The sequence below is a fragment of the Setaria viridis genome, chromosome 9 (assembly GCF_005286985.2).
Source record: "Setaria viridis chromosome 9, Setaria_viridis_v4.0, whole genome shotgun sequence".
Classification (NCBI taxonomy): Eukaryota; Viridiplantae; Streptophyta; class Magnoliopsida; order Poales; family Poaceae; genus Setaria; species Setaria viridis.
In genome coordinates, this window is record NC_048271.2 from 50,120,734 (window position 1) to 50,246,853 (window position 126,120).

The window sequence follows — 126,120 nt, forward strand, 5'->3', positions numbered from 1 at the left end:
TCTATTAAGCCTAATTAATCCATCATTAGCACATGTTTACTGTAGCATCACATTGTCAAATTATGGACTAATTAGGCTTAATAGATTCATCTCGCAAATTAGCCTCCATATGTACAATTGGTTTTATAATTAGTCTATATTTAATACTCCTAATTAGTATCTAAATATTCGATGTGACAGGAATTTTAGGAGCTCTAAAGACCAAACACCCCCTTAATTCAGTTTTGTGGACTAGAAGGATAAAGTTTTTAGTCCAAGGTATTAAAGTACCAGTGGACTAAAGTTTAGTCGGAACGGCCTTAATCGCAAGAAATCTTCGGGTCAATGCTTGCACGTACGGGCAACGAAGAAAAACGGTGCCATCTCTGTGCTATAAACAATAACAAACCCTCGTCTTCCTTTTCAATTCGTTGCGCCGGCACACTCGAGTGTTTGTGGAGGAAATGGGGAGCAGCGAGGCGCGGCGGCGGTGGACGCTGGCGCTGGTGACCGCGGCGGCGCTGCTGGAGCGCGCGGACGAGGCGCTGCTGCCGGCGGTGTACCGGGAGGTGGGCGCGGCGCTGGGGGCGTCGCCCACCGCGCTCGGCTCCCTCACGCTGTGCCGCGCGGTCGTGCAGGCCCTGTGCTACCCGCTCGCGACGTGCGCCGCGGCGCGCCACGACCGCGCGCGCGTCGTCGCCGCCGGTGCGTTCCTCTGGGCCGTGGCCACGCTGCTCGTCGGCGCCTCGGGCACATTTCTCCAGGTGACCAGTCACCGCCGCGTGTTGTTTCGCGCGTCCCCTCCACCGGCTGACAAGCGGGCCTCCCAAACAGTTTTTTCCGTTGGGTTTTTCAGTTCCTGTTAGAGCGCGCGTTAATTACCTGAATGAAGGGTGTAAGCCTGTAATTAGAGGAGCTCTGTTGCAGATGGCGTTGGCCAGGGGCTTCAACGGCGTCGGGCTGGCGCTGGTGGTGCCGGCGATCTACTCCCTGGTGGCCGACTACAGCGACGACGCCACGCGTGGCTTGGCGTTCGGGTGGGTGGTGATGGCGCAAAGCATGGGCCACGCCGCGGGGAACTCCCTCGGCGTGCTGCTCGCGGCCACGAGCTTCGTCGGCGTCCCAGGCTGGCGGCTGGCGTTCTACGTCCTCGCGCTCGTCAGCGCCTCGCTCGCCGCCCTGACATGGCTCCTCGGCGCCGACCCCCGCCCAAGCACCGGGAAGGCGACGGCCGCGGCCGCGCTGGCCCAGCTCGTCCGGGAAGCCAGGGACGTGGTGCGGGTGCCGACGTTCCAGATCATCGTGGCGCAGGGCGTGGCCGGGACCATCCCGTGGTCGGCGCTCAGTTTCGCCGCCATGTGGCTGGAGCTCGTGGGGTTCACGCACTGGCAGACCACGCTGATCACCAACCTCAACAGCCTCGCCAACGCGCTCGGCGCGCTGTTCGCAGGGTTCGTCGGGGACCCGCTGGCGCTGCGGTTCCCCAACACGGGGAGGATCGCGCTGGCACAGGTGTGCACCGCGTCCACCGTCCCGCTCTCCGCCGTCCTGCTGCTCGGGCTCCCCGACGACCCAACGGCCGGGGCTGCGTACGCCGCCGCATTCTTCATCTTGGGCTTCGCCATGTCCTGGTGCCCCGTCGCCACCAACAAGTAAGCTAATAGCCAGCGGTAATGTTGATCCATCTGGCACCTCGATCGCTCACCCCGCCGTCTCTTTGCAGCCCAATCTTCGCGGAGATCGTGCCAGAGAAGGCGAGGACGACGGTGTACGCGATGGACAGGTGCTTCGAGTCGGTGTTCGCCTCGTTCGCGCCGCCGCTCGTGGGCATCCTGGCGGAGCGCGTGTTCGGGTACCAGCCGGGGGCGTCCGGCACGAGCGTGGACGTCGACAGGGAGAACGCCGCCGCGCTGGGCAAGGCTGTGTTCGCGGAGATCGCGGTGCCAATCACCGTGTGCTGCCTCACCTACTCCGCGCTGTACTGGACTTACCCCGCGGACAGGCAGCGGGCGCAGATGGCCGCTCTGCAGGCGGCAGCGGAGGACCAGGACTGCGACTGCGAAGCAAGTGTAGTTGCCAACGCTACTACTGCAGCAGATGGCTTGAATCAGGCGCTACTAACCGGGAACAGAGAAGCAAATTCTGCAGAGTAATGCATGCCTCCATGTAGAACCACTTCAGCTTTCAGGGAATATCTTCTTTTTTGAAAGACAGCTTTCAGGGAATATCTTCATGGGGCACGCACAGTTTCAAATGTTGTATATACATATAGGGGAGGTATTTTACTCCAGAACATCGTATGTGTACAATTGTAAAGATATAAAAAAGTACTCCCTCCATCCCAAATTACTATTCGTTTTGGCTTTCCTAGGTATATAACTTTTGTTACGTATCTAGACATATTATGTATGTAGGTGTATAGCAAAAGCTATGTATGTAGAAAAACAACAAATAGTAATTTGGGACGGAGGTATTATATTAACTACAGCAGTGTTTAAAGTCAACGTAACTGGTTGAGGTTTGGTATCTGAGCATCTGTTCAACGATGAAACATGGCTGGGACATGTATTGGTACTTGCCGATCGAGTAGTACACCATACTGGCAAAGGGCTGGACAAGAGAATGAAACAACCCTAAAATAACATTTCTGTTCTGGAGACTGAGAGTAAACTTAACATGAAACAATTATTTTGGAATAGCTTTGTTCTAGAATCTGATAAGTCATGGACTCAACCATCCATCCATTATTGCAAGTCTTAAAAAGGTGCTAAACAAAACAAAAGAATAGCAAAACATATAAAATGAGTTCGTGACGCAAAAACTAAGCAGAAAGCCTATTTGAACTCCACCCATGGCTTACGAAGATCTCCATAACCGTTGTCTACAAAATATGATACGGCCAATTTCATCATTGTCCAGCTTCCTTTCTTCTACAATAATGTTCAAAAATGAATCCGACAAGCAGCCTTGTATTTAAGAATATATCCTCTTTCTTAAAAAATAATATCATTTCTGCTTAGTCAAATAGCCCGACAAACTGCACTTACTCCCATCTAAATTTGGATCCACATATTTGAAATGAGCTAGGTAACAGGGATTGCACAATTTGAAGTTCTTTAAACTGAACAAGTTTCAATAAAGCAAGATTCACATGTTGTCGATCACACATAAATTACTTCCTTTAGGGTAGTCCCAACCCTTCTAGTAGGATAGTTTCCCTAGTATTATAAGGTCGCTACATAAGTAATTTGGTGACATGGTAGGAGAATTAATGAGGAAAGAGAATGAAACGACCAATCCAAGCTTTTTCTTCAGTTCGTGTCCCTGCGAGATACAAAGCAAGCATCACCTGCTGCTCTGTTTCGGTCCACCAAAGCGATAGCAGATGAGCTATACCGCCAGCGGTGCCTCTCCGTTTCCCACTCGGATGCAAATCAAGCTGCAGCTGCGCCGGAGAGAGAGGACGGGATGGGAGAGAAGATGACGGGAGAGAGAGGGGAAAGGAACGCCATCATTTATTAAGGTCCCACTCGAAGAAACACAACCATGCGTTGTGGACTGTAGTTTCTAAATAGGATTTCTTGCTGACGTGTTTGCTATAGAAACTAGTGTATAGTTTCTGGGTTGGGACTGCCCTTGTAAACCATCTACATAGATGAAGGCATCCATGAAACCAACAAACTTGTTTCCACTGCCCAGTGATCAACCCTGCACAATGCAAACAATTTGTTAGGAAGCATCGGTTCCAGTTGCTGTAAAACCTAAAGCAAATGTCGTCTGGTTTTCTTGCAACGGGAAAGGAAGGAGAGTTAATGCAAAACCTCGAAGTGGTTAGAACAGCTTATAGCGTGCAGCACGATGGAGAAAGAAAAGGAATCAGTCGCCAAAAATCAGCAAAGATTTCTTTATATCGTTTTGTTGACGCTCAAAAGTGACAGGTCTGGGTAGATCTGGTCAGACCTGTTTAGATCGGTCTCCCAACCAGTCAGACCAGTTTGGTAGTGCAAATTGGATTTCATCATGGCGTAGCTCTCGCCGAGACGATCGAAATGCATATATGGAACGTCCGATTTGGACTTCAGATGAGAGAGTTATGCCCTCGAGAAGATCAGTACCCCATGCAGACAGGTCAGACCGGCTGACCCCACCGGTCAGACCGGTTGGATCAAAGTGCTCCAAATAAAGATTGGACTCCACTGTTGCGTATATCTCGTTGATCAAATCAAGATTCATATATAAAACGTCCGATTTGGAGTTCGAATGAGGGAGATACGATCTTCGCAAAATCTGCACCCGGGCAGACTGGTCAGACCGGTTGCCCAGGCCGGTCTGACCGGTCTGGCTCTGTGTAATCTGAGTAGGAGTTGTGATTTAGCACGAGTTGTATTAGGGCTTCGACTCCTGCGTGGGGAAGACCTTCCCTCTTATAAATATAAAGGGATTCGGTCGGTTAAGGACATCCAACCCAATCGACAAAAACCAATCAACTATTTTGTATCTTTTCCTTTATTCTTTTGCCCTAACTTTTCCAATCTACTACTTGTTGTTCTTCCTTTGTCTCGACGACGTTTGAAGGCGCTCTAGGTGGCATGCCGATCCTAGAGCAACCCTGCGTGCGCCTGCCCCGACAGGATCCTTCCCGAGCGAGCGTTCGAAGGTCTACCGTCGACCTGCTCAACAACCGGTCAGACCGGTCCCTATAGCCGGTCAGACCGGCCTGCGCTGAGGTGCTGCAGCGAGCCTCTCCGCACGCCGCACAGTCGTGTGCGTTCGTGTGTTGGCCCAAAAAAGCGTCAACACGTTTATTTTTCTGAGATCTCCAGCTACCATTATCTCCATCACCTGCAGAGGAAACAATATCCATCATCGTTTTTTTATAGGTCCATTACGATCGGTACCATTAATCTTGGAGTCTACCTGAATCCTCATGCTCCTTATTTCCATTGCATTTCTTTTCCCTTACAACATGATATCTTTTCAATTGCTCCATTCTAACTATTTCTATTAAGCTCCAATATATATCCTTATATCAGCACACGTCGCTGCAAGTCCATCAACATCTCTAGTGATGCCTTCCTCCAGGAACACAGGCTAACATAAGATAATGCCTCTTCAGCCTTCACCATGAGGTGTAGACAGATATAGAAAGGCAGATAAAGAAAAGAAAATACAACTTACTACTAATAGCTGTAAGATTGACCTCATGGCGTAAAAGCTCAAGTAAGCTTCGTGCTCGTGCCCCAGAGAATAAAATGTGAAAGTAATTAACCTGAATCCATATATATACCGCATGCAAACATCAGCTCAGAGAGGTCAGAAGAAGTGAATAACCAAGAACACATGTATCTTAGCATCTGACTAGCACAGCCCCAGCTCTCAAGCTAGAGCACTGGGCGTCTGTTCTCAAGCAACGGACATTGGCAGTGGATTCGGCAAGGTTACTGTAACTATCCAATGGCAGACTGGCAGTCAAACTTTGAAGCTAGGTGTTGCTATCGGACATGATTAATAATGTGAGCGTGCGCAACAAATACAGTTAACCGCTTCTTTTTTTTTAATTTTGTCCGGGACACTTTACTAGCTATTGACTCGTGCCATCCCATCACCCTCTGACAGTGGGCCTCTCTTGCAGATGGCTATCGCGAGGGGCTTCAACGGCGTCGGGCTGGCGATCGCGGTGCCGGCGACGGCGATATACTCCCTAGTAGCCGACTACAGCGACGACGCCACGCGCGGCTCCGCGTTCGGGTGGGTGCAGGGCGCAAACCGTAGGCTACATCGCTGGGAGCTCCTTCAATTCGGCCCGCTGCTCGCGCGCACGAGCTTCCTTGGCGTCCCTGGCTGGCGGCTCGCGTTCTGCGCTGTCGCGCTCGTCAGCGTTGCCGTCGGCGCCTTTGTGTGGCTGTTCGCCGCCGACCCCCACCCCGGCGTTCTGAAGGCCACGGCCACGCTTGCCGACCTCGTCCGGGAAGCCAAGGACGTACGTGGTGAGGGTGCCGACGTTTCAACTCATCGTGGCGCAGGGCGTGGACGCCGTTCAACTTCTTCGCCAAGTGGCTGGAGCTCGTCAGATTCACGCACTTGCAGAAAAGCATGGTAAAGAAAAGCATCGATAATGAAAACACTGAATCTATATATTGGTCCACATCTGTGGGTGAGTACCGGACAAGTTGCTTAGCTTGCAATTAGCATGAACTTTGCACGACTCGTATTGGACCTGCCTGTCGAATCTGCAAGAGCTCCTCTTTATAAAGAAAACGCACAACTCCAAACTGGTTCTTACCATGAGTTGTGCAACCGCATCCAGACCAGTCATCCACTATATATATGGGACCATCTTTGAACATGATCCCTGCTGGCTTTCGATGTCGTCGCTTGCACAAACAGAATCCCAAACTTTCTTTCACTCCTTGAAGATTTTAGTCATGGTCCTCAAGAAGACCCTATTCGTAGAACAAATTTTTATATCTGCAGAAGTATTACAAAGCTGCATAATTTTGTCCATAGACGATGCTAATATAATTTAAAGCAAACATATTTGCCAACCGATTATTTTCTCTCACACAATTCATCGATATCACCCGAGCTCAGAGCAACTTGTATGGAAACATAATATCATTAGCTCATTTGCAGCATAATCTTGAATTCGTAATATTTTTTTCCTACGAAGATAATATATAAATGAGGTAACTAGGCCGAGAGGATCTTTAGATAGCGCTAGGTCAAGACCCCTCCGCGTGGGCTCCACTTACCGTATCTTCTTCCTTCCCCATCCCCCTCTCATTCTAGCACGCCATCCTCCCGATCCGCTGCACCTGCGCCGCCTCTGCTCGATCCGCCGCACCCACTCCGCCTCTGCCCGATCCGCCCCCACGGCCGACTTCCACCTTGCCACGTCACCTCTGACGCCGGCGAGGACCGTCATCCCCTACCCTTCCCCTTTCCCTCCCCTCTCCCTTCTCCCATGCTTTACCCTCTCTCGGATGAGCTCCCTCGCCTCCACCTGCATCTTCCGACTCGGACGGTGCCACCGTCATTGGATCTGCCACCCTGGCGTCCGCTCCCACCCTAGTCCAACGTCAAATCCACCACCCCAACATCCACTCCCCCCTCCCGCTAGCACCGCCTAACCGCCATCCTCCACCACCACGTTCGGCGGGTGGTGCCACCGCCGCCTCACCGTCCCACCAACAACCCAGCACCACCGTCAGTTTGGCAACCTCCCCCGGCCATCCTTTTAGATCTTGTAGGCGAAAATCCCCTCCCCAATCCCAAACCTCAAAATCCTATCCCATCCCCAAATCCTAACTTAAATTGGAACTCGCCAGAGTTGAATTCGTCACCAGAGAAGAAGAAGAGGTCGCCGGAGAAGAGGAGGAGGTCGCCGGAGTTTGGTGAGTCGATTTTGTTATTTTCTTGAATCGATTTGTTACTTCCCATTATTTTTTTTCTTTTCTGGCATTTTTTTCCTCCCGACCATTTCCTCTCCTTCAAAATTGGGAGGAGATCTAGAGTCCTCTTATTTTAGATTTTCTGATATCTAAAAAGACTAAGGATCGCAATCATTAACTAGCTTTGTAGTCGGTGCGGTTTTTTAATCATCCTGTTCCCAGTTACCATTCAGGGAAAAGAAACCAACAGTTAACAAAGGGGTGAAATGGTACTTTTAGTTCGCTTAGTACCATTTCACCCCCTTTGAAACCTGCCACAAGCTGGAAAGGGGGACTCACAGTATGGTATATAGACACTGCACTTCAACACTTGAAGCATCAAGCATGATCCCTACTATACATACACTACTAAAAGAGACTTAACTAGCATGGGTTCGGTACCACAGGTTATACTACTTAGTAATCACAAAATCTCATGTGCATGTGTGGTTATATGGTAAGAAAAGATCTCATGGGAGGCCATGCAGCAGGCAAGCAAAACTATAGCATTGACATATTACTCAAGACCTCTGACGGCAATTATATAGATAGCAAATCAACCAAGCAAAAGCGATGTTGGCAATGCCTTTGGCTTAATGTGCCATGTGAGCCTGTTTAGATGCTATGGTGCCTCCCAATCCATGCCGGCTTTCCGTCGAGTGGATATTGGGAGATGGCAGACAGCAGGTTAGCGGAGGAGACGAGGAAAGGCAGCGCTTCCTTTCCCATGGCCGCTGAGGTTGGGGCAATCAACATGCACGAAACAAATGGCTGCTGCGGCATCAGTGGCGAGTGCTTGTGCTTCCTTGCTCGTTCCTGCTGCTACTAGTGTGCGGCTTTTGCTTAGGATTTCAGCCAGCGCGTTTGACGAGGGGCGGGAGAGCTCAACGGAGTGAAGTAGCGAACGCAAACTTCTTTAGATGATTCGGCAGTGCTCCTGCCTTATGTTAAAAAAGAAGCAGCAGTGAACACAAAGACGCTAGTATTACGTAAAAGAGCTTTATTATATATGCAGAATATGTATATAATTCTAGTATGTCTCAACCTAACGCAACTGGGAGAGTACGGTACCTGACTATAGTTCAACCATGAAACACGGACGGGAATAAAATATTTATGCTAAGTACACATGATTGGCTTAAATCTGCTGCGCTGAATTACGATGGTCAGAAACAATCGATATTTACAAGAAAAGCTAGGCGAAGGAGCTATTTTAACAAGGGACCGAATAATTTGAAGTACTTTAAACTGAACAAACTTCTATAAAGCAAGATTCCACATGCTGTCACATAAATTATTCCCTTTATAAACCAATTACAGAGGAAAAAGATGAAATGAAAAATACGAGCAACCATTCATCAAACCCCTAAATTTGTTTCCAGTGCTCACTGATCAACCCTGCATCAAGACAAACATCTGTTTCAGATTTTGTACAACTCAAGGCCAAGCATATTTCGTGTTCATGCATCATGTAAAAAAAAAGAACAGGGGAAGCACAGTCATTGTGAAATCTCCCAGAAGGTGGCTCACAATAGGAAAGGGTAAAGGAATAACTACTAAAAAAGTCACCAAGAATGATAAACAGGATCTATGCAAACACTACAGTTAGAACAATGATGATACCATTAAGCAAACACAGTAAATATTTGCAAACACTACAGTTAAAACTTAAAACAAATAAGTGAAGCCTTTGGTAGCTTAACCAAGTTCATTCTAGTCAAAAAGAAACAGTAACATGAATAATGACAAAGTTGATGCCACTAGAAACTACCACTGCTAGGATGAATTAATAAGAATATTTATAGAAGGAATATATATCTTCTACAAAGATTCGGAAAGTGTGCTCACCTACTTACAAATTCAAGAAAGTTTCACATCTGTCCACTAAATCCGAAAATGTCGGGGTTCACTATATCTCTGCTGCTTCCAATGCTGTGGCTCAAGTTGTTAGTTGGAGACTCAACCTCATCCACTGCAAAGCGGCTTGGAATGCAATTACCTTTCCCGACAAACCCATGATTCCTCCCTCGTCCTTGATCAGGCAACTTCCCAAGGGCCACATTGGAACTCTGGAAGTTAGATGAACTGGAGCCAGGGTGGCCTTGCCCAAGGGTATTGCCATAACTATCAATATCCTGTGAAGGAGACCAGCTGCCGGTACCATCATTTGGACTCTGTAATAAACCATACTGTGGATTTTTGATCTGAGAAGAGAGCAAGCCAGAGTCCACACTGGTGCCGCCACCGATATAGCCATAACTACGACTCAGCGAGTCAGTGCTCTCAGTCTTTAGAACATCTGGTGTTCTTGAGCTAACTCCCATAGCATTCTGATTAACCATATACCGATTATTCCCACTTTGAAAATTACTAATTGCTGGTGAAGGCATTGCATTTGAGCTGCGGTTCATGAGACCAGGAAGATTTGCTCCATGGGTACTAATCAAAGGCTGACTTGTTGATGCTTGATTAACCATGTCAATCCCACCCAGCAGACTGTTTGACGGTGAAGATGATGCAAGAAGAGGTTCATGTTTCATGGATGGAGGAATGGATGCAAGAAAACTTGGCGATTGAGAAGCTATAACCAAGGGATTTTGATTAGGTGAGATACCCTCACTAGCTGGGAATGCATTTAATGATTGAGAGGGCATAACTATGCCAGAAGGTTTGACATCAATATTGTGAAGGGTTCCAGGCAGCAACGTGTCTGGCTGTTGTTGCAATTCATGCAGTAGCAAATTACTATTTTGAGGATTGCTCACATTTCCCAATGCACTAGGTGAATCTGCCATACCAAGTTTGTTATTGGGCCAGGCTGCAAAAGATGGCAATCCTCCAACTGCTGGGCTGCTTTGAGAGAATGCCCCATATGCATTGCTCTGAGACTTGTATATGGGTTGACCAAATGCTATTTCTCTCTCTCCATGGGGCTTGTTTCCTTTGATTGCAGCAAGTCGTAAAGATGACTGGTCCCTTCCAGGCAACGCCAAACTGCTTGTAGGTCGACCTAAGAGTTCATCCTGCAAAGCAGCCAGAGCCTGAGGAGGGATCTGACCAGAAGCAGCCAAAGCCTGGAATTCCAGTCCTCCTAGTGGGGCAACTTTAGCACTAGAAGCAGGTGCAACAAATGGATGAGGTATTCCAGCATGATGCTGAGCTATTCTCTTCAGATAGAGTCTGAATTTCTGCACAAAGAAAAAAAATGAATTTCATCACCATTGGTGCCATTTATACCATGTTTCAAGCTATGAAAAAGAATGAGGTTCATGGATTTTTGGTTGGACTTGAAGCTGAACAGATGAGCAATACAAATTGGTAAACTTCATGGAATTTCATAGGGTACTCCAAAATGCAAAATGGAAGGAGGATACATCCCTCATTTAAGAACAGTTTCAGAGCAATGTCTGCAGCTAAGCACTTATGGAAATACTGCAAAAGTTGTTTATTTTGTGATGATCTGTTGCTGAGGAGAGTTTGACGCTCATTTAAGAACAGTTTCAGATCAACATGTTTTCACAATATTCTCAGCCAAAAAACGTAGAGTTTGAGTCTTCGATGCACAATTGCATTCTACAACGAAAGAATGGAGAAGCGCTATAACAACAAAAAAGCATAAGTCACTCAAATCTGAGTTCACTCAAGCAGGAAGCCCTCTATTTATTATATCACTAACAAAGCCAGATTAAATTTTGGTTGAGCACTGAGGTGTAAAATGTATGGGTGCAGAAGTGGCAACATCATGCAAAGATAAGGTACTCAAAAAGGTAATGCGATCAAAAGGCCAGAATCAAAACCTGCAAATGGCTGGCAACATTTTCCCTAGTTAAGCCAGGGACATTCATCAACTCCAAAATTTTCTTTGGAACAGCTTCTGCAGAAAATATAAAATAAATGTAAGCATGATGGTGCATAGATGACTAAGCTCCAAGGGTCAAGTTTTTAACAGTAATCAACAGCACTCAAAACCAATCAAGAAGGCACATAACTGGCAATGCAAATTTACAGCAATTCACTGTCTCAAAAAACTACAAAAGCAAGTAGCAAGGCTTACTGTCTATCCCAAGGTGATTGACTGCATTCACAAATTGTTGATGAAGCTCAACTGACCAAACAACTCTTGGTTTCTTTGATGTAGAAGAAGGATCGCCATTTTCCATGTCAGCTTCATCCTCTTCTTTCTCTCTTTTCTTTTTCTGGGATTTCCAACTACCATCGCCTCCATCATTTGCAGAGGAAGCGTATTCATTATCATTATTGGTTGCTCTGTTACGATCGGTATCATCAAGGCTACCTGAATGCTCATGATCCTTGTTTTCATTAAATTTTTTCCTAACAACATGTTGCCAGATGTTTTTCAACTCCTCCATTCTGACTGGTTTTATTAAATAGTCACATGCTCCATGTTTTATTCCCTTCATCACAATATCCGTTCTTGAATCAGCAGACATCACTGCAAGTTTCATCAAGTATCAGTAATCATTCAAAGAACACATGTTAACATACTGAACAAAAAGAACGGAAGAAAAAACAAAAATATACTTACTAATAACTGGAAGGTCCATCTCAAGGCCTACATGTTCAAGTAACCTGAATCCATCCATATCTGGCATGTGTACATCACTTATTATAACATCAAAACCACGCCTATTCTCTCGCAACATAGTTAGGGCTCTTGTAGCCTGAGGACATGTCGTCACTGCAAAACAAAAGAAAAGGTCGACAATGCTTAAACTTTAAAGAACGTATACAAGGAAATTCAACAACGCAAATCAAGTAAAATTTGAGACTGACGCATCCTTATTATGCAAGAACAAGCTAGCATAGAAAGATTCTTTGCCTACAAAATACAAAGTTCCTGAAAATGTGGATCTAAAAGAAAACAAATAAAACCCACAAACATGCAGCATTGTGTCATGGAGCAACAAGAAGGGAACAAATTACATTCAAACCCACAATAGCAACAACAAATATGGGATAATTCACCTACTACTGCATATCTGTATTGCATCATAATGAAATAGAAACATATCATAGCCAGATGCTTATTGCAGCGAAGTCATGCGTATCCAGTTGACAAAATCATGTTCATTCATGGGCAGTGATGCAACAACGTTGGGTAAGAAAAGCATGCCCAGTAATTTCTCATGCTTTGAATTCGATCAATATTCAGGGCCTTCTATCTAGCAAATGGAAACAAACTTGTATATTTGCACTTCATTCTATCTTCTACCAAACTAGTGTTAGCATTGAACAAGCCTAGGGCATAAGGATATCCGTCCACAAAATCTAAAATACAGCATGTAGAGGTAGGAAATGAAAAAAAAATATAGGGAGAGAGGATACAATAGCACCAATGCCCCGCAAAACAAATATAATAACCTAGTTCTCCCCTCACTTGACTTCCCCATGCACACATGTGGGTAAGTGTCCAGAAAAGAATGGCAAGAAACAAACATTTCAAGGAATTGTGCACTTCACTTATATTGATATGCCCAGACTAAATGCAACATGGCATCCAAGGAGTATTTGCATTTAAACATATGCCTAACATAAGATTATCAGGGCATAAGAGGGCACGACAGGTGCATCAACAATCCAACACGAATAAAGACTGGTAGAATCCTAATATAGCTGGGTCAAATCCTCGAAATCCAATCTTAATACTTCAAATGCATAAGCACTCCGAGTTACTGGCAGGCAGCAACAGTACAACGCATTCGCTCAGATCTCTAGCCACCAATCCATATTTGAACACGTGCCATCAAACCACGTCCAGATACAAACACGTCAAAATTTACTTCAGGAACCGTTAGAAATCTCCCTATTTTTAGATTGATAGCAGACAACTCAAAATTCCACAGAATTTACGGCAGGGGCGTATCAATCGCATAAAGCAGCGCCGTCTCGAACTCCAAACAGATAAATCGTATCGAAGCACGAAACAGAAGCAAACGTATATTGTTCCAAACCGATTCGAAGCAATCAATCATCTCGCGCACAATACACAACGAAGCACGCCAAAGGAACCGAGCCGAGGCGAGAAGGAGAGGGGGTCGGGGAGTTAGCTCACCGTCGTATCGGCACTCGAGGAGCATCCTCTTGAGCACGACGAGGCACGTCGGGTCGTCGTCCACCACCAGCACCTTCATCCCCACGGGGAAGTCCGCTCCCCGAGCCTCCGCCGCCGCAGCCATCCCCTACGCCGGGAAAACCAGCACCCCGCCTCGCCTCTCCCTCCCGCCCGAATCACGCCTCCATCGCCGCCGCAGATCCGGCGCCTCGCCGCTCACCAGGCAGCGCCCCTCGAGACCAGCCGCTGCGCTGCGCCGCCCGCCTCGGGAGCCGCCACGGATTCAGGGACGGACAGAGGCCGCGGGCAGGGGGGGGAGGGAGGAGAAAGGGAGCGGCGAGGCAGGGAGGGAGGAAGAGGTGGGGGAAGGAAGAGCAGGAGACTAAATCGCTAAAGCGTGATTAGTAAAGCAAGTAAAATCACGCTATTGGCCGGGGGGCAGGCAGCGATTAGGAGTTACTGCTAATGACGACGCCGCGGCGGGTGCTTGCTGGCTTGCTGCTGCGCTGCGGGCTGCAGCTGCGCGACCTCCCTGCCTCTCTCTCCTCCCTGTCTCTGCTTTCCACTTGCGGCGGCCGGGCCGCGGCGCCCTTTTCTCTCTCTCGAGATGGCTGCGTGCGCGCTTAGCTGGCCGCTACCGGGTGCTTCCTTTTAAAAACGGCTCGCATTGATTTTGTCTTGATTTCCTTCCAATTTTCTGGAGGCCCCCATACATGGGACTTGAGCTTTTTCCATCTTTTTGCGACCATCTACTGATCAGGACTCTGCTGGATTTGCCTGAACTGACAGCAAGCAGGTGAGGAATACAACTGCTGTACTGCATGGTTGGACCGTGGCTTGAACTTTCCTTTTATGCTTGCGAGCTTAGGGGAAGTCCTTTATTGCCCATTTTTAGGATGTGGTCTATTCATGTGGCGTGTGGAATTTGAAATTTGCGACTGAGGGTTTTAGCGGTCGCAAAATATATGTAAGGTGCTCGTAAATGAGTCCGTTGGTTTAAATATATGGAAAATCTACATCGAGAGGCCTCACGATTTAGCATTATCATGAGAGCCTCAATTTAGTACTATCGGACGAATTTGTTGCCTAAAAATAAAGAAGTAATAGAAAAATAATGAAAGATGGACATCGGATTCGGGTGCTCGGATGTTGCTCCGATGATGGCCAGCGCTCCGACGATGTTAGGGTTTAGAGTTTGGGGTACCTATATATTCCTATGCCTGGAGGGAGCTCTGGGCAGGCAACCGGGTGGTCGAGGCAGACGACAGATGGTGCGGCGACGTGGAGATGGTGCCGCCGGTTGGCGCGGCGAAGGACAACCGGTGGACGGTGTCAGGCTTGGGGCATCATGACACCCAGCTAGCTGGGTTGGCGCGGCGATAGTCGGCGATTGCGAATCTGGAAGCCGCCGGAGATGGAGTAGGTGGGCAGGGTAGGGGCACTCGTTGAAGACGAGAACCGAGCACTCGTCGGAGATGAATATGGTGACGAGGACGGTAGAGGAGGGAGATGGGAGGAGGAGAGGAGGGTGGTCCTCGCCGGCATAGGAGGTGACTCCGACGAGGTGTGGAAATCAGCCATGGGGGCGGATCGGCTAGGCAAAAGCACCGTGTGCGGTAGATCAAGAAGACATGGGATTATAAAGCGAGGGGGGAGGGGAAAGAAGAAGATAAGGCAAGTGGGGCTCACACGGGGATATTTCTAGATGGAATTTTTTTATCGATACATGGATACGGTCATACAGAGGGGTCTCGACCGAACGCTATCTCAAGATTCTCCTTCCTAGTTACCTCCTTAAATATATGGTGCTGAAGATGTATGAAAAAAAAGCAAAAGGGCATGTAGCCTAGTGGTTAGAGCACTTGAGTAGCACCCAACAGGCCCGGTTTGACTCCCTGTTGGAGCGAATTCAATGGGTTTGAAATAAACAAATTATAAAAAAATAGGTAGATAACCACATGTGATCTTTTATTTTACAATAGCATTTTAAGTATTTTCAACATTGTTGACAAAAAAAATATATTTTCAACACTGTTTGCGAGCTGAACCCGCTAACCGTTGATGGCTTGGTGCACACAGCAGCACTTATGGCATTGACATTTGGTCCATGGATGCCGGTTTTTCTCTTTTCATTGGTTTCTTGCCGCATTACATCTATTTTTAGTCAAAAAATCTAAATGTTCACCTTTATTTTTTCTTAAGGCCATCCCGTCCTATTGACGACGTAAGGAAAGCGGCTTAACTATCGATGCTAAACATTCTATTCCCCTCCAATTAGACAGACAAATGAAGTTGCTGACTCGAGGACTTGACGTTGATGGATACCTATTTTTCCCTTTCGCTAGTCAAGTACTAGTCTATATCATGACTTCCCACTCTAACGTCAGTTATCCTTAAGATTGGTGCACGTAAATTTCGAAAGCAAATATTATAAGTATTTGACAACCAGCTCAAGTGGGCAAACTTGTAATTATACTCGATTATTTGGGAGCAATTTTGAAATAAAAATATATGCAACCTGACGCGACCATTTGCCCTAAATCATCTCTAATATCTAGGAAATAAGAATTATTAACACTAGTATAGTCTTTTTTGCTGCAAGTGGTGTCCACTTGCCACGTGTTGTAGCTTGTAAACATGTGCATGGTACCCTCTAGGTTCTACGAGCATACAGAGTAAAAAAAATAATTCTCCAAATGGACAAATCTTGCTAGATCTTGGAGGAGAAAATAGCTGACAGCAAATATACATTCGAAGTGAGTATTCATGCCCAGAAGTTCTATGACTATTTCCTTTTAGGTGGCAAAGAATTTGGCATTCCCATCAGCTCTACTACATTGTTGCCGTCAAAAGCTCTCTCAACATTTCGTCCATACGTTGCCACGATGAGACCTCGAGAAGATCATCACCAACTTACTCCATTAGAGTTCAACATGACCAACAGAAAATTAAAGAGCTCCCAACATCTGGGCACAAGCCGCGGCCACAAGATGGGTCACACGACGCCCCACCACGGAGAGGCTGCGCGCGGACCAGCGCTCGCTGACTGCGCGTGTATGCGGCCATGATTGGTCAAGGTTTACTTGCGGTTGGGGATCCGGATCTTCTGAGGTGACGGGCGTGATGCGGTGCATGTGATGGGACTGGATTGCTCGGTCGGGGCAATTCTGAAGCGGACGAGAGGCCCAGATGTGTCATGTGTGTAGTACTAGGCTGGCACTTGGCGAGGGACACCGGACACGGCATGATGAGCGAATCACGTGGAGTTCTCCTGGCACTTGGCGAGCTACTTGGCCGCTTGATTACTCGAGCGTGATCTACTTGTTACCAAAAATATTGCGAATGCTTTAAAAAACATCGCAATTTGAGATATAAATTATGTATACCATGTCAGGCATGGTCTACTTGCCACCAAAAGTAATGTGCAAGCTTAAACAAACATTGCAATTTGAAGATATCATAGGTGTCAGGTTCGTATATGATATATTCATACGCCATTTGCCACCTGAATCGGTACTGCTAGCACATCTCTCAGTAAGAAAAAATTGGCACGTACACTGATGCGAAAGTGCGAAACCCTCTCATGCCATCCTAGTCCCAATCAAAAACTTCAAGGCGCATCCGGCAGCCGAAGCAATCTTTCTAGGTAGGGGCGCTGCTCCGCTCACGGTTTGAGGCGCAGCAAATTGGCTGCTGCCAACGCGAAAGAGGCGCAGCCACCACCACGACGGAGCATCGGAAACCGCCGACGGATTTTGACTGCCACCACATGCGTCACGCGTCCCGCCACTCCACTGTGTGTGTTCTCTCCGCCATCGGCCCACCCTAAGACCCTAGCTAGCTAGGGACTTACGTAGCCGTAGAAACTGGAAAGAAGGAATCGCTTCTCTGGAACCAAATCTCCTCCATTGGTTGTAACGTAACAAGCCCTTCGCCTGACGAGCAATCAGCGACACAGATCACTCGCATCCGTGTCCCGTCATGGTACTCTGATGGAGTTATAACGTGGCGAGCAACAGTTCGTGATGCGTGCCAGGAAAATGCCCGGTCAGGTCAGGCAACGGAAACAGCATCATAGTACCACACACAAAGTTGGCCTAGTGCAAAGTTATTCGTGTCAGCAAGATACCTACGACCACGAGGTGTGTGTATTGGGTGCTTGAATTGATCGCGATTTCTTTTGTCCAATCAAGCATGGTTCGATTCGAAACACACATGCACTGACGCATGGCAGCAGCACAACAAGAAGCGGCCAAGCCCGAACACCAACAGGGTCAGGTGACTCCGTAATCTTTTGAGCCGAGAGGACCAGGTGACTGTGCCTGACCGGTAGCGGCGGTAGTGAGAAAAAGAATACGAGGATAAGATCTGGATCCTAGTATGGCATTGGCAGCCTCCACGGGATGGGAAGCCGTGGCGATGCGCGCGTACGAGATGCTGGGGAATCTCGGGGCTCCGCTTTCCCGATTTCTTTTTCCGCGCCCCCCGAGAAAAGGATGGATAGCCCGGATGTGTTTTCCGATGGCCACGAGTAGTTAATCCTGACGCCGAATCTTTTGTGCGTGCCACTCACGGCCGCACAAGTGGTTCCGGTGGTGACGCGCCGCAACTGGTTGCCGCCGTACTTGTTTATACAAGAGGGAGGAGCAGATAGATCACCGGCGTTCATTTTTACCGTGCTGCAGGCTGCTACTCCACGTCCGTCGTTTCCAAGCGTTCGTTTGACGTCGCTGTCCGGCTAAAAGTGAATTATCGGTTGATCAGACACGTGTGATGCGTGGCGTGCAGTAGCCCGCCCAGCACGCGGCTGATCTGATCGCTGTTGCTGTCGTAAGACGAGAGTAACCGCTGGGTCACGGTGGCCGTCGGGTTGTGCTCGGAAACGATGGGGTAACCGCCAGCGCGAGCCGCGGCTTCCAACTGGCATGTCGCCACAGGGCGTAGGGCCGGACCATGAGTCCCCGAGATGGGTGTCACGGCCCAGGACCACCATCTCTGACCGAACAAACAAACCCGGTGACTCCACTCCAGCTGCATCCAATCGAGAGGCAACAGCTGCAGGAGCGCGTTTCGTCAGGCTTTTCACACCCTCCTTTTACCAAGACCCCGCTAGCCTGCTACACGCCCGGAGGCCGGAGCCGAGAAGCGAGGCACCAGTTGGCCGCCCCGCCGGCTGCGGGGACGGGGAAAGACGCGTCCGACTTGGGTGCCACCGCGCCGCGAGCGGCCGGGGGCGGGCGACGGCTTCCAGGGGCCGCGGGGCGCCTTGCACTTTCGGTCGCCTTTTTCCCCACCAGCCGCCACCGCATCGCCTGCCGGCTACGCATGGTGGGCGAATTTCCCACGCGCGCGACCACACGCCGCTTTCAAGGCCCAGTCGACCACGCCCCGCGTCGCGGTGCCACCTCGACTCAGCCCTGTTCGTGGTTATCCACAGGGAGGGAAAAAGGGGCGACCACGACGTGGCGACTGGGGAGGCGCCGGCGACCCCGAACCACAGCCCACAGCCCACTGGCTGGGTTGGATGGCAGCTTTCTGCTCTGTTAACCGGATCAAAGGGGATCTGCTAGCTGGAGCGTCCAAACCCCAGCTATGTTCAGCTATTCAAAACCATACACGACCGCATAATTTGTCGGCAAAGCCAAACTTATATGATAAAGAAATGACCTTGTATGCTACAATGTCTTGTCAGTTTGTACACAGCTCGGCAAAATGTTTTTTTTTCTGAAAGGCAAGCGCCAGACAGTTGGGCTGACACATCCTCTGAATCTGAAGGAAATGTTCCTTATAGAATACTAGAGCGATGAAATGAGGGCCATCAGGTGCTAACCCTGAAATGTAGCTTTCTAACCACTACCAACAACATACGATGAATAGGAGCCGTACATTTCAGCATTGTCTAGCAACCTCTTCTTGGTCCACAGTGATCCTTCCACACAGATGCCTCAGAAAATCAGTGTGCAGCGCATGACCAGCCTATGTCACAGAAAAGGGAAAGTTCAGTTCAGGATACAAAAAACAAGGCAACAAGGTAGAAGGAAAAAAATCAGGAAAACAGTTTATAATTAGTTCCTCTTAGACATAGAATCTTCTTGCACAAAGAGGGTGCACAGAGAATATGCTATGGTTTCAGATAAACCCTACTATCTCAGAACCACATGTTGCTTGAAAGCAAGACGTTGCGATGCGCCAACGAAAAAAATATGGTGGTTATAGTTTAAGGTCACATCAGAATAATGAGTGTCAAAGCAACTTGCAAGGCTTTAGTTGAACCGGCCTATCACAGTAACGGTACTCTTTGTTATTGATGTCCCCTTTGGATAACAGTAATTTTCCCCTAACTTTGACTAGGCCTCTGATCTATTATCGATCTGACGTGTCTGACATTTTCACTGTCATGAACTGCATAACCTCTTTACCTACCACTACAAATGGTATCGAAAATTAACTTTGTAAAGCGAGTAGTTAAGCAAAGCTAGAAAAGGCTGAGATGGTACACAAAATTAAACATCCTAAACATGGGACACATACTTACAAAAGTTAATAAACTTGACATAATCACATCAAGAACAATTTATGTGAGAGTTCAACTAACATAGGCTAACATCCACCGTATCATTAAGATATGGTAAAAGTTCAAGTTTTTTTAATTAAGATCAGATTGTCAACAAGATAAGTGACCAGGGTGAAGAAACAATCCAGCACACTTGCCGGTATCGTGTGTTTTTGCCAGGAAATTCCGGTTCAAATTGCTCCAGATGGTCGATCTGCAAAGCCTAGCTCCACAACCTGAACACACTTCCTTTGATGACTGGTGGGCAAGGATAAACTCCGAAGTTCCTGGAGAGATTCAGAAAGGGCTTGATTCACTAGTGATTCTAGGGGCTTGGTCGATTTGGAAGCATAGGAATCACTGTCTTTGATGGCATTCTTCCAAACTTAGCTGGTATGCTGCTGCTCGCTAAGGAGGAAATACATCTTTGGGGTTTGGCCAAGGCCCGAGGTCTTTCATACCTTGCAGCCATTGCGACAGGCGGTTTAGATGTTTCTGCTCATGGTCGATGCACAATTAAGTCAAAGATGTGGCTGTGTATTGCAAGGGTTCTTTCCCCGTTTTTCTTCTTAATATAATGATACGCAGCTCTCCTGCATGTTCGAGGAAAAAAACAAACAAAAAGATGGACAAAAGAGCAATTTCAGCAGTGATGACTGCTGAATTTATACAATCCAGAATCCAAATAATGAAACAAAGCTGCAGAATACAAGAGGCTTCATGTGAGCACGCAAACTAGTATACGGAGCAGCATGAGCCTGGAACTTGTAAGGTGGCTAATGGCTAGTCTATTAGAAGAAGAGAAATCTATGCCTTATAAGGCAGCTGCTAATCTGTTATGGAAGTATACAACACACAACATAGCTAGTGGAATTTAAAGAACATACCTTATAGGCAATTATATGAGCGATTGGGAAACCCTGGTTACCATTCTGTGCAAGAAGCGAGAAGTCACCTATAAGATCCAATATCTTGTGGCGGCAAGGCTCGTCCTCAAACCGCACTGGTGGATTTAGCCATCCACCAGACATGCTATCAATTGCCAAAAACAAAGCAGTACACAGTTACTTGATATGACCAAAAACAGAAAATAATGAATTTGAATCATGCAACAACTTCATTCCTAGCCATAGATCACAACATCATCAATGGGCGGAGTTTTGAAAGAAGGGGGAAGAGAAACTAACAGTCACAACAGTCCTAATAGTTGAAATGTATTGCCCATCAACTGTGGATTGTCAACCACTGGCTGTGATATGAATTCTGGCTTTTGTAACAGAAGTACGTATTCACATTTAACTAGTCAATACAAAAGATGAGATTCACTGTGAGGCTACCGGGGGAAGTATGGATAAGAAAGCTCCTACAAAAATAAACTTTGTTCGAAGCTCAGTCTACAAGTAACAAGTCCATACTAAACCAGCCAATACAAAAGATAAATACTGATTAAGCCCCTAAATTCTCTAAGAGCCACAAAAAATCTCAAAGAACCAAAGGAATCATCTGAGTTGTAACTCATTAAGTCATTTAACATAAGATATTTAAGAAATGAAGCAGAAAAAGGTTAATGTTATAATTTAGATGTCAAAATAAGACCAAATAGTGCCACCCTGTATTGGCAACACATGCAGTATAATATAAACTTTTTATGAACCTATGTCAACAAGGAGTCCACCAATATGTAGTTCTGCACAAAGTTAAATAGACAAGTAACATTTTCCAGAATATTTATCTTCACCTGCAAACCATAGCATTTTCTAGAGATCCTCCTTTGATGAGCCCAGTGCCACGCATTTTTTCGATCTGTAAAACTCAAAAATGCAGCAAGCAGAAAGGAGTCACTACATTAAATGTGAGATGTGAGGAAAGAGATTGTAAAAACATGTCCATCAATAAAGAACCCCATAAGAAGCTCTCTTGAAGGAGAAAAGGTAAAGCCAAGGCCATAAGGCCAACAAATTCACGACAAAGATATTCTGCGACATTCCAAGAAAAAGGAAAACCACACAGAACTAAAAGCCAGCAAACTTGTGAGGACGACATAAGTAACTCTAGAAGATGAAAATGAAAATAAAACTGTGTATGATATCTCATGAGATCATGACAAAGTACATTAGAATTAAACCATGTGCTAGAAAAGTAACTTAGTCATACAGTACTAAAAGAGATCTTATCAAGTAATTTATACATGTAAATGCAGATCCAATATAGGTTACTAGCATATAATGGACAGAAGTGATGAAAGCATATACTAGATGTATGAGTAATGAGTAAACCTCTTCGAATATACAGAAAGTTCTTGCAGGAGCAATCTTGCTTGAGTATATATTAGCATCCAGGAATGTCGAAAACCATTGACACCCAATCGCTGGCACCTGCGATTCGATACACACTTTGCTCAAGTTACAAACATGTTTGAAATATTTCACCATTTTTGTAGTCCAAAAGTAGTTAAAAGATAGGAAATATGTTGCACCTGCCTGAACCAATGCACAAATATTTTACTAGCAAAAATGTGAGAATACTTGCACTTCTTCCTTCTTCCATGAAGAACATTTGATGACCATCAGATAACAGGTAATAACAATAACTAGAACAAAGCTAAAGCCTCAACGACTCAAAACAGAAATGTTTAACCCTAATGCTCATGTCCTGGTACACATTATTTGTATGAGCAACTAGAGTCTGGCATGTGACAGCTGACAGCTTGGCTTCTGCCACATAACATGTGCAAAATATGAGATCTTTAACCAAATCATGTCATACGTGGACATGAAACAGGATAAGCCTCAAAAAGGTCAAATTTGTGTAACACTGATCCGTCTTCAAGTTCATAGAGACCGAAGACCCCAGCCCTTTGTGCTATTCGATATAATGGTATACTGTTATTGATAATTTTATAACCAATGCATCGTTCATTCATAAGACACGACCCAGTTGCACATCCAGAATGAACTAGTTTTTCATGATTATGCAAGAGATGAACATACCTTTGGGAAATCAATTCCGTAGGTGATGTGGATTTGCGAGCTAGGGAATGCAGCTACAAAGCAATCATCTCTCTGCAAGTAAACAGGCTCATGGATTTGGGGGGCCAGTTTCTCCAACTTCTGCCCACCGGTATCCTCGGCCGCACACAGACCTGCGCTTCGTATTGCCTCTACCCACTCTTGTGCTGATCCATCAAGCAAGGGAATCTGTCATTGTTTAACCAGTTTCACATTAATCGAAAAGACATGGTGCTGCAACGATCTTAGTTTTGTAGGAATCAAACATCGACAATTCACACCTACGCAACTAAAGTACAAGTAACGAATTGGCAGTTGGGAGCTAAAACAAGGTGGCAAATTAGCAAACGTCCACGCATGACGCACCTCGTCGCCGCCGATGACCTCCACGCGGCAATTGTCGACGCCGAGAGCCTCCATCGCCGAGAGAAGGTGCTCCACAGTGCGGATGCGCGGGCCGCAGCCTTCGCCCCGCTGAAGCGTCGTGCAGAGCTGCGACCGTGGCTCGGCGTTTCCCACCTCCGCCGCCACCCTTGCCTCCTCCTTACCCTTCACCTGGAAATACCTACCCTCTCCGGCGTACGTCGGGAGCAGCGTGGCGGTGACGCGCGCGCCCGAGTGGAGCCCCACGCCAGACCTGCTCACGGCCGCCGCCAGCGTTTGCTGCGGCCGACCCGTCTGGAAGAAGAGGGTTAGTCTCTGTAGATTTCAGATAAAGATTTTCAAGCACTAGCGCGTCGCTGACTTTACTCACCGGCTTCCAGGAGAAGACTGCGTGGGATACGGACTTGAGGGCTCGGGTGGCGGCGGTGGACATGGCGACGGCGAGGCTGCGAGCAGCAGAGGAGGCAGGCACATTTTGCAGAAAACGCCCTAAAACGGAGCATGATCACAACAACTTACATAAAACCCCCTTAACATGAACGCAATTAGTTTTAGCGAACTAACCATTTACATATGTAAATTCCCTGAAATCAGATCGTGAAACTGATTGAGGTCCAAACATTTGTACACAACAATCGAATCAAAATTATTGCAGCTCGGTGGTAGCGCTGGCAGCGGCCAGGCTATCCGCGCCCGCGTTCAATTCCCAGTCTGGGCGAACAGCAGGTGTCACATAGGGACCAAGCCAAAGGCCTTGTTTAGTTGGTCAATTTGAGAGATGCAAAATTACCGTGCCAGTACTGTAGCACACTGTAGCGTTTCGTTTGTATTTGTGAATTATTGTCCAAATATTGACTAATTAGACTCAAAAGATTCGTCTCGCAAAGTACAACAAAACTGTGCAATTAGTTTTTAATTTCGTTTACATTTAGTACTCCATGCATCTACCGCAAGTTTGATGTGATGGGAAATCTTCTTTTTGCACAGTGTAACTAAACATGACCAAAGACTTTGTGGCGCGTCCCGAGACAGCCCGGGCAGCCCGCTCGCGTTCGAGCGCGCGGTCAGCGCGGATGTTCACCCGTGTTCTTACACGACACGACACGACGGGCCAGTGCTCCTGGCAGCTTTCTAAAAAAACCCAAACAGTAAGGGGAAAACCAAACAAACGGAACAAAAAAAGGACCTAAAATTCAGCATTTCTCACACTACAACGATCGTCTTCCCAGCTACTGAAATACAGTATACCTTGATATCAATAAACACAAGGAGCTACAGAGCTTACAACCCTGAAAGAATATTCTACTATCAAACTGTACAATCTCATGGTACATACTAATTTTCAATTTCCTATATGAAAACCGACATGTATTCAACAGATAGATCTTTGTTGCTGTAAAGCCAAACTGAGTTTTCCAGCTGTTTTCCCACTTCAGGTAAAACCAGAGGAGGAGCATCTGCCCACGGGATTAGCAAGTAATCAACACCGAGCTCAGAAACAACTTTACACAGCAGCTCCATAATTCACGTTGACTCGAAATCAAATAAAAGAAGGCTGCACATGGATAAACTCTGAGTGATGGTCAGCGCAGCCTTGGGTTCTTTCAGATATAAAGTGTAAGACAGAAACAATAGAGATCAAGCACAGGTGAATCTGGAGGCCTTTGGCTCTTTCTCTTCTTGATACAACAACTGATGCAGGACCCATACTTTACAATGCTGAGGATACAATTGAAAAATGGCTAATAAGGTGAGAGTAATTTCTCCTCAAGCTCACGGAAACCACGGTAGACATTCTCCGTTTGGTTCTGTGGAAGGTTTAATCGCCTCACTTCAGTCATATACCTGAAATTGCAATACAGCGCAAGAGAATGGTCAAATATATCTGTGAAGTTGGTTCACACAACAAAAGAAGTAAAATAGTGAAATAGTGTGAATGGACTTTTTTAAGAGTCTAGGGTAAATTTATGACATTTAAACAACTGATACAAATACACTTGTATGAAACAATGCAGTTGAAAGAGATGTAAATGTAAAATGCGATTCATACATAAACTTACCTGTTCGCCAAACTAATTATTTTATCTCGAGCACCTTGATTTGCAGTTCCTGTTTGATTCAGTGAAAATGTTCCATCAAAAAAGAATGAAGCCCCAGCACTTGTGGTGCCTAGTCTATGTGCAATGACAGACATCCCCCACTCACGAAGGATCGCAAGAACTGATCTCAAAAGGCGCAACTTTATATTAAGTGAAGGCATGATTGCCCCATTTGATAACAGCTGATCATACACAGCAAGCACTGGTTCAGGAAGACCTTTACAGGCACCAAGAAGAGCTCTTGCAACATCATCATCGCCAACTAATTCTTCTCCTGAACTTAATCTATCCTGTAGATAAGAGCAGGATATAATATGAGTTGGTGGAATGCCCTCAAAGTTCGACTCGAGCATGCAGGTATATACAGAACACAAAATACACATTACCAATGCAGCCTTCTCAAGATGAAGGGATATTATATCCAAAGGCAAACAAGCTCCATCTGCAGGATCAAGTTTCGAGCCAACTCTTTTCACCACAGAACATGCTTCTGCAACACCCCCTCTTGTAAGTGCCTGGTCAAGGAGTCTGGCCCAAATTTCTCGAACAATTTTGCTATCAGCATCTCCAGAGTAATTAGCGAAGCTCAGCATTTCCAGGCAAACCTAACAAGAAGACGTTACTAGTCATTTTCGCGAGAAATCATTTCCTAATAACCAATATGCGTGCAAGAATTATTTTGTAAAAGGTGCTCCTAGTACCATTAGACAAGAGATGGCCTAATTTTTTTTTAAAAAAAAACTCGACCTGCGGTAAGAGCCCTTGGGCATTTTTTAAGTGAAGACTGAAGACCTTCTCATGCAGGTCAAGAAAACCCCCGAACCCCTGCCCCACCCTTACACAGCAGCACCGTAGCCAATCTAAAATTAGGTTCAGAAGATCGAGAAAATCTGCTCAAAATTCATATCCTGACCCCAGTTATGAGTTTGAAATACAGCACAACAAATTGATTTGGTGGAACCTGCTTACTGTGTAGAGGTTCAAGCAAAGAGGGTTTGACGTATCCAACACGAGCAGTGCTCAATTAAGGAAATCCTTTTGAAAGTAAGTTCACTGATGGAAAGAAAGAATAATTTCAGCCAGTCACCAGAGTGAACCTTTCTATTCACTTTTCTGTTGTCCTTTAGTGTTCTGCTTGGCTCCAAGGCGGCTAGCTTTATTCAGTACAAATGCTGTTCTTTCAAGTTTCATCTAACTCTTATGTCTATTATTTCAAAATGTTGCATGTCCACAAACTTAGTTATTTTGCAGAGCAATAAGGTCCTATGGATGAGCTTATTACATAGTTTGGGAACATGCAAATCATTGAGATGTAATAAAGAAGATTAAATTCACAAAAACAAAACCATACCTCCCAGAGATTAAACGGAACAGCATAGTCATTATATAGTTGAGTGATACTCTTGAGACCCAATGAAAGCTCTTTTGCCTTATCTTTGGCAGCTTTAGCAGCCTCTGCATCAGCAAGAATGTTGTCACGAGGGAACGGATCATTTGGTGATTCAGAATTGCTCAGAATATTTTCAACCCGTGCTGCCATGAGCTCCAGTTCTTGTTTGATTTGCATTTGGAAGCGAAGCACTGCAAGTTTGCCTTCAAGCAAATCCACTGTGCTACTATCAATAGGATTTCTGGATGAATCAGCAGCGATGCCTGCGCTTTTGGCCTGAAGCACTGCATTTCTGAGATATTCGTACCTGTATTCCAGTATTCCAGTAGGTGTTATACTGTTATTACATATAAATGATGGAACATAAAAAGGTAAAGAAAATAATGAGAGACCTCTTGTCAAGAGTAGGTGCTTCTTCAGAATTGGAGCATTGTCTCTCTGCCAATATTAACAACATCCTGGCAGCAGCAATATGCTCCCCCTTAAGAACATAGTACCTTGCTAGGAGCTCAAGATACTTTGTTTGGCTAGTCGAGATAGGTGCACCTAAATCTTGCAACTTAGCAGCTCCTGATGTAAGTGAAGAAACTGCCCGAACCTTATACAGTGAAAATTAGGTAGTCAGGAACAACATGCTGGTCTTACACGACCTGGTTAAAAGACTTAAATGATGCATGGACAATAATGGCTTGGAAGGATCCAGTGACATGAAAGGCATTTATGTGATCACATCACCAGTATCTAAGGAAGTTCTCTGCAGCTATTCATGGCAATGATGAGTATTAAATACCAGTATATGGTAGTAAAAAACGGATCTGCCTAGTATTTGATGGGCATGCTAAACCTAAGCAAATCCAGAACCTCTTTTATTTATATTAAACAGGACACGTGAAAACATACTATTACTTTTGTTTCTGTATTATCAAGATGCATGGGCCTTGGATCCTGTCTGAGAAATAAGCATCTGAAGGGAAGGGATGGAGGGCGGTATAGAACATAACACAAGAAATGAAGGTAACCTTCAACAAACATACACCATGATCAATGGCAGGTGCTCAGGACTCCCCTGGGACAACAGAATTCAATGGCAATATAGTTGCCCCCGAATGATTTACTTGTATATCAATGGACAAACCCCAGAATAGGATAATTATCACCAACACACCAGAAAAAGTTTCCAGTTTGATAAAAGTACTAATCATGTATCAGTAGTTCCAAATTTTAGTAGGAAAACAAGGATTAGGGCAAACCTCTTCTTGATGCTTACGACCAGCACTCTGCAGAAAAGAAACCAAATCAGAACCACCATACTCCAAAAGCTCATTTTCTAGACCGAGCTCGATCAGTGTCCTGTATAGATGCTCATGGAAAACTGTGTCCGGCCATTGGACGCTAAGTTGGATGATCTGTTTGATATACTTGCTTCGAGAAGCTGGATCAACAGCAGTTGCTAAACCAGATGACTTATCTGCACCTTGCCCAACACCCTTGAGGGTGCGTAGAGCATTCATAACTATTTCATAGCACTGTTCACGCTGCAACGTTATCATATCATGATGCCTTGGATCAATTTGACCATTGATAACATCAGCATTGGAGTCAAGTGCTTGAGCTTTCTGCAGAGGCAACCGGACTACAGCCTCATAAAATCTGAACCCCCACACAACAAAAGAATATATAATCAGCTAGCAGATATGAAAAGAAGCTATCAAGGTTGATATATTTTAGGCTGAAAAATACCAGCGCAAGTGACTAACCTTAGGTTCTCAAATCTCTTGCAGATGGCACTCAAATCAGCAGAGTCTGGTATCTTAGTTAAGAGGTTGAAAGCATCTCTAGCAAGAATATCTCTTTCATCAGGGTTATTAGTCATAGATGCTCTCTCAAGACATTCCACTGCCAAGTAATATTTGTAGTCTGACTCGTTGAAGTAACTAGGGCAACCCTCCCTCAATTTAGTACTGATTTCCTCAACAGTTCCTCTGCCCTCTGGGCCAATATAGTACTGCAAAAATCATATAAAATTACAGACCTAAATTGTAACAGTTGAGAAATTTGAATGTGAATGCTGCACATGAGATTCCCCATTTCCATATAAGCAGAGTAAAGAAAGGGAGGTTGACAGTATTACCTCCATGAGTGCAGAAATAAGCCGCATCGCAAGCTGGTCGCCGTCCTCTGAACATACCAATTGATGAAACGTTAATTGAACTAATTTCTTGCGTAAATCATTGCCCAGTGTCTGAGCCAAGCGGACAACATTATGATGGCAAATAAGTTGAAGCAGAAAGAGTGCTTCACCAGATCTCCTAAGCAACCGCCTAAGACATTCCATTGCCCTCACCTGTTGATCCAATTGATGCATGTCAGAAAAAAAAGAATTAAACTGTGCTCTTATTCTGCTGAGTAATTTCTAAGTGTTACCTACCTCCATAGCCGCTAGTTCTGCTGATGTATAAACCAGCCTTGGCTTTTTACTTGATGCAGATTGATCGGTGGGGTTCATATCTCGAATTTGGGAGTTGTACGGACTCCTTCCATTGCCACGCCCCCCAGAACCCATAATAGGCCCTGTTTTGTAGAGTATCGAACCAGAATCGCCCAGGCCAGCAACATAACCATACAGGCCTCTTCTCTTGTTTCTTCTAGATCTTAAAAATGTTTCCAGTGAACGAATCTTACTCTCAAGAATTTTCAAGGCCCCAGCTGACAGCCTGCAAACAACTATGCCATCCTCGTGTTCATTAGCACCAGCAGGTCCTCGAATCACCATAATAGGAAGCTCCCATATGGGATAGAGTAGTCTTGAAGAGCACAAACAGAGCCCTTCATATGCACCGGAAAACAAAGGTTCTGCTTCTTGAACAACTTGACCCATACTAAAGCCTCCAGCCTGAGTTCGTGTATTAGATAAAGCAGTGGTGCCATCAATTTGAGGCATCCCAACAAGTCCAGGGTCCTCAAATGCCTCAGCAGCTTTCTCAGAAACAGCATTGCTTATCAGACTATCTTCAGCATAAAGTAGCTTCGCGGCTAGCATTAAGCACATTGCTGCAGCTTCTCCAGCGCCAAAGCGATTAAAGAATTCTTCAATTTGCGATCTCAAGGTGTTCCCATCAAACAATTTTCTTAGAATATCAACAGGCCTGTTAAAAATTACCTCCATCAAACCCATTGTATTGAATACAACAACCCTCCTCCGAGGTAAGATATGCTGGGTAGGAAGATCTCCTTTCGCCCACAGTTTTATAGATGCTTTCTCAGAAGGTTTTCTGAAACTTGTGAAGCATTCCACATCAGCATATAAAGACTGCACCGTGAAAGCAGCATCTGGAAGTGGGAGAACATCAGAGGCACAAAGCATTCGACCCTCAACAGGCAAAGCAGAGACTGTTTCTCGTAGAGCTCGGGAGCTTCTAGAAGCTGTTCCAAACGTACTCGGAAGGGATAACTGCGCAGCTGAATCTTTCTGCACAGCCAGAAGAGATGACATGGCTGTAGCAGATGAATCTGACATTATAAGAGCACCAGCAGAATAGAACGCAGACTCAACTTTTAAAGCTAGATCCTCAGGATGAGCTCTGCCAGCCGCAGAAACAGCACCAAATGTAAGCCCACCACCAACCCCCAGGGGTGGGGACGGCCTAGTAGCAACAATTTTTAAACAGGTTGGCCTCTGCAAACTACTGCTCAATCCAACTGAAGAACCACTTCCACCTGACGTGGTAAGAAATAATCTCTTCCCATCTGACAAAACAGCAACAGCATGAAGCCATTTCGATTCCATAGACGATAGAGGTGAGATGCAGACAATTGATGGTTTTGGTGATCGTGCAGATCTTTGTGCGTTAGACCTTCGACCACCATAAGGTGCATCCCGTGGATCAACAATGTTCTTTTCTTCTGTAACTTTTGTCAAAGGGCCATCGCCATTAGCTCCTAAATCAAATAACTGCAATTTCATGCCTTCGGTGCGAGCATAGATAGTGTTCCTCTCGTCATCGATGACCATATCAACAATAGGATCAACAGTTGAGAATTTGAATGCATTTGGCAGGACCCACCTGAAAATCATGATGGCTGAATAACAGGTGGCCTCTAATAAGCAAATAAAGCATCACATTTCTGGTCTTACAGCAGTAGATACCTGGAAAGAAGGCTGCCAATACCAGTAGTAAGACAAACTTTACGGCAGCGTTTACGCCAGCCTGAGCCAGTTGTATACTGCAATTCATATATATGCCCATCACGTCCAGCTAGGAAAATTTGGCCCTTATCCGTACATGTGATGCATGTCACAGTGACACCATCAGTGGCAATCATGTACTCAGGTAAAGGTTGTAATGAAAGCTCAGCATACGGATCTGTTCCATCAGCACTAGCAGAACAGCAAACTCCAACAAGTACCAGCTGGCACAGCAGATGTAGGTGAAAGTACATTAGCTTGGACAAAAATAAAAAAGAAATGGCAACTTGATTTTCTATGATGTATCTCAATTCAGTAAGATTTTCAGCGATGCATATGAGCAATGTGAGCATCAAAGACATGATACTCCACTAAATAAACTTGCTTCATGCCTTGATTATATTCATCAAGCATTTACTAACTGTCCTTACAAAAGTAGCAGCTATCTGATATTATACTACATGGTCTAAAAATTTTCAAGACATGGCCATTCAATATGGTCCGACTCATAAGCAGTACATATAAAAGTGTCACCATTGCAAATACTCCCTCCATTCCAAATTATAGCTCACACCAACTTTGTCCTAAGTCAAATTTGTCTACCTTTGACCAAATTTATAGGAAAAGGCACAAGCAAAAAATATGCACTAGAAAAGCCAAAACGACCTGTAATGTGGGACGGATGGGGTATTTTTCTAAAAACTTGGTCAAAGTTAAGAGTAGTTTGACTTAGGACAAAGCTAAAGTGAACTATAATTTGGAACGGAGGGAGTATTTCTATTGACCAAAAGTTGTGTTTGGTATTTCATACTGCTATCCTGACTATTAGATTCCTCATAAATTTTGGATACAAAACCTTCAACAGGATTTAGTAAAAAAATTGATGGTTGACCCATTATTTTGAGAAACAGATCTTCTGCTCATATTTTGTTGCTTCATTTTACATAGTTTACAATATTTAACAAGATCCAGTGATGATCTCAATACATTGAAAGAATAGCAAAACCATTAGGCACATGTTTGAGGACACAATAGTTCAAAGTGTGTGCTTGCATTAGTGAAGATGGACTCGATTCCCTTGGCTCGTTGCCCACCAAAGGCTAGGCCAGGCAAGGCCAGGAAAGCAAACATAAAGGTATCCAACAATCCACTACTCCAAGGAATGTTGAAGAGTCATACACTACAAAAGTTCAACAGTACACATGGCTCAAGGGTACTGAGAAGAATATTTTTATAATTATCCAGAACCTATTCTCAAATGTTGTTGCTTCATTTTGTGTTTTAATTTAGAGATTGAATTTTGCAGGCAGAAAAAAAAATGAAAGAAAAGCAGATATTTCACAATAAAAATGTATCGATTTGATTAGCTATTATGTATCACTTGCAACAGCATGAATTTATGAAGTGACATTCAAGGTCAGCATGTTTGTTGCAATTCAAAAGAAAACATAAATCATCCTTACCTCAACAGGAGTTGCTAAAACTAAAAGGTATTGAATGGCTTCAACGAAAATCCCAGGCTTTGCCCTAGCAAGGCCAACAGCACAAATTGCTTGCTCATCCACATTATAATCTTGACACTGCCCATCCCTGGGAACAAAACCATAAAACAGTTATAAGCAACAAGCATGCCATGCCCACATTGAGGAAAACGTATCATTTAGACAACTTATGACCAATGAGAAAGTGGCATCACTTACACAATGCTAAGCTGTTTATTTAATAAAACTAAATACATGAGATCAACTTTAGACTATTAGATAGTACCAATACGACAAAGTGTGCTATACATGTTAAAAGAGGTGCCACTTCATGATGATGATGATGATGATGATAGATGGAAGGCTTGATAGAGATAGCTGGATGATTAGGCCACCCCTGCTCCAATGGGCCACAGAATATTCTCACTTTACAATTAGACAAGTGATTTTAACAATGGCCAAAAGTTCAGAACTAACATCTCATAGACCACACAATCATTTAATTCAAAACAGATATGAAAATGGACCATGGAAGGTTTTGATAGAGGACTCCTCTAAAAGAACAATCTTACAAAGCAACACTACTCTATATCAATGGCAAGTTGACAATGAGATAAATTTGAGATACCAAGTAAACGTCATGTTAAATGGTATTCCATTTTAACTGTTTAAGACTAATCACACATGTACAAAGAAAAAATAAAACAAATTTTAGTGGTTTACCATTTGTCAAAACGCCAGATGAAAAATGAATTATCAACCGTTGCCCAGGCCCGGTGTATGTCAGAAAAGATCCCACAAAGGGCTGTTCCTTCACCGGCTGCAGCATTGTATCTTTCAATCAACATAGGAGGGAGCTGACGAGTTTCAGCAATTTCCACCAAAGGAGGCCACTGTAGAAGAGACAAAATGTTTTAAAGGGCATTTATATTTGTGGAACAACTTCATATTTAACTTTGCGGACATAACTTAAAATGAACACAGATGGTAGAAAAGAATAGGTCCTGCAATGCATTTCTTAGACCATGCAAGAAGATCATGTCCAATGTCATAAAACTTCTGAATTATAGAATCCAGCATTTGAGGCAAAAACATCCAACATGTACCGATGTATGTAGATTCTTCATGTTTCATCCTAACACCATACGAGTTAAAACTTAAAACATGAACGATTTTGTAAATCCAACAAACAAAACAATGCAAAGGAAAATCACATAAATGACCATCTACTTTTAAAGTATGAACAGTGACCACTATCCCATTTTCTCAACCAACCAAACCAGGCAAAATGACTACCACCTACTAATTCAATTCCCAATACTTGAGAATTTGTCCCTTGAGTGAATGATGTCACCTATCAAAAAAAGCTCAAGCTAAAACTATTCTTATGTTTAATGTTACAGTGCTTTCTTTTCAATAAAGTTGTAAAGAGCCAACAATCTTAGTTCAACCTTAACTTGGGCTCAACATCATTACTCATCCCATATAAGCCAGTGTTGAGCTTACCAGTTAAAATTAGGCCAGGGCGGTTTTCAGTATTTCAAAACTGCCACCACTCGGTGTATGCTAATTTCCACTTTTTTGCCCCAATTTACAAGTTTCACCATAACCTAAAAGACTACAAAATATTTCACCAATTCTAATGTTAGCTTCAGGATTCACATCCTCCTATGGAATCACCTACGTGTCACTCCTATTGTCAATAACTCCCATTGTTACACATGATACCTTTTATCCTGAACTCTCACCTAATGTTTCCTAAAATTTGCCCCAAATCTATTTATACTTTAACACACATCAGCCAAACTTTCCGATACAAATAATATAAACCTACTGCGCCTACTGTAGAAAGAAAAAAATCTTCACCAGAATTTATGTGGTTCGAAATAAACAGGTCAAATCCCTGCTCGTCGTGTTTTCTGAACCTTCATTTTTCGATTCCTCGCTACCCCATTGCACTGGAACAGAAAAATGACGCGAATCCCCCCAGAACAATTGCTGTAACCCTCGAATACAGCGGAAACGTTCGCCCAGAACGGACGCTGACACAGATCAACGGCTCAAGCGTGTGCAGCAACCAGAACACACGCAGTGGACGGCAAGTCGGGCGGGGCTTACCTCCTTGGGGTGCGAGGAGTAGGGGTGGGACGAGTAGCGCGATGCCTCGAGGGCCTCTTCTAGGTCGGGCTGTGCGGCGGCGTCGCGGCCGATCCGCTCCGAGACGTGAAGCCCCGCTGAGGCCACGTCGGGGCCGATGGCCTCGTCCTCCCCCCATGCCATGGTCGGAGCGCCGCGGCACAACGCGGAGGTGCGGGGGGATGGGAGAGCGGTGAAAAACCCTAGCGTGTGTTTGGTTATGGGTTCGGCCCACATTGTCCCGTTGGTTGAAAAAGGATGTGGGTTGGGTCCAACCCAGATGGGAATATTCCCATGAGATCCGGGTCCGCTGCATTCCTCCAAAACAGAGGAACCACGCCTGTTGGGATACGAGGTAGGCTACGCTAGCGCAAATCAAAATTTCTACCGCGTATAACCAGGAAGAACTGCCGTATAAGGATCACGGGATTACCACTCGACGCACTACTGGTGCGGAAGATGTAGATATGCGTCGGTGCAGTGAAGACGATCACGTAGTCGTACGTAGTCGAACAACGTAGTCGATCACGTCCAGCGGCTCCTCAGCAGCTCGTCCACGTGCACAGCAAGATCGCCTCCGGTGCCGCGGCTCGTCGTCGGCTCGTCGTGGCTCGTCGGAGTGCTGCAGGCGCAACACCTCCAAGGTATCCACACGTGCGGGGAGGAAGCGTCGCAAGCCGGATTGCTAGATCCGCGAGTTGCAACAGGCGAGGGCGTGGGAGGCGCGGCAAGTGTGTTCAGCCAAAAGGTGTAAACCCTAGGGCGCCCCCACCCCTCTATTTATAGAGGTTCTTGATGGGCCTCTGGATCCGAGGCCCATTAGCACTCCTAAACCTAATCCAACTCGGATCAGATCCGAATTGGGCTTCCAGCCCCTTAAGTGTGTGACCCTATGGGTTCGGATACGTATAGACATGGCCCGAGTACTCCTACTCGGCCCAATAGTCGGTAGCGGCCTCTAGCAAGACGTGCCAACTCCTATACGCATACGAAGATCATATCAGACGAACCATCACAACATAATATACATGCTATTCCCTTTGCCTCACGATATTTGGTCTAGCTTCAAGCTGACCGCTCTTTCTCGATCCTGTGATTCGGAATCCCTTTGTAGGTTAACTCTTAACCGTACGTAGCATGGCCATGCATTTTCGGATCCGATCACTCGAGGGGCCCAGAGATATCACTCTCAATCAGAGAGGGGCAAATCCCATCTTGATTGACCATGTCTCATAGCATGCTTCTTGACAAACCCGAAAGCTACCTTTATAACTACCCTGTTACGGCGTAGCGTTTGATAGCCCCTAAGTAGGTCGATCCACATCTAGAATACATGCGACAATCTCAGGTCTAAGGACAAAGCGTATATGTTGTTTAAAGAGAGAACTACTTCTTGTGTTGGGTCAGTCCTAACACATGTCTCCACATGTGTCCACATTATTAGTTCAACATCTCCATGTCCATGACTTGTGAAACATAGTCATCAACTAATACATGTGCTAGTCTAATATTCATGTGTGTCCTCACATGAACTCCGACTAGGGACAACTTTAGAATAACCATACAAGTAAAGAGTTTCACATACAATTCACATAATTGCAAATCAATTCAAGTAGCCTTTAATGGATATTCAATGAACACAATATACAAATCATGGATACAAATGGAATATCATCATCTCTATGATTGCCTCTAGGGCATACCTCCAACAGTCTCCCACTTGCACTAGAGTCAATCTAGAAGGTACCTAATACCCATAGCTCTTACATGCGCATCATGCTTAGCCTGCGGGAGTGGTTTTGTCAACGGATCAGAAATGTTCAGATCCGTGTGTATTTTGCATATCTTGATCTCACCCCGGTTAATGAAGTCTCGAATGAGATGAAATCGCCGCATTACGTGTTTGTTCTTCTGGTGGTTCCTTGGCTCCTTTGCTTGCGCAATTGCCCCATTGTTATCACAGTAGAGATTCAATGGGCTGGACGCATTCGGGAACACACCAAGCTCAATGATGAAATTCCTAATCCAAACACCTTCCTTCGCGGCTTCCGAAGCCGCGATGTACTCGGCTTCCGTCGTAGAATCGGCCACCGTCTCCTGCTTGGAACTCTTCCAACTAACAGCACCACCATTCAGTGTGAACACAAATCCTGATTGTGACTTTGAATCATCTCTGTCGGTTTGGAAACTAGCATCGGTGTAACCTGTTACAACGAGCTCCTCCTGACCTCCATAGACGAGGAACATATCTTTAGTCCTTCTCAAGTATTTAAGAATGTTTTTCACCGCTGTCCAGTGACTCTCACCTGGATCAGATTGGTGTCTGCTTGTCATACTTAGCGCATATGAAACATCTGGGCGAGTACTTATCATTGCATACATGATAGATCCAATAGCCGAGGCATATGGTACTCTACTCATGCGATCCCGCTCATCAGCAGTCGAAGGACACTGAGTCTTGCTGAGATGTATGCCATGTGACATAGGCAAGAACCCTTTCTTTGCCTCTTCCATGCTGAACCGCTTCAACACTTTGTCAATATAAGTATCTTGGCTCAAACCTATAAGCCTTCTCGATCTATCTCTATAGATCTTAATGCCCAGAATATATGCCGCTTCCCCTAAGTCCTTCATCGAAAAACTATTTTTCAGTGAAGTCTTTACGGACTCAAGCATAGGAATGTTATTTCCAATCAGTAATATGTCATCCACATATAAGATTAGAAATACTACAGAGCTCCCACTAACCTTCTTGTAAACACAAGACTCTTCTTCGTTCTTGGTGAAGTCAAACCCTTTGACCACTTCATCAAAACGAATGTTCCAACTCCTAGATGCTTGCTTCAATCCATAAATGGATCTCTGGAGCTTGCATACCTTTCCAGCATTTTTCGGATCGACAAAACCCTCGGGCTGTATCATATACACGTCCTCAGCTAGGTTTCCATTCAGGAAAGCTGTCTTGACATCCATCTGCCATATCTCATAATCGAAATATGCAGCTATAGCTAGAATAATCCGAATGGACTTAAGCATCACTACGGGCGAGAAGGTCTCGTCGTAGTCAACTCCTTGAACTTGTCAAAAACCTTTTGCGACAAGTCGTGCTTTATAGATGTGAACATTTCCATCCATGTCCTTTTTCTTCTTATAGATCCACTTGCACTCTATGGCTTTAACACCATCAGGCGGGTCAACCAAGTTCCAAACTTGATTGTCTCCCATGGACTCTATTTCGGATTGCATGGCACTCTGCCATTTTTCGGAGTCTGGGTCCATCATTGCTTCTGCATATGTCGCAGGCTCATCATTGTCCAACAATAATATTTCTCGCATTTCGCGGAGCCTTGCCGACCTTCGTGGTTGTGGCGGTGCTTCTCTTGCCATGGGTATCTCAACTTGTTCTGCTACGTTAGCATCACTCATTGATTCTTGCCCGATTGGCTCATCTTGAACTTCTTCAAGATGCACTGTCTTTCCACTCTTTCCTCCTTTGAGAAACTCTTTCTCTAGGAAAACCCCGTTCCGAGCGACAAACACTTTGCCTTCTGATCGGTTGTAGAAATAATATCCCAAAGTTTCCTTTGGATATCCCACGAAAATGCACTTATCCGACTTGGGTGTGATCTTGTCCGACTGAAGTCGCTTGACAAACACTTCACATCCCCAAATCTTTAGAAAAGACAAACTGGGAACCTTTCCAGTCCATATCTCATATGGTGTCTTAACTACGGATTTAGATGGTACCCTATTTAGTGTGAAAGCTGCTGTTTCTAGAGCGTATCCCCAAAATGACAACGGTAGGTCCGACTGGCTCATCATTGATCGAACCATGTCTAACAAAGTTCGATTACGTCGCTCGGACACACCGTTTCTCTGAGGTGTTCCAGGCGGCGTAAGTTGTGGAACAATTCCGCAACTCTTTAGATGATTGCTAAACTCGTGGCTCAAATACTCGCCTCCACGATCAGATCGTAAGGCCTTAATTTTCTTGCCACGCTGATTTTCAACTTCATTCTGAAATTCCTTGAACTTTTCAAAGGTTTCAGACTTGTGCCTCATCAAGTAGACATAGCCATATCTACTAAAATCATCAGTGAAAGTTATGAAGTATTGGAATCCTCCTCTAGCCGTCGTGCTCATTGGTCCGCATACATCACTATGTACGAGTTCCAACAAGTCTACTGCTCTCTCAGGAAATCCTGTGAAAGGCGTCTTGGTCATCTTGCCTAGCAAGCAAGCCTCACATGTCTCGTATGATTCAAAATCAAACGAAGTTAGAAGTCCATCAGAATGGAGCTTCTTCATGCGCTTTTCACTTATATGACCCAAATGACAATGCCACAAGTAGGTAGGACTCAAATCATTAGGCCGAGGCCTTTTAGCACTTACATTACAGACAGGTGAACCATCAAGATTTAAAACAAACAATCCATTCACAATGGGTGCAAAAGCCATAAACATATTATTCTTAGAGATCACACAACCATTGTTTTCACTCGCAAATGAATAACCATCCTTCATCAAGCATGAAGGAGACAAAATGTTTCGACTTAAACTAGGAACAAAATAACAATTATTCAACTCCATAATAAATCCTGACGGGAGGTGGAGTTGCATCGTCCCGACGGTCAAAGCAGCAACTCTTGCATTATTGCCCACGCGGAAATCAACTTCTCCTCTTTCCACGTTTCTACTTCTTATCATTCCCTGCATCGAATTGCAAATATGAGCAACCGATCCGGTATCAAATACCCAAGAATTAATAACTGTATCAGCGAGAAATATGTTGTCTATAACATTAACAACAAGCGTACCTGAGGTAGAAGTACTCTTACTTCCGCCGTTCTTCAACGAAGCTAGGTACTGCTTGCAGTTTCTCTTCCAGTGACCAAGTTCATGACAGTAAAAGCACTCTTTATCTGGAGCAGGTCCAGGTCCAGCTTTAACCTTGGGCGGTGGGTTTGGCTTGGACGTTCCAGCCTTGCCCTTCTTCTTCCAAGAATTGCCCTTCTTTTTAAAGCTGGGCTTGTTCTGTATCGCCATCACATGGCTGGTACTAGCGCTTTTCTTGATGTCAGCCTCTGCTGTCTTGAGCATACCACACAGCTCATTCAATCCCTTCTCCGTCCCATGCATATGGTAGTTCGAGATGAAGTTCCCATAGCTAGGCGGAAGAGAGGAAAGAATGAAATCAGTGGCCAACTCTTGGCCCAGTGGGAAACCTAGCTTCTCCAACCGTTGAGTGTAACCAACCATCTTGATCACGTGTGGTCCTACTGCTGCGCCTTCTGCTAGCTTGCTCTCAACAAAGGCCTTAGACACATTGAACCTTTCAGTCCTGGCCTGTGTTTGGAACATGTCTCTAAGCGCCACGATCATATCGTGCGCCTCATGGTTTGTTTCGAACTGCATTTGCAGCTCGGGTTCCATGCAAGCAAGCATAAGGCAGCTTACTTCAAGGTTAGCATCACATGCTTTCTTGTAAGCATTCTTAGCAGCAGCGGGTGCATCCTCAGCAGGTTCTTCTGGTAGTGGGTTGTCTAGAACATCTTCCTTTTTCTCAGCCCTGAGAACAATTCTCAGGTTGCGGATCCAATCCGAGTAGTTTGTTCCATTCAACTTGTCCTTCTCAAGGACCGAACGCAAAGCAAACGATGTGGTGGTGTTGCTAGGTGCCATTTAATCTACAACAAAAGTAATGCAAAATACACTAAGACAAACGTATCCATGATAGAGCAAATTACATTAAACTATTTTAACAGAATCTACTCCCACTAAAATCAATATCCCTCTATTGAAACTTAGTGATTCAGGATCCACAACTAACAAGTCTACTAGTGAGCTTTAGCATCACCGCTAGCAAACGAGGTAGATCGGTAAGCAACTTTTGCTAATCATATCACATATGACTCCTGTTGTTGGGTGACATCTCTATGTCTCGGCGCCCAACCTTTATGCCCCAAGGTCCTTAACCGTTAAGATGACCTCGTTAAGCAAACCAACCCTTATGCGTGTAAGTGTCCGACACAAACCCATCTAGTCAAGGAAAACTAGTGGCACCCTAATTTCATAGACCCACCACTAATTGTACAAGACATGGGACGGTGCAAGTTTTAGTTGGGAGGGCATACTAACTTAAAATTTGCGAGGGATCGTTCTACTTCTAACATCACAGCATGCAGAAAGTAAAATATAAACAGAATAGCATTCACACAGCTTGTGACACAGTATGGCCCGTTTTCATATGGTGATCTCCATCTCCATAGAACCTGTTCACCATGGTGATCTCCATCTCCATGTTCCATGTGCGCCATCCTCCTGGTGATGAGTCCTCCAAGAACTAGAGCATGCTATTACGCCTAATAGCTAGTAAAGAATCTAGTAATGAAGATTACATAGTTGCTTGGATCATCACAGATTGGTACGCAGACCATTAAATACAATAAAGTGACAACACATATGGCTCCTGCCGTGTTGCCGTACGCGCGACACGCAGGTCACGAATTAGTTACACACATGCATCACATACACAAGGGGGCCATACTGATCACAAGATACATCCTGCAAAAGAGAGTTAGGCGTCCTAACGTTCCAAACTTCGGAGGCCCGAAACTCCATCTTCCAAGCCGAATTTGGCAAATCTAATTTCGCCGAAAACGGCAAAGCGTTGAAATTCACGTGTAACTTTTTCTGTAGATCAATTTTCGTATAGAAATCGCCCCGATCCGAGATCAGACCGAAAAGTTACGGCTGATTTACCGAAGCATGCGCATACGGCAAAATCCCGACCCCGGCAGTAGATCCCATCTACCATTGCACATCTAATGCGCCTGGCGTATGACCCTGGATCTCGATTCGACCAATCATATTGATCTTCCCTCACTGCAACTGGATTTACGTGTATCACTTAACTCCGATGGCGGAAACCGACCGGTAGGAGTATGTCGTTACACTACCATTGCAGCAAGGGCACGAAACCAGGACATAGATCAAACAGAAAACTCGCATATCTCCATATGCACACATCCCGAATCCAAAACTAAGCAGCTAAGGCTCTTGATACCACTGTTGGGATACGAGGTAGGCTACGCTAGCGCAAATCAAAATTTCTACCGCGTATAACCAGGAAGAACTGCCGTATAAGGATCACGGGATTACCACTCGACGCACTACTGGTGCGGAAGATGTAGATATGCGTCGGTGCAGTGAAGACGATCACGTAGTCGTACGTAGTCGAACAACGTAGTCGATCACGTCCAGCGGCTCCTCAGCAGCTCGTCCACGTGCACAGCAAGATCGCCTCCGGTGCCGCGGCTCGTCGTCGGCTCGTCGTGGCTCGTCGGAGTGCTGCAGGCGCAACACCTCCAAGGTATCCACACGTGCGGGGAGGAAGCGTCGCAAGCCGGATTGCTAGATCCGCGAGTTGCAACAGGCGAGGGCGTGGGAGGCGCGGCAAGTGTGTTCAGCCAAAAGGTGTAAACCCTAGGGCGCCCCCACCCCTCTATTTATAGAGGTTCTTGATGGGCCTCTGGATCCGAGGCCCATTAGCACTCCTAAACCTAATCCAACTCGGATCAGATCCGAATTGGGCTTCCAGCCCCTTAAGTGTGTGACCCTATGGGTTCGGATACGTATAGACATGGCCCGAGTACTCCTACTCGGCCCAATAGTCGGTAGCGGCCTCTAGCAAGACGTGCCAACTCCTATACGCATACGAAGATCATATCAGACGAACCATCACAACATAATATACATGCTATTCCCTTTGCCTCACGATATTTGGTCTAGCTTCAAGCTGACCGCTCTTTCTCGATCCTGTGATTCGGAATCCCTTTGTAGGTTAACTCTTAACCGTACGTAGCATGGCCATGCATTTTCGGATCCGATCACTCGAGGGGCCCAGAGATATCACTCTCAATCAGAGAGGGGCAAATCCCATCTTGATTGACCATGTCTCATAGCATGCTTCTTGACAAACCCGAAAGCTACCTTTATAACTACCCTGTTACGGCGTAGCGTTTGATAGCCCCTAAGTAGGTCGATCCACATCTAGAATACATGCGACAATCTCAGGTCTAAGGACAAAGCGTATATGTTGTTTAAAGAGAGAACTACTTCTTGTGTTGGGTCAGTCCTAACACATGTCTCCACATGTGTCCACATTATTAGTTCAACATCTCCATGTCCATGACTTGTGAAACATAGTCATCAACTAATACATGTGCTAGTCTAATATTCATGTGTGTCCTCACATGAACTCCGACTAGGGACAACTTTAGAATAACCATACAAGTAAAGAGTTTCACATACAATTCACATAATTGCAAATCAATTCAAGTAGCCTTTAATGGATATTCAATGAACACAATATACAAATCATGGATACAAATGGAATATCATCATCTCTATGATTGCCTCTAGGGCATACCTCCAACAACGCCGACCCAGATGGACGCCGTGCTTCTCCGTCTCCGTGCTTGCCCGCACACCGGCGCGCTCGCCGCCTCCCTCGGTCGACAGGCTTCGGGACGCGCACCCGGGGCTCGCCGTCGAGGAGGCAGGCGGCATGAAGGAGGCGGCACTGGGCGTGGAGGAAGCGGGGGCCGGCGCGGGGCGGGGATGGGGCGACGCTGGGCGGGGAGGAAGCGGCGCCGCGCGGGGAGGCGTCGCCGGGCAGGGAGAAGGCGGGGGCCGGTGCGGGGCGTGGAGGAGGCGGCCAGCACTGGGGCGGGGAAGAGGGAGCGGGCAACGCCCAGTGGAGGGAGGGAGCGGGCGGCCCTGCGGAGGCGGCGGTCGGCGCCGGGCGACGAGGAGGCGGCCGGGAGGAAGGGAGTGGGCGGTGCCCGGCGGAGGGAGGGAGCGGGCGGCGGAGCGAGTAGAGGAGCAGAGGAGGCAACCGGGAGGGAGCGAGCAGAGGTGGAGGATGAAGAAGATGGCGTGGGAAAAAAGAAAAAGAAAAGAAGAGGATGACATGTGGGCCCCGCAGCTAATAGGTGGGCTCCACAACTAACGGTGTTAAAAGGACATCCATCCCAACCCTCTCAATCTCTCCAACCAAACAAAAGACTGGGTCCAACTCATCCCTCTCCATCCCTCTCATCCAAACACGAGCTGGGTTCACTCCAACCCACAGAAGGGGGTTGGCTCCGACCCAACCCACGTCGTCCCAAAACCAAACGCATCCCTAGAGCGCGAGGGAAGGGGACGGCGGGGATGGGATGTTTGGGCTTTTGAGGTTTTCGTGGGCGCCTAGGCGGGTTCCGGATTTTGCCACGGCGCTTCGAGGAAATTTTCCTTTTCAGTGAGAGAAAAGCACAGTGGACCCGTAAGAAGTCCGTTTATGTCAGTTGAATGAAATTTAAAACTTGCGTTACTGTGAAAAAAATGAAATAGGATCACATGATAAGTTTAGGTCTAAATTATTCTAATTCATGTTCAAATCTTTATTGTTATCTCTTAGTTGGAACATAGTATATAAATTTTGTTTACTATAGAAAAATGGTTCATGTGACAATTAAAATTGTAACCATCCGATTGAATTATCCATAATTCTAAATATAACATCAATCATATTGCTTCGGCAAATAGGTAACTAATAGCTTGTCATAAACATTATATGCTTAAAAATATTGTAGTAGCTTATATCTACTCATTGAAATTGTTTCACGTTGGATGGTTTTAGAAATTATATTGGAAGTACTTGACAGATCTAATCTAGTTAATACAAGCATAAAAAATTTAACACATCAGATAGTTTGTTTGGGTAAAACTTTGAGATGTTACTTCACTGCACTGCCATTTCTTAATATGTTATATAAGACTCAACCATATCGCATAAACTCTCTTAGAACATAAACAAGTGATATTTGAATGTCGACGCAGTCTCTGTAATACAATTCCAGCTATAACTTTTCACAACAAGTGACTTTACAGTAACTTCTAATATCCAGGTTGAACGCAAAAAATAATATGGCAATAAAGTTTGGAATGACTGAATTATAACAACCCCAGAGTTCGCATATTTACTATGTGAGCTTTCCGCAACTCATGTTGACTTGCATTAGGCTTCAAAAAATCTTTCCCAATTCAAGAGTTACGTAGCTAGGTAAGGATCCAAGAAAAGATTTATAAAAATCCAATGCATTTATGGCTGTAATAGAAGTTTTTGCTAACATCGTCACATTTCATATAACGTATTAAAATGCTTGTTTGACTAGATATGTTCATACCATGTTTTTATCATGGTCTTTGAGCTTTTGCTATTAGCCTGAACGTAGCCACAAAAGAAATGATTATGTACAATATATGTCAAAGTTGACTTAATATAACACTTTCACGAGTCATAACATCTATATGGTAATGATAATATGTACCACAAGCGATATGTAAGACCAACTCAAGGGCTATCTAAAATTCCAAAATGAAAACAAAATACTTTCCTTGGTATAACTCTTAATAGGAGTGTATACCTAGCTACCAAATACTCCTCTCTTGAATATCCATGCAGATCCAAGATATATTATAATATTTTGGAAATTCCTTTCCAAGACAAAAACTATACATATTGTACTCTAGGTGGTATACTTACAAGACTCACATGGCTACATGCTATGTGAAAAAAGGCACCTTGAGATGAATTTGTTCTTTTCCTTAATATCAAGTCATCTAGCTTCTTTTAGGTTAGTCTACCTTTATGTAAAAACATTATATTAATTCGAAGAGTAAAATGGACGTGCGGTTCTATAAAGTTTCATTTTGGTCCGAGAAGCTATAGTAAGGATCCACAAACTAGTTAAAATGTATCATCTAGTCCAAAACATCGAATTTTTTAATATTCTTAGACCTGCTAATACGTGATCTTCACATTGACATACCATGCCATTAATTGTAGAGGTATTTTGAAAACTTTAGACGTAGACGACACATTTTAACAAAGAACAAATATGTATTTTCAAAATTCAAGAACTTAGATGCCACTACACGACAAATTTAAGTACTTTCTATTCTATTCTAATTTAAACGTAAAGAGATTGTAGTGTTTCCGCATCCCAATCTTCACTTCCCGACGTGGCACTAGGAAGGACTCTTACGCCACTCTTCCAAGTTGCAACCAACAGCGCTATCACGAACGGACTTGACCAAAAAGACCGACGAGAACATGAACAGCCTCCCCCTTTCCGTGGAAAAAGAGAGAACCGGGGCACACGACCGGAAAACCTCCCATGGATACACCTTGTCCACGCACCGTGCTCTCGTGTCCTCCCATTTCTCCGGCATCCGCCGTATGGTCCACAGGGACCTAGCTCATGCATCAGCGCTGCTATATCCAATTGCAGCAGGAAGACAGGCAGTCCACCACGCGGAACACGCCTGGACCGAGCCTCCTACACCACAGCCCAGGTCACGAAGCCCGGCCCCACTTGCCAGGCTGGCCTCCTCCCTGGACCCGCACCCACGGGAAACGAGCGCCGTTAATGGCCACCGCAACGGTAAACGTTACCCCTGGGAAGGAGAAGGAAAATAGCAGCCGCGCCCGGATCCCCTCCCCCCTCGCCTCCAGATCACACCACCGTCGCCTCCGCCTCCAAATCCATTCCTAGGCTCGTCCTGTTGCTGCGAGCGAGCTCGTGTTGGGCTCCGGCTCTAGGGTTTCCCCTCCCCTCTCCCGGTGCTCATCGCCGTGGAGCTTGACCTGTCGGCTTAGGGTTGGGTCGCGGCCGCGGGGGCCGTGGGGTGGGGGTCGCGGCCGATGCGGCGATCGCCGGCGATCGGGAGGCAGTAGCGGCGGCGGGGGAGGGGGATCTCCCGGGCGGATTCTTCGGCGATGGCCGCAGACGCGCTCTCCATCATCCCAGGCGCCGTGCTGCGGAACCTCTCCGACAAGCTCTACGAGAAGCGGAAGAACGCCGCGCTCGAGGTGAGGGGTTTCGATTCCTCGAGGGGCTTTGGTCTTCGAGCAATCGCCAGGGATTTGAGGTGGAATTTTTGTCGCTGTGGGGTCTTTTACAGATTGAGGGGATCGTGAAGCAGCTCGCAACGGCTGGGGAGCATGAGAAGATATCAGCGGTCATCTCGCTGCTCACCAACGATTTCACCTACTCGCCGCAGGCGAACCATCGGAAGGTTTGCATAGACCGCTGTGGTTCATGCTTCCGGTATTGACGGGGTCAGATTTGTTGAGTTCTCTGTCGCTTTGATGTTAGCAGGGTGGGTTGATTGGCCTTGCAGCAGTTACCGTCGGACTCACCAGTGAGGCAGCTCAGCACCTCGAGGTTTGCTAGTTCAAACGTTTAACTCTTATTTAGTTTATTGATATTCAAGTTTTATGCAATGTCATCCTATATGCGGCAAAATCAGTATATGTAAAGGAAATTGTACTATTGTAGCTTAAAACCTGCATGCCTGTTTTTTTATGAGCTTTCACATAATCTGTAAATGGCAAATTGGCAACTACGGGGCTGAATTGCCAACGGTAGCATCGACTTCTCTTATTAGCTTCCCCATCAGATCATGCATTGCTCAATTTGTGGTACACCATGCTGAACGGTGTTTACCAGTCAATAACACCAAATGGAGTCTAAATAGTAGATGAAGCAGAGAGTCCTAGTACTCTCAAGTAGTTTAGCTTTCATTTTACATCTATTGAGTTGGGGCTCAGGTATGAATTGTATATGGTCCATTCCATTAGTGCTGAAGGAAATTATGCTTGCTGATTCACATGAAAATAGTTAACTTCTGTGTGTTGTAAGATGGCCTCCCACTTTGAGCTACTTCCTTTCTGGCATTCTCTTCAACAGATTGCATTTGATGATTGGAAATATTAGTTCTGTATGGTGTTCTTCATACTGTAAACTCGTAGGATTTTATGGAGGCATGTTACTGCCATCTGTTGAAATTGATATGGTGGTTCGGGAGGAGAGATTAATGAGAGATATTGCAGGGTTGTACATTATTTTCTCATGGATGTGGTTAGATCCTGGGCATGGAGACAAAATTGTTAGATGGTATTGTGTGCGCATGTTAAAATTATATGATTCACAATTTAATACAAAGCTGCTGTTTCATGTACCATAAACTGCTATTGTGCCGCTTACATTTGTACCCTGCAGAGAAGCACCATTAACATGAATCATGTTTAATGTCTACATTAAGCTGGCTGTGTTATTATTATGTTTTATCAATTTGACCATACAATAAGCTCTGTCGCTTCGCGCTTCCAGCAAATCGTGCCTCCTGTGCTTAGTTCTTTCCTGGACCAAGATAGCAGAGTGCGCTACTATGCTTGTGAAGCACTATACAACATAGCAAAGGTAAGCATTTAGTTCAGTGATGAAACACGAATAGTATGCTTGCTTTACACTAAATGAATTTCTATCTGTAGGTTGTAAGAGGGGATTTCATCATCTACTTCAACAAGATTTTCGATTCGTTATGCAAGCTTTCTGCAGATTCCGATGCTAATGTGCAGAGTGCAGCTCATCTTCTTGACAGGCTTGTTAAGGTATAATCGTCTGGACTGTACTCATATATCTTAGAACTAGATACCTTGTTCTCTTCTTAATTGCCCCTGATAAGATAATTATTTATCAACCAGGATATTGTTACTGAGAGTGATCAGTTCAGGTATGCTGCGTATGATTTACCTTTTCCATATTAGTGATATGCTTATCTTAATGCTAGTGTTGGTTTCTGATTTCCCCTTATCTTGCTTTTGCTCTTTAGCATAGAAGAATTCATACCACTCTTGAGAGAGCGCATGAATGTGTTGAACCCTTATGTGAGACAATTTTTGGTGGGGTGGATAACAGTGTTAGACAGTGTTCCTGATATTGACATGCTTGGTTTCCTTCCTGATTTTCTCGATGGTAATCCCTCCTTTTTCTCAAGTGCATTACTTATGTTGGCTGTTCAGCAACCTTTCTATCGTTACCCCTGCAGGTTTATTCAATATGCTAAGTGATTCCAGTCATGAGATAAGGCAGCAAGCCGATGCAGCACTTTCAGAGTTTCTGCAGGAGATAAAGAACTCACCAGTAAGGCTGCTCTCCAGAAACTTGCTCTGTATCAGTATCAGTCTTTTCAGCAGCATAGACATAAAAGACATTTTGTCGATGCATATTGCTCCAATTATCCTTTTTGTCTTTGTATAAGGTTGTCCACATGTTCTATGCTTCCAATGCTGATTATTCTACCTTAAATGAAAAGAATGTAGATTATGGTCGTATGGCTGAAATACTTGTTCGGAGGGCAGGCTCTACTGATGAATTCACTCGTTTGACGTCTATCACATGGGTAATTTTGTCTTTTATGTTTTTACTGTGATCTTAGATTGCATGGAGGCTATTTGAATACTTGTAGGAATGTTTGTCTTATCGTTTATCCTTTAAAGTGCAGATCAACGAGTTTGTGAAGCTTGGTGGGGAACAACTCGTTCCTTACTATGCAGATATATTGGGCGCTATCTTACCTTGCATATCTGACGAGGAGGAGAAAATCCGAGTGGTACTTCCTAGTATTATGCTTTTGATTCATACAATTACTGCAGATGTAAACTGTGTGGTGTGTGCCTGTTCAGGGATAGCATTATTATTATTATTTATTTAATGACTTCTTTGTTTGCTAGGTTGCACGTGAAACAAATGAGGAACTTCGTGGTATAAAAGCTGATCCAACTGAGGGATTTGATATTGGAGCAATTCTTTCAATTGCAAAAAGGTTCTATACTCAATCCCTTGGATATGAAATTAAGATTAACTGTCAGGCACCTTTGGTGTGGTAATTTGAGTTGTTTATGCCCTACCTGTGCAAGTAATTTTAGAATTATAAGGATATGACATTTGTGATATGGCACTGACCTTTTCTCCCCTCCTTTCCAGAGAATTGAATAGTGAACATGAGGCCACTCGAATTGAAGCATTACATTGGTTCTCCACTCTGCTGGTTCGATATCGTGTTGAGGTACTGAAAGACTATGGTGCCTTTTGGACTACAATTCCAATAGATACCAACAAGTTATGACCTGCATGTTTTCAAGCTTTTACACTGTCCTGGTTTTAATTTATCAACTTTGAATTGGACACTTGAGAGTTGCAATTCATTTTGATTAAGAAAACAGCAAGAGCCCTATGATTTATTTACATATTTTCTGGAACAGTTTTTGGCGTACCTGAATGATATTTTCGATCCACTTCTAAATGCACTTTCTGATCCTTCAGATGCGGTGAGTTTCTTTTGAAAATCCTTCCAAACTGCCATGTTTGCTTTGAGTATTAGAAACTACAACACATTGTACGCTGTGGTTAGCTGATATTATATTGTTCTATCCATTTGGAGGGCACAAGCTGCTATGGTGTGGCCTGGCACTGTAGCACCACCAACATATTAGTTTGCTAATTTGATTAGATGATAAGTTAGTTAGGAGATAAGTGTTAAGCTAATCCAAATATGATTTGGTTTGGCTAGATAAGATCTATTAGGCGATTTATTACTTACATTAGAAGGGGCCTATGGGCTATGACTATGAAGGCAGCCATGAGTACTAGAGTTGAGGTGCAAGAAATAAATAAACAAAGCCCCCAGGTTTGCCTGGAGGGCATTTTCACCTTCACCCTTGTCCTGCAGGGCAGGCTCTGAGTAGCTTGTATCTACTCAACTGCTCCTCCTGAACTGAGAGGATGAGCATGCTGCTGCCAGTTATCTAAACATATCACTAGCCAAATTTATAATCCCTGATTTGAATATTATTCCAACTGTTGTGCTGTTAGCTAGATCCACTATGTTGCTCAAGGCTGAAAACCTGATGTTCTTTGACGAACCTCGGATTGCATAGCGGGAATCTAAGGTAGCTATGAAACCACGACCAGACTACTTTCTGGTGCAGAATAGCTGTATGGATTTAGCCACCACTAAAACATTTTGCAGCGTAGCTTTGAGCATTGCGATTGTTTATGATAGCATTTTTACTTGTGCAGGTCGTCCTATTAGTATTGGAAGTTCATGCACGTATAGCTGAAGAGCCTCACCACTTCCATCATCTTGTATCCTACCTAATCCGCACCTTCCACAACAATCATGTTCTGCTGGAGAAGTATGTAAAATTTAAAATTTCGATATCTAAAGCTGACTCTGCTTTTTTAATCATATCTATTGGTTAGGATGCTTTATTCAATATTTGATGAACATATTAGAAAATAATAGTTTGTGGTACTTCTACAGGCGTGGTGCTTTGATAGTCCGTCGACTCTGTGTTCTTCTGGGTGCTGAAAAAGTATATCGAGAGTTCTCCGCTATTCTTGAGAGTGAAATTGACCTTGATTTTGCATCCGTCATGGTTCAGGTTTGTGCTACTTGTACAATATTCTTGTACTGCCAAAATGTGATTGTGAGATTTGTGAATTATTTTAAACTGCCGGCAGGCTTTGAATTTGATTTTGCTCACATCAACTGAACTTGGTGAGCTCCGCTCTCTTCTTAAGAGGTCATTAGTGGATTCCTGTGGCAAGGACTTGTTTCAGTCTTTGTATGCATCGTGGCGCCACTCTCCAATGGCTACAATTAGCTTGTGCTTACTTGCTCAGGTAATGATTGATTTGCAAATTTTGTTGCTTACTAGGACTCTACTGATATTTGGATGTGCCTTCTGAATGTGCGCAGGCATACAGTCATGCGAGCTGTGTTATTCAGTCTCTGGGAGAAGAAGACATAAATGTGAAATTTTTGGTTCAATTAGATAAATTGATCCGTCTCCTAGAGACTCCAGTATTTGCTTACTTGCGTTTACAGGTACTTGTTCTGACGACACCTTCCTGCAAGTTTCTGTTTCTGTTTCTCATGCACCTTTGAATTCTGAAATCATGGGCTTTCTACATGACTTTTTATTTGGTTTCTAGTTCTACATGATCCATGACATGATAGTTCTGAATCGAATTTTGTATCCTAATGTTCATCCGTACATTTACTGTATGCTTGCTGTCCTTTTGGTACAAGGTTCTCTCACAATATTTGCCATCAGAAATGCCTTCACATTCAGTGTAGTTGCTGTAAAACTGACATGTTGGGCTTTATGTGGTGCAACATGTGATGGAAACTGTGATGACATGTATGCTGTGCAATTTCTTTTTGTTTATCTCTTAGTACAAGAATTTAGCTGTTACACTGTTCTTACTAATCATTTTGGCATGGCATATACTTTATAAAAAAATGCAGCTTCTTGAACCTGGAAAACACACCTGGCTTCTGAAAACTCTTTATGGTCTCATGATGCTGTTGCCTCAGGTATGTTCAAGTTCAATATCTCTTTGTTGCGGGTTCCTGCAGCCTTTCTTTGGTTAATGTTTAATGAATGTTTGGGTGACATGAACTAGACAAAAAGCTCATGCTGCATGCCTTGTAACAATTTAGCTTCTTGCACAGTTTCTAGAACTGTTTTGATCCAGTTCATAAACAAAGCACCAAATAGTTGTAGTGATCTTACATTAATATATGTATCTCATGAATGGACTTCACCTTTTGAAGGTAGTATTTTTATTTTGGTTGGAATAATCAATTAGTCTTGGCTATTCCATCCTTCTCCCTCCAACAATATCTATTGTTCCAAAATAATGATTAGTTTCCTAGTATAAGGGTGGTTTGATACTTTGTGAGTGTTAAGAGAGCCCTCTATAAGGAGGTGTATTGTAATCGTACATTGAAACTGTGATATAGAAAATTGTATTTCCATGGCCCTGATCTCCACCTTTCTATGCTTCTACACTTTGTACTAAAATATCTCCTTTTTGTTAAACTGAATTGAACTGGAGTTCATTGTTCCTCCTGTGAGGTCTAACTTCTGTAACCAGATTCTGTTGGAGATTTTACACAACCTGTATGCGCCCTCTTGAACATTTACTACAGGGAAGCTGGCGCTCCTTAAAATATAATAACTTGGGCTCCATATCTTTATGCAGCAAAGTGCGGCCTTCAAGATCTTGAGGACTCGACTGAAGACTGTGCCATTCAGTGAAAATCTCAAGCGCACATCTTCAGCAAATCCGTACTCTCAGATTCTGCAAGTGACAGAAGATGGCAATCGAAACCAAGACACACAGAACTATAGTGCAATCAATTTCCCATCCCTTCTCCAGCAATTTGAGAACATGCAGCAGCAGCACCGGAACCATTTGAAGGGTCAGCTGCAATCTCGCAAATCTGCTTCAGCTGCAACATTATCGCAGGTCTTTTTCCTTTTGCTCATTTTTTATTCTGCTATATTTGGTCGAGTAGGTATTGTTGCTACAGAAGAAACAGTTGTGCCCTATTAATAGAGTGATTGTTGGTCAAAATCCTTGTAAAAGCCTTAACGAAACAAAATAGGCCTTGTAATTTCAAATTGAGGGAGTAGTGTTTTTTCGGGGGTTTTCCCTGACGAGGCTCTTATTGTTACTGTTGGAAGTTCTGGCTAAGCCTGCTTTTCAGCTGGAAAACAGATTGCTGGCTGAAAATTTCTAGAGATAGTAACTGTCACCACCAAATACGTCAATTTGTCCTTTGGTAGCAGACCATAGACTTGCACTTTCGCTATTAGTTTTCTTTAACAACATGACTGGAACTTGGTTAAACAATTTTTTTGGTATAAAGATGCTTATTGCCTAAACATAATATTGGTATCTAACCTTCATGAATTACATACAGGAGATCCAAAGATACGAAGAAGCACACTCCTCTTCGCTATCAGAGATTAGCAGGCCTCCTTCAAGAACATCCAAAGGCGTTTCATGATGCATTTGGTTGCTCACGGTGTATGATATATTTGCAGGACGCATCATCACAAATCTGTTGGGGCTTTGGTTAGTCTCCTTGATTTTTTCAAAGGAGGTTGCATAGGGTACATAGAGTGTAATCTTTTTGTTTCGTTCCTAGATTTTGTCATGGAATGGCAATTATTTGTTGGAGAAAGCTCGTTCCCGCGCTCTAGTCATTCTTATTTTTTCTAGCCGTTTCACTGCTCATCTGGTTTCTGTAATTTTTCAATTGAAGGCCAAATGAGCAAACTAGTATTTGGAGATATGTTACTACTGTTCTGCTTATCGATCTCCAATAAATTTTAGCGATGCAATGTAAATTCCTCTTTCTGGTTCTTATTATCTATTTTATGCCATGCTTGACCTTTACCCTTTTGTATTCAATCACATCCGGATCATGTGAAATTGGTGGCGGCGGCTATTGCCGCAAAATCAAATAATCGTGCTTGCGGAGCTGTAGCCCGTAGGTGATAAAAGTGAGACAAAAAAAAAGTTAAAAGGCTACTTGTGCGGCAGCATAGCCGTGATGAAATATGAGCATTTGGTGGTGACATTAGACAGCATTTGGTGCTTGCAGTTTGCATCCTAATGAGTTCATCCCTACTAGTTACACCCTCATGGGTGATAAACCTGTATACAGATTTTTAGTGAACAGGAATGGGATTTATCCAGAGACCAAAACACTTCATTAGGACCTCTGCAGCTGCACCTCTTGCAGTTTAGCCATCAGGTCAGACCACTTCAACATGTCAGATACTGAATATCCAGCTCACGGGCAACATGTAAGAAGTTATGACCTGGAAAATTTGAGATCGAGTCAACGCGGTGCTGCTCTGCTCTGCCTAGAATTGGGACAAATCGAAATCGGGAACAATGTCCGCAACTTTTTTCGACTGCAGTAGCACTAATCCAGGCGAGGAAGAAGAATCTCAAGGCTCCCACAAGAAGCCAGCCAGGTTGAAGACCTGAACAAACTCCTGGCCCAGCGCGGCTTCGCAAACCTCGACGGCGGCCAAGCTAGTGAGAAGCCCTCCTCTCTCGCTCTACTTCGCCGGAGCCGGCGGAGCACCGCGGCCCGGCCTCTGGGCTCTGGCGCCTGCTGCCTCCTTCCGGCTTCCGCAGTTCAGTCAATCTGGACCGCCCACGTCGCATCGGACGGCAGCTAGGCGCCTAGGGGGCGGACGGTATCTGAAACACCGTCCACCCCCTGAAGCCACGAGGGACGCTGCATCCGTCTCCCGACGCGGCCCGCCGGAACGCCGCCGAGTTCTGGCCGTCTCTTGCTTCCCTCTCTCTCTCCTCCCAGCCGCCTTGAAGCCGCCCAAGCTTGCACCACGCACGCCTCTCGGCTTCAGCTTTGCCCAGCCAGTAGCTCCGCTGCGACTCACCTTTCTGATGACTGTTCAAGTGGAGATACCTTGTGCCTTGTGGGCTGGAAAGCTTTAATTCAGAGCAGCGGTGATGACCCGTATTAGTATATGGAACAATCAGTCCTGATAATTTTGGCGTCATTAAACTTTTATCATGTGTTGCAGCAACGCGATGAATTCTTGAATATTGAGCGAACAATGTGATACTTCAAATCTGATATTTGCATAGGCACCTATGATGCAGGACCATATGCCTATCCTTGAATAGGATGAAGCCGCAACTCTTTCTATTATCTAAAAGTGGCGCAGGACAATATTTAGTGCCCTTTCAGTTTTTCCTCTCATAGTTCTATATCAGATTAATGCATGTAAAGTTCAGTTGAACATTATTACATTGTCAAAAGCACGGTTGTCCGTCAGTAGTTCTTGCTTGGTAAATAGGCATGCTGGAACTTTTTTGTTTCAGAGTTACAACTTGTCTAGCTCTCAGTCTCAGGTGTTTGTTTTCCATTCGGGCTGTTGGATGTGTTATTTTCACCCAAAGTTACATTTTGTCTCATGAGGACCACAAAGTTCCAGTGTCTATTAACAGCTTGAATCCTTCCTCAGATTCCTAGCTAAGCAAGACAATTCACTACTGAAAAAGCCATCTCATTGTCTAACAACCTGAAGCTACGAACTGTCCATACTCGTCGTTTCTTGTTTTTTCTTTTTTGCCCTTTTTACGGTTCAGAATGTGCTGCTTTGTACAGAGCTAGTTGCTGATATGCACTTCCTAACAGAACAGAACTTTCAGGCTAACACGCAGTTCTGAATTGGACCCCTATCATTCATTTTCGCTGGTTCCTGTTAACTGCACGATAATGACCGACGAAATATGTGTTGTGCTAGACTGAATCAACACCAAATCAACCATGTACAGGCATGGACTTCAGGTTGACAGCGCCTGGAGATTGCAGTGGCGCTGACACCAAATCAACCATATACAGGGCAATAGGGCATGGACTACAGTCTGCAGGAGATTGCAGTGGCACTGACACGTGAACAGAGAAAGGGGGTAGGTTTCAGTTGATGAGCCTCTCTGCTCCATGTGATGTGTGAACAACATGATCAGATGCAGTTCGCGTATGGGACCTGCACATGAGCACCTCTAAACTTGGGGCTCTCCTAAACTTCGATCGCCCACACGACAGTTGACCGTCTGCTGCGGGGAGCGGGGCACCGCCTGGCGGCTGGGCAAGGCCAACATCTGAACCTGACGACGACGACGACTTTCTGAACTGGAACGAACACCTGCCATGCTGATCAGAGCCACCGGCTTTTTCTGGGCGCGGCGTGTACAGAAACACGCCTCGGTTAGAGACCAAGTGCATCTGCCGCCTGCCGGTATTCGCCGGCGGCCAAGTGAGCGAGTCCTTCTCTGTTTCTATTCAGGGGGTGTTCGGCACACGGGAACTAAAATTTAGCCCCTATCACATCAGATGTTTGACACTAATTAGGAGTATTAAACATTGGTTAATTGCAAAACTAATTGCACAACCCCTAGGCTAAATCGCGAGACGAATCTATTAAGCCTAATTAGTTCATGATTTGACAATATGGTGCTACAGTAACCATTCGCTAATGATGAATTAATTAGGCTTAATAGATTCGTCTTGCGATTTAGCCTAGGGGTTCTGCTATTAATTTTGTAATTAGCTCATATTTAGTCGTTCTAATTAGCATCCGAACATCCGATGTGACAGGGCTAAAGTTTAGCCCCATCTCCCGAACACCCCCCAGCTGGCGGAGCGCAACGGTCGCCGGAAAAGAATCTTCGTATTTTTCCGCCTTCCTTTCTAGCTGCTTCTGTCCTTGCTATGGAGGCTGCCCCAAGCCCCAACGGAGAGAATGGATGGTCCTGGCGGACACCGGCGCCGAGGACGGTGGCCGTCGACGGCTGGAAGGGGAAGCCAACCCGAACCAGGAGGCTGCATGTAAATTATATGGACCATTTTACTAATATTTGAATCACGACTATTAATCGCGATCTTAAATGAGGGGATTATTTGTAAATATAAAAAGGGTAATTTGAAATTATTTGGATCGCGGGTTATACTTCGCGATCCAATCTAAGGGTCATTGTGTAAATATGACAATCCTATACGGGTGGCCCTTTTGCGAACATTCCCTGCCGCCCCCATCGGCAGCCGTCGAGGTCGGCGCTGCGGCCGGCGAGCTCCGTCTCTCCGCGCCGCTAGACAACAGCCAACCGTGTCGCACCTTTTCCCAGACCAGCCTCCAGTCGAGGCGGCCCGTGCAGAGGCGGCGCCGCCAGACGACAGGTCGGCAGCCGTGCTCTGCTTCTCCTGATCGGACGGCGTGGCAGTGCCACCGGGGCACGGCGTCCTGCGCCCGAGCATGTCGTCCTGAACCGCCCGCAATTGAGCACGAAAACTGGCGATTGTGTCCATTCGACAGTGAGAGCTAGGAACAATTCTGCTGAAGAATTGGCACCTTGCGCCGAATTGCTGATTGCTGATTCACAATCCACGCAGCTGCAAGATGAAACCGGACACGCCGGTGGCCGCGGCGAACATCTGAGGACGAACGATCCCCGGCTCCAAAGGTCCACTGACCAGTCTGTTTGCAGACGCCCGGTCTGCCTAGTCCATGCGAGGAAGAAGAATCTCAAAGCTCCGACAAGAAGGCAGCCAGGTTGAAGATCTGAACGAACTCCCGGTGGCACTTTCAACAGCTACCAAGCTAGTGAGCAGCCCTTCTCTCGCTCTTCTTCGCCGTATCCGGCGGAGCACCGCGCCGCGCTGCGGCCTCCTCCTGTGATTCAGTCGATCTGGGCTGCCCATGTCGCATCGGACGGTTGTTAGGCGCCCAGCCCGGTCGGTATCTGAAACACCATCCACACCCCCGGGGCCGCGACGGACGCTGCCTCCGCCTCACGCCGCGGCTCGCCGGAGCGCCACCGAGTTCCGGCCATCTCTGGCTTCCCTCCATCTCCTCCCAACCGCCTGGGACACACCCGAGCTTGCACCAAGCACGCCTCTCGGCTTCAGCTTTGCCCAGTAGCTCTGCTCCTGCAACTGCAGCTCCCCGATGCATCTGCAGACATGTGCCGGCCGGCGGCGGCATGGAGCGCCATCTCGTACGACGGTTCAATTTGAAGCGTTAATCGGTTTGGTTTTAGCTTAAATTGACACCTTTCAGCTTGAGTTTCCACAGCTTATGAAATCACTCATTCAGACATTTAGTGATAAGCCGGTAGGTTGGGTTCCTGACTTCCTGTGGGATACTTTTCTCATAGCTCAGCATCAGAAGGGCGTCTGACATGATCAGTCACTCCTGTGGATTCCCCCAAACATACAGCAGTGCTATCAGAAACCATGGCATTATCTCAGCCTTTTAAGCCTTCAAGGCTCACCATGCAGCGCTTGCAGCTCTCCTGCAACCCACGTCTGAAAAAAGTCACTACTGATGATTACTACTAGGTGATAACTGTCTCCAGTCAGAATGCCATGTCTCCAGTCAGAAAAAATAAGAATGCCATGAAATGTTTTATGTTGCCTTATCCTATACTCGAAGAGGGCTATAGTCGTGTGATACAGCTGATAGTGGCAGTGAAGGTGGATGGAATCTCCCACAAACACCTCATTGCGCCTTCCACCAACAATTTCGGGGAAAACGAAATCGAGAAGGATTAAACAAACAAGGTGTAGAACCTTCAGATTCTTGTTGCTTCAGGCATCAACTGGCTGCGGCTGGGCAGGTCAAGATGTCAGGATCTTTCTGATTGAACCAGCAGATGTTCCTCATTCAGATGGAGCTAGCAATATTAATTCTCGAGAGGCAGAGGTCGTGCATTGGGAATCAACCCCAATCTTAGCAATGCGACACAATGCAGCATCTTACAGCTCATTTCCACAACACCTTGCGCTCGCCGGCGGACCCTCTGTTTCTTCTTCTGAGCCGGCGGAGCGCCACGGCCACCGGCATCCAACTCCGACAAAGACTCAGCGAAGCGAAGGAATCCTCTTTTGTTCCTCTGCCTTTGCCTCTCTTCGCTATCCAGGCGGCCGGGAGAACGGGTGGCGCCGCGGCGGCGGCGGCGGCATCTCAGAACGCTATCCTATCCTGGAATCCCTTGCGCCGCTCCGGAATGCCATTCGCCACGCGACGGGCGCTGGGCTCCTCGTTTTCCGACGAGCTGTTACGCCGCAATTCATGGAGAGCAAGTTGATGCTAGGTATTGGATGCGGGAATGAAGGGTGGGATGGCGCTCTGTGCTCTCGGCGGACCGGCGCGGGGAGGGCGGCGGCGTACGGGAGGAGCCGATCCCAACCAGGGTGCTATATGCAAATTTTAGGGTTGTAAATATAAATAATCGCGATCCGAATTAGGGGGTTATTTGAAAATTGTAGGGCGCTACATGAAAAATAATCTCGATCCAGGGGGTGTCGTGGAAATGTTACGATCCAATCCGGGGGCCGTTTCCCAAAGTTCCGGGCTGCCCACGGCAGCCGGTGAGGTCGCGCCGCCCAGCCGCCCAGGCGACCTCCGCTATCCCTGCCTCGGGTCGTGCCACCACCGCTGGCGCTCATCGGGCCTCCTCTGTTTCTCCTTAGGCAGCGCTGTGGCTGGTGGTGACCTCCGATCTCTTCGCCGCCAGAAAACAGCCAACCATGTCTCATCTTTTCCCAGTTAAACCTCCAGCCGAGGCGGCGGCTCTTGGACGGCGACGAGGTCGGCCGTCCTGCTCTGCTTCTCCTGACTACTAAGACGGCGGACCACCGGGCCACGACCTGCGGCGTCCGAGTTCGCCTACCTGAACGGCTGAACCGTCGCGAGAAACGCTTCCGCCGCTTTTAGCTGGATCGCCGGAATGCAGCTGCTTTCCTTCCGTCCCCTCCATCCAACTTCTTCCTCGTTAAGCCCCTACATCATGCATCCACGCCAAGGGTTTTGATGGCTTTAGCTCTCCGCAGCAACATTCGCATCCAGCTCACGCGCATCTTAATTTCAGATTCATTTAAACAATGTCTGGAACCTTTGGGATTGTTGCTGCTTCAGCAATCCGCTGGCCTGGGATGATAACGTTTCCGGATCACCCATGTCTGATTGGCAACAGATTTCAGCAAAGACGCAAACGCCGGACAACAGGTTTCAACTTTGCCAAGTAACTTTGCTGCTGCGCCCTCAAAAAAAAAAAAAAAAAAACTTTGCTGCAAGCCTGGAACTGCGGCTGCAACTCCCCGATGCATCTGCACATGTGCCAGCCGGCGGCGGCTTGGAGAGTCATCTCGTATGACACGAGGCTATGACTGTACGCCCGCTGAAGGAGAATGAGCGGCTGCTAAGCATTTTCACGAACACCTTGCGGCCGTCTGAGATGGGCGAGACCATCAGGCTTCACGACACCTCGTGGGCACAATAGCTGGCCCTCTCCATCTTGCTTCAGGGCGTTTGACGCTCGCTGCTTGTCTGAAGCTACAACCTTTCCATACTCGCGGTTTCTCTATCTTTTTTTTTTCATTTCATTCACGACTCAGAATGTGCAGCTTTGTACCTAAGCTAGTTCCTGTCTCCTGATTACCACTCTCGGACAGAACTTTCAGACTTTGGCATGTATCCACTGCACGATAATGCACGACTAAATCTGCCATGAGCTAGACCAAATGAATCATACAGCCATGCAGGAGATTCCTGAACCTGAACGAACAACTGCCTTCGGCCACCGGTTCTTTCCCGGCGCGGCATGTGAAGCAACACGCCTCGGCTAAAGGCCACATGCAGCAGCTCTCTCCTGCCGGCCTTCGCCGGCGGCCGAGTGAGTGAACCTCCCTCTGTTTCTCCTAATCCGGCGGAGCGCCATGGCCTCCGTCCGGCAGCCGACTCTGACAATGGCTGAGCGGAAGAAACTTGTTGTGCCGCTCTCTTCCTTTCTAGCTGCTCCTCCTCGCTATGGAGGCGGTCCCCGTTGAGAGGAAGGACCGTCCCGGCGGACAGACGCCGAGGACGGTGGCGGCGGACGCGATGGAGGAGGAGCGAAACCCAACCAGGGCCCATATTTGAAACAGGATCTTATATATAAATATTTGGATCGCGGCTATTCATCGCGATCCAAATTAGGATTCTATTTGTAAAATATTAGGGGTGATATGAAAATATTCGGATCGCGATTATTCGAAACTGGGGGGCACTCGGTATATACGACAATCCAATCCAGGTGGCCTTCTGCGAACATTCCCCGCCGCCCTCACGGCAGACGGCGCCGCCCGGCGGCCATGTAGGCTGCCCCGGTCTACTTCTCCTGAGACGGCGGCGCGTCGTGGCGCCTCTGCAGAATGCATCCGCCATGGCTTCGTCCGTTAGCTTTTGCAGAAGCTACACGCGAATCCAGCTCATGCGCAACCCTGTATCAGATTCTTTCTGAAGATTTATCCATCACTTTGTGACTACAAAAATTCACACGATTGGGTCGACGGGATGCCTGCAACCTTCTCGGTTGCTGGCTTGATGCTACTCCAGCGATCCTCTTGCTCACGAGTTGCAAAGATCGGCACAAGAAGCCAGCTCGGATGAAACCCTGAACAAACTGCTGCGGACCTGCAGTCCTGCGACGCCAACCGGCAACCTGAGCCCCGCCGCCGGTGGCACTCTTGACGGCGAATAAGCTAGTGGCCAGCCCTCCTCTCGCTCTGCTTCGCCGGAGCCGGCGGAGCACCGCGCCACGGTCTTCGGGCTCCGGCGTCCGACTCTGTTTCTGACGAAGTGACGAGGCAGAGCGCGCCTGTGCCCTCCATCCGCGATTTAGTCGATCTCGACCGCAAACGTCGCATTGGACGGCTGGTACCCGGACGGTATCTGAAACACCGTCCACCGCGTGGGCTCGCCAGAACGCCGTCGCTGGCTCACGCCGCGGCTCGCCGGAGCGCCGCCGAGCTCCGGCCGTCTCTCACTTCCCTCCCTATCCTCTCAGCTGCCTTGAAGCCGCCCAAGCTTGCACCACGCTTGCCTTCCGGCTTCAGCTTTGCCCGGTAGCTCTGCTGCAGCTGCAACTTCCCGAGATGCACCTGCAGCCATGTGCCGGCCGACCGGCGTTGGAGCAACATCCGGTACTACGGTGGCCCTGTCTCGCGGTGTGCGCCGGTTGGAGGCAAATTGAACGGGCATGGCAGAAATGGCCGGCGGTGCCCAATGCAAGCGCTACCGAGATGGCTCTGGACTCGCCAGAGGTTTCGCTGCTCCCTCCAGCCAAAAGTTCCAACGACAAATGCAATACACTGCCAACAAATGGGTCATGTCATGTGCATACAAATCAGGTCATGGCTTTCAAGTTCAGTAGATGTTGCTTAAGAGGTGAAGCACCTACACATTGTTCATATATACATACACTTAACAAATTATTCTCACCGATTAAATCAAATATATTTACAACTTCACGTGCAATAGATTTTTTTTAGATAACATTTGCAAGTGTATGAGTGCATAGTAGTCCTATCTCCAAGTATAGTTGGCCATTTGGGCCGCGACCCGTGAGCCAGCCCACAACACGGCATTTTGGCCCGGTCCAGGCACGGCCCGACCCGACGGCCTTGTAGGCTGGGCTAGCCCGACCTACATCACGGGCTAGGCCTGGATCGTTGTCTTAGCCCGTGGGCTGGCCCAGCATGGCCGGGCCCATCTGGCCTGTGGGACGGCAACAAGCGGCACGGTCTGTGTAGACCTAACAGGCCTATTTTGGTCTGGCTAAGAGGCCAGCCCACATATAACCTGGCCATCTATGCCTTTCCCGGTCGAAACCCTTCACCTTCCCAGGCTTCCAGCTGCCTCCCTCGCTCCCCCGCTCATCCCGCCAACGGCCGCCTCCCTCACTCCCCCGCTCCCTCGCGACTCGCGGCACTCTTGCCCATTCATCTCCCTCTGCCCCTGGCGGCCCGCCCGACCGGCCCCTCGCTCGTCGCATCCGCCGCCTCCTTCCCCTACCCCCAGCCGGCCGGCCCCTCGCTCGTCGCGGCCTCCGCCGCCTCCCCTGCCCTCGGTGGTCCGACCGGCGATTTCCCCCGCGCGGTCGCGCCCCTCTGCCACCTCCTCCCGCGGTGGAGCTAGCCGCCTCCTCCCGCGGCCCTCCGCCGCCTCCTCACGCTCCTTCTCCGCCTCCTCCGCCGCCGCCTCCACGGCCGGGAAGGAGGAGCTGGAGCCGTGCCACGGGCACGACGAGACTGTTAAGGCCCGCCAGGCTAGCATGCCAGCACAGCCCGCCTAAGAAGGCAGCAGGGTGAGCCTGGGCCGCTGTGCAGGTCTAAACAGGCCGGGCCTAATCGAGCTCGTGCCAGGCCAGGCTGGGCCGCTCGTTTGGCCATCTATATCTCCACCCGGAGCTACCTCGCTGCAGCCCCGCCCGAAGCTCCCCTGTCCCCCCGTCATGGCCGCCGCTCGGAGCTCCCCCTTCCCGTGGTCGCCCGGAGCTCCCCCGCAGTGGCCGCCAAGAGCTCAGATTCCCCACCGCTCGAGCAGATCCGGCACCACCGCTGCAAGATGGGAAGCGAGGGGGTCCGCGACCTGCCCTCCGATTCGACGAGCTCGAGCCTGGAGATCGATCGGAGCGAGCAGCGGCACAAACCAGAGCAGTGGCACAGGCCAAATCAGAGCGAGCAGCTGGACGCCATGGGTGAAGAGAAGATCACAGAGACAAGAGATAAGTCATACCCATGCCGGAGTCCACCCCATCGTCGTCCTCGCCTGCATCCCGCCGTGGCCAGGCCGAGCTCGTCGCCCCGAGCGCACAGGCCCCCGCCCACGGCCGTCCCCAGCTCGTCTGTCCCGAGCTCGCCAGTGGGAGGTTGGCCGTCCAAGCCATGATGTGCGGCGAAGGAGGAGCGACTCGTTTTTGCTTTCCAAGGGGCAAGCTGCGGTCAATCGAACGGATGCGAGGGAGATCTGTGCGGGAGAGAAACAGAGGAGAGGGAACGAAGAAGATGTGTACGGGGAAATAAAAAAATAAAAGGAGAAAATAAGACAATGACATTGGCTCACCGTTTGGGGCGGTTGCTGGAGTTGAGAGTAAAAAACATGGATATTGCTGGAGTTGCTCTAGTTATCCAATTTAAAATATAGTTATCTAAATTCCTTAATCATCTGCATATTTGCAACAACTCAATTCAATAAGGTTTCGTGCAATTCACTATATTTTTAAAAAGAAAATAAAAAATTAAAGCGAGCCTAAAAAAATACATGAAACAAGTGAAATGAAAGAAACAAGAGCAAACTATAATTCGCTGGGGGGTAAAATAGTAATTCAAGGCTTCTCCATCCCCTCGCTAGCAAATTCTAAGAAACCAGACGTGGCAACCTGAATTATTTTGCCTGATTAGGTTGGGTGCCAGGTTTCCATTGTCCCATTTTTGTGGATTATTATCGAAAAAAAATCTGAATAATTTTTTCCGTCAACACTCTGGCCTTCTGTAAGGGTAGGCACCAAAAGAGAAACCCAGCTAGCCAGATTACTATAGTAAAGATGCGGTTGCACATTCCTCTGATCACCACGGACATGCAAATGTTTTCCGCTTGACTGTGAACAAGAGAAAGGAGTAGATAGGCGACGCAGGCCTGTCCCAGTCTCCCAGAGTGTTCAGCGATTCGGCATGGCAGATTGGCAACGCATGATCCTTGTCACTTCAGAATTCCACCAAGCTATGCAGGAGAGGAAGCGAACTCCTCGACCACGCCCTACCAATTTGAGCACGGCACCTGAAATGTGTAGCACTCAGCCGTTCCCGTCCAGTTTGATTCACAAAAAAGGAGCGGTCGACTTGAGGAGCATTTCCACGAACACCTTGCGCTCGTCTGAGATGGGCGAGAACATCAGGCTTCACACCACCTCATGGGCACAATAGCCGGCATGGCTTCACTGATGGCATGACAGAACAGAACGGAACCATTCCATCCAGCGACGGCCGCCCTGGCCATGGGACTCCTCGCTTGCCGACGTGCTGTTCCACTGCAATTCATGAGGAGCATGCTGATGCTAGGTCTCGAGCGGCGGAATGGTAGATTGGATCCGGCCCTGCGCTCCCGGCAGACAGGTGGAGAGGGCGGTGGCGGCGGCTGAAGGGCGGGAGGAGCGGACCCCGACCAGGGTTCTATATGCAAATTACAGGAATATAAATATTCGGATCGCGGTTATTAATCGCGATTAATATTCGGAATTGGATCCGAATATTTTCATTTGTCCCCTACAACTTTCGGGGGTATTGGGGAAATGTTATGATACAATTCCGGGGGTCCATATGTGAAAATTCCGGGCCCCTCACGGCAGCCGGTGAGGTCGCGCCGCCCCGGCGTCCGGCGATCTCCGCTATCCCCGCCGCCAGGAAACCGCGGCACGCGCCTCGGGTCGTACCACCGCCGGCGCTCTTCGGGCCTCCTCTGTTTCTCCTGAGGCGGCGGACCGCCACGGCCACCGGCGTCCGAGTCCGGCAAACTGAACCGGCAGGAAAATTTCTTCCGCCGAGATCAGGCAAACATTCAGCCATCTTCTCCGATCTTGAGATCGATCTCTCCGCTCCAAACAACATGCGTCCACCATGGGCGGATCCAACTCAACCATTGAGAGCCAGTCCAATAAACAATGCGGAGATCAATCAAGAGAATGTAGTTCGGTGGACAGAGTTCAGAGCAGCAGTGATAACTGTATCAACAGATAGAGCAATCAGTCGTAATAATCTTGGCATTGTTAAATTCTTATTATGTGTTGTTGTTTCTACAATGCTCCACTTGTGCAGAGGGCTGGGATGGCCGAGCAGCTTGTTGCAGTGACACAACTGACAACTGGTCTACCGATTCCCAAGGAATAGATCCAGCCATCCCGAGTATAGATTCTGAGCATTATTTGCCAAAAGCTCAAAGAAGATGAAGATCTGCCATGATCGACGCACATTCATCCAGAAGGCATATTTCTATCTCGCAATCATGTCCGACGAACATGCACGGCCAAATCTGATGATTCTTGCTCACTTTCTTGTTGCTTCCTCCGTCCAACAAAGTGAAAAAGGGAGGGCGACGTTTCTTTGGTTAACCGCACACTGTCTGTCACTCAGTCTCGACGCCACAAACGCTCGTCAATTCTGCGGATGAGCGAATGCGAATCTGATGGTACGCGGCGGCTGCAAAGATGCTCGCTGCCAATGGACTGATCGGCCTGGCTATGAAGCCATTTCAGCAGTGTTTTCACGTGACCTCACCATGGTTTGTCATCGCAGTGGTATAGTTCCACAGGATGCAGTGCAGCAGGGCGTTGTTGGTTTTGCTTGAGATACTCATTATACTAAATCCACCGTATACATCCTACCTCAGCTATTTTGCACACGAGTATCGAAAATGTAATTTTGAGCATGATAGCAACTATTCTGGTTTATTCTAGCTTAAACGTTCCTGAACTAGCATTACATGTGATATTCTATAGTAGGCACACAACAAAGTTCCGGCATCAGCTAGTATTTTCTTAGAGAGCGATGATTGCATCAGTTGTTGATAGCCTTTTTTTTATTAGATAATTTAGGATTAGAGGAGTTGAAAACATAGAAAGATGTACGATTGTTAGTTTACATGGCATTGAAGGAGATTGATTGGAAGAAATGAGTTTTGGGTTGACCTTTCTTCTTGAAAAATAAATCTTCTGCACCCAGTAAACGGACATAATGAATTGTTGACTATAGATTCCCCAATTGAGACAAGCCAGTGATGCAAGGAAGATGCAAGATTCTGCAAAGAAAATTGATGGCAAACTACAACTTGAGTTCTTGGATGGAAACAGAGAAACATAAATTAGCTGACTCAGTCTCTTGGGGGAACAATGTCACACACATTAACATGACTTTTATGAGCCCAAAGGGACAGCATCTTCAGGTGATCTTCTCTTCAGCGTCTCAAGGGTTGGATGAACATGCGACTAATTGTTTCCTTGTTGCTTAATGTACCACTCAAAAATCAAATAAGACTTCTGGTTGATAGAATTTCTGATAGAGAGCATGATGATGGTGCGCTGCTGACCACAGTTTATTTAAAATTAAACGGTGATGGTAATTATCCAGCCTGCAAATGAGTTATCGAGAACAGAGGAAAAAAGGGGGGAAAAGAGCTTGTTCGGAGGATTTTGTTTTAAGTTCCAAGTCATTTAGGATCTCAATAAGAATGTACACAGACCTTTCAAACAAGAAGAACATGCACCTAGAGTCCTAGACCTTCCAAAAAAAATATATATGATATACACCTCGATCTCAAGATCACAAAACTGGAACCTCCAATAATTGGAGACATGTGAAAGGCTGAGAGAAATGGGCGCAGACGGTGATTCGTCAAAATATGTCACACATCAAATGACGGCATTATAAGCAAATAAAGTCAATGTCTGAAAACGAAAACGACATTAGGAAAGGAAAAAATATTGTAGAAGCAAAGTCAGCCCATGCGGTGAATAGAAGACGTTTGAGATGCTACAAGATGCAAACAATGCCACCATTTGGCATTGGTTTCCTTTTTTTAATTCTTCGAACATGGCAGTTGCAGATACCATCTTATTGAATCAACGAATACGTCCATATGGTTGAATAAGTTGGACAAACTGAGGAACAAAATAAGATTGGTGGAGGAGAAAACAATAATGCTTTGGTCCCGCTCTGAAGAATCTCTAAGCAAGAGCTCTACTTGTTTATTCTAGAACTAGCTTTCATTGTGCCACCAAACAACAAACAAGCGTTGTATACACGTTCTTGGATTCAGGATTTGAAGCAAAGGCCTGTAACAATTAACAAGTTGGCACAAATCATCATTGGAGTTTCAGGAATGCGGCGGAACGGCGAAACTACAGCGCACACATTGTTCTTGTATGCGATGGCCCTTGTCCGTTTTACCAAAGCTTATCGACAATGCAAACACAACTACAACTTTAATGGTCCATTACTCTATGATCAATTGACCATCATTCTTATAAGTTTTGCCTTGCTGATGATGTATACTACAACTGAAGGCCTGATGGATACATGACCTGCGGTCTCTGTTGCTTCAAACAGACAAAAAACAGTGACAAAACCCGTTTTCTCCAGTCCATCCTTTTGGGTAGATTCTTCTTATCACGGAAATAACAGTGAGAGCATGGTTCCCTTTCTGGGTGTACTTTTCGTGGTTCATGGTTCCGTGTGAGTGGTTTAGGAGAAGCGACAAGTGACTCATGAAAAGCAGCTCCACGTTCATCGGACCAGTTTACACGAAATTTTTAAGACCGCGAAAAAAGGGCTTTCTTTCACCGTTACCGTCAATTGAGGTTCAGGATAAGGGGCCATCCAACTGTGGCTCCTGTTTTTCAGCTTCATCCAGCACAGCACAAGGTCTTGGCTGGCCATTGACAAACCACGCCTTGCATTGTATTCTTTCAGTTGCGGGACATTCCTTCTGGAGAGACGCTACTCCCAAAGGCTACAGGCACAGCTCTCAATGAAAAAAATGCCAAATTCAGACGGCACATTTTAGATCATACTGTAAAACTTTGACTAGATAGCTTCCATGCAACTTAAGTTACCCGGGCAATGCAGAATCCTATGGATTCTGAATCACTGAAGCCGCTCGATCAAACTAATTGTCACTTGGGTCTGGTCAGATCTGCTATTTGTGCTCCCTGAAAAAAAAAATTAACCATCGCCCAAGTTGAGATGATGCCTTGCACAACTACACAAGAGGCCGAAAGAAAAAAAACAGATAGATAAATGATGGGCAGTATCTTTTTAGACTGCTGGTATAGATTATTCAGGGAACTGGAAAAGAAACCACATTTTATCTCTAAATGAAAATGATACACGCCCTGCCCTGCTTCCGTACTCCCTCCATCTTCCAAACGCAGCCAGCTTCGCTGTATAAATACCCCTCGCGCCTCCCGGCTTCAGACTCATCCACTGCGATTCACATCTCATCACTTCTTCTTCTTCTTCTTGCCTGCTAAGCTCTCTCGCGTTCTTGCCTTCTTCTTGTGAGCGATGGCGAGCCTCACCGATCTCGTTAACCTCAACCTCAGCGACTGCACAGACAAGATCATCGCCGAGTACATCTGGTTGGCCTCCCTCTGCTCTTGCTCCTGAAATGTTCCAAGATCGTGTTTGCATATATCCTGAATTGTACTACCATTCCCTCTAATTCTTCTGTCCAAGTCTGAATATATCTGATGTAATCTCCTCCGTGCAGGGTTGGAGGCTCCGGCATAGACCTCAGGAGCAAAGCAAGGGTGCGTAGTTTTGTTCACGTCATGCCTTTCGGAATCATTACTATGATATGTTTCTCACCGTTGTGTTGCTGGAGCAGACGGTGAAAGGCCCCATCACCAGTGCGAGCCAGCTCCCAAAATGGAACTACGACGGCTCCAGCACCGGGCAGGCTCCCGGAGAGGACAGCGAAGTCATCCTCTAGTATGATCCCCATCTCCTTGCTGCCTCTGCTCTTTTTTTTTTAACTTGCATAGAACCTTGTTATTTTGTTGCTTATGCGGTTGCTCCTTTTTTGTTTCACTCTGAAGCCCTCAAGCCATTTTCAAGGACCCATTCAGGAGGGGTGACAACATCCTTGTAAGCCTTTGCTTCTCTTCTTGTTTTACGTTTCACTTAGAAGTCATAGACACGACCAGAAAGTAAAAAAGGAGGAAGGAAAAAAGGAACCAAAAGGCCATTCTCGAATAATTATAACAGTTTTATGTTCTGGTGCTAACCTTGTATTTCTTTTTAAACAATAAATATAAAAATATCAAAGTAAAAGTATTTTTAGGTTGAAACATGTGGGTAAAAGTGTTCTGTTTTTCTTTTTTGACAAGCAAGCTATATGGTTGGTTTGCTGTGTTTCTTATTCAAACTACTCTATATAGGTGATGTGCGACTGCTACACGCCACAAGGCGAGCCAATCCCCACGAACAAGAGGTACCATGCTGCCAAGGTCTTCAGCCACCCGGATGTTGCAGCTGAGGTGCCATGGTATGAATATTGACCGAATCTAATTCAGTATTTCCCAATCAGTATTTTGTTGTATTGTATCAGAAGAAAAAGGTAAAAGTATACTAATATAATGACAAGAAATGTGATAACCAATGAAGTAAATTGTTTTTATTGTAGTACAGTTGTTTAGAACATTTTGGTTTTGATATAAATAGCAAGGATGAAAAAAAAGTTTTAAAGGACCATCATATTTGGAACTTTCCAACTTTCTATCGACCTTTCTATCTTATCTTGTTTCTCATCAGGACATATCTCTGAATTCAAACAGGTACGGTATTGAGCAGGAGTACACTCTCCTTCAGAAGGATGTGAACTGGCCCATTGGCTGGCCTGTTGGTGGATACCCTGGTCCCCAGGTAAGGAAACTTCTTTTGAAAATTATCACAATGACCCTTCAACATTCATATTCTGCAAGTTTTATAAAACAATATATTTGATGTAAGCAATAAAATTAGTTCTTTTTTGTTAATCCTCGAATTAGTTGGCATAGTGAAACTTTTAATAGTAAGGCTTCTGATGACCAATTCAACCAAAAAAGAAGCTGCCTTTGCAAGTTTCTCAACTCTTGAGTGCCTTTTCTTTTTTTTATCAGGGACCATACTACTGCGCTGCCGGTGCCGATAAGGCCTTTGGGCGCGACGTCGTTGACGCCCACTACAAGGCCTGCCTCTACGCCGGCATCAACATCAGCGGCATCAACGGCGAAGTCATGCCCGGCCAGGTACAACAACCCCTGCAAGTTGCAGCCGTTGGTCGGACCAACCCCCAGCATGGGACATCGTGTATCAAAGCTATGTGATGGATGCGTGCTGATTCTGAACCCGGACTATTCCGTTTCTGACAGTGGGAGTTCCAAGTTGGGCCGTCCGTTGGGATCTCTGCCGGCGACGAGATATGGGTTGCCCGCTACATTCTCGAGGTCCGTTTCGAAGCCTCCGCTTGGGATAAGATCATAAGAATCCTGCTCTCCCATTCTGCTCCTGACCAACTTGATTCCTTTGTGCCTTTGGTTTGTTATACGTTGAAATTAACAGTGTTTTTTGTTGACTGGTTGGTTGCAGAGGATCACCGAGATGGCCGGAGTCGTGCTGTCCCTCGACCCGAAGCCAATCAAGGTTCACAAAAACGTTCTTTTCACTGTTTCAGATTCAGACATCCTGTCAGGAAATTACAAGAAGCTGATGGTTCAAACTGGTGCTTGTTGTTTGCAAATGCAGGGTGACTGGAACGGCGCCGGCGCTCACACCAACTACAGCACCAAGTCGATGAGGGAGCCCGGGGGCTACGAGGTGATCAAGAAGGCGATCGAGAAGCTGGGCAAGCGGCACAAGGAGCACATCGCGGCCTACGGCGAGGGCAACGAGCGCCGCCTCACGGGCCACCACGAGACCGCCGACATCAACACCTTCAAATGGGTAGGATGATGATCGAATGCCGCCATGGCTTCCCTGCGATTTCTGCTCGTTGCTCACCCTACCGCTGCGTGCGTGCTGCAGGGCGTGGCGAACCGCGGCGCGTCCATCCGGGTGGGGCGCGACACGGAGAAGGAAGGCAAGGGCTACTTCGAGGACCGCAGGCCGGCCTCCAACATGGACCCCTACGTCGTCACCGGCATGATCGCCGAGACCACCATCCTGGGGAAGGGGAACTGAGACTGACAGATGATCGTCAACGCCTGGACACGCATCAAAACCGTTGGTGTCAGTTGGATTTTCCGATTTCCGATTCCGATTCCGATTCCCCGTCGACGAGGCCTTTGATGGCCCGTCCGTTTTGGGGTTGTGCGTCCTAAACCACTTTCGCTCCCCTGTGACACTGTGTACTCTGAATGAAAAAGTCTGAATAATGGCTGTAGCGGATTTGCCTTTGCCGTAGGTATGTCGGATGTCCTTCCCGTTCATCGGGTAATGTAACACTACTACGTGATTTTTTTTCTTATGAAAAACAAAAGCATAGTGTGGTTTTGTTCACGATACCAGTACGGTGGTTCCATGCTCTCCAATCTTTCCATGTCACGCTCACGCCCTGATGCGATGCGAATCATTTGGATGGATGGAGGGATGCGGACATCTCTGCCCAATGGACCTAAACACCGTCTTTTGTTGCGTTTTGAGCAAGTGTACTAAAGCCGTAAAGCATCGAGGGCTTCGTGACAGTACTGTCGCAGCAGTTCAGCACGATCTTATCCTGGGCCAACATATCTGCCTACCCCTCCCATCTCTCTGCGACCTTTTACCTGCGGTTGATGGTAGGCACACCCGTACCGGCGACAGGCAACCACTGTCCACTGTGCCGCAGTGCATGAAAGGAAAACAGAAGGCCTTCTTGACCTGGGACAAGGTGAGAAGGAGCGAATCCAGAACATGCCGTGCAGCGATACTGTGCGCTGACATTTACGGTGTCCCCCGCCCCTGGCTTTTTCTGGGAAGCAACCAAACAGACCTGGAAGGCTGGAAATTCCAATCACCAGCCGGCGGCAGCCGTGCACCGTGCTGGCGGCATCCATCACGGGCACGTACGGACATAGCTTGTGTGTCCTCTCTGGAGCCGCCCGTTGCGGTAGCGTTCACGTCCGACGTCCACGTCCGTAACGGTGTGGACTGCCGAGAGGATTCCGCGGCGGTAGCTGGTGCCTGGTGGACACGTTCTGCATGGGCTGCTTCTCTGCTGGGCAAGAAGCCCAGGTACAAGTCATGGGCTGCCCCGCATCATGTAGCGTTCGTTAGAGGGATGGATGGCCCATCCCCGCCGTTCCGCTGTTGCTTCTTATGGGCTGTATAGGTTGGGCCTGTATGCGTCGTCATTGCCCACATAACGTGTAACAGCTTATGTGGCTGACGGGCGGGCCCGACAGGGGTTAGCATCCCAGAGTCTGAACCGGACCCCTGTTCTCGTAGGATCCTTCCACGTGCATAATTTTAGCTATGCATCCAGATGCATGCTTATATCTAGATACATAGTATTTATTATAAATCTAAAAAAATTAAAATAATCTATAATTTAAAATGGAGGAAGTACCACCGTAAAAAAACTCATTTATCGGTGGTGGAAGGAGAGGAAAGCCACGGGAGGAAAACTAGCCTGGCTTAGGAGATAAGCTGGTTCGGATCCGCGTACAAGAATATGAGGTCGACGTTGTTGTTCAGATGCTTCTCTACTAAGCAGCTTTTAGATTAGCGAAATTCAAGCAAGACGTTTGGGTGGAATTTTCGCTGATAAGCTTCTCATGATCGGATGCAAAACAGGTTTAACCTGGCGCAGAGATCGGTTTTCGGAGTCATATAACAGCAGTCTCGTCAGTCCCGTCTCGGCTTCACGGTCACGGGGAGCCCTTCCGCCATCCGCAGCGTCAGCGACGCGACCTGCCGGGGCCTGTACGCGCCGTCCACCGCCACGTCTAGCTCCTCCAGCACGCTCGCCACGATGGACTTCATCTGGATGTAAGCCATCTCCTTGCCCATGCACGCCCTCGGTCCGGCGTGGAACGCCACGAACCGGAACGGGCTGTCCGGCCTGAACGTCCCGTCGGCGGGGTTCAGCCACCGCTCCGGCCTGTACTCCCGCGCGTCCTCTCCCCAGACCGACTCCATCCGCCCCATCGCGTACAAGTTGTACCCCACGAACCAACCCGCCCGCACGGCCGTGCCGTCGGGGAGGACGTCGTCCGCCTGCACGTGCAGCGAGTTCGCAGGAACCGGAGGGTACAGCCGCATCGACTCCGTGATGGCCGCGTGCACGTAGTGCATCTCGCGGAGCTCTTCGAGGTCGAACCCGACGACGGATTCGGCGTCGCCCTGTGCACGGCGGGCGCGCACCTCGGCGACCTCGTCGCGGATGCGGCGCTGCACGTCGGGACGCGAGGAGAGCAGCCAGAAGAACCAGGTAAGCGCCGAGGACGTGCTCTCCCGCCCCGCGAGGAGGAAGCCGGTCACGACGTCGCGGAGGGCCCCCTCGGACTCGGAGAAGCTCTCGTCTTGGCTCGCCACGAACCGCGACAGGAGGTCGTGCTTCTCGAAGCCGTCCCTCAGCATCTCCTCCCGGCGCGACTGGATGATGCGATCGGCGAAGCCGTGCACCATGGCGATGGACTCGCGCAGCCGCCGCTCGGACCCCACGTTCAGCGCCCTCTTGACCTTCCAGAACCCCGGGATGGCGTAGCGGAACCGGCCCACGCTGAGATTCGCGGAGTCGCGGAACGCGTCGGCGAAGCTGCCACCGTCCGCCGGCGCCGTGCCGTCGTCATCATCACCGTCGACCGGGAGCTGGCGCGGGTCGTGGTCGAAGGCGACGCGGCAGATGTTGTCGAAGCCGAACCGCTCGAGCGCGTCCTGAAGGTCGAGCCCGGCGCCCGACGCCGCGGCGCGGCGCAGCAGCGGGAGGAGGCGGCCGTGGAGCTCGGAGTGCACGCAGCGCGCCACGAAGGCGCGGAGGGAGCGCGTGTTGAACTCGTGGCTGGCCACCTTCCGCTGCGCGCGCCAGGCCTCGCCGTCGGCGTTGAAGATGCCCCGGCCGAGGAAGTCGTGCATCAGGGACACGACCCGGGGCCCCTTGGGGTAGTTGTCGAAGCTGGCGCGCAGGAAGTGCTCCACGTTCGCCGGGTTCGCGGTGATGGCGCCCCGCAGGCCGCCTGGCCGGTGCAGCACGATCGTGCAGGTGGGCTGGCGCGCGAGGACCTCGGTCATCCAGTCCAGCAAGCGGTGCCGGTTCGCCATCATCTGAGGCATGTGGCCGATCAGCGGGTACGGCTCCAGCCCCGGCGGGTACGTCGTCGTCTGCGGTGCCTTCTTGCCGAACCTTCTTGGTGCTATCCATGTACGAAGTACCCAGGCAGCAGTGACGGCCAGCATTAACAACTGCACCAACCAGAAAGCAGCCATGGAGCTCAGCTGGACTCTAGCGAGAAGTGGTGCTCCCGATGGAACCCTGCGGCAAAAGGTCAAGATGATGTTTTGTTATTACTTATTAGTTCGAGTTTGGACAGGATAGGGAGAGTGACTATTGGAAACATTGGAGGGTAGCGAGCGCGCCCCAGCAGCTCTTCCGATCATCGATTTCAGACCAACTCTCCTCTTCCCCGAACTTTCCATTTTCGGAAATTTCTGATTCCCGCAACTTATAGGAAAAAGTTCAAATTAATCCCTAAAGTATTTCTTGGTTCAGTTTACCCCCTAAACTATGCCATTTGATTCAATTTACCCCTTAACACAATTTGTCTTTTTTTCTTCATACATAAGTGGAGTTTTAAGTTCAAATTTTGCAAGATGATAGCAGATAAACAATTAAATGAACAGTCATGTATACCAGTAATCGTACCAGGAAAAACGGATCATGAGATAAAATGAAACTAGAGAGATTCGGGCCCCTGACTTTCTGTGAAAGCTCAAGAGCCGATCAAGAAGAATAGAATAACAGAGCATGATCTATCTTTGCCTAGTAGAGGCCTAGAGGGTGCCGCTTTCAGAGAGGAACAGAGAGCGAAGGTGCTGAAGTTTTTAAATTTCACTGTGGCGCTCGGTCGTCGCACCCATCTTGTTGCATTGGTTGTGAGGAGCCAGATCATGGAATAAACTTTGCTAATAAGATTTTTTTTCTGTTTCTACACTTGCCGTATATTGCAAAATTTGCTCTTCTGCGTGCGTCCTTGTTCTTGCCCTTAGATCAGGAAGCCGCATCAACACGGTTAATATTTACGTGACAGCTAAGAGCTATGCCATCCCCCCGGAGGTCAAAAGAGCAACATAAAGAGGTGACCTACTTGTCAGCGGCATGCTCGCTCGCGGGAGCCTGCTCCGGTGATCTACAGGAACTTGCGAACTCTGCACGTCAACCGTGGTCCGTGGTGTACGTGTACCGGAGGTCAGGAGATGTCAGCACTCTGCTAGACATGGCAACGGCGGCGGTCCATGCGCGGGGATGCGGGATGGGATTTGTGTGGTCGAGCCAGCCGACGGGGCTGGCCGGCCGGGATGGCCGGCGGCGAGGATACTTGACTACCTGGCTATGGGGACGATGCGAATTCTCCCGCACGATGCAAAAGAGCAACATTGCCGTGCGCGCGTGGGGGAAAACTCCTAGGCGGCACGCGCAACGACGTCGTTGGCCAGGGGACGACGAACTGGTGTATGTTTCGTCCTCGCGGTGTAGCCATGACGAGTGCCGGCGCGGCTGTGGCGGTACCAGGGGTCGCCGACGGTGAGACGCGCGCGGCAAGGGGAAACCAGCTGGGAGCTACGTGCGTAACGTGCGTGCGTGTGCTCGGTGACAAAAGAAACGGATACGGCTAGCAGCTAGCGCCTGAGAAGGAACGTGTGGAGCTTGCCGAGTGGCTGCAGCAGTGGTGATGAGGTGACCAGCCGGGAGGAAGAGACTAGCGGTGGTGGCAGCGGTTCTTCCTAGCTAGGTAGGCTCTGGTCGACTCCGAGCTGTTCGAGAGGACTAGCCGTGGTCGGCGAAGTTATTATTAGCGAGACCACGGGAAAGCAAGAAAAGCTTACCAAAACGCGAGGAAGGGCGGACGTGCCGGACTAGCCAGGCCGACGGGAGCTTCCTACTGGCCAAGCGGTGACGACCAGTCCGGGTTGGTGTGGTGGTGCCGTGGAGGTGCTCACGGGAGAAGACACAGAAGAGGAGAGGGAGTCCTCATGTGAAAGCGGAGGTGCCTTCGTTTTTGTAGGGAACGGGCGCGCTTAGGGTTTCCGAACATGAGAGCGGTCAGCGGTGGCGCGGCTCTGAGCAGCGATCGAGGAGCGGGCGGTGCGTGCGTCCACCGTGGCTTCCATTGAAACGTCGTCTCATAAGAGCTAGCTTGATCCGCTCGTGGATTGGATCATTGGAGAGCGCGGATCGGCCGCTCTGGTTGGCGAGCGTGGCCAGTCACGTGCGATCCCGATTCCCGAGCAGCTGACCGCCGTGTCTCGGAGTATGCACAGAGTGAGGGGGGATTCCACCATGATCACGTCAGCCAGCTTTGAGCTAGCTGACGTCGGATCCGTAAGAAAGAGAACACACGAAAAAGTAAACGCTAGCGCAAGATCAATGCAAGCACTGGACTCATCATTTGTGCGCTGCCAAGCAAAACATACGCTAGCTCCACCACGTGAGCACCTATCCCACTACCCTAGCCCTCCAAATCCCCAAGTCCACAGCTTCTTTCGTCCCTAGATAACTACATAAGCTGCTATATATAGATAGAACAATTTAGACCTCATTTATCCTATCCCTGGCTTGTGAAAATCCCTGGCTTATCTTCTATATCCCTGGCTTCACAGTTCATTTTAATTTCCTCTTTCTCCCCTTCTCGAGGAACAGTTGAATAAAACTAAAAATATCTAGAACAATTCAATTGTACAAACATACACTAATTCTTCACAAATGAAACAAAATGATAATATAACATGAAAAATATTCTTACTACAACAATCAAGTATAACTTAAATTATCGTAGAACATTTTGCCAAAATCTTTTTTGTCATGATGGGAGTAGGCGAACTTAGCACATGGGCTCTATGGGTATGAAACGCGCATTTCCGGGCTTGCTTGGCACGCGTACAAGTTGGGCCAAACATGATTTGATGAGTGTTGCGAACCCCAGCCCAACCAGGTTGTCACGCGCACCTCAAGTCACGCGCCATGCCCATGATCCATGGACCATGGCCCCGCACCGCTAGTGCCATTTTGACGTCATGGCCGCCGAACCTCGACCGGAACCGGACACGTCCAAAATTCTTTGCACACATACTCATGCCCACGGATAGAATTTTCCCTGCACGTATCAATGCCTGGGCCAGGAGCTAGCATATTCATTCATATAGGTGATAAGGTCCACGTTAGAAAAAAAAAGCTGAGACAACACCCACAAATCTATTTGAAGCTTAGTAAGGGCCTAGAAATGCCCAATGGGAAAAAAAAAGAGAACCATCATGAGTTGGTGACAACGTTTCTAAAAAGGACTGACCTGGATAAAAAGGGGCCCGGCCCGTATATCATTGCCCTGCCTCGTGTTAGTTTTCTGCTTTCTCTACCCAATTTGCTGTATCCCTAAAAATCCATTGTGAGAGCGAAGAACCATTACAAGTTTGTGACAAACATTTCTAAAGGACTCGTCTGGATTAAAAATATGTTTTTTCATGCGATCTGTAAGTCGGTAAAGATTTCAAAATGACTAGAGATGAAGTAAAACCATGTATCTTAATATAATCTTGAAAGCAGACAAAACCTGGATTCTTCATTCGGTCCTAATTTATACATTACTGTATATTCGTCCGTTCCAGTCCTGTCAATTCTTGAGCTGCCGATTGAGCTCAAACCGACAAAACGTCGCCTGACCATTCCGCGGCACGCCTCCGCCGTACAGATACGGGCAGCACCGCACCGCCTACAAAATCGCGCGGGGACAAGGGACTTCCAGGCAGAGGCAGTTCATCGTGTTCACTCACCAGTCACTCGTTCACCACACCCTTTCTTCTCCCCCCTTATCTTTTGCCCCCGTCATCTAAACCTGTAGCCATTAGGTACCAGGTAGAGACACAACCACACTTCTCCGCTAGTCACCTGACGAGCTAGCGTCCAGCATCCATGGCCGATTTCTGGTTGCCCCTGCTGCTCGCCGTGAGCGCAGTCTGGGTTCTTCGTGCATGGAGAGCACGACGGTTCGGCAACAAGGCGCGGAAGGCGGCGACGTACACGTACCCGCCGGGGCTGGAGCCGTACCCGCTGATCGGCCACCTGCCGCAGTTCTTGGCGAACCGGCACCGCGTGCTGGACTGGATGACCGAGGCGCTCGAGCGCCAGCCCACCGCCACGTTCGTGCTGCGCCGGCCGGGCGGCGTGCGGGGCGCGATCACCGCGAACCCGGCCAACATGGAGCACTTCCTGCGCGCTAGCTTCGACAACTACCCCAAGGGACCCAAGTTCGCGTCGCTGCTCCACGACTTCCTCGGCCGGGGCATCTTCAACGCCGACGGCGAGGCCTGGCGCGCGCAGCGGAAGGTTGCCAGCCACGAGTTCAACACACGCTCGCTCCGCGCCTTCGTGGCACGCTGCGTGCACTCCGAGCTCCACGGCCGCCTCCTCCCGCTGCTGCGCCGCGCCGCGGCGTCCGGCGCCGGCGCCCGACTCGACCTCCAGGACGTGCTCGAGCGGTTCGCGTTCGACAACATCTGCCGCGTAGCGTTCGACCACGACCCGTGCCAACTTCCGGACGACGGCGATGACGGCACGGCGGCGGACGGCAGCTTCGCCGACGCGTTCCGCGACGCCGCGAATCTCAGCGCTGGCCGGTTCCGGTACGCTGTCCCGGGGTTCTGGAAGATCAAGAAGGCGCTGAACGTGGGGTCCGAGCGGCGGCTGCGAGAGTCCATCGCGATGGTGCACGACTTCGCCGATGGCATAATCCAGTCGCGTCGGGAGGAGATGCTGAGGGACGGTTTCGAGAAGCACGACCTCCTTTCGCGGTTCATGGCGAGCCAGGACGCGACCTACTCCGAGTCCGAGGTGCCCCTCCGCGACGTCGTGATCAGCTTCCTCCTCGCGGGGCGGGAGACCACGTCCTCGGCGCTCACCTGGTTCTTCTGGCTGCTCTCCTCGCGCCCCGACGTGCGGCGCCGCATCCGCGACGAGGTCGCCGCGGTGCGCGCCCGGCGCGCACAGGGCGGCGTCGACACCATCGTCGGCTTCGACCTCGACGAGCTCCGCGAGATGCACTACGTGCACGCGGCCATCACGGAGTCGATGCGGCTCTACCCGCCGGTGCCGGTGAACTCGCTGCGGGCGGAGACGGACGACGTCCTCCCCGACGGCACGGCCGTGCAGGCGGGTTGGTTCGTGGCGTACAACTCGTACGGGATGGGGCGGATGGAGTCGGTCTGGGGCCGCGACGCGCGGGAGTTCCGGCCGGAGCGGTGGCTGAGCCCCGCCGACGGGACGTTCCGGCCGGACAGCCCGTTCCGGTACGTGGCGTTCCACGCGGGGCCGAGGGTGTGCCTGGGCAAGGAGATGGCGTACATTCAGATGAAGTCCATCGTGGCATGCGTGCTGGAGGAGCTCGACGTGGCCGTCGACGGCGCGTACAGGCCCCGGCAGGTCGCATCGCTGACGCTGCGGATGGCGGACGGGCTCCCCGTGACCGTGAAGCCGAGACGAAACTGCTGAGCTGTTGCTCACGACTCATTAGTCTCTGCAGACAAGTATAGGTTGAAGTGAAGGATGAGCTGCAGCTGACAAGCCATTGGCAGTTTGTAATCGTGTCTACCGGGTGCCCTGTTACGTTTTGGAGTCTCCTGCGTGCTGCGAGCTGCGATCGCTTGATTTCGCAGTTATTTCCTGACACTTGTTGTGGAGAATCAATGGAGATGGGATTTGGACAGATCGAGGTACCAGGCAAGTGATGAGGACACCGACTTTTGGAAGTTGTAACGAGAGTCAAGATTGTCGAAATCACAAATCTTAGATCCCAAGTCCTGCAATAAAATCGTAAAAACATACTGCCGCTAGAATGAGAATCGTCAAAAGCATACTGTATATCGTTGTCACGTTGTGACTAGAATTATGTGTGGTCCATTCGATCTATTCACTGACGCTGGGACCTTGTTTCTCTTTCTCCCAAAGTTCGCCTAAAGCACCTCTCTATTGCTAAAACCCATAGTTGATTTTTGTATAACATGAACCAAAAGACGAGGAAACCACTGGCTAGAAATATAGACACACTGGGCCACGTTGTTCTCCTACGCGAAATATGAAACAAAACGGGCTACATTTTCTCCAACGAGCACACCGATTTCAAAAGATGGTACCTAGAGTCAAGCTTGTAAAAATCACAGATTCTAAATCGGATCAAACGTCTTACAGTAAAATAGTGAAATATACTGTCATCGATAAGAATTGTAAAACCATAGACTCCTCTGTGTTTTGACTGTTTAAGAGTCCGTCCGTTCGTTCGATCTAGAATGTAAGGGGTGTTTGGATACACCCTCCTAAACTTTAGCACCTGTCATATTGATGTTTGGATACTAATTAGGAGTATTAAATATAGTCTAATTACAAAACTAATTGCACAGATGGAGTCTAATTCGCGAGACGAATCTATTGAGCCTAATTAGTCCATGATTTGACAATGTGATGCTACAGTAACCATTTGCTAATGATGAATTAATTAGACTTAATAGATTCATCTCGCGAATTAGCATAGGGGTTCTGCAGTTAGTTTTATAATTAGCTCATGTTTAGTCCTTCTAATTAGCGTCCGAATATTCAATGTGACCCTCCTAAAGTTTAGCACCTCGTATTCAAACACCCCCTGAATCGATGACCAAAACGAATATTCTGAAGAACGTGTAAAGAGTGCTTTAGAGCCGAAACAACGCTGGAACCATCGACCATCGCTTCCCATGACAATACATGGAGAACGTGTGTTCACCCTTGCTTGGCTAGTCTCCTGCACTTGCCATCACGCATACGACACGACCCATCGTTCTATTGACGTCTAGCATTAAAGGCATGGTGCCGTCTCCTCCTGCCGTCACGCAATTCCGCGGGCGCTCATATTTTGATGTCCCTTTGCACCTTGCTCCTGAAACTTGTAAAAGGACAGTACATGACTTGGCAACTTATCCCTTCCTCCTTCAGTTGCATCTTTCATTTCGGATTCTTTTAAAACGACAGCACACGCGCGTGCTATGCTACTGTCAGTTCAAGCACACAAAGAGAAAAACAAAGGAAAAAAAAAGAGATTATGGGCCGTGGCAGCCAAACAAAGGGAAAAAAAAAGATGTCCGGAAGATGGTCAAGAAGAGCCCAATTAATTTCCTAGTCACAAGTTCGTCGGCCGGATTATGGGCCTGTAATGGCCGTCTTGGGCCGGAAATTATAGCCTTGAGTCGCACGACCTTGACTCTGTGAATAGCGAGCGTCGTCAGGTCCTGACATCACATCAATCATCATGAGCATCATGAGCCTTATTCAGCCGGCTTATCAGCCACCAAACAGTATTTTTCTCTCACAATAAATTAGCCGTTTCAGCTTTTCAATCGGAGCTGAAACGAATAGGCCCATGTTCTCTTGTCGCGACTTGTGAAACTCGCACTGCTGAGTGCCCATTCCTTTGTTCATCTCGTGTAAGGAACACAATGTATTAGAGGAGGAATCGAAGGGCTTCTGACGGAAGATGCAAAAGACCGACCACTGAACAACCTCGAAGCAGTCATTATCAACTGAAAGGACGGCCAGGAGCGATCGTTTTGCTTTGCTTGACTAGGTTTTTCTTAGAGAGGGCATAGACAAATCTACTCTAACTTGCTTCAAAGCAAGGGAGCATGTGGGCTCCCAATTCTTCAACCTGGTTTCAAGCAAAACTGGGACACCCTGACCCCGCTACACGTGACAAATGGCCAAATCTTAGCTAGAGCGACCATTTTGCTCATCATAGCCTGGGATACATCTGTGTCACAGCATAATCATCTGAAATCAAAATGACTCCAACTCCAGCACTCAAAATTCATGAAAAGATTGACGGCTGAAGTAAACCCTGATTGCCATACGATTAGCACGTCTGAGCTAACGGTCTCTTTCGCGCTCATGCTTTGCATCCAGCTTTCTCTTCTTTCCACAAAGGAAAAAAAACACACGCAGCGCCCGCTCGATCGCTTTGCTCTCGTCCCGTGCCCATCGAACCGAACCGCAAGACCGTGCGGCTTTGCGTTGTCTGCAAGCCTCCGGTCGATCTGGTCTCGTCCAAGGACAACGAGACAAAGCTGCAGCCTGCCTTGGCCTCCCTGCCGAAACGCAGGTAAACGTGAGCGATGTTGATCGGCTAGACAAGAGAGACGAGGAGGACCTGGCCGTGCTTTGCGTTTGCTCGAAGCCTTCACTGCACTGTCTTTCGTGGCACGCACAGAAGCGCACTGAATACTGATGCTGTGACGCTGCTGTGACGCTATGCAGCACAGATGATACAGAAGCATCTGACAGATACTTTTACCGGCACTCGCTTGTAAAGTATTTAACGCGCACATTCTGTTTAGTTTAGATATCTGTTAACAGTTAACCTCTCTATGTTAAAAGACCATCATTAGTTCTCCCACTGCAAAGTTATAGAATAATCTTTCAGGATTAGAGAACATGGTGGATGTCAGAGCTGAGTCGTGGAATAATGTCCCTACTGATCATGGGAGGGGCAAAAGAGAAATAAACAAAAAATAAAATCCATTGTTATTCGCAGGTTGCGGTTGCGAGTGCTAACCTCGAGTCCAAATTACTACAAGATCACCACTACTTCACTATGGGTTTGGACATGCCTCGCTTTCGTTATTAGGCGACGCATTTTCCTTTCCTGCTCGATCAAGTAATGCAGAGTAGAGAGATGCCTGTACTTGACGACGCTTACCAGTTTGACAAGCACATTTCAGTTAGCAGCACAAAGATGTAGTACTCGTCTGACAGCCACCATCAGCAAGTCAACTATCTGAAATGTTGCGAGAATGGACCACACGAGTTAGTGATGGTGCTACTTCTTTTTTTCTTGAGACCGTAGTAACTCACTACGTGGGATTTATTATTTATACAGACGCTCTTGGAGTGCAGATACGGATTTAAGTGCACAACCTTTTGAGCTCTTTTACGGTACATTATACTACTAGCCAGTTTATTTGTATGTGTAATTTAGTAATTAGCATGTAGTTATATTAAATGAATCGTTCCTCACAAAGAAGTACAGCTCTGTACAGAAGACACCTGAAGTTGCCACTGGTTGCACTCCCGCCCCGGCGCTTGCATGAACATAGTTAGACAAGCTGATTGGCAGCTTTTTTGGGTTGATGAATGTATGCACACTTTCAATGGAGTCTTAATCTTTTTGCCCACCAATAAACGTTGGTCGTGAAAGTGATGGCTGAGTCCCTTGTGTTTTTGGTTCAATTGATCTCAGAAGGGATCTGTGCATCTGTCGACATTCCTCTAAATAATTGTTCGATACTTTGAATGAAATTGTGAGCGATCTTGAAACTTGAATACTCACTTCTCTTGTACTTGATATCCATTGACGTTTGTTTTGCTGGTTTGATTTGATATACACTCCCAGCAATAATGAAACAAACTGGTTGTACTCGATCCAGTGTAAGTGGTCACGCAAATGAAATCATATCAAGGAATCAGAGGTTTAGTGTAAGTGTAATAGTATTGGGTACCAAAATACGATTGCTGATCTAATTGCATCAATGGCAATTTGCTGCCGAATTACACCCCTGCAAGGCGGCAACTGCACTTGGCTGTCCCAACTCATCTCACACGCCATGGAGGCAAAAGGTTGAGCAGTTCGGCAAGGCTGCCAGCAACTGGGGCAATGGGACTACGGGAGCACGTAGCGCTCGGCATGCAGATCCTTCCTTGAATAAAGAACAGTCCACAGTGGTTCATTTCTTTTCTCCAGGACATCAGATTGCAATTGCACAGCTTAACGACTAGAGTTTTCAAGGTGATAACTGTCGAACGACAATCATATCGACGACCGAACGATAAAACGTTGATGATATGTTCTAGAGACAAGCAAGAATTAACAATTCTTGGACTCGATTATCATCAAATTGGAAGGGCCTTTATGTGCCAGCGACGGCGGCGGTTAAGGGCTGATTCAAAGAACCTCCTAGGCGTCGACCTCGCCGCCGACGGCGACAGTCCCGCATGATCAATCCGGACTTGCGGCGCCACGGCGTGTCGGACGCAGACGCCTGCGCTTCCTGCGGCGGCGTTTGCGGCGCGCCGTTGGCCGGCAGCGGGGACGGTGGCGTGATGCCGTTGGCCGGCGGCGGGGACGGCGGCGCGATGCAGTTGACCGGCCGTGGGGACGGCGGCGTGAACAACACGGGCATTGCAGGCTGCCACCGCCATTTCCCCGCCCTCCCGGCCGTTCCAGTGGGCCCGCACATCGCCGCTCGCCATCCTCTTGATGGCACGGCGGCCCGCGCCACCGGCAGTCTCGCGAGAGGAAGAAAGGTGACTGGAGGAGGTGATTCCAATTTCCAAATGAAATGAGTGTAATTCCAGTTTTCAAATGAAACGGAGATCTAATTAAAAAACTATCTAAAATTATTTCCCTCGTAATACCCTTATACCATCTATATCCCCAATGAAATTTTTGGTAGTATACAATTAATTTGAGTCCTCGGATGCTTTTATACTAGTCTTTTTCTAACACTAGTATAACCTAGTACAAGACACCATAAAAGAGCTCTAATTTTAAGCAGAAAATTGGAGCTATCTCAAGCAAGTGCCTAGGTTCGTACAAGTCACGTAACGTTCCCACGGCTACACTTAAACTGTGTCTAAAAATTAGACCCTCCATGTTCTACAAGCTATCCGTTAGTTTTTCCTATTGTCCCAAACAATAGCCCACCGCACAGGTATGCAACGGCTTGATGTGAACAGTCAACTCTCCCCTTCACATGCATATTTTCCAGGTGCTCCCTATATCCCCCATCACAAAGTATTGTGCGCCCGAAATCACGCTCCGATCCTCCTGTTCCAAACATCCATGCTGAAAAAAAATCGAACCAACGACTAGCTGCAATTTGCAAGCATTATTAAGTTAACAATAAAATACTTAAACTAGCCAGATCACTTCCACCCTACTCCTTGACCTGTAGCAATATATCTAATCGCAATCCTAGCCAACCGATTGCCATATTATATTATACTCCACCATCATATGAAGCAAACAAGAACTCCACAGGACCACAGCTCTCTCGAACCAGATGCACAAAGATCATGTGCTCTAGTAGTGTGCAGTGCTACTGTCAAGAAGCAAGTAGCAGAGAGCCAATTGCCAAGGAACAGAAGTTAGCAAGAGGAATGAGGTGCTTAGGTACAAACAGCAGGAAGGAAAGCAAAATGATTTGGACCTTTCCCCCCTCACCCAACGCCATTATCAGAGGTGAAGGTCAACATTAGGTGAGCAATTCATCAGGACAGCCAGCCAGGGACTGGCATAGCGCGTAGGTCTGGTTGATCAGCAGACATTTCCAAACTTGAGCCTGTTTTCATTCAAGGATGGCCTAAATGGAACTTTGGTAGACAATTTGGATCTTGTAATTGTAAGCACTACAGCACTGAAGATAAATACGCAATCTAACCCTTATTATAATGTGCTGTGCTTGTGCACATCAACTTGCTCTCTCAAGGTGTCACATTGACCCATATCTAATAAAAGTATGTTATTTGAAACAGAAAAAAAATCATATCGAATTGTACGCATCTTTATACTTCCATGGACAAAACTAAAAGAAAACGTCCGACCGATATAAATCATAAAATAATTTATTTTTTTGATGGGAAGGAATAGTATTCTCTAGCCTCTAGGTGGATCCTCCACAGAAAACTCTACATGTAATGGATAACTCGTACAATCATGGAGGAGACTAAGTTAAACTTAACACATTGAGAAGGGATCAAGCGAATAACAGCAACGGGACAAGCACTAGTTGAGATTCCGATTAACTAATCCCAGGACAGGGGGCATCTGACGAGCGATGGGCGTCCAGTTGGTGGCTATGGCCAAAAGGCAGAGCTTTCAGGCTGTAAGCCTGGGTCACGCCGCGCCACTGGCCAGCCGACAGAGCAGGCCGCTGAGCAGCTCACACTGTCCACTCCAGCCACCAAGTTCTTCTCGCTGGGCTGTTCCAGGAAACCACACGAACGAAAAATGGCGTTTGGAAAAGTTTCAGAAAAGGAGTGAATCACTTACCAGCTTCTCTTGACCGTACAACCCGTCATGGGGGGTGTTGGCAGTACTGAATGCTGGTTAATTGTCATTAGCATTTTTTTGTATTAATTGCGTGTGTCGATGAGGCAAGCGAATTGAAGCCAGCATCGAGTACGCCAGCTGGTTTGACATAGGACAGCACGCTGGTCCAGTTCATTCACTCGAGGTGTCGGCTAAGAGACATCGCTGAAAAAATTCGGAAAAAAAATTCAGAAGTAAAATACAAGGACCATATCAAGTGTGGACCTTCAGAAATCAGAACAGCAAGATATCTGTTAATCGGTTACCGGAGCTCTACCAGATATAAACACAAGGGATATTATGTAACTCAATGCTACTGCTAATAGACATAATCCTTAACATACTTATGTAAACAGTGTGTAATAGCAGTATAAGCAAAGTAGATGTAACCAAAATTTTTAAGCACGTAACCTTCCTGCACATGATGTAACTCAAACTGTAACCTTCCTGCACATGATGTAACTCAAACTGTAACAGATCCAATCTATGAACTTACTAGATCAAGCACTCCATCCTCGTGTAGACTCGCTGCAGGGTTACTCGCTGCAGTGCAGATCGTCGATGTGGTAGCGCAGAACGTAGTCGATCGATTCGTGTGGTCGTGCAGTTGCGCTGCCCAGAAACCTTATTGCCGCCCCTCGTGCAGGCTTCACGACGGCAATGGCTCAGAGATACCGCTCACCCTTCTCCTCGGTGCATGCCAAGGAGAAGAGACGACGAGATCCAGTAGCTCAGTACTACAGCACACTTCACCGGATGGAAAAAAGGGAGAAGAGAAAGAATTCGTGGGTGTCTCGCGTGTGTATTCCTGGACACTCCAGGACTCTTTACTGAGAAGGTGACAATCTTGTGCTAAAAAATCGCCCCACTAATTGGCAGTAGTAACTGCCTAGTTAACTTAGGATTAAATCATTGACTGTGTGTTTATCACCTTTAATGACAATTGTCAAAAGATTACACGCAAACAGCAAAAAGGTTACACCAACTTGGCTTGGCTGCTCGCTGCGTCACAAGTCACGCGGTTGGTTACGCGAAAAGGAACGTGAATAGCACACGCGTTGCGTAACCCAAGCCACATTCTCTCGTTCGGTTACTCTCTCGTTCGGTTACGTATTTAAATACTTTCCTATTTAGCTTCCACCAACTCAAACTAGCAGTTACGTATTGTTTTTTGTTGGTTGAGCGACGCATCATATGATTGAGTGATGCCAATGCCAATCATCTCGTTCTACACCTATCATCAGACGATTCAGATTGTCAGTTTGCACTGTCCATGATGAAGTTTGTTTCAAATTCCAGAATAAGATTAGCTCCTGTACAACGCATCTGCTGAGTGCTGCTGACAGTATACGAAATCACTGGTACCTACCTGGAGTACTATATTGTATCCATTGATGATGGCATTCAAATCTTTCTATATTTTTGAATGCTCTCTAAGTCTCCATGCTGTTGTAGGTAGCAGTACACTGAATGCGCCACGAATCAGAAATTTGCAACATGCTGTGCTGTTGTGGCACACTGCTGAATCCTGTCATTTTCACAGCTAACCGCAGATGAACACAACTCTACACAATCTCAGGTCTCTTTCTGTCGTTTTACTTCAACAACACTCGTAGATAAAGATCACGCTCCCTTCTTCTTTCCGACCTACTAAAACCAGCTAGACTTCACAGGCTACGAACACGACGCCATTAGCAGAGCTTTCATCGGCAGGCAGAAATCTACTCGGCCGGAAAAAGGAGCTAGGTTAATTACGCTAGAGAATGGGCCAGGCCAACAACCATTACCTCCCTCTAACAACCACGATAAGAGAGGTCGATGTGAAGCAACTGGCAAGGCTTGGCAACGAAAGCCGAGCTAACATGAATCATTTCGCGCGTATTCATTTTTGAATTGCAGACAATACAGTACAGCTGGCAACGGTGTTCGTCTTAGATACAGCCAGGGCATCATCAAATGTTGCTTTTCAAGAATCAAAGAGTACAGTGACATGTGCTATAGAATAGAATCAAAGCCCGTGAGAGAAAGGCCAAAAAAAAAAGGTGAAGAAGAAGAAGAAAGAAGAAAAAGAAGAAAAAAACATGCACAAGTTGCTGGTGAATTAAAAGTAGCCTGGGGGGAGCAATATCCATGCAAAGAACTAAGCAATTTCCAACTTTCCATTCACTGAGACTGACAAGTATGGTCGATCAGGAGCAGCTGCTACGCCGGTTATAGTGACGGCTCGTCGCCCTCGCCGTCGCCGGCGCTGTCGCCCGCCTGCCGGTCGCCGAGGCTGGAGCGCCGGATCTCGTCGATCCGCGTGGCGACCTCGGCCATGGTCGGCCTCCTGTCGGGGTGCTGCGCGGAGCAGTCGATGGCGAGCTGTAGGAGCTGCACCATCTCCTCCTCGACGTTCTGGTACCTGAGGAGCTCCTGGTCGAACACCTCGGCCGTCCACTCCTCCCGCACGACGGACTGCACCCACCGCGGCAGGTCGAGGCCCTCCTCGTTGACGACGGCGTGCGTGGGCGCCTTCCCCGTGAGCAGCTCCAGCAGGAGCACGCCGAAGCTGTACACGTCGGCCTTCTGGGACACCCGGCGGATGTCGGTGACCTCCGGCGCGCGGTAGCCGGAGACCCTCGTCGGCGAGAAGGAAGGCCCGACGAGCGTGGGCAGGCCGTGGTCCGACACCCGCGCCTCGTAGTTCTTGGTGAGCAGGACGTTGGAGGACTTGATGTTGCCGTGCGACGCCGTGGGTCCCGTGGAGTGGATGTGCGCCACGCCGCGCGCCGCCGCGAGCGCGATCGCCGACCGCGTCTCCCAGTCCAGCGGCGTCCGCCCGGAGGCCCGGTTCCCTGCGACACACCAAGCCACGAGATCCGCAACCACGTCATTACAAGGATGAGGACAGGAATGTCAGCTGTTGACATAATAATCACAAGCTCACAATTCACGGCCGATGCCAATTACTGCCGGGCAGCGTCGGCACGTACAGGCACAGCACGATTGCTTGGGTCTCACGCCTCACGCGCCATCTAGCCGGCGGTCCGGACTTTTTGAATGATTCTTTAACCCGTACTGGTACTACGCGCGAGGCTAATAATTGGCGCGAGAAGGGAGGGAGAGGAATCCCGAGGAAGACGAACTGTGGAGGCAACTAAATGTCACATGGACCAGGCAAACTACCCTACCCGGCCTACAACTCGGGGCGCCGGCTCACATGCGCAACTTGCCCTCAAACTTACTGCCACCACGAATCTACTGATGCTACGGGTTCAGGGCAGAACTCTGCGTATACAACTAACCCAGTACAGTCTACAGAAGTGTTCAAACGATCTGCCAGCAGGCAAGCCAAGGAGGGAGCTCGCCAGCTCGGGCACCACCGGGACCAGTCGTGGCTGGCACGTCGTGCCGGCGGGCGTTAAACTAGATTAGATCGGAGCCAGCTCAGTTTGTGGCTAGCTGCCAATGCTGCTGCAACGAATCATCAGTTCGTTCGCGGCAACCACTTCACCGCCATGGCCGGCAACCTTCCATGGCGGAATCGAAGCGGGCATCCCGGGGCCCGGGGCTCAGTCGCCACGAGGGGGAAGGGGACACCGACCGGATCGGAGATGGATGGGGCAGAGAGTAGGTTCCGGTTCCAGCGAATTGATGGAGGGCCGCCACAGATGCGGACCAACCGCTGCGGCCAAATTAAAACGGCGTGGATCCGGCGAAAGGGACGCCGCACCTAGCGAATCCGCAACCATCCTCGCGACGCCAGCGGCGGCTCTGCTCGGCGACTCCGACCAGGCCGTCGGTTTGGCTTTCAGAAACCGCGCTGGCTGACTTGCTCTGGCTCGTGCCGAGCAGGACGAGCGCGTGGAGCTCCTTTCTTTCTTTTTTCTTTGCTTTACCTGTCACGGAATATTGCCAGGCTGTGCCCGGCGAAATGATCGACCCAACCCACCCACCGACAGTACGGGGGGTAACGAACTCGTCAGGAAGGAGCGGTAAAAATGGTGGAGGGGAACGACTGTTACCGTGCAGCAGGGCGGAGAGGCTGCCCATGGACATGTAGTCGTAGACGAGGAGCTTCTCGTCCTTGCTGAAGTAGTAGGCGCGGAGGGGCACCACCAGCTCGTGCTGCACCGCGCCGATGGCCGCGATGCGCTCCCGGAACTCCGGCTCCGGGAGGTCCACGTCCTTGAGCCGCTTCACCGCCACGGCCGACCCGTTCTCCATCACCGCCTTGTACGCCGTCCCGAACGCGCCCTTGCCCAGCACCTCCGCCGACGCGCGGAGCAGGTCCTCCAGGTCGAAAGGCGGGGCCGCCGCCATGGGGCCGAAGAAGATGAGCTTCTTGGACCCGGTCGACCCGCCGCCGGCCTTGGCCGCCGCCGCGGCACCGGCGGCGGCGGCGGCGGCTGGCACTGCCACTGCCGCCGCAGCACCGTTGTGGCCGCCTGCGCCGGCTGCTGAGCCGTTCTGTCCCTTGGGCTCGACATCCAGCGGCTCCATGCCGATGTCGCGACCCTTCTCCACTGCCGCCGCAGGCCGGGCAGCGCTGGACCTCTTTCGGCAGAGGAAGAAAAGCAGGGCGAGCAAGAGGAGCACGCCGAACACGCACCCGATGGCAATGCCGGCGATGGCGCCGCCGGAGAGCTTCTTCTTCTTGCCGCCACCGATGTCGGCGGCACCGCCGGCACCTGGCTGGGCCTCCGGTGATCCGGCCGGCGTGGGCGCGGTCTCGCCGGGGCAGAGGCCGAGCGGGCCCCCGCAGAGGCCGGTGTTGCCGAGGAAGGCGTCTTTCGGCATCTTCCGGAGCTTGGTGGGGATGGACCCGTTGAGCTGGTTGTACGACACGTTGAACTGCTCCAATGCGGGCAGGTCCAGCTTGGGGATCTCGCCGGTGAAGCTGTTCCCGTCGAGGTACAGCGTCCCGAGCCGGATCAGCTTGTTGAAGTCCGGCGAGATCTCGCCGGTGAACTTGTTGTCCGCGATGTCCAGCCTCACGAGGTTCTTGAGCCCGAACAGCGACGCCGGGACCTCGCCGGAGAAGCCGTTGTGCTGGAGGTAGATCGCCCGGAGCTCGGACAGGCTGGAGAGGTCGTCGGGAACGGGCCCCGTGAGCGCGTTGTAGCGGAGGGAGAGCGTGCGAAGCGCGGAGAGGTTGCCGAGCGCGCCCGACGGGAGGCTGCCCATGAGCCCGGCGCCGGGGAGGCGGAGCTCGACGACGCGGCCGTTCTCGCACGTCACGCCCTGCCACTGGCACGTGGGCGTGGTGCTGTTCCACGACGGCAGAGCAGAGCGCCCCACCGCCGAGCGCAGCGCCTGCAGGGCCTGCGCGTCGGAGTTGAGGTCATCCGCGAGGATGGCCGGCAGGACGGCGGCGAAGAGCACCAGGACGGCCAAGCCCACGGCCGGCGGCGGCATTGCGGCCATCGCCGGCGGGCAGTGGGGGGGGGGGGGGGGGGGGGGGGGGGGGAGTGGGTGGTTGGTGGGAGAGCCTTAGCTCAGAGGGAGCACTATCATGGAGGGGGGCTGCTTGTGGGGGGAGTACTAGCAGTAGTAGAAATAGAGTGAGGAGGGAATCTTGGATTATAATGGAAGATTTGGGAGCTGGGCGAGCTGATAGTATAAGGGTGGGATTGGGAGGGTTGATTGGCTTAATGCCTGGCCTGATTGCTTTAATGATAGCTGCTGCAGGGTGGCTCTTACTGGAGCCTGGTTGGAGAATTCCTCCTTTCCCCTCTTTCCATCTTGCTCCGGGAGGAAAAAGGGCAACTTGGCAGGTGTTCTGTCTTTTAAGGCTGGATGTGGGACCGCCCGGACAGAGGCAATTGTAAATTCTCTCATGATTTCAGTTTTGAAAACCATGTGTTACTCCAGTAGATAAGTTGAGCTGCTGCCACCGGGACATTCAAAAGTCTTCTTTTTTTTGCGAGGGATTTAAAAGTCTTCAGATTGTTTACCCTGCTAATCCTGCCAATCTGTCAGTTTATACCGTATTACTCTGAGGAGTATTTGCGAACTGCATTTGGCAGTAAGAAATCGCCAATGGGAAGTAAAATTCAGGCAGCGTGTCATGCTGTCCGGCAACGGAATGGTATCCATTTCATGCGTATTTATTGACGAGTTCCTCCAACGAACTACACGAGTACCATTTTTTCGACCGTGCATACTAACGATCGCAATGCAACCGACAGAAGCACGATAGTGAACTTAAAACGGTCACTAACGAAGTAACGATCACCAGCGAGTCCAAACCCGTACGTTTTGAAATCAGCGAGTTTTTTTAGGGAAATCAGTGAGAATGTAGACTGTTTTTCCAATTCCACCACCAGGCTGCCATGAGAACGAAAACACTGAAAAAAGAATCAATTCCTGCCAGTTTTTCAGTTTGGCACGCTGAATTGAGCTGGAGACGGGAGGAACCAGGACACCAGGTGGACACGAAAGCAGGCGAGGGGCAACTAGGCAATGGGCTTTTGGAAAAGCATCACGCGCGATCGTGCTCAAGCCTGCTGAAGTGTTTGGGTCCATAACAAAGTCAAACAGGCCGGTTGATGCTTTCATGGAGTCAAACGGGACATAGAAGCCCATCGAACAATTGTGGCCCATCAAGACCTGCGCATCTGCTTATCAAAACTGTACTTCTTGGCCCGATAGGCTGAGGGAGGGAGACGGCACGTATCAATTGGGACATTCGGTTGATGCCGCGCAGAAGAAATTTTTTCAGTTAGAGAGAATAAGTATCCGGCACAGAATACATGCTGAAGCAGGGGTAAGTACATGGTTTTGCACATCCACAAAAAAAAAAGTACATGGTTTTGCACGGAGAGGTCAATGTTCTAGAACTAAACCTAACAATGACAAGGAGGCCTACTTTAGCGACTAAGGAATAGGTATGGGCCAGTGATTGCGATGAGAATGAGATCATGGGAACCACGATAAGATCCACCGAAACCATCCAAAAATAATGCCGATTGATCAATCCTCGGCATGGATGAGAACGCAACGAAAACGATATTGCGAGTGAATAATGGCAACATGTTATATGATTTTGAAAGAAAAAAAAAAGAGCACTGGCAATGAACACCGAAGAGTTGTTCAGCCTGGCAATTTGGTTCTGGTCAAATACTATGTTTTTCTCCAACCATTCCACCAATTACCTGGATTTGATGCGATGCCCATTCCATGTTTGGTAAATTTTAAGATTCCGAGATAGTTACACTATTGCTAACAGCTTATTCAACTGGCACTTACAAATTTTTTTGGCTTGTTTCTCAGTTTTTCGGAGATCTCACGCGAGAGCATCTACAAGTTCAGTCATCGGTACATCAGATATACTTTTATGGAACACTGCAAATTCGTCTGGCAAAAGAAGCCATATTGGTTTACAAAAGTTACTTACCGAACACAAAATTCAGCTTAATAACTCTCACAACCCTTTGCGGCGTGGGAGAGGCTATTCGTTGGCTGCATTTCTATTCTGATGTTGGACCAGCAGTTCAATGCGTACGCATTGGAGCAGTGAGATCTTCCTTTGGAACTACATGGTCCGAACAATGTTTCTTTGGAGGTTTGACATCACATGCTGAAGTTTCAACCAACAACTCCTTCCAATTTCAACTCGCTGATGCTAAACGGTATCGACACTAGACCACTAGCATATACCTCTGCTTCCCAAGAGAACTTAGTTAAGGTGGAGAAGATTAATTTAAAAGTAAACTTGCTTTAGACATATATCAAGCAACGGACGGCCAGACCATGATGCCATCCAAGAACATCACCAATCACTACCCAGCAGTTGCACCTATTTATGCCCCGGAGGCCCCATGAAAGGATAGCAAGCAAACTTGGTCAGAACTAGCGTGAACGGAAGCTGAGTAGCATGGTAGCCACGAGAATGGCGTCGCCCTTAGCGGCGGCGCTGCTGCTCATCATCACCCTTACCTCGGCCCCGGCCGTTGATGTTGCCGACGGCCAGGCACTGCCGGGCTGCCAGGCTACTTGCGGCGGCGTCAACATCCCCTACCCTTTCGGCATTGGCGCCAGGTGCTCTCGCGTGGGGTTCGAGATCGCGTGCAACGGCAGCACGCCATTCCTCTCCGGCACCGGCTACAAGGTGCTGAACCTGTCCCTCGCGACGAGCGGGGTTCTGCTGGAGCTGCCGATTGCCTGGACATGCTACGACAGGTCCGGCAAGCAGAGCTCTTCAGAAGCCCCTGTCTCCTTCAACCCACAGGGCGTGTACCGCATCTCGGACGCTCACAACCAGCTCTTCGTCGTCGGCTGCGATGTCACGGCGTACATCCAAAGCCGGATGGACAACAGCAACGCCGGCGGCTACGACTACGAGTACTACACGGGCTGCGTGTCCTACTGCACCAGCGTGGAGAGCGCCAAGGACGGCCGCTGTGCCGGGGTTGGCTGCTGCAGGGTGGACATCTCGCCGAACCTCACCGACAACTCCGTCGGCGTGGATGACGACGACGAGCAGTCCTTGGCCGTCCGCCAGATCATCTATGAGTTCAGCTCATGCAGCTACGGCTTCCTTGTAGCCAGGAACAGCTACACGTTCCGCCGCGCTGACCTTAAGATGGACAGGAACCGGACGATGCCTGTGTGGCTCGACTGGGCGATCAGGCCGAACGGGTCATCGGCGTTCACATGTTCCGACGCCATGAAGAAGAGTTCATACTACGAGTGTAAGAGCCAACATAGTAACTGCACCAATGCAGCGAATGGCCCTGGGCATACATGCAGCTGCTCCCGTGGCTACGAGGGCAACGCCTACATCGTCGGTGGATGCACAGGTAACAGCAGCGAACAAGACAAACTGTTCTTAAAAAAAAACAAGACTAAAACTGGGAGCACTATATGTACAAGAAAACTAACCATATTTTTACTTATGTGTTCTGTGTGCAGATGTCGATGAGTGCTTATATCCGGAGAAGTATCCATGTCACGGGGTTTGCCGTAACACGGTAGGTTCTTACGAATGCAAATGCAAACGCGGCAGCCACGGAAATCCACTCAAAGACACGTGCGAACCCAATCTCCCTCGTTCAGCCCTGCTCACTATAGGTACCATTTTAACGTTTTTAGCACGTCTTCAAAAATAGATTTTTCATATACGATATCACTGAAGTTCAGCAAAGGAAAGTTTTCTTCCTAAACTGCCTTCTTTTGGCAAATTATCCTCTGAGTTTCTGTTTTCTACTGCATAATTACTACTTGGTTCAAATTATAATGGCGACAACCCATTTATGACACTTGTATTGCCTAATATCTAGAGGTGAAGAAAATTATACCTGGGCACACATATATCCACAAAGATAACAAGCACTGATGGAACATATTTATGGATTTATCTTTTGATCAAGTTCAAGAATCCTAGGCTTGAATTCACTATACCATTTTTTTTACAGGTGTTGTATGTGGAATCTCATTTATTATTATCTTAGTAATCTTAATGGTTATGGCGCATCATAGAAGAAAGCTTAGAGAGTTCTTCAAGAGAAATGGTGGCCCGATGTTGGAAAATATCAATAACATCAAGATCTTCACTAAGGAGGAGCTGAACCAAATCACCAAAAATTATAGTATTGTCCTTGGAAAAGGTGGCTTTGGTGAGGTATATATGGGAATCGTAGACAATAAGCAACAAGTTGCCGTGAAGCGCTCTATTTCTGTTGATGAGGCAAGAAAGAAGGAATTTGCAAACGAAGTGATCATCCAGTCTCGAATCAGTCACAGAAATGTCGTCAGACTCTTAGGATGTTGCTTAGAGGTGGATGTTCCTATGTTGGTCTATGAGTTCGCACCAAAAGGAAGCCTGTATGATGTTCTTCACGGAGCTAAGGATAATACAAAAGCTTCTCTCCCATTAGGGACACGGCTGGACATTGCTGTGGAGTCAGCTGAAGCTCTTTCCTACATGCATTCATCTGCCACTCAAAAAATCCTCCACGGAGATGTGAAATCAGGCAACATACTTCTTGATGAGAACTTCATGCCAAAGGTATCTGATTTTGGGACATCAAGGTTACTTTCCATAGAGAAAAAACATACCATACTTGTTATAGGGGATATGAATTACATAGATCCTGTGTACATGAAGACTGGCCGCCTAGACGAGAAGAGTGATGTCTACAGTTTCGGAGTTGTCCTTCTAGAGCTCATTACTAGAAAGAAACCAAGGTACGATGGAAATAACAGTCTCATCATAAACTTCTTCAAATCATATGGCTCGGAGGATAAAACACGGAAGTTGTTTGATGAAGAGATCATGTCCCCTGAGGATATTGAATTTCTTCAGAAAGTTGGCGGCATTGCAGTTGCCTGCCTCAAAGAGGATATGGATGACAGGCCCACCATGAAGCAAGTGGCAGAGCACCTTCAGCTGGTGAGAAGGGAGTGGAAGCAAACGCAGGGTGATCAAGTTGCTGATGAGATTTCTCTGGAAAGCCCTCGTGTTATCTTAACCATGAATGCTACCGGTGCTGAAACTCCTGGGTACTCTCCTCTGCTGAAGTGAAATGGAATTGTATGTCCTATCAGTGGTTTCTGTTATCAGTTAATGAGTGCGAAATAAGGTCTCCCGATGGCCAGCACCTGGCCCCTGGTTCTTAGGCGTAAGGTTTTGCCTTTACAAATCTACTCGGTTGGTGTTGTTAGTGTTAATGCTATTTTAAGAAACCCCAACAATGTAATCGAATGTTTGAGTTGTACTTTAAGTTTGCATGTCTGAGATTTTCCTAGAGCATCTAAAGGTACAATATTATGGAATTCAAATTATAACCTTGCCTTTCTTTGGTGAATGCATCTCGCCATGCCTCAAATCGAAGGACAGATTAGGTAAGACGTGAATAGATCGAGGGTTTAACCAACCACCAGCCAGCCAGTCAGCTGGCTGACCGACTGGTGGAGAGGTGCACGGTGGGTGGTCGGGGCATGTTCAGAGATGATTTGTGCAGCAACAAGATGGGCAAGCTTTGCGCACTAGCAGCTTGCACAGCCGGAAAAGAAGGTACTAGTGCCAGAATGGAGATTGCCACACTTCCTGGACTTCCAGGACTGCCTAGTGGTCAGATAGCGGATTACAAAGATACAGGGAGTGTGGCGGACACCTCCTCTACATCCTTAGTCCACCACCTTCCTTTTTCTTATCAGAATTCATATGCTCCTGACGGCCACCCTGTCCCATCACTGCTCACCACAGCTCCTGATGCCACCAGGAACAGCGTGACTGTCCACTCCACAGCTACTGACCGCTTCGACTAACAGCGCAATAACCACCTCGCCATGTTGCTTTTGCTATTCACCTCACCCCTAACACCAGTGCCACTGCCATCCACCGCCTGCTCACAAGCCCTCAGCCAGGCAGTGGCGTTGTCGTCACCACCACTCAGCACTGGGTAGCAATCCTAGCTCCAAAACTAACCCTAGCCTAAAACATAGACCTACCGGTATGTTTGGTAAGTTGCTCACAATATTCAGCAAATGGCAAAAGCCAGTATATATGTTGGGTTCAAGGTCTAAACAAAGTAGTACATATATATATATATATATATATATATATATATATATATATATATATATATATATATATATATATATATGCATATCTGTTCAAGAGTACAAAATAAAGTTTACCAACAGCACCTTTTTCTTCTTGTTTCCTTCACGAATAGCTGAAGGACCCCTTCACGCCATCCAAGCTTTCTCCAAGGGATGATCTGAAAAGAAAAACAAATCCAATAACCAATGTGGGTGTGAGAGATCATGATCAGGTAATCAATTTCAAGGCCAGAGAGACTAAAGTTGAACAGAAAAGGAAATCCACACAATGATAATAACGATCAGAACTTAGATATCTTATGAGTCCAAGATTAGAGTTTTCAAAAGGATGCGCAAAACTAGAGTGCAAGAACACAGCAGAATGAATAATAAAAATCTCAAATGTGAATGCATTATGCAAATAAGCCTCTCTCTTAGAAGACTATCCTTTTAATGGCATGTTTTTCTAGAAATAAAGTGATTTCTGTTTCCTTTTCCATGAGCTTTTACACAGTACTACTTCCTAAGTAAGAAAAATAAGAAAGATAGGGCCATGTTGAACAAAGTGATCTTCTACAATGTCAAAAATCCACTAGATGTAAATACTAATAATTGGCTTATTTGGAAAGCTAAAACCTCAACGATACAGAGAACTGTGAGGATCATTTGGTCATGATCAATGTGATTTTTCTCAGACATTCGAAAGATTGGAAAATAACATAGTCTGGACTTGATAATCATTAGATCAGTCAGGCTACCAGCACTAGGATGTATCAAGGTGGTGGTTGATAACCAAACTAAACACAGCAGCACCTCAGTATCTAGACTGTAATCCTAGTTATAGCTGAGTGGGCATCAGAAGGACTGAACCTTTATTCTTCTGCAGTCTGAAGTCCATGGAGGTTGTGTAACTGAGATGATGAGTGGGCACACTAACATAACGGTTTGCTTGGTAGGAATAACATTGAACAAACACTAAATCCAACTGCTACGCTCACCTATTTCCACAGCTATTTAGCCCCTTCATACCCTATAGTTACAGGCAGAATGCAGTAAACATAATTAAGTAGGCATATGTATAATCAACCTTGTAGTTTAATTTGCTCACAGCAGTCATGAGATGTACAGAAAGTTATAAGAAATTGTTGCATGAAGACTGTTCAAACACACACTCGTATAAGGAGTGAACCCTTCTGAAAAGTCTGAATCCTTTCTACCTTCTTCCCAATATCTCAATAATTTAATGCTGTTCCTTGTCAGGCAGTTTTAGTTATGTTTAGAAAGCTAACCAATCACGGGAGATGGAGTATCACTATCATTCCTTTCATTTTACACTTGAACCCACAATGCCATACTTCAACAGTTCAACACAACACAGACCCAATTCAACACCCAAGAACACAACGAATGTATTCAGATGTCTCAATTATTCTTACTTGTGCATGCAGTACTTGTACTCCTGGCTCCGGACATAATCCAGTTCCCCTTCCTCAAGCTGCACAACAAACCCAGGCAAAAATCAGCAACCAAAGCACCCATTACAAACAGCAGACACGAAAACAGCACATCCACAATTCCACACGCCACCACTCACCGGGTCGCCGCCGTAGATGAGGTCGTAGCACTCCGGGGAGAGGCAGCGCAGCACGCAGTTCTCCTTCTCCGTTGGCGAGGACCTGCACACCCACCCCCAGAGCCCGCTGAGGCGCAGCCCAGAGAGACAACCGTTAGAACACAGAAACATCGCGTCAGATGCGTTCCACCAAACAGAAAACAGCACAGAGCGCGTCATCGTAACACGTACTTCTCGACGTCCGTGTAGCAGGCCTCCTTCTTCTGCCGTATCTCGTTGTCCTGCACCACGGAGCTCGGCAAACGCGATGAGAAGGGTACAGGAAGAGGCGGAGAGATGACAGGGTCAGGCGGGGAGACGTACGGAGATGGGGCGCCGTGAAGACTTGGCTGCGGCGGAGGCGAAGAGGAGAGCGAGGGTGAGGACTAGGAGACAGCAGGCGGAGGGGAATCGCCGTAGACTCCGGTGGGGCGGATGCTTCGGCGACCGGGAAGACATGGCTCAGGGTGGATCCGGTCCGCTGGCAGGAGCGGGGATGTTGTGATGCTGCCTGCCTGCGCCTGCGGACGTTGTGATGTTGTCAACGCATCTGAATTGTTACATCTCTGAGCGATTTGAAATCTGATTGTATGAATAGCTGCCGTTGCCATTTCAGGAACTGGCAGTTTACTGTACTGATATTTATGAGAATGTGCGAATTGTGATCACGTAAAAGATACCAATAGCCATCGCAAAAGTTAGGCTGCGTCAGAATCTGTTCCGAGCACAAATTCAGTGCTGGAAATTTTCATGAGAAATTTGGATACTTTGTTTAACGCACAAATGCACGCTGCATTCCAGGCTGAAACATTACACAAATTTGTGCGGACAAGCTGGAACAATGTACATTTTGTCCAGTCATGTTTCTCCATACCTTTCCTCTTTGCTTTCGTCAAACTGCCACGTGTTTCTTCTACATGTTATGGCATAATATAATAATCACTAAAATGACTAATGACAAGCAGTTTATATCATTTTATGCCACTCCTGTTAGCCTATTACTGTTAACTCTGGGACACAAACCACTAGAAACAAAGCCGGGATGGATTCTTTCCCCCGCAGGTTTGCTCGACAAAATTACGATAACCAGACTGCAATTCACACTGGCTCTGCAGTTACTTTGGCTTGAATCAGACAATCATCACGGTTCTGAATAAACCTGAGTTTACTGGTTCTGCTGATCACAATTAAGAATGCTGTTATCATGAGGAATCCTTTTAACAGCAACGGAACAGCAGGATCAGCCCCTCGGCAAGAAGTCCATCCTGGAATAATAGGTTGTGCACTGATGGAAGCAAATCTCTGATCCCCTTTATCTTCCCTAGAATGGTATGATGAATGGAATTGTTAAATAGCTTTATCAAAACGCATTCAAGTTTTACAGAATCAGAGGAATGTAGATTAAGCCAGGTATGCAAACTGCATAAATAATAGAAAGATTTTAGTCCTTGCCATTGAATACCAAATTTTCAACACAAGCAATGAAAGATTTTAGGTTAGACGCTAAGTCTATGTCCTTTTCGTCAAGCACTAGATATAATAATAAAGGAAAAAGTCCATTTTACTCCCTTCACATATCCACTTTGTCCGCTTAACCCCCTGAACAAAGTTTTGGCTCACTTTACTCCACTGAACTATTTCATTTGGTCCAATCTACCCCCTAATTAGATTTCTCTTTTTTGTTTCTTCGTGTATGAGTTGAATTTTGAGTTCAAATTTTGTGAGCATATACAAAACATGATGCCTTATGTTGTATACTAAGAATTTTTCATGATTATTTTCATAGGTTAGGAATATTTAATACTAAATTGATCTTAGATATACAAAACTGTACGAAAAATAATCATGAAAAAATTCTAATATATTTTTTTAACATGGAGCATCATGTTATAAGTCAACTGTCAGAATCTGAAATTAAAATTCAATTTGTACGCGAAGAAACAAAAAAGAGAAATCTAATTAGGGGTAGATTGGACCAAATGAAATAGTTTGGGGGAGTAAAGTGAGCCTAAATTTTGCTTAGGGGGTTAAGTGGACAAAGTAAATAGGTGAGGGGACTAAAATAGACTTTTTCCAATAATAAAGCGGGCTACATTTCATGGCAAGAAAAACTGATGAGAAATTATGTCTACCTGAACAGATTCCAGATGCCCACCCAGAATGATCTTTTCCTCCTTGCAGATGGATGATGGTTTCTGTCTTGAAAATTTCCTACGTTTGTAGTTCCTGAATAAACCAAAGAATAGGCACCAGAAGGGCTCAGGAGGTCCACCCATAAACTACAGTAACACAGGGGGGATAAAAGATGAAACTTCACCTGAAATGGGTTTATTCTGAGCTTTATTTAGTGCAGCAAGCTCTTCAACGAGCAAACGCTCCTGGTCACTGTAGAAATCAAAAGCAGCGATATACATCAAAAGTCAAATCAGTACAAGTAGTAACTGGGATGCTAACACCAAGACCCACTAGCAAGACATGCTTCTGGTAGACTCGATTTCTGATGCCCATACCAGAGGGATAACTATGCACAGCAACTTTTCAAAAAAACTATGCACAGCTGGTTTACAGGCTACAGCTGTATTGCTAACCAACCACAAAACATGGAGGGATGAAAGGACAGGTCAGATGAAATAACAAGTACTATGGCAGGTGACTGTCGTTGGCTGCTGAACCCTGCACTAATGCAATCAGTTATGTATATTTTGGTAAATTGGCTAGTTTTTTAGTAACTCCTGGAAGTTATATGAGACAGTGAGACAGTTCTGCAAATAGCTGAAGTTGGAGAAGACATCAAACTTGTCAGGGTATAGAGTGCAAACACAAAATTCTTCCGTATGCTGTTAGACAGTGCTGGCAACTCAAACCTGATATTCTTCGGAATCTTCACCTTTATCGCGAAGTAGTGATCTCCTCTGACATTAGGTCTTTTAATGTCCGGAACTCCCAGTTGAGAAAATTTTAAGTTATCTCCTGGCTGAGTGCCAGAAGGAATATGAAGATCCTTCAATCCTTCTATTGTCTCAACCTGAAATAACAAATTTCATTTCTTTGTTAAGCTGAAGTGGGAGGTTTGACAGAATCAAATAAGAGTATTACCAACACTATGAATTTAAATAAAATAAACTTGAGTCTATCAAACATGAGTCAAGTTTGTATCAGTTTATTTTGAGAACACATGATATTGGTAAGCAAGGCATAATATGAATGGGGCCTTTGACCTTAACAGCTAACCTTCACTGTAGTTCCTAAAATTGCATCAGTATAATCAACTGAGACGTCTGAGTACAAATTAAGACCATCTCTGTGGATGCCTTGTTTTTCATGAACGCGAATGAAAACATACAGGTCACCACTTGCACCCCTGCCAATAAGATAGAAATGCATAACATGAAACAGTTGCATCTATTTCTGTTAGGTGGATCTTAAATCGTTGCCATGCAATTCTGCTGGGCGCCTATTTAAATGAGATTTAATGATTGTTTGGTTTGATAGTTTTAGAAAAATCGGCTTTCACTAAATCAACTTTACAGCTAAGGCCAGTCTCAGTGCACAGTTTCATTGCACAGTTACCTAGACTGAGAACTAGGTAACTGTGCCAGATGAGTGTCATGGGGATGAAACTCCTCTCTCATCTGATGAAACTCCTTCTATTAATTGTCTTGACGAGTCAGCAATTTTGCTGATGTAGCATTGAATTTAATGCCATGAAACTCTCATGAAACTCCCTATTGAGACTAACCTAATAATCGAACTCTGTTTGTTTAGATTAGGATCAAATGTGGATGATAATTTCACGTCTTACTAAAAGTCAAATAATAAGTTTTATGAAAATTCATCCGCATTGTTGTTCATAAAATTGAACAAGGAATAAATAAATCCACTTTAGTCAGGATCCTAATTGACTAACAAACTAAAACTAATTTTACTAGAACTCACAGTGAAATGCATATCATCCAAACAACCACTTAGTGTGGTCAAATAGTGTTTTCAGTAACAAATGAAATGGTAAACATTTCAGCTAGGTGGTATTACTCAGTTTAACCTATAAAACTAATTCAGCACCTTGTCAACTTGTCAAGATTCCAGTAGGGACTGCAATGAACAAGTTATGCTCAAATCAAGCATACAATAAACTATATAAATGACGGGTTACTCTAAATGGTTATATAATAGTTTCCATTGCTTGCCTTTGCTTATCAACACTACCTCCTCCTCTAACTCGAATGGTGGAGCCATCATCAATACCTCCAGGTATGTCTACTTTGATATTGCGTTCAACTTGGACTTTGCGTGAACCGTGACATTCTGTGCAATGTTCAGAAATTACCTTCCCACTGCCACCACAGTTTAAGCATGAAGATATCTACAGCATGCAACAATATAGGATTTGCATAAACTATATCATGTTGAAGTTCAGGAAATAAAATTATGCAAAAATGGAGGATACTGAGGAAACAGTAAGTTAGTAACAAAGATAAAATTACATTATGTGATGTGTATGGCCCTAATGAAGGATAAGGTATCAAACATTTCTTAAATTCATTCCATGCAAGATGTCTATTAGCTAATAGCTAGTAAAAGGATAATCCACGATATAAGCCCCAGAAGATCACGTTTCGTAAAATGGCACACAGGTTGTATTTGGTAAAACTATTTAGAAAGTGGAAAGTATCTAGTTTTACCACTTTGATTTTCCTTTTTGAAAATTTGAATTTTGACCTTTTTGCCATTTTTTTACCATGCGAAACGACTAGTGTGCCCCTCAAGGCCTCAAGTTGGATTTTGTTGGCTTGCACTTCTCATATGGTGTTAGCAAAAAGAAATAAGAAAAATGATAAAAAAAATAGATGTAACTTCATTGATGCCATTTCCATGACAAAAACCCAAATGTTTTATGCGTACATTAGTGGACAAAGTATTAAAACTCAGTAGGACTTTTTCTATGAAGATAGGTTGGACTGGTGATAGTAGTAAATTTAGCATCCATGATACTAAGGAATGTTGGTCAGATTAGAAGTGAAGGTGGATACAAAACAATCACTGGCAACACATATCTCATGTAGACATAACAAATTCACCTGAGAAACAATACCAAAATGTGTCCTTTGAGTTTTCATCAACCTGCCTTGACCTCTGCATCGAGTGCATTCTATGATGCCATCGCTAGATTTAGCTCCAGTCCCATGACAAGTGCCACACGTTTCATGGCAGAAAATATTGATTTCACGCTTGCCTCCAAGCATTGATTCTTCAAAAGAAATGGGGAGATCATAGCTGCAATGAAGAAAAGATGTTGTAAACAGATACTCATGATCTAATATTCCAGTGTGGTGCTTAGTTGAAAGCGTTTACCTAATATCAAGTCCCCTGTTGTCGTTTACTTTCGCACTGTAATGGAATCCCCCAGGACCCATCCTATCTCCAAAAAGTTTATCAGAACCACCAAAGAATGCATTAAAGAGTTCATAAGGATCAATCTGCAAGATAAAAATATGCTTAAGGTCAAGTCACCCAAATTTTCGGACTACGACTCCTTTATTGACTGCAACAATTTTCAGCACTAGGAACATCATGAATCATATTATATAGTTATGTCCAATTTTCTCAACCAATGCAAATCACATGCCAATGTAGAAGCAGAGTTTGATCAAACAGTTTGTTGAGGATAAAGTGGGATGCCAATTTACAACTCAGCCATGATAACATAAAAAATGGATCACTCTTACTACTATTTTATTGAATTGATGAACATAAAAAAATACAATTCACCAGTAATTTCCAGGACAATAACTTCAAGGAAGATGATGCCCATCTAATGGAAAATAGATCCTATTCAACTATATGAATCGAACTGATGAAAATGGAAAAAATCCTGTGCTGAATAAAACATGTACCCCATGCATGCCGGTATCTCCATGAACATAATCACCACTGAGCCCTTCTTCTCCAAAACGATCATAGAACGATCTTTTATCTTCATCTGATAAAATCTGAAGGAGATAATAGAATGAATAACAAAAGGATGGTAATCTGACAACATTATGAAACATCATTCCAAGTAAACTAGTTAAATTCCATTATGACTCCAGGATAGTGTTGAGAAACCAGGTCTGACAAGTTTGACTGGCATCTTTTTTATGGAGCTCAGTATATTCTAGTTCTAATATCCTTCAGGGCTTTAGCTGAAGCCAGAGGGCAGAACATACCTCATATGCAGCACTGATCTCCTTGAACTTTTCTTCTGCCCCAGGGCTCTTGTTCATATCAGGATGATACTGCAACGGAGAGCAAACCGAGGAAGTATGTTCAAGGTCTGTAGCTACTGCATTAATTATAGATATGTGAAAAATCTAAGATACCAACACTGATGATTGATAATGTCTCAAAATAGTAACCGATTGGAGTTTATTTTGTAGATTGAATAAAAACTCATAGTATAAAAACTTATCTTATGATACTTTCCCGCATTGGGTATCGATGAGTTATGCAGACGGCTCAAATCCATAGCGCCACTATAGTTCGTCGCATCGACATCACTAGCCTAAACTGAACTATGCACACTAAAGCAACGTAACCCAGTCTAACGCGATAGGAGGGGAAGGGGAAGAGAGCAGAACCTTGCGGGCGAGGGTCCGGTAGGCGGCCTTGACCTCCTGCAGCGTAGCATCCCGGCGGATATTCAGCGTGGCGTAGTAGTCCTTCTCTCTGCGCCCGACCGCAGGCGACCCTCTTCCGAACGCGGCGGGGAGATAGGTTCGAGAGCGGGCATGGCGGGGGAGGCGGAGCCGGAAGTGGAGCTCGCCGGAGGTGGAGGCCGGCGGGGTGAGGGAGTAGGCGGGACTAGGCGTCGGGTTTGGGTTTGCGGGGAGGAAGAGCGCGGTGGCCGGCATGGGACTGGACGATGGCCACCGCGCCGCCGGCCGTGTGGGGAACATTTCGGCTTCCGCTACAGTACTTGAAATTGGGTGTTGCCTGTTGGCTCCTCCCAACTAAAATACAGCTACTCGTGTCCAAGGTTTGGGCACTGTTTCGAATTCTACAAAGAACTACAATGCCACAATGGATTTTTTTTATTTTAACCATTTTTTAACTAATATTTTAAAACTAACCCACCCAAACAAATATTCGCAGTCTGGCCCTTTAGGCCGCGCCGGTCTGCGTGGCGTGACAAGAACACTATGTCGCGCCACATGCAATGGCGTGACAAGGTGTGTCACGTCGGAGTGCACGGAAAGGGATCACATCGGAGCACACGGAAGGGATCTGCCAATGCATAATCCACGTGGTGAGCTTGTCATGCCACTCCCGCCAGCGTGACAACACAATCTTATCCCGTCACTCCCGCCAGTGTGACTAGGTCTGACTTTAAAAAAGTCATAACTATTTCATACGAGCTCGGATGAAAATAATTTTTATATGAAAATTGTAGCTCTCGACGAGATCTACAACTTTGTAGTTTTGAGTTTTTTCATTTAATATAATTAAGATATATTAATAATTGATCTAAACTTTAGACAGCATATTAAGCGCCTGATCCTGTTTTTGTCATCTCCAACTTTGTTCATCATTGTTCCACCAAAGAAGTTCTATACAATATATTATTTATAAAATTATAGGAAATATATAAAGTTAATATGTCAAAAACTACTTGTTGGCGCTAGAAATTGGCCGATGGAATTTCTAGCGTCGGACACACGACCCGGGAGAATCTGCTTAACTCCTGTTCGGGTGATTGCCCTGGTACGGTTCGTGCGGCATGCCAGCCAATCTGACCTGTTGATTGGCAAGGAAAGAAACGTGTCAGATCCCGGAGGTCGCGATCGGCTAAGTTTCCGATCTCGAGAAAGCTTATCAGCGAATCGGCCGATTTGTTGTAATAAAGAAATCGGCTATAAAGCGGCCGATTGCCGAGCAACGTTGGTAAAGAAAACTGCTAGAGTAATCTAAACAACGCTACAGTAACAATGCTAAGAATAGATCCAAATCGGCTATGTGGAAAGTGATAAATTAAGTAACAAAGTACGAGAAAGCCGAAAATTCCAATTCCAAGCTGGATAACTGGTGATAAAACTAGAACAACAAGTAAAACCTAGAATTCTAGTTAATATCGATAACTAGTGAATAAATCTAAACGAAACGACAGCGATGCGCCCGAAGTTAAAGCTTAGATATTACTCGATAAGCGGAACTTACAGAATCGGCCGGAGATCAAGTTGATGCAGCCCCGCCAACTCGTACGAACTCGTGAAAAGAAGAAAAGTATTGGTGAAGTCGCCTGCTCGAAAGTAAAGTGCGAGGAAATAATATGTTGTTGTATTGGTTTGATGATGATTACAGATCTACAAAGGTGGCTATTTATAGCTTGTTACAACCAATTTCTTAACCGACTAGGACTCTATCTCTATTTTTAAACGAAAACAAATATTTACAAGTATGATTCGTACTGGAGTTGATCATCGCGCTCTTCATGGGCTGACTCCCTCTTCATCTTCATAATTCACTTTAAGCCCATACCGGCCCAATCGCTCCAGCCTCCGAATCGGCCGATTTCTACCAACTCTATCCGCGGAAACACTGCAGCACCGATCGGCCGATCCTCAACTGTAGCACTAATCGGCCGATTTCCAATTGTGACTTCTGTGTTTTGCCGCATCTCCTGATTTCGTCCTTTCTTGTCGCCGATTTCACACGTGTCAAAATCTGGCGTCAACACATGCCCCCCAGTTTCGGAGTAAAACATAGTCTTTACTTCGAAATTCTTTTCAACTTCCCTTCCAAAACAAATGCATTGAAAATATCCTTCCGTTTCGCGGTCTCCAGCCTGATGATTGCAATCTTTTCGAAATGGGCACCCACGACAACCACTCCTCCCGAAAAAATCGAAACGCCGGTGCGGTAAAAATTCCGCTTTTACCCCTTCTCAGACCACCTTTAAATACCAGCTCGTCCCGTACTTCTCTTCACGAGCTCACGTCTTCCTTCTTTTAGCGCTCTGACCTTCTTCTTCCTCCGGCGCCTCCCTCAGCCCCCAGTCCTTCCCCAGCATCTCCTTCATCTAAACTCCACTCTATTTCTCCAATGGCGGCACCCTCAGGCACCTCACCAACACCCGAAGCTCCGGAGATGGCTTGATCAGCAGAAGTTTCAGTGGCAATGGCAGCGGTTCCATTGGCGGGAGAAGAAGCTCCACTGGCGGGAGTTGGGGCTTCGACTGAAGTCCCATCAGCGGCTTCAGCATCCGCAGCTCTTCCGATGATCCCGCCAACTACGATGAGCTTCATCCCGGAGGTCATTATCGAAACTCTCCTTTCCTTAATAATAATGCATTTACTTTAGATCCGTTCTTACTCCCGCACCCCTTTTTTTCCTTTTTTAGGCGGTTAGGCATCAGATTACCATCCGTCTCACAGAAACTCCCGGCCTTATCTGTCTTGGTCCCATGGGAAACCCAGATCCAACTGATCTAATTAATTTGGAAACCCATAGGATTCCTTTTAAGCAATCAACCATGGACCTAAATCACTGGTCAGGTACCTTCAGGTCATGGCCGAATGAAACCCTCGGCTGGAGAGAATGGTACCAACGGATAGCCGCCTCCAAGAGAGTCCAATGGGACAAGCGCAAAATCGGCCAAATGCATTGATTTATCTTTATCCCAAATGGAAAGGAACGAGCCCTTAGTGATAGCAGCCTCCTATTTTTGGTCCGATGCCCTCAACGCATTCCTCTTCGGACACAGGTCTATGACCCCACCCTGGCCGATGTGGTCATGTTGACTGGCCTTGACATCTCCTCTCCAGATACTCCTTTTCGTCTTCTAGCCAAGACGTCTCATCGGCTGGATACAAAAGGAATCGGCGGGTGGAAGGGATTCATCAGATGCAACAGAAGGGCCGGAACAGTCAAAAATAGAGAGCATGCGGCCTTCCTGATGATGTGGTTAGAGAAACATTTTTTCTGTGGGAGGGCAGCCGGTCCATCTACCAACACGCAAGCTCTGGCTGAGGCACTATCGATAGGAGCCTCTGTTCCCCTTGGAAAACACTTATTGGGGGTGGCCTACCATATGCTGCATCAAATCGGCGTCAAACTGTCCCAAGGAGAGCCGATTGGAAACCCAGGCGGACCCTGGTGGTTCATCAATTTGTGGCTTAATCTTTACATGAGCAAGATCTCCCAGCAACGAGTGGAGCACATGATGTTCCCCAACATCGAATCGGCAGAAAATCCCACTGTCCGACGCCGATGCACATCCTTCGGCGAAGCAGCGTCAGCCTTTTCTGGCTGTTCATATTCTGCTACCAAGGTGGCCGAATATTTCAGATGTTTCTATAATGGCTTCAGCGAAGATGCAACCAGCTGGTTCCCTTATCAGAGGGATGATCCAATCTTGGAACTCCCTTCTTGTTTTGATTCAGCCACTGGCAAATTCGATGAAGACCTCACAGATGAACTAATCAAACCGGGGATCTTACCAGCAAACTTCTTCTCGGGGAAAGATGCCCCTACTTATGAGTTTTACAACCCCTCTGTCGCAGCACGGCAATTCGGCCTGGGTCAACTTCCGATTTACGCATACTTCGCCGGCCGAGCAAAGTTCAGAGACGAACTTACCAAGGGTCTTGACTATAGCCGACTGTGTGATCGGATCCCAGATTCCAGCACCATAGATCTGACCGGTTGGATAGTAGCTCCTTTCGCCGTTCAGCAATTCAAGCTTTGGTGGGCTGAATGGAAGCAGTACCTGTTCTGCGCTTCTGCGGCGGTATACTGCAATCTCTTGGATCCAGACAACATTGATCCGAATGCCGAGGTACCTTTTTCTCTGGCCAATTTTTATCTCCCTTCATCTTTATATATATATATATATATATATATATATATATATATATATATATATATATATATACTGACTCTTACTATCGCTTCAGTCTGAGAGCCGTGTTCCCCCCAAACGCAGCCGGAGTGGTCGGCCAATAGAGGACCGTTATCCGTACACAGCATTCCCGCTCATCGTTTATCATGCCCCTTCTGTTGATGATATAGCTGGCCGAGCGAAACAGGCGCAGAAAAAGGTTATCAAGAAAACCAGTCGCCGAGTGCGCGCTCGTACAGAATCGGCAGAATCGGCAGATCCACCTATAATCGCATCGGCGGAAATTTCGGCTGCGCCACCCCTTCCGGTTGCCGAAGAAGCCGACCTTCAAGAAGCCGGAGCGGCCGCCGCGTCATTATTGGTGGAAGCTATGCAGGTAAACTCACCGCCTGATTTTTCCTGATCGCTATTTCAATACTGACCTTTCCTATATTAGGCTGCATAGCAATCGGCGGCGTCCCAAGCAGCTGCTGAAATGCCGGCACCCCTCGTGTTGAGGTATACGATCTTTCAACCCAGTCTCTAACGTTTGAATGATGATCTTTCCAGCCTCGACGCAGGTTACCGGTACGCTAACCACGCTACCCGATCAGCCACCAATCACCCTTCAAGAGGCCGGTCCGAGCAGAGTGCCGATTATCGTTGAGTCTTCTTCTTCCGATGAACCAATGGTGCCAGTTCCAGAGTCGAGAGTGGTGGTTTCACAAACGCCGACAGAAGAAATCTGCTTTAAAGAAGTAAGAAATTTCTCAACCTTTATAGACCGATTTGCTACCACCATCGGCTGACTTGTTTTCTTTTTATCTATCATTTTGCAGGAACAGGACACCCCCAATAACAGCCTCTTTTCATTTGCTGTCGCACTTTTTGATGACGAGGAAGTTGCTTCCCGTCAGGTCACTTTGAGATCCGTCCCTGATGATGTCCGCGCCAAGCTCGAAAGCATACGATCCCTTCTTCAAGAGGACATCGGCCGATTGGTAGAGGACGCTTCGCCGATTCGGCAGCTCTTCGGTGACGTCAGCGGGCGGGTCCCAGAGGAAGCAGAAGAAGCCTTGGCGTCGGCCGCTTATATTGAGTCACTGCGGATCCCGGTTTTCAGGGCTCTGCGTCACATGGCCGATCGTGCCAAACTGACCAAGATTCGTGAAGAAGAGGACTCGTACAAGCATCGGGCCCGGGAGGTACACCAACACATTCACTTTCTTGAGGACTCCCGTCCTGGACTCGTCGGCACGATAGATCGCCTCAAACGCCGAAGAGCAGAACTCGCCAAGGAGATGGAGCAAGTAACCAAGGAAATAGCCATTGAAGAGAAGAAGCTCCAGGAACTCCCCTCCGTTATCGCCGATTTAAAGCGGGAGAGGCAGCATCTGGCCCATGAAGCCCTTAGACTCCACCGCCACGTGTCAGAAGTTCCAGGGTCGGCAGAGGATGACCAACGGGTTTTGGATTCGGCCGATCAGATCCGACGTCGAGCGATTGCGATCATTAACGCCCTTCTGGGCGATCTGTAAAAGTACTGGTCGTTTTGTAAGAACATTAATGCCCTTTTGACCGTCCTTCGCGGCGCCTTCTTTATTCATTGCCCTTCTTACTTCTGACGGGACGCGTCTTACCAAACATCCGCGCTTTCTCTACTTATAAAGGCCAGCCTTGGTTTCGTTCTTGAGAACGTCCGCCCCACCCGATTCCTTTTTCCCTGATTTGTTTCCGTCAGAGCGTTTTGCGGTCATGTCTTCTTCATCTTATTCTTTTTCCTCTGTTAACCAGGTAAGAGATCCGCCTCCGCGTTTTTCAGTTTGATTCCCCTAAAACACTCCATCTTAGGCGGTTTATATGTTGTTTCTTTTTCCAGCCACGACGCCTTAGTCCTGAACTCGAACGAGCAATTGGGCTCGTGCATTCTGACAAACCATTATCGCAAGAAAACAAGGACCTGATTAGGGCTCACCGTGAAGAACTTAAAGATCACTTCCCCACCGACGTCCAACGGATCTGGGACTTCATCGACGGCAGTGACTATGAGCGACCTCAAGTCGACTGGAGCCACCCACTCCCTCGTCCGGTTGCCCTTGAAGATGCCGCGGCAGGAGCGTCGCGCCCGGCGATGGATTGGAGTCATCCTCTTCCTCGTCAAGTTGAAGCGGAGGTCGCGATGAAAGACATAGAAGAACGAAGTATCCGTCTTCTGATAGAACTAGGCCGGATTGAGAGAGAACTTAAGAAGAAGCGTGGTTGATTATTTTTTGTTCTAAGGGCGACTTGTACTGCATCGGCCGTGTAATCTATCGTCCGTACCGAATGATAAATCGGCCGATTTGGACGATTACATTTGTCTTTTAGGCGATTTTCTTTCGTATCGGCTGTGTGTTTGTTCGTCATATTCTGCGATCGATTCTTTATGCTCCGACCCATATACTAGAGTAGTACCTTTTCAAGTATCTCCCGTTCAAAGCCCTAGTAAATTCTTCTCCTTCGATTGTTTCCAAAATGTAAGCATTTCCCAGGGCGCATCGGCCAATTTTATACGGCCCTTCCCAAGTGGGAGACCACTTACTGAATTTAGGATCCTTTGACCCAATCGGCAGCACTAACTTCCATACCAGGTCCCCCGGGGAGAACTGCTTAATTTTGACCTTCTTGTCATACCATCTGGCCACTTTCTTCTTGTTTTCTTCGATACTGATCAAAGCTCTCAATCGTTGACCTGCCAAGTCGTCAAGTTCCCTTTTCATGAGTGAGGAGTAATCATCGGCCGCGAGCTGATCTTGGAGCGACGTACGTCTCGATCCTGTTCTCAACTCCCATGGCAGTACTGCTTCATGACCGTACACCAACTGATAAGGAGACACCTTGGTGGCCCTGTGGCAGGCCATCCTGTATGCCCATAGAGCCTCGGTCAGACATAAATGCCATTTTTTGGGTTGTTCCTCTATCTTCCTTTTGATCAACTTGATTATCCCTTTATTGGAAGATTCGGCCTGACCATTGGCTTGGGCATAGTACGGAGAGGAGTTTAGCAGCTTGATCCCCATATCGACCGTGAACTCTTCAAATTCTCCCGATGTGAACATCGTTACTTGATCGGTCGTGATAGTCTGAGGGATGCCGAAACGATAGACGATATGATCCCTTACGAAGTCGACCATGGCAGCCGATGTTACGGCTTTTAACGGAATCTCCTCCACTCATTTGGTGAAATAATCTGTGGCTATTAGAATAAATTTATGTCCTTTGCTTGATGGAGGATAAATTTGTCCGATGAGGTCTATTCCCCAACCACTGAACGGCCACGGCTTGATGATTGGGTTCATGGCCGATGCGGGCGCACGTTGCACATTCCCGTATTTTTGACAATCTTGGCATCCTTTATAATATTTGAAACAGTCTTCGAGGATTGTCGGCCAGTAGTATCCATTATTTCTAATCATCCACTTCATCTTATGTGCCGATTGGTGGGCTCCACATACTTCTTCGTGGATTTCTCCCATCAGAGTCTTCGCCTCCTCTGTTCCTAGGCATTTGAGTAGAACACCATCAATCGTCCGGTAGAACAAGTCATTTTCTAGTAACGCATATTTTGTGGCCTGAAATCGTATTCGCCGATCCACTTTCTTAGACGGATCTTTTAAATAATCGGCAATCTCTAGCACCATGGCGCCCTGAATCGGCCGATACCCGGACGCGTGCTGGGCAAGCCTGTTGGCCTCTTCGTTATAATCCCTAGGGATATGCTCAATAACCGCGGACTTGATCTTTCAGAAGTTGGAGGCAATCTTCGTGATAAATCCTTAATATGTCATCCTTGCATTCGGACCTTCCTGTCAATTGGTCCACGATAAGCATGGAATCCCCAAAAATCTCGACGGCGTCGGCCTTGATCTCCCTTAGCAATTGTAGTCCTTTTAACACGGCTCGGTACTCTGCTTGGTTATTAGTAGCGGATGCTTCTTCGGCAGAGAGAAATCATAGCTTGCCCCCAGAGGCGATATGAGAACGATGCCGAGTACTGATCCGGCCCCACATGACAAACCATCAAAGTATAAGGCCCACGGCACTGGCTCCACAACGGCGACTTCTGGTCCGCAGTGCTGGGCAATGAAATCGGCCATAACCTGCCCTTTTATGGCTTTTGCCGATTCATATCGTAAATCGAACTCAGATAAAGCCAAGATCCATTTTCCGATTCGTCCTTTCAAAATCGGCAATGACAGCATGTATTTTACTACGTCGTCTTTGCACACGACTACACATTCTGTCAATAACAAATAATGTCTGAGCTTGGTGCATGAGAAGTAAAGGCATAGGCATAGCCGCTCTACCAGGGGATATCTTGTTTCGGCGTCCAGGAGTCTTCTGCTAACATAATATATCACCCGTTCCTTTCCTTCAAACTCCTGAACCAAAGCCGACCCGATAGCTCGTTCATCGGCTGATAAATACAGCTTAAACGGCTTACCAGTTTGAGGTGGAACCAATACTGGTGGCGAGACCAAGTACTGCTTGATGTCTTCTAGCGCCTTGCGTTGCTCTTCTCCTCATACGAACTCCTGGTCATTTTTCAACTTTAGCAATGGTGTGAAGGCCTGGATACGTCCGGATAGATTAGATATGAATCTTCTGATGAAATTGACCTTGACGATTAGGGACTGCAACTCAGTCTTATTCTGTGGGGCCACGACTTTATTGATAGCCGCTATGGTCTTTCGGTTGATTTCTATCCCACGTTCGTGAACCATGAATCCCAAGAATTGTCCGGCGGATATGCCAAAAGCACTCTTGTTCGGGTTCATCTTCAGCCCGTGTTTTCTCGTACACTCCAGTACCTGCCGCAAATCGGCCAGATGTTCCTGGTGTCCTTTCGATTTGACTACAACATCGTCGATGTAAATTTCCACCAGAATGCCGATAAGTTTGTGAAATATGTAGTTCATGGCTCGCTGATACATAGCGCCGGCGTTCTTCAAACCGAAAGTCATTACCACCCACTCGAATAGACCAAGGTGACCCGGGCACCTGAAGGCCGTTTTGGATATGTCCTCCTCGGCCATTAGTATCTGATTATATCCAGCGTTTCCATCCATGAAACTAATGACTTTGTGCCCCGCTGCGGCATCTATTAGCACATCGGCCGTCGGCATTGGGTATCCGTCCATCGGCGTGGCCTGATTGAGATTCCTGAAATCGATGCACACGCGGAGTTTCCCATTCTTTTTATACACGGGTACAATGTTGGAGATCCACTCGGGATAACGGCATTGCCGAATAAATTTTGCTTCGATTAGCCTCGTGATTTCGGCCTTTATATCGGGTAAGATTTTAGGATTACATCGCCGTGCGGGTTGCTGATATGGCCGATATCCCGGCTTTATGGGTAACCGGTGTTTGATAATGGACCGGTCTAATCCGGGCATCTCATGGTATTCCCAAGCAAAGCAATCTTTAAACTCTTTTAATAAACTTGTCAATTTACATTTGTATTCTGGATCAAAATTAGCACTGATGTACGTCGGCCTTGGCTTGGTGCCATCGCCCAAATCTATCATCTCTAATGAATCGGCCGACGTGAACCCGTGCCCTAGCTTCCCATCTTCCCGGATGAACTGATCCATTTAATCTGAATCTTCGGAGCCGACTGCTCGGATCGGCTGTAGACCAAAATCGGACACCTTCAGGAAATCAGTGTCCCATATCCTCCCGGATATGCACTTGACATTCTCGCAGCTCCATTGTTGTGTATCGGCTGCCGCGATGCTGTATGCGGAATCGGCGGTGACCATTTCGATGTTGTCGCCGACCCACTGCACAAGGCATTGGTGCATTGTAGACGGGATGCAGCAATTTGCATGTATCCAGTCTCGGCCGAGTAGCATGTTGTAGGACCCTTTGCCATTAATAATAAAGAAAGTAGTGGGAAGGGTCTTACTGCCGATGGTGAGGTTGACGCAGAGTGCGCCGCGGGCGGGAGACACGTTGCCTTCGAAGTCCTTGAGCATCATGTCTGTCTTGGTCAGATCGTCATCACTTTTTCCTAGCTTCCGGAACATGGCGTACGGCATGATGTTAACAGCAGCTCCTCTGTCTACCTGTAATCTGGTGATGGGTCGGCCGTTGACGTGCCCCTTGAGGAATAATGCCTTTAGGTGTTGTCGTTTGTCGTCCTCGGGTTTTTCGAATGTGGCTGTCATTGGCTCTAAAACCAATTGTGCCATCTGTTCTTCTATTGTCGACATGTTCTGTCGGTCGGCAGGAGTCATGAATTCTATTGGCAGAATAAAAACCATGCTGATGTCGGCTGCTGATTCCTGGTTGTCGTCATCTTCCCTGTCATTTCTTTTGGGGCGCCAGACGCGAGGCGTGCCGTTTTTCTCGTCCATCATGTGTTGTTGCTCTTCTTCCTGTTGTTCCCATTGGCGGAGACGTTGGATTCTTCATTTTTGAGACTTCATCAATCCGTCAGGGCACCACCTGGGGTTCACAGGTTTAGTCAATGGCCTGGCACGTTCGCATTCTGGTTCGCGTCTCAAGGGGTTCTCATCTGATACCCGAGCATCGGCAATCTCTTCCAGTCGATTATGAGCGCTGACCCTGTTTTTTGGTTGGCTGCGCCGATCGAATCTGCCCCCCGGTCTGTCGTTTCGCTTGCGCCTGTCTTCCGATCGGTCATATTGGTCACTCCTGCCCCCCAGCCGATCACGCACTGAAGGGCGCCGGTCTTCTTGTTCGCGCCAGTTCCTGCTGATCGGTTCTGACCTTCCATCTCTGGAACGAGACCTCCTGAATGGCCAATTGTTACTATATGGGCCGTTGCACTCAGGGCAATTATCGGCCGATGGCAACCTGTTGGCACTAGAAATCGGTCAACCGAATCCCCAGCGTCTGACAGATGACCCGGGAGAATCTGCTTAACTCCTATTCGGGTGATTGCCCTGGTGCGGTTCGCGCGGCGTGCCAGCCAATCTGACCTGTTGATTGGCAAGGAAGAATACGTGTCAGATCCAGAAGTCGCGATCGGCTAAATTTCCGATCTCGAGAGAGCTTATCGGCGAATCGGCCGATTTGCCGTAATAAAGAAATCGGCTATGGAGCAGCCGATCACTGTAGCAGTGTAGACAAAAAACTACTGGAGTAGTCAACACAATGCTGTAGTAACAACGCCAGGAATAGATCTAATCGGCTATGTGTAAAATAAATAAATTAAATAGCAAAATATGAGAAAAGCCGAAACTGCCGATTCCTAACTGGATAACTGGTGATAAAACTAGAAAAACAGGTAAAACCTATGATTCTAGTAAATATCGATAACTAGTGAATAAATCTAAACGAAACGACAGCGATGCGCCCGAAGTTAAAGCTTATCGACAAAAGGTAACCGATCGAGAACCAGGCGTGTCCGATCCAAACCCCAAGGGTATCCATCGGCCGATCTTGTACTGCAGCATCGGCCGATCCTGGACTGTAGCATCAACCAACCGATCTCTAACTGTAGTGCCATTCGGCCGATTTCCAACTGTCACCCTTGTATTCTACTGTACCTTCCCATTTCTTCTTCACCTGTCGCCGATTTTACTTGTGACGAAATCTGGCGTCAACACATGCCCCCCAGTTTCGGAGTAAAACGTAGTCTTTTACTTCGAAATTCTTTTCAACTTCCCCTCCGAAACAGCCGCAATGAAAATATCCTTCCGTTTCGCGGTCTTCAATCTGATGATTGCAATCTTTTCGAAACGGGCGCCCACGAGGACCACTACTCCCGAAAAACTCGAAACGCCGGCGCCCCGCACCTCCTTTTCGAGCTCACGTCCTTCTTCCTCAGCACGCGCGCCTTCTTCTTCCCCCAGCATTTTCCCTTAGCTTCGAAGCTTTATGGCGTCATCTTCTTGTCGCTTTTCCTCCTCCCCTCCAATGGCGGCACCTTCAGGCAACTCTCCCGTGCGCGATGCTCCAGAAATGGCGCCTCCGGCGGAAGTAGCGACAGTGGTGGCTCCGTCATCAGAAGAAGGAGCTTCATTGGAGATCCCAATGGCAATCCCAATAGCGGCCTCATCCTCCGCAGCTGCACCGGCGGTCACACCGACTACAAGGAACTTCATCCCAGAGGTTACTACCGAATCCTTCCTCTATTGGCAATGCATTTACTTTAGATCTATTTCTTACTTTTACACCACCTTTCCTTTTTAGGCGGTTAGACATCGCATCACTATCCATCTTACGGGAAATCCCGACCTTATCTGTCTCGGACCCATGGGGAACCCAGATCCAACTGAACTCATCAATTTGGAAACCCATAGAATCCCCTTCAAACAATCCACCATGGACCTGGATCACTGGCTGGGCACTTTTAGGTCTTGGCCGAATGAAACCCCTGGTTGGAGGGAGTGGTACCAGCGGATAGCCGAACCGAAGAGGGTCCAATGGGACGAGCTCAAAATCGGCCAATGCATCAACCTTTCTCTGTCCCAGATGGAGCGCAACGAACCATTAGTGATAGCAGCATCTTACTTCTGGTCTGATGCCCTCAATGCATTCTTATTTGGACATGGGCCTATGACCCCCACACTGGCCGATGTGGTTCTGCTGACCGGCCTGGACATCTCTTCCCCGGACACTCCTTTCCGCCTTTTAGCCGCAACATCACATCGGCTGGACACGAGGGGAATCGGCGGGTGGAAAGGATTTATCAGATGCAACAAAAGGGCCGGGTCTGTTGAGAACAGGGAGCACACGACCTTCCTAATGATGTGGTTGGAAAAACATTTCTTCTGTGGGAGAGCAGCCAGCCCATCAACCAACACCCAGGCTTTAGCTGAGGCACTATCGGTAGGAACCCCTGTTCCTCTTGGAAAACACTTGCTAGGGGCGGCCTACCACATGCTCCACCAAATCGGCATCAAACTTTCCAAGGGGGAACCGATTGGAAATCCAGGCGGACCCTGGTGGTTCATCAATTTGTGGCTGAACCTTTATATGAGCAAGATCTCTCAGCAGAGGGTGGAACACATGATGTTCCCCAACATCGAATCGGCAGAAGATCTCACTGCTCGTCGCCGATGCACATCTTTTGGTGAAGCAGCATCGGCCTTTCCTGGTTGCCTGTACTCTGCTACGAAAGTGGCCGAATATTTCCGATGCTTTTACAACGGTTTCAATGAAGACGCAACCGTCTGGTTTCCTTATCAGCGAGACGACCCAATCTTCGAGCTCCCAACTTGCTTTGACTCGACTACTGGCCGATTCGATGAGGAGCTTACCGACGAGTTAATCAAACCGGGAATCCTGCCGGCTAACTTCTTTTCAGGGAAAGATGCTCCTACATATGAGTTCTACAATCCCTCTGCTGCAGCACGTCAACTCGGCATGGGTCAGCTGCCGATTCAAGTATATTTTGCTGGCCGAGCCAAGTTCAGAGATGGGCTCACAACAGGCCTGGACTACAATCGGCTGCGAGACCGGATCCCAGACTCCAACACCATTGACTTGAACAATTGGATAGTAGCTCCCTTCGCTGTCCAGCCTTTCAAGCTTTGGTGGGCCGAATGGAAACAATTCCTCTTCTGCAACTCTGCATCGGCATACTGCAATCTCCTGGATCCAACCAACGTCGACCCGAACGCCGAGGTATTTTTCCTTATCCGATTTTTACTCTTTTACCAATCACGGCTGAACACTAATGTTTTGCTATTGCTTCAGTCCGAGAACCGTGTCCCCCCAACACACAGCCGGAGTGGTCGGCTAATAGAAGATCATCATCCATACACCACCTTCCCTCTCATCGGCTATGATGCCCCGTCCGTGGACGTGATTGCTGGCCGATCGAAGCAAGCACAGAAGAAGGTCACCAAGAAGACCAGCCGCCGAGTCCGGGCCCGTATAGAATCGACGGATCCCCCCACGCTCATATCGGCAGAGACTTCGACCGCACCGCCTCTTCAAGCTACCAGAGAGACCGATCCTCAAGTCGTCGCGCAAGCTGGGGCAGCCGCTGCGTCACTACTGTTAGAGGCCGTTCAGGTAAACTTATGTTTAACCCTTCCGATTGTTGTTTTGATATTAATCCTTCTTATCTTAGACTGCATAGATTACCCCTATGGACACACAACAATCGGCAGCAACCCAATCGGCCATCGACGCGCCCCCGCTTCCATCCGTTGAGGTATAACACTATTTTACCGATTCCCCTAGTATTTGAATAATGTGCTTATTCAACCTTCTGACACAGGTCATCGGCACGCCAAGCGCCCCTCAACCACTGGTCCCTTCTCGGGAAGCTGGTCCAAGCACAACACCAATCATCGTGGAGTCTTCTTCCTCTGATGAACCCATGGCACCAGCCCCCGAACCGAGGATAATGGCTTCTCAAATGCAGCTCGAGGAAATTCGATTCAAAGAGGTAAGAAATCTTTCAACTTTATTTAGCCGATTTGCTATCACCATCAGCCGATTTATTTTTCTTCTTTATTATCTCCAGGAACAGGACACCCCTGACAACAGCCTCTTCCCTTTCGCGGTCGCCCTCTCTGACGATGAAGAAGTCGCCTCCCGCCAGGTCACCTTGAGCTCCATCCCCGACGACGTCCGAGCCAAGCTTAGCAGCATCCGATCCCTTCTTCAAGGAGACATCGGCCGATTGGTAGAAGATGCTTTGCCGATTCGGCAGCTTTTTGGTGACGTCAGCGGACGAGTGCCAGAAGAAGCGGAGGAAGCCTTGGCGCCGGCCGCATACATCGAGTCGATGAGGATCCCGGTCTTCAGAGCCCTTCGTCACATGGCCGATTGCGCCAAGTTGGCCAAGACTCGTGAAGAAGAGGATGCGTACAAACATCAGGCCCAAGAGGTGCACCAACATATTCATTTTCTGGAGGATTCCCGCCTAGGGATCGTCGGCGAGATAGACCGCCTCAAACGCCGAAGGGCAGAGCTCGCCAAGGAGATGGAGCAGGTGACTAAAGCAATAAACGCCGAAGAGAAAAGGCTCCAAGAACTCCCCTCCGTCATTGCCGATCTAAAACAGGAGAGGCAGCATTTGGCCCATGAAGCCCTGAAACTCCATCGTAGTGCATCAGAAGTCCCCGGATCGGCGGATGATGACCAACGGGTCTTGGACTCTGCCGATCAGATCCGGTTCGAGCAATTGCGGCTATCGATGCCCTTCTGGGTAATCTGTAAAAGTGCTGACTATTTTGTACGAACCCTTAATGACTGCTTTGACCGTCCTTCGTGACGGCTCTTTTATTTATTACCTTTCCCGCTTCCGACGGGACGCACCTTTATGCCTCTTTTCTTATAAATGCCGGCCTAGACCCCCCTTCCGAGAGTACCAGTTTGGCTCGGCTTTGTTTTCTCAACCTGCTCTCGTCGGCGCGACCTTCAGTTATGTCTTCATCATCTTCTTCTTCCTCTGTCAACCAGGTGAAAATCTGGCCTCGATCCTTCTTCTCTCATTTAACTCTTTTGAAGGGGATCACCTTTTTAATCGTCCTTTTCTCCAGCCACGGCGTCTTAGCCCCGAACTTGAACGCGCCATCGAGCTCATGCACTCTGATGAACCGTTGTCGTCCGAGGACAAGGATTTAATCAGGGCTCATCGTGACAAACTTCAAGATTATGTCCCTGCTGACATCCGTCGGATCTGGGACTTTCTGGACGGCAACGCCCGCCGGCGACCTCAAGCCGACCGAAGTCATCCGCTTCCTCCACGAATCGCCCTTGAAGATGCGGCGGCAGGGACTTCGCGCCCGGCCATGGACCGGAGCCACCCTCTCCCCCGTCAAGTCGAAGCGGAGGCTTCGATGAAAGAGACAGAAGAAGAGTACATCCGTCGTATGATAGAGTTAGGTCGGGCTGAGAGAGAGCGTAAGAAAAAGAATGGTGAGGCTTTAATGAAAGAGATGGACGAAGAGTACATCCGTCTTATGATAGAATTAGGTCGGGCTGAGAGAGAGCGTAAGAAGAAGAATGGTTAATTATTATTTTTTGTTCTAAGGGCGACTTGTCCCTTGTCGGTCGTGTAACCCACCGTCCGTACCGAATGAATACATCGGCCGATTTGGACGATTATATGTTTTTTTCTAAACGAACCGTTTTGTATCGGCTGTGTACCGTTGTTTTGTGGTCAATCCTTTATGCTCCAACCCATATACTAGGGTAGTATCTTTTCAGGTACCTTCCGTTTAGAGCCCTAGTAAACTCTTCTCCCTCGATTGTTTCCAAAATATAAGCATTTCCTGGAGCACATCTGCCGATTTTATACGGCCCTTCCCATGTAGGGGACCACTTTCCAAATTTAGGATCTTTCGACCCAATCGGCAATACTAACCTCCAAACCAGGTCCCCTGGGGAGAATTGTTTGACTTTGACCTTCTTATCGTACCACCTGGCCACTTTCTTCTTGTTTTCCTCAATGCTTATCAAAGCTCTCAATCGCTGACCAGCCAAGTCATCAAGTTCCCTTTTCATGAGTGACGAGTAGTCGTCGGCCGTTAGCTGGTCTTGGAGCGAAATGCGCCTCGACCCCGCCCTTGACTCCCACGGTAGTACTGCATCGTGACCGTACACCAACTGATAAGGGGATAACTTGGTGGCTCCATGGCAAGCCATCCTGTATGCCCATAAGGCTTCAATTAAACATAGGTGCCATTTCTTCGGCTGCTCCTCTATTTTCCTTTTGATTAACTTAATTATCCCTTTGTTAGAGGATTCGGCCTGGCCGTTAGCTTGGGCGTAATATGGAGAGGAGTTTAACAATTTGATCCCCATATCGGCTGTGAATTCTTCGAATTCCCCTGATGTGAACATTGTTCCCTGATCGGTTGTAATAGTCTGGGGAATGCCGAATCGGTAGACGATATGGTCCCTTACGAAGTCGGCCATGGTAGCCGATGTCACGGCTCTTAACGGAATTGCTTCCACCCATTTGGTAAAGTAAACGGTAGCCACCATAATAAATTTGTGCCCTTTGCTTGATGGAGGGTAAATTTGGCCGATAAGGTCTATTCCCCATCCCCTGAACGGCCATGGCTTGATAATGGGATTCATGGACGATGCGGGTGCACGTTGGACATTCCCGAATTTCTGACAATCCTGGCATCCCTTATAATATTTGAAGCAGTCTTCGAGGATCGTTGGCCAATAATACCCATTATTCCTGATCATCCATTTCATCTTATGGGCCGATTGGTGGGCTCCACATACTCCTTCATGGATTTCTCCCATCAGAGTCTTAGCCTCCTCTGTTCCCAGACATTTGAGTAGGACGCCGTCAATTGTTCGGTAGAACAAGTCATCTTCAATCAGTGCGTATTTAGTAGCATGGAAACGCACTCGTCGATCCACTTTCTTAGACGGATCTTTCAAGTAGTCGGCAATTTCTTTTCGCTAGTCATCGGCCGCAAGTTCCAAAGCCATAGCGCCTAGAATTGGCCGATATCCAGATGCGTGCTAGGCGAGTTTGTTGGCATCCTCGTTGTGATCTCTTGGGATGTGCTTGATTACTGCCGATTTAAATTCTTTTAAGAGCTGCAGGCAATCTTCATAATAGATTCTCAATACATCGTCCTTGCATTCGGACCTCCCTGTTAATTGATCCAGAATAAGTATGGAATCTCCAAAGATTTCAACAGAATCGGCCCTGACTTCTCTTAGTAGTTGTAATCCCTTCAATATAGCCCGGTACTCTGCTTGATTGTTAGTGGCGATGGCTTCTATCGGTAGAGAAAAATCATAACTTGCCCCCCGAGGCGATATGAGGACGATGCCGATTCCTGATCCGACCCCACATGACGATCCATCAAAGTATAAAGTCCAAGGTACCGGTTCCACGAAGGTGATCTCTGGCCCGCAGTGTTGGGCGACGAAATCGGCCATGACCTGACCCTTGACGGCTTTAGCCGATTCATACCGTAGGTCAAACTCTGACAAAGCTAAGATCCATTTGCCGATTCATCCTTTCAAGATCGGTAGTGACAGCATGTATTTTACTACGTCGTCTTTGCATACGACTACACATTCCGCCGACAGTAAGTAGTGCCTGAGCTTGGTGCATGAGAAGTAAAGACATAGGCACAACCGCTCCACTGGAGGATATCTTGTTTCGGCATCCAGAAGTCTTCTACTGACATAATAAATTACTCGTTCCTTTCCTTCGAATTCCTGGACTAGAGCCGACCCAATAGCCTTTTCATCGGCTGATAAGTATAGTTTGAATGGCTTACCAGTTTGAGGAGGGACCAATACCGGTGGTGAGACCAAGTACTGCTTGATATCTTCAAGTGCTTTGCGTTGTTCCTCCCCCCATATGAACTCCTGGTCGGGCTTCAACTTTAATAGTGGTGTGAAGGCCTGGATTCGCCTAGATAGATTGGATATGAACCTTCTGATGAAATTCACCTTGCCGATTAAAGACTGCAATTCAGTTTTGTTCTGCGGAGCCACGACTTTGTTGATAGCCGCTATGGTCTTCCGATTGATTTCTATTCCCCGCTCGTGCACCATGAATCCTAAGAACTGTCCGGCGGACACGCCGAAGGCACATTTATTCGGGTTCATCTTCAGCCCGTGCTTCTTTGTGCATTCCAGCACTTTTCGCAAATCGGCTAGATGCTCTTCGTGCCCTTTGGACTTGACTACGACGTCGTCGATGTAGATTTCTACCAGTATGCCGATGAGTTTGTGAAATATGTAGTTCATGGCTCTCTGATATGTGGCGCCGACGTTTTTCAAGCCAAAAGTCATCACCACCCACTCGAACAAACCGAGGTGGCCCGGGCATCTGAAGGCTGTTTTGGGTATGTCCTCTTCGGCCATAAGTATTTGATTGTATCCAGCGTTGCCGTCCATGAAGCTAATAATCTTGTGTCCCGCGGCAGCGTCTATCAGCACATCGGCCGTTGGCATGGGGTACCCGTCCATCGGTGTGGCCTGATTAAGATTCCTGAAATCAACGCACACGCGTAGCTTTCTGTTCTTCTTGTACACTGGTACAATGTTGGAGATCCACTCGGCATAACGGCATTGCCGAATAAATTTTGCTTCGATTAGCCGAGTTATTTCGGCTTTCATGTCTGGTAGAATTTTAGGATTGCACCGCCGTGCAGGCTGTTGGTACGGCCGATACCCTGGTTTTATGGGTAGCCGATGTTCAACAATAGATCGATCTAAACCGGGCATCTCATGATACTCCCAAGCAAAACAATCCTTAAACTCTCTTAACAAATTTGTCAGTTTACATTTGTATTCTGGGTCTAAATTTGCACTAATATAAGTCGGCCTTGGTTTGGTGCCATCGCCTAAGTCTATCATCTCCAACGAATCGGCCGACGTGAACCCGTGCCCTAACTTCCCATCGTCTCGGGCGAACTGATCCATTTAATCTGAGTCTTCGGAGCCGACTGCTCGGATCGGCTGTAGGCCAAAATCGGACACCCTCAAGAAGTCGG

At 47.4% G+C, this 126,120-nt stretch overlaps 12 protein-coding genes and 1 long non-coding RNA gene across 22 annotated transcripts; 5 read left to right on the forward strand and 8 right to left on the reverse strand.

Moving 5' to 3' along the window:
* Window positions 1-260: 260 nt before the first annotated feature.
* LOC117839769 (uncharacterized) lies at window positions 261-2,483 on the forward strand. The gene is made up of 3 exons (XM_034720183.2): window positions 261-743; window positions 907-1,631; window positions 1,703-2,483. The coding sequence occupies exons 1-3, from the start codon at window positions 444-446 to the stop codon at window positions 2,130-2,132; spliced, it is 1,455 nt and encodes a 484-aa protein (XP_034576074.1). The 5' UTR covers window positions 261-443; the 3' UTR covers window positions 2,133-2,483.
* Window positions 2,484-8,638: 6,155 nt separating this feature from the next.
* Window positions 8,639-14,084, reverse strand: LOC117838394 (two-component response regulator ORR21). Of its 2 annotated transcripts, none has more exons than XM_034718402.2 (6): window positions 13,483-14,084; window positions 11,956-12,108; window positions 11,464-11,862; window positions 11,207-11,283; window positions 9,266-10,597; window positions 8,639-8,807 (listed from the first exon to the last, which is right to left on the reverse strand). In XM_034718402.2, exons 1-5 carry the CDS (start codon window positions 13,604-13,606, stop codon window positions 9,281-9,283), a joined length of 2,070 nt encoding a protein of 689 aa, XP_034574293.1. In that variant the 5' UTR covers window positions 13,607-14,084; the 3' UTR covers window positions 8,639-8,807; window positions 9,266-9,280. The 2 variants fall into 2 exon arrangements, with proteins under 2 accessions (XP_034574293.1, XP_034574292.1); XM_034718401.2 differs by having other exon boundaries at window positions 9,258-10,597; window positions 13,483-14,082.
* A 5,026-nt stretch (window positions 14,085-19,110) lies between these two features.
* Window positions 19,111-23,957, reverse strand: LOC117840294 (probable UDP-3-O-acyl-N-acetylglucosamine deacetylase 1, mitochondrial). Of its 6 annotated transcripts, XR_011897304.1 has the most exons (9): window positions 23,798-23,957; window positions 23,410-23,721; window positions 23,026-23,232; window positions 22,312-22,410; window positions 21,774-21,838; window positions 20,923-21,067; window positions 20,497-20,628; window positions 20,194-20,322; window positions 19,111-19,458 (listed from the first exon to the last, which is right to left on the reverse strand). XR_011897304.1 is itself a non-coding variant. In XM_034720785.2 (7 exons), the coding sequence occupies exons 1-7, from the start codon at window positions 23,858-23,860 to the stop codon at window positions 19,372-19,374; spliced, it is 978 nt and encodes a 325-aa protein (XP_034576676.2). In that variant the 5' UTR covers window positions 23,861-23,957; the 3' UTR covers window positions 19,111-19,371. The 6 variants fall into 6 exon arrangements, 2 of the variants coding, with proteins under 2 accessions (XP_034576676.2, XP_034576677.2); XR_004636981.2 differs by lacking the exon at window positions 20,194-20,322; XR_011897303.1 differs by having other exon boundaries at window positions 20,497-21,067.
* Window positions 23,958-25,038: 1,081 nt separating this feature from the next.
* Window positions 25,039-34,863, reverse strand: LOC117837637 (nuclear pore complex protein NUP155). The gene is made up of 13 exons (XM_072290552.1): window positions 34,702-34,863; window positions 33,307-33,482; window positions 32,566-32,692; window positions 31,064-31,326; window positions 29,345-30,980; window positions 29,048-29,260; window positions 28,674-28,921; window positions 28,167-28,566; window positions 27,309-27,514; window positions 26,878-27,223; window positions 25,913-26,131; window positions 25,488-25,816; window positions 25,039-25,272 (listed from the first exon to the last, which is right to left on the reverse strand). The coding sequence occupies exons 1-13, from the start codon at window positions 34,861-34,863 to the stop codon at window positions 25,170-25,172; spliced, it is 4,428 nt and encodes a 1,475-aa protein (XP_072146653.1). The 3' UTR covers window positions 25,039-25,169.
* An 11,349-nt stretch (window positions 34,864-46,212) lies between these two features.
* Window positions 46,213-53,821, forward strand: LOC117837936 (protein VAC14 homolog). Of its 3 annotated transcripts, none has more exons than XM_034717752.2 (20): window positions 46,214-46,639; window positions 46,732-46,845; window positions 46,926-46,994; window positions 47,943-48,032; window positions 48,104-48,223; window positions 48,317-48,345; window positions 48,445-48,587; window positions 48,661-48,755; window positions 48,928-49,014; window positions 49,117-49,224; window positions 49,346-49,437; window positions 49,599-49,680; window positions 49,877-49,942; window positions 50,694-50,809; window positions 50,938-51,058; window positions 51,138-51,299; window positions 51,376-51,504; window positions 51,928-51,996; window positions 52,668-52,934; window positions 53,392-53,821. In XM_034717752.2, the coding sequence occupies exons 1-20, from the start codon at window positions 46,547-46,549 to the stop codon at window positions 53,476-53,478; spliced, it is 2,139 nt and encodes a 712-aa protein (XP_034573643.1). In that variant the 5' UTR covers window positions 46,214-46,546; the 3' UTR covers window positions 53,479-53,821. The 3 variants fall into 3 exon arrangements, 2 of the variants coding, with proteins under 2 accessions (XP_034573643.1, XP_034573644.1); XM_034717753.2 differs by having other exon boundaries at window positions 46,929-46,994; XR_004636467.2 differs by lacking the exons at window positions 52,668-52,934; window positions 53,392-53,821 and adding an exon at window positions 51,709-51,820 and having other exon boundaries at window positions 46,213-46,639; window positions 51,928-51,961.
* Window positions 53,822-62,173: 8,352 nt separating this feature from the next.
* On the reverse strand, window positions 62,174-64,139 carry LOC117837937 (uncharacterized). The gene is made up of 2 exons (XR_004636468.2): window positions 63,575-64,139; window positions 62,174-63,454 (listed from the first exon to the last, which is right to left on the reverse strand). It is a non-coding gene; the product is annotated as an uncharacterized lncRNA (long non-coding RNA).
* A 4,655-nt stretch (window positions 64,140-68,794) lies between these two features.
* Window positions 68,795-71,865, forward strand: LOC117840799 (glutamine synthetase root isozyme 5). Its single transcript, XM_034721336.2, has 11 exons — window positions 68,795-68,966; window positions 69,098-69,137; window positions 69,215-69,318; window positions 69,426-69,474; window positions 69,768-69,874; window positions 70,164-70,251; window positions 70,488-70,616; window positions 70,740-70,814; window positions 70,957-71,010; window positions 71,113-71,310; window positions 71,392-71,865. Exons 1-11 carry the CDS (start codon window positions 68,893-68,895, stop codon window positions 71,545-71,547), a joined length of 1,074 nt encoding a protein of 357 aa, XP_034577227.1. The 5' UTR covers window positions 68,795-68,892; the 3' UTR covers window positions 71,548-71,865.
* A 1,225-nt stretch (window positions 71,866-73,090) lies between these two features.
* On the reverse strand, window positions 73,091-76,602 carry LOC117840282 (cytochrome P450 CYP94D108). Its single transcript, XM_034720766.2, has 2 exons — window positions 76,390-76,602; window positions 73,091-74,818 (listed from the first exon to the last, which is right to left on the reverse strand). Exon 2 carries the CDS (start codon window positions 74,770-74,772, stop codon window positions 73,192-73,194), a length of 1,581 nt encoding a protein of 526 aa, XP_034576657.1. The 5' UTR covers window positions 74,773-74,818; window positions 76,390-76,602; the 3' UTR covers window positions 73,091-73,191.
* Window positions 76,603-78,250: 1,648 nt separating this feature from the next.
* On the forward strand, window positions 78,251-80,492 carry LOC117836395 (cytochrome P450 CYP94D108). Its single transcript, XM_034715807.2, has one exon. The coding sequence runs from the start codon at window positions 78,470-78,472 to the stop codon at window positions 80,042-80,044; it is 1,575 nt and encodes a 524-aa protein (XP_034571698.1). The 5' UTR covers window positions 78,251-78,469; the 3' UTR covers window positions 80,045-80,492.
* Window positions 80,493-88,521: 8,029 nt separating this feature from the next.
* Window positions 88,522-92,104, reverse strand: LOC117840349 (probable inactive receptor kinase At3g02880). The gene is made up of 2 exons (XM_034720856.2): window positions 90,671-92,104; window positions 88,522-89,500 (listed from the first exon to the last, which is right to left on the reverse strand). The coding sequence occupies exons 1-2, from the start codon at window positions 92,070-92,072 to the stop codon at window positions 88,875-88,877; spliced, it is 2,028 nt and encodes a 675-aa protein (XP_034576747.1). The 5' UTR covers window positions 92,073-92,104; the 3' UTR covers window positions 88,522-88,874.
* A 1,908-nt stretch (window positions 92,105-94,012) lies between these two features.
* On the forward strand, window positions 94,013-97,456 carry LOC117840348 (wall-associated receptor kinase 4). The gene is made up of 3 exons (XM_034720854.2): window positions 94,013-95,449; window positions 95,562-95,720; window positions 96,065-97,456. Exons 1-3 carry the CDS (start codon window positions 94,525-94,527, stop codon window positions 97,171-97,173), a joined length of 2,193 nt encoding a protein of 730 aa, XP_034576745.1. The 5' UTR covers window positions 94,013-94,524; the 3' UTR covers window positions 97,174-97,456.
* A 210-nt stretch (window positions 97,457-97,666) lies between these two features.
* Window positions 97,667-100,403, reverse strand: LOC117840351 (uncharacterized). Its single transcript, XM_034720859.2, has 5 exons — window positions 100,132-100,403; window positions 100,000-100,049; window positions 99,790-99,895; window positions 99,632-99,690; window positions 97,667-98,374 (listed from the first exon to the last, which is right to left on the reverse strand). The coding sequence occupies exons 1-5, from the start codon at window positions 100,264-100,266 to the stop codon at window positions 98,320-98,322; spliced, it is 405 nt and encodes a 134-aa protein (XP_034576750.1). The 5' UTR covers window positions 100,267-100,403; the 3' UTR covers window positions 97,667-98,319.
* Window positions 100,404-100,511: 108 nt separating this feature from the next.
* Window positions 100,512-106,776, reverse strand: LOC117840350 (uncharacterized). 2 transcript variants are annotated; one of them, XM_034720857.2, is made up of 11 exons: window positions 106,425-106,776; window positions 106,014-106,082; window positions 105,702-105,797; window positions 105,160-105,284; window positions 104,886-105,081; window positions 103,995-104,170; window positions 103,039-103,168; window positions 102,672-102,832; window positions 102,125-102,192; window positions 101,940-102,033; window positions 100,512-101,128 (listed from the first exon to the last, which is right to left on the reverse strand). In XM_034720857.2, exons 1-11 carry the CDS (start codon window positions 106,740-106,742, stop codon window positions 100,906-100,908), a joined length of 1,656 nt encoding a protein of 551 aa, XP_034576748.1. In that variant the 5' UTR covers window positions 106,743-106,776; the 3' UTR covers window positions 100,512-100,905. The 2 variants fall into 2 exon arrangements, with proteins under 2 accessions (XP_034576748.1, XP_034576749.1); XM_034720858.2 differs by having other exon boundaries at window positions 106,014-106,129.
* Window positions 106,777-126,120: the final 19,344 nt, after the last annotated feature.

Excerpts from the sequence above, each read along its gene's own strand:
- LOC117839769 (XM_034720183.2), top strand. The coding sequence starts at position 444 with ATGGGGAGCAGCGAGGCGCGGCGGCGGTGGACGCTGGCGCTGGTGACC. Across the intron at positions 744-906 it reads CCTCGGGCACATTTCTCCAG|ATGGCGTTGGCCAGGGGCTT; the intron begins GTGACCAGTCAC and ends GCTCTGTTGCAG. Across the intron at positions 1,632-1,702 it reads TGCCCCGTCGCCACCAACAA|CCCAATCTTCGCGGAGATCG; the intron begins GTAAGCTAATAG and ends GTCTCTTTGCAG.
- LOC117838394 (XM_034718402.2), bottom strand. The coding sequence starts at position 13,606 with ATGGCTGCGGCGGCGGAGGCTCGGGGAGCGGACTTCCCCGTGGGGATG. Across the intron at positions 11,284-11,463 it reads CAATCACCTTGGGATAGACA|AAGCTGTTCCAAAGAAAATT; the intron begins GTAAGCCTTGCT and ends TATTTTCTGCAG. Across the intron at positions 10,598-11,206 it reads ATGTTGCCAGCCATTTGCAG|AAATTCAGACTCTATCTGAA; the intron begins GTTTTGATTCTG and ends TTCTTTGTGCAG.
- LOC117840294 (XM_034720785.2), bottom strand. The coding sequence starts at position 23,860 with ATGTCCACCGCCGCCACCCGAGCCCTCAAGTCCGTATCCCACGCAGTC. Across the intron at positions 23,722-23,797 it reads CAGTCTTCTCCTGGAAGCCG|ACGGGTCGGCCGCAGCAAAC; the intron begins GTGAGTAAAGTC and ends CTCTTCTTCCAG. Across the intron at positions 19,459-20,922 it reads CTCATATAATTGCCTATAAG|GCTGGTCATGCGCTGCACAC; the intron begins GTATGTTCTTTA and ends TCTGTGACATAG.
- LOC117837637 (XM_072290552.1), bottom strand. The coding sequence starts at position 34,863 with ATGGCATGGGGGGAGGACGAGGCCATCGGCCCCGACGTGGCCTCAGCG. Across the intron at positions 27,515-28,166 it reads GTCGTAAGCATCAAGAAGAG|GTTCGGGCAGTTTCTTCACT; the intron begins GTTTGCCCTAAT and ends TCACTGTATAAG. Across the intron at positions 25,273-25,487 it reads ATAATTAGTTTGGCGAACAG|GTATATGACTGAAGTGAGGC; the intron begins GTAAGTTTATGT and ends TTGCAATTTCAG.
- LOC117837936 (XM_034717752.2), top strand. The coding sequence starts at position 46,547 with ATGGCCGCAGACGCGCTCTCCATCATCCCAGGCGCCGTGCTGCGGAAC. Across the intron at positions 48,756-48,927 it reads AGGAGATAAAGAACTCACCA|AATGTAGATTATGGTCGTAT; the intron begins GTAAGGCTGCTC and ends TTAAATGAAAAG. Across the intron at positions 49,225-49,345 it reads AGGAGGAGAAAATCCGAGTG|GTTGCACGTGAAACAAATGA; the intron begins GTACTTCCTAGT and ends TTTGTTTGCTAG.
- LOC117840799 (XM_034721336.2), top strand. The coding sequence starts at position 68,893 with ATGGCGAGCCTCACCGATCTCGTTAACCTCAACCTCAGCGACTGCACA. Across the intron at positions 68,967-69,097 it reads ATCATCGCCGAGTACATCTG|GGTTGGAGGCTCCGGCATAG; the intron begins GTTGGCCTCCCT and ends TCCTCCGTGCAG. Across the intron at positions 71,311-71,391 it reads ACATCAACACCTTCAAATGG|GGCGTGGCGAACCGCGGCGC; the intron begins GTAGGATGATGA and ends TGCGTGCTGCAG.
- LOC117840282 (XM_034720766.2), bottom strand. The coding sequence starts at position 74,772 with ATGGCTGCTTTCTGGTTGGTGCAGTTGTTAATGCTGGCCGTCACTGCT.
- LOC117836395 (XM_034715807.2), top strand. The coding sequence starts at position 78,470 with ATGGCCGATTTCTGGTTGCCCCTGCTGCTCGCCGTGAGCGCAGTCTGG.
- LOC117840349 (XM_034720856.2), bottom strand. The coding sequence starts at position 92,072 with ATGGCCGCAATGCCGCCGCCGGCCGTGGGCTTGGCCGTCCTGGTGCTC. Across the intron at positions 89,501-90,670 it reads CCTCTCCGCCCTGCTGCACG|GGAACCGGGCCTCCGGGCGG; the intron begins GTAACAGTCGTT and ends GGTGTGTCGCAG.
- LOC117840348 (XM_034720854.2), top strand. The coding sequence starts at position 94,525 with ATGGTAGCCACGAGAATGGCGTCGCCCTTAGCGGCGGCGCTGCTGCTC. Across the intron at positions 95,450-95,561 it reads CATCGTCGGTGGATGCACAG|ATGTCGATGAGTGCTTATAT; the intron begins GTAACAGCAGCG and ends TTCTGTGTGCAG. Across the intron at positions 95,721-96,064 it reads TTCAGCCCTGCTCACTATAG|GTGTTGTATGTGGAATCTCA; the intron begins GTACCATTTTAA and ends TTTTTTTTACAG.
- LOC117840351 (XM_034720859.2), bottom strand. The coding sequence starts at position 100,266 with ATGTCTTCCCGGTCGCCGAAGCATCCGCCCCACCGGAGTCTACGGCGA. Across the intron at positions 100,050-100,131 it reads CTTCACGGCGCCCCATCTCC|GACAACGAGATACGGCAGAA; the intron begins GTACGTCTCCCC and ends TCCGTGGTGCAG. Across the intron at positions 99,691-99,789 it reads TCATCTACGGCGGCGACCCG|CTTGAGGAAGGGGAACTGGA; the intron begins GTGAGTGGTGGC and ends TTTGTTGTGCAG.
- LOC117840350 (XM_034720857.2), bottom strand. The coding sequence starts at position 106,742 with ATGTTCCCCACACGGCCGGCGGCGCGGTGGCCATCGTCCAGTCCCATG. Across the intron at positions 106,083-106,424 it reads ACCGGACCCTCGCCCGCAAG|TATCATCCTGATATGAACAA; the intron begins GTTCTGCTCTCT and ends TCTCCGTTGCAG. Across the intron at positions 105,082-105,159 it reads AACAGGGGACTTGATATTAG|CTATGATCTCCCCATTTCTT; the intron begins GTAAACGCTTTC and ends TCTTCATTGCAG.